The 121896-nt window shown below is 53.6% G+C and overlaps 2 protein-coding genes across 3 annotated transcripts; both read left to right on the top strand.

Moving 5' to 3' along the window:
* Positions 1-1892: 1892 nt before the first annotated feature.
* Positions 1893-57096, top strand: ATP2A3 (ATPase sarcoplasmic/endoplasmic reticulum Ca2+ transporting 3). 2 transcript variants are annotated; one of them, XM_038759265.1, is made up of 21 exons: positions 1893-2123; positions 19434-19451; positions 19601-19683; positions 21866-21970; positions 22375-22513; positions 22940-23020; positions 23991-24076; positions 26138-26605; positions 35460-35548; positions 35977-36079; positions 38749-38880; positions 41271-41396; positions 43797-44015; positions 49307-49642; positions 50155-50375; positions 50616-50818; positions 51911-51996; positions 52761-52894; positions 54104-54221; positions 54320-54437; positions 56314-57096. In XM_038759265.1, the coding sequence occupies exons 1-21, from the start codon at positions 1976-1978 to the stop codon at positions 56331-56333; spliced, it is 3033 nt and encodes a 1010-aa protein (XP_038615193.1). In that variant the 5' UTR covers positions 1893-1975; the 3' UTR covers positions 56334-57096. The 2 variants fall into 2 exon arrangements, with proteins under 2 accessions (XP_038615193.1, XP_038615194.1); XM_038759266.1 differs by lacking the exon at positions 43797-44015.
* Positions 57097-75852: 18756 nt separating this feature from the next.
* On the top strand, positions 75853-97538 carry P2RX1 (purinergic receptor P2X 1). Its single transcript, XM_038759698.1, has 12 exons — positions 75853-75989; positions 80631-80778; positions 82035-82106; positions 82544-82613; positions 82915-83011; positions 83600-83680; positions 85838-85979; positions 91244-91374; positions 92098-92185; positions 92410-92475; positions 97184-97289; positions 97414-97538. Exons 1-12 carry the CDS (start codon positions 75853-75855, stop codon positions 97536-97538), a joined length of 1263 nt encoding a protein of 420 aa, XP_038615626.1.
* The last annotated feature ends 24358 nt before the right edge of the window (positions 97539-121896 follow it).

Below are 121896 nucleotides of genomic sequence, written 5' to 3'. Positions count from 1 at the left end.
GGACTTCCCAAGCGCTTAGTAAAGTGCTCTGCACACAGTAAGAGCTCAATGAATACAATTGATTGATTGATTGTTGGGTAGGGACTGTCTCTATATGTTGCCAACTTGGACTTCCCAAGCGCTTAGTAACAGTGCTCTGCACACAGTAAGCGCTCAATAAATACGATTGATTGATTGACTGTTGGGTAGGGACTGTCTATCTGTTGCCAACTTGGACTTCCCAAGCGCTTAGTACAGTGCTGTGCACACAGTAAGCGCTCAATAAATACGATTGATTGATTGATTGTTGGGTAGGGACTGTATATGTTGCCAACTTGGACTTCCCAAGCGCTTAGTACAGTGATCTGCACACAGTAAGCGCTCAATAAATACAATTGATTGATTGTTGGGTAGGGACTGTCTCTATCTGTTGCCAACTTGGACTTTCCAAGCGCTTAGTAACAGTGCTCTGCACCCAGTAAGCGCTCAATAAATACGATTGATTGATTGCTCTGCACATAGTAGGCGCTTAATAGATGCCATTATTAATTAATTAATTAATTGATAATGCTGCTGCTGCTGATCCTGATTCTAATGCTGTGAATGGACTGCCTCCGGTCCCGCGTTGGGCTGGGCGGGCCGGGGGAGCCCGGGGGAGGGGACGGGACGGGACGGGAGGGGAGGGGAGGGGAGGGGGATCCCCGGCGGGGGCGGGGCTGCTCTCCCGGGGAGGAGGAGGAGGGAAGGGAGGAGGGGAGGAGGGGAGGAGGGGAGGGAGGGAGGGAGGAGGCCGGGCCGGGGCCGCAGCATCGTCCCTCCGGGGGCAGCGCTTGAAGCGGGCTCGTTGCTTTGCAGCCGCTGCTCATGGCTCCGCGCAGCAGCAGCAGCCTCCGGCCGCCCGGACTGTAGCCCCCCAGGACCGGACAGCAGCCCCCCACCCCGGGACCGGACAGCAGCCCCCCACCCCAGGACCGGACTGCAGCCCACCACCCCAGGACAGGACAGCAGCCCTCCCCAGGACCGGACCGTAGCCCCCCAGGACCGGACAGCAGCCCCCTGGACTGGGCAGCAGACGCCCCCACCCCAGGACCGGACAGCAGCCCTCCCAGGACCGGACAGCAGCCCTCCCCAGGACCGGACAGCAGACCCCCCCCCACCCCTGGACCGGACAGCAGCCCTTCCAGGACCGGACCGTAGCCCCCCAAGACCGGACAGCAGCCCCCTGGACTGGACAGCAGACCCCCCACCCCTGGACCGGACAGCAGCCCTCCCAGGACCGGACCGTAGCCCCCCAGGACTGGCAGCAGCCCCCTGGACTGGACAGCAACCCCCCCCCCACCCCAGGACCGGACAGCAGCCCTCTCAGGACCGGACAGTAGCCCACCCTAGGACTGGACAGGAGCCTCCCCCAGGACGGGACAGCAGCCAGGACCGGACATTATCCCTCCCGAGGACCGGACGGTAGCCCACCTCAGGACTGGACAGGAGCCCCCCAGGACCGGACATTATCCTTCCCCAGGACCGGACTGTAACCCCCCCGGACCTGACAGCAGCCCCCCAGGACTGGGCAGCAGCCCCTCCCCAGGACCGGACAACAGCCCCCAGGACCGGCCAGCCGCCCCCGGGCTCCTCTGCAGTTAGGGGAGGCGGAGAGGGCGGGAAGTCGGTCAGGGAGGGGACAGTCTTCCATCCCTCCATCCATCCGTCCGTCCATCCATCCATCCGTCCATCCATCCATCCACCCATCCATCCATCCTTTCGTCCGTCCATCCATCCATCCATCCTTCCATCCATCCTCACCCCATCCATCCTTCCATCCATCCTCACCCCATCCATCCTTCCATCCATCCTTCCGTCCACCCGTCCATCCGTCCATCCGTCCATCCATCCATCCATCCATCCATCCATCCGTCCATCCATCCATCCGTCCGTCCGTCCGTCCATCCATCCACCCGTCCGGGCCACGGCGCTCCCCTCGGCGCAGCCCGGCGCCGGCATGGAGGAGGAGGAGGAGGCGCCGTGGCGGGGCCGGGCCCCCCACGAGCTGTCTGCCACGGCGGTGCTGCGGACCTTCTCCGTGGAGGCCAGCCAGGGGCTGAGCCCGGCCCAGGTGCTCCGCAGCCGGGACAAGTACGGGCCCAACGGTGAGTCCGGGGCCCGGCCCCCCCCCCCTTCATCCCCTCTCCCCCACACCCGCTCCCTCGGCCCTCCTAAGATTATAGTCCCTCTTTTCCCCCCCTTTCACTCGGGCCCGGATCCCCCACGCGAGACGGGGTCCACCCCCCAGGCACCACGGAGCCCCCCCCTCTCTCGGGAGTATATATGTATGTATATATATATACACACACATATATATATACATATATGTTTGTGCATATTTATTACTCTATGTATTTATTTATTTGTTTATTTTATTTGTGCATATCTATTCTATTCATTTTATTTTGTTAGTATGTTTGGTTTTGGTCTCTGTCTCCCCCTTTTAGACTGTGAGCCCACTGGTGGGTAGGGACTGTCTCTAGATGTTGCCAATTTGTGCTTCCCAAGCGCTTAGTACAGTGCTCTGCACCTAGTAAGCGCTCAATAAATACGATTGATTGATTGAGTACAGTGCTCTGCACACAGTAAGCGCTCAATAAATACGATTGATTAATAAATGCCATCATTATTATTATTATTATAGGCACACATGCACTCTCTCTCTCTCTCACATACTTACACACAGAGCCAAAACAGTGCTTTGCACATAGTTTGAATCTCCAGCGAGTCGGTTTCCCCCTGGGGAACTGGAGTGGGGGGGCGGTGGTGGTCCCCCCACGCGGGACAGGACGGGTCCCTGCCCGATCGTCTCTCCCACGGGCTCCAGGAGGCCGGGGGCCTCTCCGACTCCATCCCCGGCCCTCCCCGGCCCTCCCCTCCCCTCCCCCTCCGGGCTGGGACAGGAAACAGGGGAGTGGAAACTGTTTTTGGTTGTGAAGAGGACGTGGGGTTTTGGCTCTGTGTGTGTGTGTGTGTGTGTGTGTGTGTGTGTGAGAGAGAGAGAGAGAGAGAGAGAGAGAGAGAGAGTGCATGTGTGCCTATAATAATAATGATGGCATTTATTAAGCGCTTACTATGTGCAAAGCACTGTTTTGGCTCTCCGTGTGTGTGTGTGTGTGTGTATGTATGTGAGAGAGAGTGCATGTGTGCCTATAATAATAATGATGGCATTTATTAAGCGCTTACTATGTGCAAAGCACTGTTTTGGCTCAGTGTGTGTGTGTATATGTATGTGAGAGAGAGTGCATGTGTGCCTATAATAATAATGATGGCATTTATTAAGCGCTTACTATGTGCAAAGCACTGTTTTGGCTCTCTGTGTGTGTGTATGTATGTGAGAGAGAGAGTGCATGTGTGCCTATAATAATAATGATGGCATTTATTAAGCACTTACTATGTGCAAAGCACTGTTTTGGCTCTGTGTGTGTGTATGTATGTGAGAGAGAGAGTGCATGTGTGCCTATATTAATAATGATGATGGCATTTATTAAGCACTTACTATGTGCAAAGCACTGTTTTGGCTCTGTGTGTGTGTGTGTATGTATGTGAGAGAGAGAGTGCATGTGTGCCTATAATAATAATGATGGCATTTATTAAGCACTTACTATGTGCAAAGCACTGTTTTGGCTCTGTGTGTGTGTATGTGAGAGAGAGAGTGCATGTGTGCCTATAATAATAATAATGATGATGATGGCATTTATTAAGCACTTACTATGTGCAAAGCACTGTTTTGGCTCTGTGTGTGTGTATGTGTGTATGTATGTGAGAGAGAGAGAGAGAGAGAGAGAGAGAGAGAGTGCATGTGTGCCTATAATAGTAATGATGGCATTTATTAAGCACTTACTATGTGCAAAGCACTGTTTTGGCTCTGTGTGTGTGTGTGTATGTATGTGAGAGAGAGAGTGCATGTGTGCCTATAATAATAATGATGGCATTTATTAAGCACTTACTATGTGCAAAGCACTGTTTTGGCTCTGTGTGTGTGTGTATGTGAGAGAGAGAGTGCATGTGTGCCTATAATAATAATAATGATGATGATGGCATTTATTAAGCACTTACTATGTGCAAAGCACTGTTTTGGCTCTGTGTGTGTGTATGTGTGTATGTATGTGAGAGAGAGAGAGAGAGAGAGAGAGAGTGCATGTGTGCCTATAATAGTAATGATGGCATTTATTAAGCGCTTATTATGTGCAAAGCACTGTTTTGGCTCTGTGTGTGTGTATGTATGTGAGAGAGAGAGGAGAGTGCATGTGTGCCTATAATAATAATAATAATAACAATGGCATTTATTAAGCACTTACTATGTGCAAAGCACTGTTTTGGCTCTGTGTGTGTGTGTATGTATGTGAGAGAGAGAGAGTGCATGTGTGCCTATTATAATAATAATAATAATAATAATGATGGCATTTATTAAGTGCTTACTATGTGCAAAACACTGTTCTAAGCACTGGGGAGGTTACAAGGTGATCAGGTTGTCCCACGGCGGGGCTCACAGTCTTAATCCCCATTTTACAGATGGAGTCACGGAGGCACAGAGAAGTGAAGTGACTTGCCCAAAGTCACACCGCTGACAATTGGCGGAGCTGGGATTTGCACCCATGACCTCTGACTCCAAAGCCCGGGCTCTTCTTTTCCACTGAGCCACGCTGCTGTGTTATTCATTCAGTCGTATTTATTGAGCGCTTACTGTGTGCAGAGCACTGTACTAATCGCTTCGTGTTAGTGAGTGTCAGGGTGTGCGCATTCCCACAAGTGCATCAGGGTGGGCATGGGCTAGTAAGGATGTGTTTCTGACAAGCGGGTACGTGCCTGTGTTTGTGATTGTGTCCCTAATCAATCAATCAATCAATCAATCAATCGTATTTATTGAGTGCTTACTATGTGCAGAGCACTGTACTAAGTGCTTGGGAAGTACAAATTGGCAACACATAGAGACAGTCCCTACCCAACAGTGGGCTCACAGTCTAAAAGGGGGAGACAGAGAACAGAACCAAACATACCAACAAAATAAAATAAATAGGATAGAAATGTACAAGTAAAATCAATCAATAAATAAATAGAGTACCCTAAGAAAGAGTGCCAACTATGAAGGGAACTGTGTATGTGTGGGTATATGTTGGTGTCTATTTTGGGGTGTGTTTGTGTGTGGAAGGGCCCTCGGGGTAAGAAAGTCTTGCAGATTGGCCCCGGTTAGAGTGGACAAAATGTGTTATTTTGTTCATCTATACTTGCCAAGCATCTACTACAGTGTGCCAGGCCAAGCGGGAGCTCGATAAATGCCGTCGCCGCTAGTCTTCGGCCCAAGTGTTGTGGGTCCGGAGCCCGGGGCGGCCCTTGACCCGTCCAGTCCTGGGGGGACGGGGGTGGTGGCTCAGCTGTGGCTCAGACAAGTTGCGGGAGGACTCGGAAGACCCTCCACCTCTCCGGCCTGTCAAGCCCAGAAGCCCCTCACCCTGTTGGAGCCGGGTGGGCTCTCAGGGAGCCCCGGAGAGGGACCCACTCGGAGGTGGCAGGGCTGGCCGCTTGCGGCACGGACTCTTCATCATCAATCGTGTTTATTGAGCTCTTACTATGTGCAGAGCACCGTACTAAGCGCCTGGGAAGTCCAAATTGGCAACATATAGAGACAGTCCCTACCCAACAGTGGGCTCACAGTCTAAAAGGGGGAGACTCTTCCTCCGCCACCCCCGGCAGAGGCCGTCCCGAGCCGGAAGGGCACTCAGAGGCAGTTTCCTCCAGAAGGAGAGCAGAGCACAGGTGTTCCCAGTCAGGGCACAGGCTCCCGGGAGTGTGGGAAGGCCCTGGATCGGAGGGGTAGCGGGGTGGGAGAGCAGGGGGAGCAGGAGGAGCAGAGGGCAGGGTGTGTGCCCAGTGATGCCCTTCCGCCCTCCCCACCAAGCTACAACCCAGGCTACTCTCAGCTAAGCTCACGGGCTGGGCCCGCCAGGAGGAAGAAAGAGCGTCTGATGACACCCTCCCCAGGAAACCACCCCCAAACCACCCCTAAGGCTAAGGCTGGTGGGTATTCATTCATTCATTCATTCATTCAACCATTCAATCGTATTTATTGAGCGCTTACTGTGTGCACAGCACTGTACTAAGCGCTTGGGAAGTACAAGTTGGCAACATATAGAGACGGTCCCTAACCGACAGTGGGCTCACGGTCTAGAAACGCTGCCAAGACAATGACCCTCCCCACCTTCCAAGCCTTATTGGAGGTACATCTCTTCCAAGAGGCATTCCCTGACTAAGCCCTCATTTCGTGGGACAATCTGATCACCTTGTAACCTCCCCAGCGCTTAGAACAGTGCTTTGCACATAGTAAGCGCTTAATAAATGCCATTATTATTATTATTATTTCTCTTTTCCCACTGTTCTGCATCACCCTGTTTTGTTTCCTTTATTCACCCCACCCTCAGCCCCAAAGCCCTGAGGTTCACATCCGTAATTTCTACCAACTCTGTTGTACTGTACTCTCCCAAGCACTTAGTACAGTGGTCATTCAATCGTATCGATTGAGCGCTTACTATGTGCACAGCACCGTACTAAGCACTTGGGAAGTACAAGTTGGCAACATTTAGAGACGGTCCCTACCCGACAACGGGCTCACAGTCTAGAAGAGGGGGGACAGGCAACAGAACAAAACATGTGGACAGGTGTCAAGTCATCAGAATAAACAGGAATAAAGCTAGATGCACAGGAGAAGCAGCGTGGCTCAGTGGAAAGAGCCCGGGCTTTGGAGTTAGAGGTCATGGGTTCAAATCCCACCCCCACCAATTGTCAGCTGTGTGACTTTGGACAAGTCACTTCACTTCTCTGGGCCTCAGTTACCCCATCTGTCAAATGGGGATTAAGACTGTGAGCCCCCCGTGGGACAACCTGATCACCTCGTAACGTCCCCAGCGCTTAGAACAGTGCTTTGCACACAGTAAGCGCTTAATAAATGTCATTATTATTATTATTATTATCATTAACAAAATAAATAGAATAGTAAATATGTACAAGTAAAATAAATAGAGTAATAAATCTGTACAAACATATATACAGGTGCTGTGGGGAGGGGAAAGAGGTAGGGCGGGGGGGATGGGGAGGAGGAGAGGAAAAAGGGGGCTCAGTCTGGGAATAATAATAATAATAATAATGATGGCATTGATTAAGCGCTTACTAAGTGCAAAGCACTGTATGAGACCGTGGCTCCCTCCGGCTGGCTGGGGTGGGTCAAAGATCGCCCAACTCCACAGAGGCAATTTAGCCTCCACAGCTGGAACCCCATTACTCTTGTTTCTCCCTTGCTGTCAAAATCAATCAATCGCTTGTATTTGTTGAGCACCAACTTTGTGCAGAGCACTATACTGAGTGCTTGGGAAAGTACAATAGAGTTGGTAGACACTGTCCCTGCCCTCAAGGAGCTTCCAGACTAGTGAGAGAGAGAGACACTGGAATAATCAAGGACCGTCTCGGGAGCTCTGCCCTTTCGGGGTCCCTGGGGACGGGGCCAGGGGAGGGGAGAGAAGAGGCAGGGACGGGCAGTGCCCCTGGAAATGTAGTTTGGGTTTCTGGGGGTTTGGGAAATTCATGTCTAGGGTGAGCGCTATGTCCCGGGAGCAAAGTGCAGAATCATAGCATCATAATAATAATGATGGCATTTGCTAAGCGCTTACTATGTGCAAAGCACTGCTCTAAGCGGTGGGGAGGATGCAAGGTCATCAGGTTGTCCCACATGGGGCTCACACTCTTAATCCCCATTTTACAGATGAGGTAACTGAGGCCCAGAGATGTGAAGTGACTTGCCCAAAGTCACACTACTGACAATTGGAAGAGCCGGGATTTGAACCCATGACCTCTGACTCCCAAGCCCGTGCTCTTTCCAGTGAGCCACGCTGCTTCTCAGCATCCCTCGGCTCCTGGGCCCCTCGTTCAGCCATCCCAGCGTCACCCGGGCAGTGGGCAGCTAGAGAAGCGAGGGAGCTCCGGGTGGGCGGAAAGGGAGCTGTGAGCCCCAGGCTGCTGAGGGCCGGCTCCTGGATTCACGGGCTTCCGGCTGCGCAGGCGATGGGCCCGGTGTCCCCGGGTTCTGGCCGTGGGGGCGATGGGGGCGATGCCCCCCTACCAGCTGTGTGGCCGGGACTCCATCCTTGCTCCCACCGGATCCCAAGAGCCCCTGGAAAGACCCCGTGGGGATTGGGCCCGCCTGGCCTGTTAGCTCTGAGCAGCCTGGGTGCCCCCCCGCCGCCCCCCGATCTCCCGCTCTAAACGGGGAACCGTCGGGGCCTCTCAGAGTTGCCTCACAGAAACATGACTTCACAGGAATAATAATAATAATAATAATAATGGCATTTGTTAAGCGCTTACTACGTGCTAAGCACTGTTCTTGATCAAGTTGTCCCACGTAGGGCTCACAGTCTTAATCCCCATTTTTACAGATGGGGTAACTGAGGCTCAGAGAAGTTAAGTGACTTGCCCAAGGTTATACAGCAGACTTGTGGAGTCGGAATTCGAACCCACGACCTCTGACTGGGCTCTTTCCACTGGGCCACGCTGCTTCTCTTCCCCGAAACGGGAACGGGGAGGCGAAACGGGAACGGGGAGGAAGTCAGGCCTGCCTCCTTCGGTGCCCGCCGCTGCCCCCGGCCCCGCTGCCCCGCTGCCCCGCTGAGTCAGGCATCGACCCAGGCGGCTGGGGACACGTGCCTGGTGATTTTTAGGAAAGGGGTTCGGTTTTCCCGACGCCTCCCTGATCTCCCCCCTCCCTCTGGCTCCCGGAGCGGCGGCTGCAAAACCGGAGTCCACACTCCCAGTCCTCACCCACCTTGCCCATGTCCACTCAATCCCTGTCCACCTTGTCCAGGCCTTTCCCCGTCCACACCCACCCCGTTCATGCCCACTCCGCCTGCTCCCGAACCTTGCCTCCTCCTCCCGGGTGGAAACCAAGCCCAGGGGCCGAGGCAGTTTGCAAGCTGAGGTCCTCTGCCCCGTCCTCCTCCCTCTCTGCCCCCCAATTCCTGTCCTTTGAGGTGTTGGGGCCACGCTTGCTTCGGAGAGACTACGGGGGGGTAGTGATGGAGACCTTTGAACCCTCAATGGTAAATCCGTGGCCCTCTCTGTCTCTGCTTCTCTGTCTCTCTCTGTCTTTCTGCTTTATTGTCTCTTCCTCTCTGCCTCCCTGCCCCTCTATCTTTCTATACCTCTCTGCCTCCGCTTCTCTGTCTCTCTGCCTCTCTGTGTGTCTGCCTCTCCTTTTCCCGCGGGCCGTCCCGGAGGGAACTCCAACCCCACCCTACAACCCCTGCCCCTGCTGTCTCCCCTGCACAGTTGGCTCATGGGCCCGTGGGCTCGTGGTTCCGTGAGCGGTGGGACCCTAGATGACTAATTATTGTCAGGGTGAGGAGGGAACAGGGAGAAGTCTCTGACGTGAGGTCACAGGTCACAGTCTGGGGAGCCACAGGGAAAGGGGAAGGGTGAGGAACCCATCCTCAGCCATCCCTGACTGTGCCAGGGAGGGATGCCCTGCCCCAGACCGGGCCAGGCCACAGAGGCCAGATGGGCGCAGAGTGGTGTGAAAGAGGTCACGTGCTGGGAGCCCAGCACTGCATGGGACCCTCTGGGTGCGGGCACTAGAGTGGGTGGTTTCTGGGTGTAGGGCAGGGATGACGTGCAGGAAGGCCTCTCAGAGGAGGGGGCCTGGAGGAAGCCTGTGAAGTGGGCTATGGTTCGTTGGGTCCAGATGGGGAGGGATTTCCATTTACGAACCGTGGCTGAGAGAGGTGGTGGATCGCAGGGGCCTGTTGGCACCAAGGGGTGGGTTGTTCTGGCTGCTGCTTGGCCCTCTCTGCCCTGCCCCAGCCCCAGCCCCGGCCCCCCTTTCCCATTCCGGCTAACCCCCTCCTCCCCACACCCGGAACCACCTCCCGCCCGCCCTCCCGGCTTCCCCCCCCTCAGCGAGCCTGATGACTGGGGAAGAGTTCCTGGGGAAGGTGGGGAAGAAGGTCAAAGCCTGTTTATTGTCCGTCCTTCTCCCCACCTCTGACATTTGGAAAAGCCGAAATACCAGTTTCCTCTTTCCGGAAGAAGGGAAGGGGGAGACGGGAGGCTCTTTAACCCGTTCTCCCCTGGCCGGGCTGGGAACCGCTCCGGAGTCCTGCTTGGGCCCTCCGGGTGGGGGGGACCAGAGGTTTCGCCCCACTTGCAGGCCCACCTTGGTCCTGGTGCTTTCATGAGGTCTGCAACCTGTACAGTCACCCGGGGCCTTCTCCGCTCCCTGTCTATGCTCCCGGACTGATCTGTGCGGGAGCATTAAGGGAGAGTCAGGAATGGGGATGGGAGAGTCGGGGATGTGGGATGGTCCACGCTGGCTCACTGTGGAGAGTTAGTTTCAGAGAGGGGAGAGTTGTGGAGTGTGGGATAGTTTGTGCTGGCTCACTGGGGGAGAGGCAGGGGTCTTGGATGGTTCATGCTGGACCACTGGGAAGAGAGGCAGGGATGGAGAGCCGGGACTGTGGATTGGTCCATGCTGGGTCACTGGGGAATAATAATAATAATGATGGTATTTCTTAAGCGCTTACTATGTGCAAAGCACTGTTCTAAGCACTGAGGAGATTACAAGGTGATCAGGTTGTCCCATGGAGGGCTCACAGTTTTTAATCCCCATTTTACAGATGAGGGAACTGAGGCCCAGAGAAGTGAAGTGACTTGCCCAAAGTCACCCAGCTGACAATTGGCGGAGCGGGGATTTGAACCCATGACCTCTGACTCCAAAGCCCGGGCTCTTTCCACTGAGCCACGCTGCTTGAAGAGTCGGGAATGGAGAGGGGAGAGTCAGGGTGTGTGGGATGGGTTACGGGGGCAGAGTCCCGGATGGAGAGAGGAGAGGCCGGTGTCGGGTGGTCCATTCGGGACCATCGGAGTGGGCGTCCAGGAAGGCAAGCAGTAGCTGGTTCCTCCCAGAACCCTTAGCACCGTAGTCAGAAGTCATCCGGGGCTCAGTAGGCTGTGGGGGCCCCCCTCGGGGAGCCGTTCTCGGCCCAGGGGTCTCCGGGAGGCCTTCCTCCGCTAACCAGTGGAGCCCCCGCCCCACCCCCCCCGGCCACCTCCTGCTTCCTGAGGCCGGGGAAAGTCTCCCTGGGGGAACCTGGCTCCTTGCTAGCCGGGTTGAACCGGTCAGCGGGGTCAGAGGGCCCTGGGGCTTGGCTGCGGGTGGCTTTTTCCACTCCGGTCGGAGATGGAAAATTTGTCTCCGCGCCGAGCTCCCGGAGGTGACGGGGAGCGGCTGTGGGGAGAGGACCGGAGCCATGGCGGGCCAGACCTACGCTCCCCCGCCGCGGCGGGAAGACCCACGCTCTCCCCCGGCCGTGGGCGGACCCGTCCTCTCCCTTGCGAGGTGGGGTGGACCTATGATGCCCCCTGAACCCTACGCAATGGGGCGGACCCACGATCTCTCCACCAAAGGGGGAGGAGGGATGGGGGGCGGACAGGCCATCCAGGCCTGTAGCTCCGGGCCTGCGGGTCAGGGCCGGGGTCAAGGCCATCCCGATCCAACGTGGGCGGTGGGAGGGGGGGAGAGTTACCGCCTGCAAGGGGCATCCTGGGGGGAGGTCCAGGGGCTCACAGCCTCCAGGCCCTCTTTGGGGCCTTGCTCCTCCATCATCATCATCATCAATCGTATTTATTGAGCGCTTACTATGTGCAGAGCACTGTACCAGGCGCTTGGGAAGTACAAATTGGCAACATCTAGAGACAGTCCCTACCCAACAGTGGGCTCACAGTCTAAAAGGGGGAGACAGAGAACAAAACCAAACATACTAACAAAATCAAATAGAATAGATATGTACAAGTAAAATAAATAAATAGGCCTCCAGGCCTCCCAGCTATGTCTGTTGGCTCTGGTGTAGTCTGTAGCGCTCAGTACAGTGCTCTGCACACTGCAGACAACCCACCTAGTAAAGTGCTCTGCACACAGTAAGTACCCTGTACGGTTCTCTTCCCACAGGGGCACTCAGCACAGCATTCTGCACCCAGTAGACGCCCAGCACGGCACGGCACATAAGCTCTTGTGTCACATTTTGTGGTCTGAGGCACCTTCCTGTCCCTGGGGCCCTGGGGGCAGGGTGGGGGAGGGGATGGCAGAGAGGGCGGGAGGGGGGAAGGAAGGACCCGGAAGGGCAGAGAGGGCAGGGAGTGGGCTAGAGTTCTTGGAAAGGGAAATCCCGGTGGCCACGTTCCTGGTAGGGGAGAGGGGTCTGACAGCCGGAGAGTGCCGGGTCGGGGAAGTCCCAGCCCAGGGAGACCTCGATCTGGGGGTCCGGCGGGGAGAAGAAGGCCCAGAACGAGCTGGGGCGAGCTTGGAGTTCGCCAAGCCGGGGCGGCGGGGCAGGGCAGACGCACTGGGGTTCCTCAGATCCCACCAGAGTCAGAAGGGGCATGTTCAAGACGAACAACAAGAAACACCCCTGCCCTCGGGGGTGGTGAGCTCTGAGATCTGGCTCCCCCACAACAGCCGGGGACTCTGGCAGAGCCAGAGGGGTTTGGACAGAGCGGCTCCCTGTGCTGGGGCCCTGGGGGAGTGCCAGGGATGGAGACGGGAGAGACAGGGGTGTTGAATGATCTGAGCTGGGTCACCGGGGAAGAGTGTAATTTGTGTCAGAAGGTACAGTATCCGGGGAGAGTCAGGGGTGGAGAAGGGAGAGAGCGCTTAGTACAGTGCTCTGCACATAGTAAGCGCTCAATAAATACGATTGATGATGATGATGATGAGAGAGTGAGGGGTGTTGGATTGTCTATGCAGGGTCACCCGGGGAGGGTAATGGGCGTCGGATGGTCCATGTTGAGTCGCTGGAGGAGAGTCAGAGGTGGCGAGGGGAGAATCAGGGATGTTGGATGGTCTGATTTGGATTACCAGGGGATGATGATGATGATGGTATTTGTTAAGTGCTTACTATGTGCACTGTTCTAAGCACTTGGGGGGAGATACAAGGTGATCAGGTTGTCCCACGTGGGGCTCACAGTCTTAATCCCATTCTACAGATGAGGTAACCGAGGCCCAGAGAAGTTAAGTGGCTTGCCCGAGGTCCCACAGCTGACAAGTGGCAGAGCCGGGATTCAAACCCATGACCTCTGACTCCAAAGCCCGTGCTCTTTGCACTGAGGCACGCTGCTTGGGTGAAGGTGCTACACGTTGGGGAGGGTCAGAGGTGTTGGCCGGTCCGTGTTCCGTCACTGGGGGAGTCGAGGTTGTTGGATAGTCACTCCATTCCTCTGTATGGTGGAGGGTGTCCAGGAGGGCAATAATAATAATAATAATAATGACATTTATTAAGCGCTTACTATGTGCAAAGCACTGTTCTAAGTGCTGGGGGGATACAAGGCGATCAGGATGTCCCACATGGGGCTCACAGTCTTCATCCCCATTTTACAGATGAGGGTACTGAGGCCCAGAGAAGTGAAGTGACTTGCCCAAAGTCGCACAGCTGACAAGTGGTGGAGCCGGGATTTGAACCCATGACCTCTGACTCCAAAGCCCGGGCTCTTTCCACTGAGCCACGCTGCTTCAATAGGTACTCGGGAGGCCCCTTCCAGCGGCCCCTCCCTCTCTGAACCCTTTTCTCCCATCCCAGGGGGAGCAGAGGGGCTGTTGTTACGCTGGAGCTGTTCTGTGTCACAAGTCAAAGTTGTTTAGGATTTGCGAATCCGTCCAAGGAAGTGAGGGCCCGGAGGGCCCCCCTCACGAGTGTCCCCCGAGGCCCCCCACCCGCCCCGTCCTCCCCATCCCACGCAGCGGAGGGGATCAGCGAGAGAGAGGCCAGAGTCCGTCCAGGCCGCCGCCACCAACCCGGCCGGCCTTCCCCACTCGCAAAGTCGGTGTTGGCGCCCAAAATAGATCTCCTGAGAACAGGCTAGAAAATGTATTTATATTTCTCCTCCTTCTCCAACCCCTTCCTTCCATCCCTGCCTCCCTCCCTCTCTTTCCCTTCTCCCGCCTGGTCCGCTGGACTCCGTCTCCATGGAGAAAGGAGCCGCCACTGCACCACCGTGGACCCGGGGAAACGCGGGGCTGGATTGATGATCGATTAATCAATCAATCAATCGGTCGCTTTTATCGAGCTGTGTGCAGAGTGCTGTACCAAGCACTTGGGAGAGAAATAATAATAATAACAGTCATGGTATTTGTTAAGCGCTTACTATGTGCCGAATACTGTTTTAAGCGCTGGGGTAAATACAAGTTAATCAGTTTGTCCCAGGTGGGGCTCACAGTCTTAATCCCCGTTTTACAGTTAAGGTAACTGAGGCACAGAGAAGTTAAATGGCTTGCCCCAGGTCACACAGCAGACAAGTGGCAGAGCTGGGGTTAGACCCCATGCCGTCTGAGCCCACTGTTGGGTAGGGACTGTCTCTATGTGTTGCCAACTTGTACTTCCCAAGCGCTTAGTACAGTGCTCTGCACACAGGAAGCGCTCAATAAATACGATCGATCGATTGATCTGACTCCCAAGCCTGTGCTCTTTCCACTGAGCCACACTGCTTCTCTACAACAGAGTTGGTAGACACGCTTCCCTGCCCGAAACGAGCTTTCAGGATCCGGGAGACGGCAGATTCTGGTGGTGGTCCCACTTTTGATATTGAAAATAACAATAATAATAATAATAACTAATAATCAATGACATTTATTGAGAGCTTACTGTGTGCAGAGCACTGTACTAAGCATTTGGGAGAGTACAATGCAACAGAGTCGGTAGACACTTTCCCTGCCCACGGTGAGCTTGTAGACTAAAGGATGAGCTTAATATTTGGAGTACTTCTTAAGCGCTTACTGTGGGCCAAGCACTGTACTGAGTGCAGACAGGAGAAGCAGCGTGGCTCAGTGGAAAGAGCCCGGGCTTTGGAGTCAGAGGTCATGGGTTCGAATGCCGACTCCACCACATGTCTGCTGTGTGACCTTGGGCAAGTCACTTAACTTCTCTGAGCCTCAGTTACCTCATCTGTAAAATGGGGATTAAGACTGTGAGCCCCACGTGGGACAACTTGATTACCTTGTATCCCCCCAGCGCTTAGAATAGTGCTCTGCACATAGTAAGCGCTTAATAAATTCCATCATTATTATTATTATTATAATTATTATTATTATTATAAGTAGGTCAGACCCAATCCCTGTCCCACATGGGGCTCACAGTCTCAGAGGGAGGGAGTTCAGGTTTCAAATCCCCATTTTACAGATGAAGCAACTGAGGCTCAGAGAGGTTAAGTGACTCTCCCAAGGTCACGCACCAGGCAACCGGTAGAGCCGGGACTAGAAGCAGCATGGCTCAGTGGAAAGAGCCCGGGCTTTGGAGTCAGAGGTCATGGGTTCAAATCCCGCTCCGCCAATTAGCTGTGGGACTTTGGGCAAGTCACTTCACTTCTCTGGGCCTCAGTTCCCTCATCTGTCAAATGGGGATGAAGACTGTGAGCCCCCCGTGGGACAACCTGATCACCTTGTAACCTCCTCGGCGCTTAGAACAGTGCTTTGCACATAGTAAGCGCTTAATAAATGCCATCATTATTATTTATTATTAGAAGCCCGGGCCTGTGATCTTTCCACTGGGCCACGCTCTTCGGCGGGGAGGGGGCCCCAGTTGTCACTGGGGTTGCCTTCCCCCCCAGACTACTCTTCCAAGTGCTTAGCACCCAGGAGTTGCTCAGCAAGTACCACCAGTGGATTGATTGAAACCGAAACTCATTCATTCATTTTCAATCGTATTTATTGAGCGCTTCCTGTGTGCAGAGCACCGGACCAAGCGCTTGGGAAGTCCAAATTGGCAACATCTAGAGCCGGTCCCTACCCAACAACGGGCTCACAGGGTAGAAGATGGCCCTCCGGGCCGCCTCCCCCCCGGCCCCCGGCCCCGTCCGCTGACGGTCCCTGTGGTTTCTGTTTCCTGCAGCAGTTGCTGATGCGACACCCTCGGGTGCCGGCAAGGAAGCCTGGACCGTTGTAGGCCCCACCGCGGAGCACCCCCCCTTTTGCCGCCCGCCGCGGGGAGCCGGGCCCACTTCCTGCGCCGCCTTCCCAGACATTTCCGCCTCGGCCGGGTTCGGGGGGCCGGGGGCTCCGAATCCCACCCGGGGCTGCCGGGCGGGGGTTCACAGAGCCGGGGTGTCCGACGCCTGCGGCCCAGTGCGGCCCCTGAGACCCCTCTCACCACCGACCCATCTCTCCGATGGACCCTTTTAGACTGTGAGCCCACTGTTGGGTAGGGACTGTCTCTATCATCATCATCAATCGTATTTATTGAGCGCTTACTATGTGCAGAGCACTGTACTAAGCGCTTGGGAAGTACAAATTGGCAACATATAGAGACAGTCCCTACCCAACAGTGGGCTCACAGTCTAAAATAGAAGGCATTTCCAATCTACCGGGGGAGCAGCGTGAATGGACAGCCAGATGATCAAAGAACATGCACAAAATAAGCAAAAGATATAATAATAATAATAATGGCATTTATTAAGCGCTTACTATGTGCAGAGCACTGTTCTAAGCGCTGGGGAATTTACAAGGTGATCAGGTTGTCCCACATGGGGCTCACAGTCTTCACCCCCATTTTACAGATGAGGGAACTGAGGCCCAGAGAAGTTAAGTGACTTGCCCAAAGTCACACAGTTGACAAGGGGTGGAGCCAGGATTTGAACCCATGACCTCTGACTCCAAAGCCCGTGCTTTTTCCACTGAGCCACGCTGCTGGGTTTCTTTTGTGGGCATTTATATCTATAACAAATGTATAAAAGTAACCTAGTTGTCTACATGGCTCCTGAGGACCCAGACATCCTGAGGACCTAGACCTAGACTGTAGGCTCTAGAGCAATAAGCTCGTTGTGGGCAGGGAATGTTTCTCTTTTTTATTTTTTTTTTATGGTATTTTTTAAGCGCTTACTATGTGCAAAGCACTGTTCTAAGCACTGGGGGGATACAAGGTGATCAGGTTGTCCCACATGGGGCCCACAGTCTTAATGTTGCCAATTTGTACTTCCCAAGCGCTTAGTACGGTGCTCTGCACATAGTAAGCGCTCAATAAATACGATTGATGATGGTGATGATCGAGGCCTGCGGTGGGCAGAGCGCTGGGCTGGGGGCCTCCTGCGGGCAGAACGCCGTGCTAGGCGCCTCCTAAGTGCGTACTGAGTGACCCCCTGTGTGCGGAGACCCGCGCTGGGTGTTTCCTGAGAGCAGAACACTGGCTTGGGTGTTCCCTGCATGCAGAGCACTGGGTTGGGGGTGCAGAGCGGGCCTGAGGGTCATACTAATAATAATAATAATTTTTTAAATTTTATTTTGTTAGTATGTTTGGTTTTGTTCTCTGTCTCCCCCTTTTAGACTGTGAGCCCACTGTTGGGTAGGGACTGTCTCTATATGTTGCCAACTTGGACTTCCCAAGCGCTTAGTCCAGTGCTCTGCACACAATAAGCGCTCAATAAATACGATTGATGATGATGAATAATAATAATAATAATGGCATTTATTAAGCGCTTACTCTGTTCTAAGCGCTGGGGAGGTTACAGGGTGATCAGGTTGTCCCGCAGGGGGCTCACAGTCTTCATCCCCATTTGACAGATGAGGGAACTGAGGCCCAGAGAAGTGAAGTGACTTGCCCAAAGTCACCCAGCTGACAGTTGGCGGAGCCGGGATTTGAACCCGTGACCTCTGACTCCAAAGCCCGGGCTCTTTCCACTGAGCCACGCTGCTTCTCTGGGGCAAGGAGGATGCTGATGATGGGAGCGGGGCGGGGGCTCCCACGGACGGACGGACGGATGGACGGACGGGGAGGCTACCTCTGTGATGGCCCAGCCCAGGTTGGGGCGACCTCAGACGTGTGGCATTAACCATTCATCATCATCATCATCAATCGTATTTATTGAGCGCTTACTGTGTGCAGAGCACTGTACTAAGCTCTTGGGAAGTACAAATTGGCAACATACAGAGACAGTCCCTGCCCAACAGTGGGCTCACAGTCTAAAAAATGGTATTTATTGAATGAATAATCCCCAGGGCCATTGGGAGAGGGTGGGACCTGGTGAGCCCCAGTGGAGATGTGGATATTTGGCAAGATCTTGAGAAGCAGCACGGCTCAGTGGAAAGAGCCCGGGCTTTGGAGTCAGAGGTCATGGGTTCAAATTCCGGCTCCGCCAATTGCCAGCTGTGTGACTTGGGGCAAGTCACTTCACTTCTCTGGGCCTCAGTTACCTCATCTGGAAAATGGGGATGAAGACTGTGAGCCCCCTGGGGGACAACCTGATCACCTTGTAACCTCCCCAGCGTTTGGAACAGTGCTTGGCACATAGTAAGCACTTAATAAATGCTATCATTATTATTATTATCTTCGAGGGTATTATCTGAGGGTACAGTGTGGATCAGTGGAAAGAGCCCGGGCTTTGGAGTCAGAGGCCATGGGTTCAAATCCCTGCTCTGCCACTTGCCAGCTGTGTGACTTTGGGCAGGTCACTTCACTTCTCTGGGCCTCAGTTACCTCATCTGTAAAATGGGGATGAAGACTGTGAGCCCCCCGGGGGACAACCTGATCACCTTGTAACCTCCCCAGCGCTTAGAACAGTGCTTGGCACATAGTAAGCGCTTAATAAATGCTATCATTATTATTATTATTATCTTAGAGTCAGTGAGTCTGGGGTTCTGGCTGTGGGGGTGGGCGGGAGCTCTGAGAAGAGACTCGAAATGGCCCTGGGACCCTCGAGCCACTCACTGTAATAATAGTAATACTAATACTACTACTACTACTACTACTACTAATAATAATAATAATGGCATTTATTAAGTGCTTACTATGTGCAAAGCACCGTACTAAGCGCTGCGGAGGTTACAAATAGAATAGTAAATATGTAGACGTAAAATAGAGTGATAAATCTCTACAATGCACATCATTGACAAAATAAATCGAATAGCAAATATGTACAAGTAAAATAGAGTACCGAGCGTGACCTTGAGAGCTGTTGCTGCTCGTGGCCTTTGTGGTCCCTGGGACTGCAGGGCCTTCTGAGGGTCCCTAAGGGTCAGGCCTGGGGTGGGATGGGATTACTCTATTTATTTATTTATTACTCTATTTATTTATTATTACTCTATTTATTTATTTATTTTACTTGTACATATCTATTCTACTTATTTTATTTTATTAGTATGTTTGGTTTTGTTCTCTGTCTCCCCCTTTTAGACTGTGAGCCCACTGTTGGGTAGGGACTGTATATGTTGCCAATTTGTACTTCCCATGCACTTAGTACAGTGCTCCGCACATAGTAAGCGCTCAATAAATACGATTGATGATGATGATGATGGGATGGGGTGGGTGGGCCTGCGCCCCGGCCCTCGCTCCCACCACTGACCAAGCTCTCTCTACCCTGCCGGATCCGTCTCTCCCACGGGATCTCACCACAACCTACAGAGCTCCCGGCCGAGGAGGGTGAGTACCTGCCCCGGGGTCGGATCCCCCATCTCGGGTCCCCACCTGCCGTGGACCCCCAGTCTGGAGTCTCCGGGGGGGTGGTCTGGGAGAAGGAGGTCATGGGCGGGGGGTCACCGGTGGGGATCACGGGCATTTCCCTATCGCAGGGAAGTCCCTCTGGGAGTTGGTGCTCCAGCAGTTCGAAGACCTCCTGGTTCGTATCCTCCTCCTGGCCGCCTTCGTCTCCTTTGTAAGTACCTCGCCCTGCCGATCAATCAATCAGTCAGTTGTAGTTACTGAGCATTTACGGTGTGCAGAGCACTGTACTAAGCGCTTGGGGGAATGCAGTACAACAGAGTCCCTTCCCACAACGAGCTTACGGTCTAGAGTGGGGAGACGGGCATTAATGTGAATGGAGGCTATTCATTCATTCATTCAATCGTACTTATTGAGCGCTTACTGTGTGCAGAGCACTGTACTAGGCGCTTGGGAAGTACAAGTTGGCGACATATAGAGACGGTCCCTACCCAACAGCGGGCTCGCAGTCTATGGACATAAGTGCTGTGGGGATGAGGGACAGATGAATAAATGGTGCAAATAATAATAATAATGGTATTTGTTAAGCGCTTACTATGGGCCAAGCACTGTTCTAAGCGCTGGGATAGATACAAGGTAATCAGGTTGTCCCACGTGGGGCTCACGGTCTTCATCCCCATTGTCCAGATGAGGTCACTGAGGCACAGAGAAGTTAAATGACTTGCCCTAGGTAACACAGCAGGCAAGTTCAAATCATGGGTTAGAATCCTGGCTCTGCCACTTATCAGCTGTGACTTTGGGCAAGTGACTTAACTTCTCTGTGCCTCAGTTCCCTCATCTGTACAATGGGGATTAAGACTGTGAGCCCCCTGTGAGACAACCTGATCACCTGGTAACCTCCTCAGTGCTTAGAACAGGGCTTTGCACATAGTAAGCGCTTAATAAATGCCATTATTATTAAGTGGTAGAGCTGGAATTAGAACCCACTGCCTCTGACTCCCAAGCCCAGGCTTTTTCCCATGAGCCACGCTGCTTCTCATTCATTCATTCATTCATTCATTCATTCATTCATTCATATTTATTAAGTGCTTATTGTGTGCAGAGCACTGTACTAAGCACTTGGGAACTACAAGTTGGCAACATAGACAGTCCTGTATCTCCCCCTGCGCTGATAACAGTGCTTGGCATAGTAAGCGCTTAAATACCATCAATATTATTATTATTATTATTATATTATCCAGTCCCTGCCTCAATCTCCACGTGGGGCGGCTCCCGCACAGGCGCACTGCATCCTGCCACCCTACTCCCGGGACTGGAGGCCTTATCCTGCCCGCTCCCGAGCCCGCCTAACCCACTTCTCCAGGATTTACCAAGTGCAAGGGTGATGCAGAAGGGACTGGGAGAAGAGGAAATGAGGGCTTGAAGGAGATGTGCCTTCAATAAGGCTTGGAATATGGGAAGAGTGACTGTCTGTTGGCTATGAAGAAGGAGGATTTTCCAGGCCAGGCCAAAGCCAGGATGTGGGCGAGGGGTCGGGAGTGAGATAGTCGAGGATGAGGTGCAGTGAGTAGGTTGCCGTTAGAGGAGCGAAGTGTGCGGGTTGGGTCGTAATAGTAAATCAGAGAGGCGAGATGGGAGCGGGCAAGGTCACTGAGTACTTTAAAGCCAACGGTAAGGAGTGTCTGACAAGTAGGTGGATGGGCGACCATTGGAGATTCTTGGGAAGTGGGGAAGCATGGACTGAACGGTTCTGTAGAAGAACGATCTGGGCAGCAGTGTGAAGCGTGGCCTGGAGTGGGGAGAGTCTTCTAGACTGTGAGCCGTTGTTGGGTAGGGACCGTCTCTATATGTTGCCAACTTGTACTTCCCAAGCGCTTAGTACAGTGCTTTGCACACAGTAAGCGCTCAATAAATACGATTAAATGAATGAATGAATGAGAGACAGGAGGCAGGGAGGTCAGCGAGGAGGCTAGTACAGTAATCGAGGTGGGAGAGGATAAATGTTTGGATTAATGTGGTAGCCATTTGGATGGAGAGGAAGGAGTGGATTTTAGCCGTATTGTGAAAGTTGAAGTGACAGAATTTGGAATATGAGGGTTGGATGTGAGAATTGAATCTGAATTGAATATGAGGGTTGGATGCGAGAGATGAATCGAGGATAATGCCAAGGTTACAGGCTTGGTGAGTCAGGGAGAATGGTGGTACTGCCTACGGTGATGGGAGGCGGGGAGAGCATCTGGGTGGAAAGATGAGGAGTTCTGTGTAGACACGTTAAGCTCAAGGTGTCAGCGGGACCTCACCTCTCTCCTGCCCTCCTTGCCCGCCTCACGTCTCTCCACCTACCGTGCCCTCCCGTCCCCACTGCCCCCCCGCTGATCCTTGCTCTGGGCCCCCAGGTGCTGGCCTGGTTAGAGGAGGGGGAAGAGACGGTCACCGCGTTCGTGGAGCCGATCGTCATCCTCCTCATCCTCCTCGCCAATGCCGTCGTGGGCGTGTGGCAGGTGTGAGCGGCTCTGTGGGCCCCCGGGCGGGCGTGGGCACCGCATGGGAGCACGTACGTCTGCCGTGTCTCAGTGTCTGGGTGCCGGCGTCCGTGCCCTCTGTCCCCAGTCGGCACCCAGAACAGCATTCTGTGCACAACAGGGGCACAGCATGTCCTCGCTGGGAGCCCCAGGCCCCATCGTCACTTGCCAGGGGAGGCCCGAGGGTTGAGGGAGGGTGTCGTGGGAGGACTTTGAGGGTCACAATTCTGGACTTCTGGGGAGTCGGCCCGCTCCTGCTCCCCGCCTGCCTCCCTTCTCCACCCCTGCCCCCCTCTGCCCCTCTCCCCCTGCCCCCGGGGTCCTGCTCTCTGGCTGCACCAATCTGCCCCCCCCAGCCGGTGACCTCTGCACCCCTCCCGCAGGAGAGGAACGCGGAGAGCGCCATCGAGGCACTGAAGGAGTACGAGCCGGAGATGGGGAAGGTGATCCGCGCGGGCCGCCAGGGCGTGCAGAGGATCCGGGCCCGCGACATCGTCCCCGGGGACATCGTCGAGGTGGCAGGTGCGGTCCCTCCGGGGGTAGCGGGCAGGAGGGATGGGCCCTGCCCGCCAGCAAGGAGGAATGCTCCATTCTGCAGGGGTTACGGGGGTCCTGGGGTCTGGGGCCAGTCCCCCCCACGCCGCAGGACAACCGCTGGAGCATTTCTGGCTGTTGGGGGGCAGAGGTCTCACCTCTGGCGGCCCAGGAGAGCAGCGGGCTCCTGATTCCTCCCCTCACCAAGGTTCACTGGCCGAGCCAGCCCCAGTCAGGGCGGGTGCGGGGAGAACCGGGGACAGGTGTGCCGGGCCGCGGGATCTTCCATCCTGACCTCTGGGTGAGGGGAAATAGAGACACCTCAGCCTCTGGCCACCGCTGGACTTGGTCAGCGGACATGGCCAGTGGACTCGCCCAGCTCAGCGGGGCCCCTGTCTCTCCCTCGCCCTCCAGTCGGTGACAAGGTCCCGGCCGACATCCGCATCATCGAGGTCAAGTCCACCACGTTGAGAGTGGACCAGTCCATCCTCACAGGTGAAGGCCCGGCGCGAGGGGATCGGGGTCCAGCCGGGGCGGGGAGGAGAGAGGGCCTCCAAGTCGGGCCGGGGGTGGTGCTGAGCTGGCTGGGAAGTGGGGGGTCAGGCCAGGCAAGGAGAACGGGGCCCGTGCCCCTTATTCGGTCTTGCGTCGCCTGAGCAGGTCCTGGGCCTGCTCCTGCTTTTGTCCCCAACTGGGCCACTCAGGGCTGGGCTGACCAGATCTGGGCTGACCAGGGGCTGGTATTGGACACCCACTAGTCCGAAAAGCGGGGAGGGGGCCGGGGAGGAGCACCCCCTCCACTTTACCGAGACGGAGAGGAGCAGAGCCAGCTCTGCCCTGTACTTTGGTGTGATGCCACCAGTTCCCGTGGACTCCCCCAGGAGCCCGGCTTCCTGGCGATCTGCCCGCTCTCTGGACAGAGGCCACCTGACCCTGCTGCTAGATGGCTGCTGGGCTCTCGGCCTGGCTGACCTCCCGAAGCGAGGGAAGGACCCGGCGTGCGGGCTGGCCACCGGTGCCTAGGCCTGGGCCCGTCAGCCATCCGTCCTCCACCCTCAGCGGAGCTGCCGTTGGCACAGGCGCCCCAGGAACCCAACATTCAGGGGCACAGCCCCCCCATCCTGACAGATGGCTGAGGGGGCGGCCAGAGACAGAGACAGCGAGAGCATGAGGGAGCGGGGCGCGGGGGCCAGAAACAGTGAGAGCACAAGTCGGGGGAGAGGGGGCCAGATCAGGGGTCTCCATGCAGACTCCCTGACTGAACGGGGGTTTCCATCTGGGCTCCGTGGGGCACTGCCAGCTGGCTGGGCAGAAAGTTGGGGATGGAGGTGCTGCCAGAAGGCCGGGCAGGGGGTCACGGGGAGGCTTTCGGCTGGCTGGGTGGGAGTTGAGGGAGCCCACAGGGCCCGACGCAGGGAGGTCGGTCTCTCCTGACCCCGATCTCACCGCCTGGATGCCCGAGCAGGTGAATCCGTGTCGGTGACCAAGCACGCGGACCCCATCCCGGACCCCCGCGCTGTCAACCAGGACAAGAAGAACATGCTGTTTTCGGTAAGGCCCCCTCCGCCCCCGAGCCCGCCACCCACGCGCCCCCCGGGCCCACCTTCTCTCCCTCCTTCCCCACAGGCGGGTGAGCAGCGATCGGAGTGAGCGACCCCCTCGCCCCAACTCCCACAGCGAGGGTCCCGGGTGCGACCCAGACTCCAGTCTGAGACCCGGGCTCAGTGGCATCATCCCCCCCGGGGCGAGAGCCTGGCACCCCTCACCGTGCCCTGCCAGGCCCTCATCCCCATCCATAGAGAAGCAGTGTGGCTCAGTGGCAAAAGCACGGGCTTTGGAGTCGGAGGTCATGGGTTCAAATCCCGGCTCCACCACTTGTCAGCTGTGTGACTTTGGGCAAGTCACTTAACTTCTCTGGGCCTCAGTTCCCTCATCTGTAAAATGGGGATGAAGACTGTGAGCCCCACGTGGGACAACCTGATCACCTTGTAAATTCCCCAGCGCTTAGAACAGTGCTCTGCACATAGTAAGCGCTTAATAAATGCCATTATTATTATGCCTCCCCACCAGCAGAGAGCATGACTGCCACTTTCATTCATTTCCATTCGATCGTATTTATTGAGCGCTTACTGTGTGCAGAGCACTGGACTAAGAGCTCGGGAAGTACAAGTTGGCAACATAGAGAGACGGTCCCTACCCAACAGTGGGCTCACAGTCTTGAAGGGGGAGACAGAGAACGAAACAAAGCATATTAACAAAATAAAATAAATAGAATAAATATGTACAAATAAAATAGAGTAATGAATACGTACGAACATATATACACTTCCTGGGAGGAGGGCAGGGGGCAACCTGCACTGGCCATGCTTTTTGTGCCAGTGCGTCTCCCCACCCTGAGAGGACTAGCCAATGTGAACTGGGGGTTTTGGACACCCTTTGGGAGAGAGGGCGCAGGGTGGGCCTGCCCCAAGGACCCTCTGGACTATTTACTGAGGGGGAGAAGGGAATCCTTGATGCAATTAAAGCTGTCCAAGAAGCAGATACCCAAGGACCCTCTGGACTATTTACTGAGGGGGAGAAGGGAATCCTTGATGCATTTAAAGCTGTCCAAGAAGCAGATACCCAAGCTAGTCGGCAGCCATATTCTCGCTTCCTTTGATCTCATTAGGCACAGTAATAATAATAATAATAATAATAATGATAGCATTGATTAAGCGCTTACTATGTGCAAAGCACCGTTCTAAGCGCTGGGGAGGTTACAAGGTGATCAGGTTGTCTCACTGGGGGCTCACAGTCTTAATCCCCATTTTACAGATGAGGGAACTGAGGCACAGAGAGGTTAAGCGACTTGCCCAAAGTCACACAGCCGACAACTGCTGGAGTAGGCACTTGGGACGGTACTCTGCACGCTTCTAGACTGTGAGCCCGTTGTTGGGTAGGGACCGTCTCTCTATGTTGCCAACTTGGACTTCCCAAGTGCTTAGTACAGTGCTCTGCACACAGTAAGCACTCAATAAATATGATTGATTGATTGATTCCCATGCGCTTAGTACAGTGCTCTGCACACAGTAAGCGCTCAATAAATACGATTGAATGAATGAATAGTAGGCACTCAGTAGATACCACTGATGGATCATTGATGGATTAGAGAAGCAGCATGGCTCAGTGGGAAGAGCCCGGGCTTTGGAGTCAGAGGTCATGGGTTCAAATCCCGGCCTCGCCAACTGTCAGCTGTGTGACTTTGGGCAAGTCACTTACCTTCTCTGGGCCTCAGTGACCTCTTCTGTAAAATGGGGATGAAGACTGTGAGCCCCCCCCGTGGGACAGCCTGATCACTTTGCAACCTGAAGAGCGCTTTGCACATAGTAAGTGCTTAATAAATGCCATCATCAGTATTTATTATTATTGATTCTTGTCGTTTCCCCCGAATCCAGCAGGATTGATGGGAAAACTCCCTTTAGCCTTTGGGCAGGCAGGCCGCCCACCACAGGGCCCCGGAGCAGAGCCCTGGCAGGCCCCGGGTGGGAGTCCCAGGCCAGTGTAGACCTCTCCCCACAAGACAGCTTCCTATCGTGGGCGGTCCAGCGACCCACCCTTCCTGCCGGCCGACAGGGCACCAACGTCGCCGCGGGCAAGGCGACGGGTGTGGTGGTGGCCACGGGCATCCGCACGGAGATCGGCAAGATCCGGGAGCAGATGGTGGCCGGGGCAGCGGCGGAGCGGACGCCGTTGCAGCAGAAGCTGGACGAGTTCAGCCATCAGCTGTCCAAGGTCATCTCGCTGGTGTGCGCGGCCGTCTGGCTCATCAACATCGGCCACTTCGGCGACCCCGTCCACGGCGGCTCCTGGCCGCGAGGCGCCGTCTACTACTTCAAGATCGCCGTGGCCCTGGCCGTGGCCGCCATCCCCGAGGGCCTGCCGGCCGTCATCACCACGTGCCTGGCTCTGGGCACCCGCCGCATGGCCAAGAAGAACGCCATCGTCCGGAGCCTGCCTTCCGTGGAGACGCTGGGCTGCACCTCGGTCATCTGCTCCGACAAGACTGGCACCCTGACCACCAACCAGATGTCTGTGTGCCGGGTGAGTCATCATCATCATCAATCGTATTTATTGAGCGCTTACTGTGTGCAGAGCACTGGACTAAGCGCTTGGGAAGTACAAGTTGGCAACATATAGAGACAGTCCCTACCCAATAGTGGGCTCACAGTCTAAAAGGGGGAGACAGAGAACAAAACCAAACATACTAACAAAATAAAATAAATAGAATAGATATGTACAAGTGAAATAAATAGAGTAATAAATATGTACTAACATGTATACATATATACAGGTGCTGTGGGGAAGGGAAGGAGGTAAGATGAGGGGGATGGAGAGGGGGGCGAGGGGGAGAGGAAGGAAGGGGCTCAGTCTGGGAAGGCCTCCTGGAGGAGGTGAGCTCTCAGTAGGGCCTTGAAGGGAGGAAGAGAGCTAGCTTGGCGGATGGGCAGAGGGAGGGCATTCCAGGCCCGGGGGATGACGTGGGCCGGGGGTCGATGGCGGGACGGGGGAGAACGAGGTACGGTGAGGAGATTAGCGGCAGAGGAGCAGAGGGTGTGGGCTGGCCTGTAGAGGAGAGAAGGGAGGTGAGTCCCCGGGCCCCCAGTTCCTCCTCCCATCCCTCCTGACCTCCTCTCTCCTCCGCTTCATCCTCTCAACCTCCCCAGTCTCCTCCTCCTGACCCTCCCTGAACCTCCTTCTCCTCCACCCCACATCTCCCCTCAACCTCTCATCTTCCCCTCCTCTTCCTCTCCTCCCCAGTTCTCCCCTTCACCTCATCCTATCAGTTATCCATAGAACAGTGCTCAGCGCTTCGAACAGTGCTTTACACATAGTAAGCGCTTAATAAATGCCATTATTATTATTATAAAGGGAGATTTAATCCCTTCCCGGTGATTTAGACTGTGAGCCCCAAGGGGGCCAGGGGCTGGGTCCAACCCGATTATCTTGTATCTACTCCAGCACCTGACACATAGAAAGCACTGAAGAAATATCGTAATTAGTCAATCAATCATCCCCATGATTGATTCCCCATGATTGATTTCCCCACCCCCTCGCCTTACCTCCTTCCCCTCCCCACCACCTGTATATATGTATATATGTTTGTACGTATTTATTTATTTATTTTATTTGTACATATTTATTCTATTTATTTTATTTTGTTAATATGTTTGGTTTTGTTCTCTGTCTCCCCCTTCTAGACTGTGAGCCCACTGTTGGGTAGGGACCGTCTCTATATGTTGCCAATTTGGACTTCCCAAGTGCTTAGTACAGTGCTCTGCACACAGTAAGCGCTCAATAAATAATTGAATGAATGAATGAATCAATGAATCAATTTTACTTATAAAGTGCTTACTGTATGCGAAGCACTGTGCTAAGTTCTTGGGAGAGTACAACATTCATTCATTCATTCAATCATATTTATTGAGCGCTTACTGTGTGCAGAGCACTGTACTAAGCACTTGGGAAGACCAAGTTGGCAACATATAGAGACGGTCCCTACCCAACAGCGGGCTCACAGTCTAGAAGGGGGAGACAGACAACAAAACAAAACATATAAACCAAATAAAATAAATAGAATAAATATGTACAAGTAAAATAAATAGAGTACTAAATATGTACAAACATATATACATATATACAGGTGCTGTGGGGAGGGGAAGGAGGTTAGGTGGAGGGGATGGGGAGGAGGAGGAGAGGGAGAGGAAGGAGGGGGCTCAGTCTACCAACAGAGTTGGTAGACCTGTTCCCAGTCCACAGTGAGCTTATGGTCTATTATTATAATTATTATCACCCTCTAAGTACCCTCCCCTCCTTTTCCTCCCTGAATCTTCTCTCCCTCCTCCCTGAATCTCCTCTTTCTCCTCCCGTCATCCCGGAATCTGACCCTCCTCCTCTTCCTCCCTCTATCTCCTCCTCTTCTGTTTCCACCTCCTTCCGCAATTAGATAAATTTATGGTGGAGGAAAAGTCCCTGCTGGGTCACTGGGGGAGAGTCGGGGCCGTCCGATGGTTCGTGCTGGGTCAGTGGGGGAGAGTCAGGGATGGAGAGGGAAGAGTCGGGGCGTGGAATGGTCCATGCTGGGTCACTGGGAGAGAATCAGGGATGGAGAGGGGAGAGTCAGGCGTGTTGGATGGTCTGGGGGAAGGTCAGGGATGGATAAGGGAGCGTCAGGGATGTTGACTGGTCCATCCCTAGCCATGAGGTGGGTGCCCATGCCCAAGTACCAGCACCCAGTTTCTCCCAGCATTTTGACGGCTTCATTGGAGACCGGAGCTAGAGGGGCTGGGCAGCCGACTCTTGAGGAGGGAACTCAGGGGGTGGTGGTCTTCACTATCACGCTTTCACCATCGGCCGTCTCTTGGTCTGTTTCCAATTGTCAGAGAGGGGATGAATTTAGGAGGCTCAGGCGTCCAGCCGGGGCCTGGGAGAGCCATTTATTCATTCATTCCTTCAGTCGTATTTATTGAGCACTTATTGTATGCAGAGCATTGTACTAAGTGCTTGGGAAAGTACAAATCAATAATAATAATAATAATGTTGGCATTTGTTAAGCGCTTACTATGTGCAAAGCACTGTTCTAAGCGCTGGGGAGGGGGTACAAAGTGATCAGGTTGTCCCACGTGGGGCTCACAGTCTTAATCCCCATTTTACAGATGCGGTAACTGAGGCTCAGAGAAGGGAAGTGACTTGCCCAAGGTCACACAGCAGACATGTGGCGGAGCCGGGATTCGAACCCATGACCTCCGACTCCAAAGCCCGGGCTCTTTCCACCGAGCCACGCTGCTTCTCAATAATAAACAGACTCACTCCCTGCCCCTATCTAGGCTGGGGAGACAGATGTTAATTTATATTTAGTTATTATTTATATATATAAATTACAAATATGTACATAAGTACTATAGACTGTGAGCCCACTGTTGGGTACGGACTGTCTCTATATGTTGCCAACTTGTACTTCCCAAGCACTTAGTACAGTGCTCTGCACACAGTAAGCGCTCAATAAATATGATTGATTGATTGGTTACTATAGGGCTGGGATGGGGGGATAACTTCTCTGTGCCTCAGTTACCTCATCTGTAAAATGGGGATTAAGACTGTGCCCACAGGGGGCAACCTGATCACCTTGTAACCTCCCCAGTGCTTAGAACAGTGCTTTGCACATAGTAAGCGCTTAATAAACGTCATTTAAAAAAAGGGAGCAAGGCAGGGCGACGCAGAAGGGAGTGGGAGAAGAGAAAAGGGGGGCTTAGTCAGGGAAGGCCTCTTGGAGGAGATGGGCCTTCAATAAGACTTTGAAGGCGGAGAGAGTCATTGTCTATTGAATTTGAGGAGGGAGGATGTTCCAGGGACAGAGGCAGTACATGGGTGAGGGGTCGGCAGTGAGATTGATGAAATAGAGGTGTTAGAGGAGGGAAGTGTATGGGCTGGCTTGGAGTAGGAGAGTAGCAATGTGAGGTAGGACAGGAAAGGTGATTGAGGGCTTTAAAGCCAATGGTGAGGAGCTTTTGTTTGATACGGAGGTGGGTGGGTGGTTGCACAAGAAGCACTGGAGCTTCTTGAAGAACAGGAAAAAATATCCTGAGCGTTTTTGTAGAAAAATGATCCGGGCAGCAGAGTGAAGTCTGGCCCGGAGTGGGGAGAGACAGGAGGCTGGGAGGTCAGCAAGGAGGCCAATACAGTAATCCCGGTGGGATACGATGAGTGATTGCATTAAAGTGTAGCAGTTTGGATAGAGAAGAAAGGGCGGATTTTAGCGATGTTGCGAAGGTGGAACCGACGAGATTTAGTGATGGACTGAATATGTGGGTTGAATGAAAGAGAGCAGTCAAGAATAATGCCAAGGTCACGGGCTTGTGAGACGGGAAGGATGGTGGTGCCATCTACATTGATGGGAAAGTCACGGGGAGGACAGGGTTTGGGTGCGAAGATAAGAAGCTCTGTTTTGGACGTGTTAAGCTTGAGGTGATGGGAGGACGTCCCAACAGAGATGTCTTGAAGGCGGCAGGAAATGCGAGACTGCAGAGAGGGAGAGAGATCGGGGCTGGAGATGTAGATTTGGGTATCTACAGATGATTTAGGTGTCGATGTAGATTTGGTTAGATTTGGCCAAGCGTCTTGCGACCACGGGGACAGTGGCGACCCTCACTCTGTCCTATCCCACCCTGCCCTGAGCTGGGGGTTTTGGAGTGGGGAACACCCTAAAATGCATTCTACCACTTTGGAGGGCAGAGCAGGCAGCCCACCCGCACTCTCTGAGGCTACTTGGGCTGGAGAACCTCCTCCTGGGGGCTCTGGTCTCCCTCAGCCCTGCTGCACCCCTGGGGGCGAGGGTTGTTGCTGAACCGTGACTCAGTGGAAAGAGCCCGGGGCTTTGGAGTCAGAGGTCATGGGTTCAAATCCCGGCTCCGCCAAGTGTCAGCTGTGTGACTTTGAGCAAGTCACTTCACTTCTCTGGGCCTCAGTTCCCTCATCTGTAAAATGGGGATGAAGACTGTGAGCCCCCTGTGGGACAACCTGATCACCTTGTGACCTCCCCAGTGCTTAGAGCAGTGCTTTGCACGTAGTAAGCGCTTAATAAATATAATCATTATAAGCACTTAGTACAGTGCTCTGCACACAGTAAGCACTCACTAAATACGATTGAATTAATGAATGAACTGTCTCGGGTTCGGGGGGAAGGTGGGCTGGGGGAAACCTGGGTTTGAGACCCTGCTCCACTTGCTGGGTGACCTTGAGGAATTCTCTGAATTCCCAGACTGAGCCCCCTCCTTCCTCTCCCCCTCCTCCCCCTCCCCACCCCGCCTCCCGCTTTACCTCCTTCCCCTCCCCACAGCACCTGTATATATGTATATATGTTTTACAGATTTATTATTCTATTTATTTATTTATTTATTTTATTTGTACATATTTATTCTATTTATTTTATTTTGTTAATATGTTTTGTTTTGTTCTCTGTCTCCCCCTTCTAGACTGTGAGCCCACTGTTGGGTAGGGACCGTCTCTATATGTTGCCAACTTGGACTTCCCAAGCTCTTAGTACGCTGCCCTGCACACAGTAAGCGCTCAATAAATCCCCTCCCCACAGCACCTGTATATATGTTAGTACAGATTGAGCACTCTACTGATTTTACTCATACATATTGACTAGTCTATTTATTTTATTTTGTCAATATGTTTTGTTTTGTTGTCCGTCTCCCCCTTCTAGACTGTGAGCCCGCTGTCGGGTAGGGACCGTCTCTAGGTGTTGCCAACTTGTACTTCCCAAGCGCTTCGTCATCATCGTCATCATCATCATCATCATCATCAATCGTATTTATTGAGCGCTTACTGTGTGCAGAGCACTGTACTAAGCGCTGTACTTAGTCCAGCGCTCTGCACACAGTAAGCGCTCAATAAATACGATTGAATGAATGAATGCCCGCTGTTGGGTAGGGACCGTCTCTACGTGTTGCCAACTTGTACTTCCCAAGCGCTTAGTCCAGAGCTCTGCACACAGTAAGCGCTCAATAATACGATTGAATGAGTGAATGAATGACTGAATGAACCTCTCAGGGCCTCCGTTTCCCCATCTGTGAAATGGGGAGCTCTATCCCGGCTGCTCTGTGCCTCCCGGGGTCTGTCCGACAGCAAGGGAGTGTCAGTGGGGCGGCAGGAGGCCTGGCGCAGATGACCCGGATTAGCCTTTGACAGGAGGGAGTTCCCCTGGGGAGCCCAGCTGGCTGGCACGAGGGTGGAGGCGGGCGGCAGATCCTGGTTCCTGGTGGCTTGGGTCAATATTGACACTGGGCACCCGGGTGGCCCCTGCCTCTGTAGCCTGAGCCCGCCCTTGGGGACCGGCCCGGCTGCAGACGGTGACGTGGGAAAGCGGGACTCCGGGACGGTGGGGCGCCTCTCCAGTGACGGGCATTCCCTGGAGGACCCTGCGCCCCCGCCTTCCTCTCAGAGGAGCAGGAAGGCCTGGAGGACAAGGCCAGGGCCCAGCCAAGCCACACTGACCTTAGGCAAAGCGCTGATTTCTAACCGCTGCAGGAGGCTGGAGGGGACGGGCTGGGGAGAAGCCGACCCATCTTAATAATAATGATGGTATTTTTTAAGCCCTTACTATGTGCAAAGCGCCGTTCTAAGCACTAGGGGGGATACAATGTGATCAGGTTGTCCCACATGGGGCTCATGGTCTTAATCCCCATTTTACAGATGAGGGAACTGAGGCACAGAGCAGTTAAGCCCATCCGCCCATCCGCCAAGCTAGCTCTCTTCCTCCCTTCAAGGCCCTACTGAGAGCTCACCTCCTCCAGGAGGCCTTCCCACACTGAGCCCCTTCCTTCCTCTCCCCCTCGTCCCCCTCTCCATCCCCCCATCTTACCTCCTTCCCTTCCCCACAGCACCTGTATATATGTATATATGTTTGTACTTATTTCTCTATTTATTTATTTATTTTACCTGTACATATCTATTCTATTTGTTTTATTTTGTTAGTATGTTTGGTTTTGTTCTCTGTCTCCCCCTTTTAGACTGTGAGCCCACTGTTGGGTAGGGACTGTATCTATATGTTGCCAGCTTGTACTTCCCAAGCACTTAGTACAGTGCTCTGCTCATAGTAAGCACTCAGTAAATACGATTGATGATGATGATGATGATGTACTTATTTATTACTCTATTTATTTATTTATTTTACCTGTACATATCTATTCTATTTATTTTATTTTGTCAGTATGTTTGGTTTTGTTCTCTGTCTCCCCCTTTTAGACTGTGAGCCCACTGTTGGGTAGGGACTGTCTCTATATGTTGCCAACTTGTACTTCCCAAGCACTTAGTACAGTGCTGTGCACACAGTAAGCGCTCAATAAATACGATTGATTGATTGACTTGCCCAAAGTCACACAGCTGACAATTGGCAGCGCCGGGATTTGAACCCCTGACCTCTGACTCCAAAGCCTGGGCTCTTTCCAATGAGCCATGCTGCTTCTTCAGGGCGGGAGTGATACCTTTGGAATGGAAAGAAGAATGACTTGAGCCCTCGCTTGTACCATGGGATAATAGTAATTATTATTATAAGTATGGCGCTTGTTAAGCGCTTACTAAGTGCCAAGCGCTGTTCTGAGCACTGGGGTAGATACAAGATCATCGGGTGGGACAAGGTCCCTGTCCCACGTGGGGCTCCCGGTCTTCATCCCCATTTTACAGATGAGGTCACTGAGGCCCAGAGAAGTGAAGTGGATTGCCCGAGGTCACACAGCAGCTCATGCACATGTCCTCCTTGGCTTGTTCAAGCAAGTCCATGCTACACGCTTGTATGTTCGTGTGCTTACCTGCATTTAAGTTGGAGAAGCAGCACGGTGTAGTGGATAGAGCGTGGGCCTGAGTTAGAAGGTCACGGGTTCTAATCCAGGCTCCGCCACTTGCCTGCTGTGTGACCTTGGGCAAGTCAGTTCACTTTTCTGTGCCTCAGTTACCTCATCTGTAAAATGGGGACGGAGACTGTGAGCCCCACAGGGGACAGGGACCGTGTCCCACCCGATTTGCTTGTATCCACCCCAGCGCTTTGTACAGTGCCCGGCGCAGAGTAAGCACTTAACAAATACCGTAATTATTGTTATTATTAAGTTCTCTAGCTCTTGGGCTTGCTGGACCGACCCGAGTGCGAGTCCTGTGAGGCGGCCATGCATGGAGGGCGGAGATGAGCTGAGAACTGGAAAGCGTCCCGGGGGCCAGGAGGAGGTTGGCCATGAGAAGCAGCGTGGCTCAGTGGCAAGAGCCCGGGCTTTGGAGTCAGAGGTCATGGGTTCAAATCCCGGCTCTGCCAACTGTCAGCTGTGTGACCTTGGGCAAGTCACTTCACTTCTCTGGGCCTCAGTTACCTCATCTGTAAAATGGGGGTTAAGACTGTGAGCCCCCAGGGGACAACTTGATCACCTTGTAACCTCCCCAGCGCTTAGAACAGTGCTTTGCACATAGTAAGCACTTAATAAATACCATTATTATTATTATTATGAAAATCTGACCAAGACTCTGGGGTGTCCTCCTCTTGGCCTGGCCCGGGCAGCCGTTTTGGGGGGCTGGTGGGGGCTACGTTAGAGGTTCAGAGAGGTCCTGGGGGTGTTGGGTAGACCATAGATGAATGTCAATCAATCAATCAATCAATTGTATTTATTGAGCGCTTACTGTGTGCAGAGCACTGTACTAAGCGCTTGGGAAGTACAAGTTGGCAACATATAGAGACAGTCCCTACCCAACAGTGGGCTCACAGTCTAGAAGGGGGAGACAGAGAACAAAACCAAACATACTAACAAAATAAAATAAATAGAATAGATACGTACAAGTAAAATAAATAAATAGAGTAATAAATATGTACAAACATATATCCATATATACAGGTGCTGTGGGAAAGGGAAGGAGGTAAGATGGGGGGGATGGAGAAGGGGGTGAGGGGGAGAGGAAGGAAGGGGCTCAGTCTGGGAAGGCCTCCTGGAGGAGGTGAGCTCTCAGTAGGGCCTTGAAGGGAGGAAGAGAGCTAGCTCTCTTCCTTGTCCTTGTTACTTCCTTGTCCTTGTTACTTCCCTGCAGGAGAGGCAGGGATGGAGAGAGAAGAGTCAGGGGTATGGGTGGTCCATGTTGGGTCACTGAGGGAAAATCAAGGACGGAGAGGGGAGAGTCAGGAGTGTTGGATGGTCCATTCTGGGTCAATGGGGGAGAGTCAGAGGTGGTGGATGGTCTGTGCTGGATCCCTGCGGGAGAGTCAGGGATGGAGAGAAGTCAGTGCCCTAGGGATGGACAGTGGCGGGTCAGGGGCAGTGGGAACAAGCAGCGCAGAGAGCTGAGGGGCAGCAGGGACGGACGGGGGTTTGGTGCGGTCCAGGCCCCGGCCTCTAACGTCCCCTCCGTGGTCTCCCCGCAGATGTTCATCCTGGACAAAGTGGAGGAACAGGGCTGCAGCCTACACGAGTTCAGCATCACCGGCTCCACCTACGCCCCCGAAGGCTCTGTGTGCGTGGGAAGGAGTCTGGGCTGGGGGCTGGGGGCTGGGGGGACCGCTGGGGCTCTGGACGATGGGGGGGAGAGAACAGAGGCCTAGGAGCCAGGGAGGGCGGCCCATTGGACACGCCATCCTAGAAACACACAGACACCAGGCCTGGAGAGATTCCTCCCCTTCTTTCTTCTCCTCTTCTGCCCCCTCCTCATCTCTCTTCTCTTCTTCTCCCTCCTCCTTTTCCTTCTCCTCCAGCTGAACCCCAGCTGTGTGGCTGGAGGTTGACTGGGCCTGGTGTATGCTCACACACACACACACAGAGCCATCTGGGTCTCGCTCTCAGGGGAGATCCCCCTCCCTAGGGCCGGGCCGGGGGGAGATGGGCATCCCAGGGGACGGACCCCGGTTAGCGGTAACCTGGTCCTCCCCCCGGGCTCGGCCGCAGGCTGAAGGACGGTGTCCCCGTGCGCTGCGGCCAGTACGACGGGCTCGTGGAGGTGGCCACCATCTGCGCCCTCTGCAATGACTCCTCTTTGGACTACAACGAGGTGGGTGCACCTCTCTGCGGGCACCTGCCTATGGGGGGGCATGCCCGCAGGGCTGGGTGGGAGAGGAGGCGTGCCGGGGTGCGTGTGTGTTGTGTGCGCACGTGTGTGCCCAAACACTCGGGGCCGGGGGTGTTTGTGTGTGCATGGTTGTCCATCCGGCTCTGCATCAGACAGGAACTCTTCACCGTCGGCTTTAAAGCGGTCCATCCCCTTGCCCCCTCCTGCCTCACCTCGCTGCTCTCCGACTCCAAACCGACTCCAAAGAGAAGCAGCGTGGCTCAGTGGGAAAGAGCCCGGGCTTTGGAGTCAGAGGTCATGGGTTCAAATCCCGGCTCCACCAATTGTCAGCTGTGTGACTTTGGGCAAGTCACTTCGCTTCTCTGGGCCTCAGTTCCCTCATGTGGAAAATGGGGATTAAAACGGTGAGCCCCCCGTGGGACAACCTGATCACCTTGTAACCTCCCCAGCGCTTAGAACAGTGCTTTACACATAGTAAGCGCTTAATAAATGCCATCATCATCATCGTCACCATCATCAAACCAGCCCGCATACTTCACTCTTCTAATGCCAGCCTATTCACTGCATCTCGATCCCATCTATTTTGCCACTGACCTCTCACCCATGTCCTGCATCCGGCCTGGAATGCCCTCCCTCCTCATTTTCGACTTACAATTCCTCTCCCCTCCTTATAATAACAATAATGATAGCATTTATTAAGTGCTTACTATGTGCAGAGCACTGTTCTAAGCGCTGGGGAGGTTACAAGCTGATCAGGTTGTCCCACGGGGGGCTCACACTCTTAATCCCCATTTTACAGATGAGGTAACTGAGGCACAGAGAAGTGAAGTGATTTGCCCAGAGTCACACAGCTGGCAATTGGCAGAGCCGGGATTTGAACTCATGACCTCCGACTCCAAAGTCCATGCTCTTTCCACTGAGCCACACTGCTTCTACAAAGCTTCCTTCAAAGCTTTGCCGATAAAACTCTCCTTTCCTCTTCTCCTGCTCCCTTCTGCATCACCTTGACTCGCTCCCTTTATTTACCACCCCCGCCCCTACCCTCACAGCACTTACGTCCAGATCCATAATTTATTTATTTATATTAATATCTGTCTCCCCCTCTAGTCTGTAAGCTCCCTACGGGCAGGGAATGTGTCTGTCACCTTGACACCTGTCCACTTGTTTTGTTTTGTTCATTCATTCATTCAATCGTATTTATTGAGCTCTTACTGTGTGCAGAGCACTGTACTAAGCACTTGGGAAGTACAAGTCGGTAACATCTAGAGACAGTCCCTACCCACCAGTGGGCTCTGTGCTGTACCCTCCCAAGCACTTAGTACAGTGCTCTGCACACAGTAAGCGCTCAATAAATACGATTGAAAGAATGAAGGAATGAATGTCAGATTGTGCTGTACTCTCCCAAGCACTTAGTACGGTGCTGTGCACACAGTAAGCGCTCAATAAATACGATTGAATGAATGAAGGAATGAATGTCAGATTGTGCTGTACCCTCCCAAGCACTCAGTACGGTGCTCTGCACACAGTAAGCACTCAATAAATACGATTGAATGAATGAATGAATGAAAGTCAGATTGTGCTGTACCCTCCCAAGCACTTAGTACGGTGCTCTGCACACAGTAAGCGCTCAATAAATATGATAGAATGAATGAAGGAATGAATGTCAGATTGTGCTGTAATCTCCCAAGCACTTAGTACATCATCATCATCAATTGTATTTATTGAGCGCTTACTGTGTGCAGAGCACTGTACTAAGCGCATGGGAAGTACAAGTTGGCAACATATAGAGACAGTCCCTACCCAACAGTGGGCTCACAGTCTAAAAGGGGGAGACAGAGAACAAAACCAAACATACTAACAAAATAAATAGAAAAGAATGTACAAGTAAAATAAATAAATAGAGTAATAAATATGTGCAAACATATATCCATATATACAGGTTCTGTGGGGAAGGGAAGGAGGTAAGATGGGGGGGATGGTGAGGGGGACAAGGGGGAGATGAAGGAAGGGGCTCAGTGTGGGAAGGCCTCCTGGAGGAGGTGAGCTCTCAGTAGGGCCTTGAAGGGAGGAAGAGAGCGAGCTTGGCGGATGGGCAGAGGGATTGGGGGCTTTCCAGGCCCGGGGGAGGACGTGGGCCGGGGTTCGATGGCGGGACAGGCAAGAATGAGGTACGGTGAGGAGTCTAGCGGTGGAGGAGCGGAGGGTGCGGGCTGGGCTGGAGAAGGAGAGAAGTACATCATCATCATCAATCGTATTTATTGAGCGCTTACTGTGTGCAGAGCACTGTACTAAGCACTCGGGAAGTACAAGTTGGCAACATATAGAGACAGTCCCTACCCAACAGTGGGCTCACATAGTAAGTGCTCAATACGATTGATTGCATGAGTACATATGGTGTGCACACGTGTTTGTGTGCGGATGTTTGGGTGTATAGGTGTAGTAGTCGTGGAGAACCCCCAGATGATGCCCAGGGTGGATCTAATGGGAGAGGCCGGGGTTTTTGCCCGCTCTCCGCTGATTTCCCCGCATCTGTTGGTCAGAGGGGGCAAAGCCCCCCGGTTCTCCCTCCCTCCGGGAGAGGAGCCCAGACCCTCATCCCCCCACGCCCCACCCTGGGCCTCCCTGAAGGTCAGCGCCTCCCGCCCACCCAGGCCAAGAAAGTGTACGAGAAGGTCGGAGAGGCCACGGAAACGGCGCTGACCTGCCTGGTGGAGAAGATGAATGTGTTCGACGTGGACCTCCGCTCCCTCTCCGAGGTGGAGCGGGCCAGCGCCTCCAATTCGGTGAGCGGGGCGGGCGGAGGAGCGCCAGCACCCTTCTTTGTGGCATTTTGGGCACTGAGTCAGCACGTGCTGGGTACTGAGCACTGTGGGTTAAATGCTGGGGTAGATACAAGGTCATCAGATTGGCTTCAATCAATCAATCAATCAATCAATCGTATTTATTGAGCGCTTACTGTGTGCAGAGCACTGGACTAAGCACTTGGGAAGTACAAGTTGGCAACATATAGAGACGGGCCCTACCCGACAGCGGGCTCACAGTGTAAAAGGGGGAGACAGAGAATGAAACAAAACATACTAACAAAATAAAATAAATAGAATAGATATGTACAAGTAAAATAAATAAATAGAGTAATAAATATGTACAAACATATATACAGGTAACTGTATACATATATACAGTTCCCATCCCACCTGGGGCTCACAATCAATCAATCAATCAATCAATCAATCAATCGTATTTATTGAGCGCTTACTGTGTGCAGAGCACTGGACTAAGTGCTTGGGAAGTCCAAGTTGGCAACATATAGAGATGGGCCCTACCCAACAGGGGGCTCACAGTCTAAAAGGGGGAGACAGACAACAAAACCAAACATACTAACAAAATAAAATAAATAGAATAGATATGTACAAGTAAAATAAATAAATAAATAGAGTAATAAATATGTACAAACATATATACATATATACAGGTATACATATACAGGTATATATATAAAGGCATATATATACATATATACATATATAGGTATCTATCTATCTGTCTATCTATGTATATGTATATATAGGTATATATGTGTATATATATATATATACAGGTATATATATATAGGTGTATATATATACATATATATGTATACATATATACAGTTCCCATCCCACCTGAGGCTCACAATCAATCAATCAATCAATCAATCGTATTTATTGAGCGCTTACTGTGTGCAGAGCACCGTACTAAGCGCTTGGGAAGGACAAGTTGGCAACATACAGAGACAGTCCCTACCCAGCAGTGGGCTCACAGTCTAGAAGCGGGGGTGGGGGGCGTCTAGAAGGTCTTAAAAGTTTGGGGGAAGCAGGCACCTTGTCCCCAGTTTATCGAGGAGGAAACTGAGGCACAGAGGGGTGACGTTTCTCACCTCAGGAGACCCAGCGGTTGAGCGCGGTCTAGAAGCCAAGCCTCCAGACACCTGCCCCGCACTCTCATTCATTCATTCATTCATTCAATCGTATTTATTGAGCACTTGCTGTGTGCAGAGCACTGTACTAAGCGCTTGGGAAGTCCAAGTTGGCAACATATACAGACGGTCCCTACCCGACAGCGGGCTCACAGTCTAGAAGGGGGAGACAGGCAGCAAAACAAAGCATATAAACCAAATAAAATAAATAGAATAAACACGTACAAGTAAAATAAATAGATAGAGTAATAAATCTGTACAAACATATATCCATATATACAGGTGCTGTGGGGAGGGGAAGGAGGTAAGGCGGGGGGGATGGGGAGGAGGGGGAGAGGGAGGGGGGGAGAGGAAGGAGGGGGCTCGGTCATTCATTCATTCATTCAATCATATTTATTGAGCGCTTACTGTGTGCAGAGCACTGTACTAAGCGCTTGGGAAGTACAAGTTGGCAACATATCAATCAATCGTCTGGGAGGAGGGGGCTCAGTCTGGGCTCACTCTCCCCATTAGGCCATCCTGCCTCCCATCGGCCTTGCCGCTCTTGAGCGGGGGTGGCGTTCCCATTTTACAGATGGGGAAACTGAGGCCCAGAGGTTCAGCCGGGGCCCTGTGGGGAGCCAGGGGCAGAGCGGCTCTCCAAACCACCAGCCCCCTCCCGTCTCCCTCTTTCCTAGCCCCGATTCAGTCCATCCTATTTATTGAGCGCTCATTGTGTGCAGAGCACTGTATTAAGCGCTTTAATTCCCCTCCCCTCCCTGTCCCCTTTCGCCTCCCGCTACCAGAGAAGCAGCGTGGCTCGGTGGAAAGAGCCCGGGCTTGGGAGTCAGAGGCCGTGGGTTCGAATCCCGGCTCCGCCACTTCTCGGCTGTGTGACGGGGCAAATCGCTTCACTTCTCTGGGCCTCAGTGACCTCATCTGTCAAATGGGGATGAAGACTGGGAGCCCCAGGTGGGACAACCTGATCACCTTGTATCCCCCCGGCGCTTAGAACAGTGCTTTGCACATAGTAGGCGCTTAACAAATACCATCATCATCATTATTATTATTACCAGATCCATCAGCCTGCTAGGCCTTAGGGGAAGGGCTGGCTATTCCCCAATTTCTCCCTTCTCCCACCGCCTCCCGGGATATGGGGAAGCGCACAGGCCCAGCCCCCTGAGACCCCCTCTCCTGCCTCTGACCGACCCCCCAACCCTGATCCCGACCCCCCTACAGGTGTTCCGACAGCTGATGAGGAAGGAGTTCACCCTGGAGTTCTCCCGGGACCGCAAGTCCATGTCTGTGTACTGCTCGCCCACCGGGTCCGGCACCCCCAAGTCCGGCAGCAAGATGTTTGTGAAGGTAGAGCCGGGGCGTCACGCGGGGCCGGTGGAGGCTAGGAGCCCCCCTGGGGTACCCACCCCCTCACAGTTCTCCCCCTGAGCTCCCAGAACTACATAATAATAAGAATAATTACATTTATTAAGCGCTTACTATGTGCAAAGCACTGTTCTAAACGCTGGGGAGGTTACAAGGTGATCACGTTGTCCCATAGGGAGCTCACAGTCTTAACCCCCATTTTACAGATGAGGGAACTGAGGCACCGAGAAGTGCTTACCCAAAGTCACACGGCTGACAGTTGGCGGATCCGGCATTTGAACCCATGCCTTCTGACTCCAAATCAATCAATCAATCAATCGTATTTATTGAGCGCTTACTGTGTGCAGAGCACTGGACTAAGTGCTTGGGAGGGTTACAAGGTGATCAGGTTGTCCCATAGGGAGCTCACAGTCTTAATCCCCATTTTACAGATGAGGGAACCGAGGCACCGAGAAGTGCTTACCCAAAGTCACACGGCTGACAGTTGGCGGAGCCGGGATTTGAACCCGTGCCTTCCGACTCCAAATCGATCAATCAATCAATCGTATTTATTGAGAGCTTACCGTGTGCAGAGCACTGTACTAAGTGCTAGGGAAGGTTACAAGGTGATCAGGTTGTCCCATAGGGAGCTCACAGTCTTAATCCCCATTTTACAGATGAGGGAACCGAGGCACCGAGAAGTGCTTACCCAAAGTCACACGGCTGACAGTTGGCGGAGCCGGGATTTGAACCCGTGCCTTCCGACTCCAAATCGATCAATCAATCAATCGTATTTATTGAGAGCTTACCGTGTGCAGAGCACTGTACTAAGTGCTAGGGAAGGTTACAAGGTGATCAGGTTGTCCCATAGGGAGCTCACAGTCTTAATCCCCATTTTACAGATGAGGGAACTGAGGCACCGAGAAGTGCTTACCCAAAGTCATACGGCTGACAATTGGCGGAGCTGGGATTTGAACCCATGCCTTCTGACTCCAAATCGATCAATCAATCAATCGTATTTATTGAGCGCTTACTGTGTGCAGAGCACTGTACTAAGTGCTAGGGAAGGTTACAAGGTGATCAGGTTGTCCCATAGGGAGCTCACAGTCTTAATCCCCATTTTACAGATGAGGGAACTGAGGCACCGAGAAGTGCTTACCCAAAGTCACACGGCTGACAGTTGGCGGAGCCGGGATTTGAACCCGTGCCTTCCGACTCCAAATCGATCAATCAATCAATCGTATTTATTGAGCGCTTACCGTGTGCAGAGCACTGTACTAAGTGCTAGGGAAGGTTACAAGGTGATCAGGTTGTCCCATAGGGAGCTCACAGTCTTAATCCCCATTTTACAGATGAGGGAACTGAGGCACCGAGAAGTGTTTACCCAAAGTCACACGGCTGACAGTTGGCGGAGCTGGGATTTGAACCCGTGCCTTCTGACTCCAAATCAATCAATCAATCAATCGTATTTATTGCACGCTTACTGTGTGCAGAGCACTGTACTAAGTGCTTGGGAAGGTTACAAGGTGATCAGGTTGTCCCATAGGGAGCTCACAGTCTTAATCCCCATTTTACAGATGAGGGAACTGAGGCACCGAGAAGTTAAGTGCTTACCCAAAGTCACACGGCTGACAGTTGGCGGAGCTGGGATTTGAACCCGTGCCTTCCGACTCCAAATCAATCAATCAATCAATTGTATTTATTGAGCGCTCACTGTGTGCAGAGCACTGTACTAAGCGCTTGGGAAGTACAAGTTGGCGACATAGCCCAAAGCCCGGGCTCTTTCCACTGAGCCACGCTGTTTCTCTGTATAATAATAATAATAACCATCACAAGCGCTTACTACGTGCCAGGCGCTGTCATCCCGGCTCCTCGACCTGCCTGCCGTGTGACCTCGGGCAAGTCACTTCCCTTGTCCAGGCCTCAGTTCCCTCATCTGTAAAATGGGGAGGGAGACTGTGAGCCCCACGTGGGACAGGGATTGGGTCCAACCCGGTTTGCTTGGACCCACCGCAGTGCTTGGTATATAGTAAGCGCTTATCAAGTACCACAATTATTATTATTATGACTAGGCCCTGGAGGCACTTTTAGACTGTGAGCCCACTGTTGGGTAGGGACTGTCTCTATACGTTGCCAACTTGGACTTCCCAAGCGCTTAGTACAGTGCTCTGCACACGGTAAGCGCTCAATAAATAAGATTGATGATGATGACCGTACCAAGTGCTTCGAGGTGGGAAGCAAGGCCAGGGTCGGTCGCCCGCCCACCGGATCCGGTCCGGCCGACTCCCCAGCGTCCTGGGCATCGGGGAGGGCCGGGGGGCTGGGCCTAGGTGGGCGATGAGGATGGGCCTTGGGGTCAAGGGGTGTGGGTGCGAGTCCCCAGCCCATCGCTTTGATTGACAGGGGGCCCCCGAGAGTGTCATCGAGCGCTGCAGCTCCGTGCGGGTGGGCAACCGCGCGGTCCCGCTCACCAACACGGTGCGGGAGGCCATCCTGGCACGCATCCGGGCGTGGGGCACGGGCAGCGACACCCTGCGCTGCCTGGCGCTGGCCACCCGGGATGACCCGCCCAGGAGGGAGGAGATGCAGCTGGAGGACGCCACCCAGTTCGCCGCCTATGAGGTGAGGACTCCGCTGGTGCTCCCTGCCAAATTTATGGAGCGATGATGATGATGGCACTTATTAAGCGCTTACTAGGTGCAAAGCACTGTTCTGAGCGCTGGGGAGGTTACAAGGTGATCAGGTTGTCCCACAGGGGGCTCACAGCCTTCGTCCCCATTTTACAGATGAGGGAACTGAGGCCCAGAGAAGTGAAGTGACTTGCCCAAAGTCACCCAGCTGACAATCGGCGGAGCCGGGACTTGAACCCATGACCTCTGACTCCAAAGCCCGGGCTCTTTCCATTGTGTTGCCAATTTGTACTTCCCAATCGCTTAGTACAGTGCTCTGCACATAGTAAGCGCTCAATAAATACGATTGATTGATTGATTGATTTCCACTGAGCCACCTGCTTCTCCACGCTGCTCACTGGGTGGGGGCTTCTAGACTGCTTCTAGACTGTAAGCCCGCTGTTGGGTAGGGACCGCCTCCATATTTGCCAACTTGGACTTCCCAAGCGCTTAGTCCAGTGCTCTGCACACAGTAAGCGCTCAATAAATACAATTGAATGGCGGCACTGGACTAACCGCTTGGGAGAGTCTAATAGAACAATATAACAGGCCCGAGGACTTCCAGGCTGGTTGCCTCGTGGCTCAGTGGAAAGAGCACAGGCTCCGGAGTCGGAGGGCATGGGTTCGAATCCCGGCTCATCCACCTGTCAGCTGTGCGGCCTTGGGCAAGCCACTTAACTTCTCTGTGCCTCAGTTCCCTCATCTGTAAAATGAGGATTAAGACTGTGAGCCCCACGTGGGACAACCTGATCACCAAGTTTCCCCCCCAGCGCTTAGAACAGTGCTTCGCACATAGTAAGCACTTAACAAATACCACCATTATTATTAGAGAAGCAGCATGGCTCGGGGGAAAGAGCCCGGGCTTTGGAGTCAGAGGTTATGGGTTCAAATCCCGGCTCCGCCAATTAGCTGTGTGACTTTGGGCAAGTCACTTAACTTTTCTGGGCCTCAGTTACCTCATCAGTAAAATGGGGATGAAGACTGTGAGCCCCCCCGTGGGACAACCTGATCATCTTGTAACCTCTCCAGTGCTTAGAACAGTGCTTTGCACATAGTAAGTGGTTAATAAATGTCATTATTATTATTATTATTATTATTATTATTATTATTATTATTATTGCCTCCCCCCCACTAGCCCTTCCTGCTCCCACAGCCTTCTCCCTCTTCCCCTCCTCTTCCTCCCTCTCCCCTCCCCCTTCCTCCAGGAAGTGGGATACCAGGGACATGGCTTAGCAGGCCGCGTGTCTGCTGTGTGACCTTGGGCAAGTGACTTCACTTCTCTGAGAAGCAGCGTGGCTCAGTGGAAAGAGCCCGGGCTTGGGAGTCAGAGGTCATGGGTTCGAATCCTGGTTCCGCCACATGTCTGCTGTGTGACTTTGGGCAAGTCACTTCCCTTCTCTGGGCCTCAGTTACCTCATCTGGAAAATGGGGATCAAGACTGTGAGCCCCCCCGTGGGACAACCTGATCACTTTGTAACCTCCCCAGCGCTTAGAACAGTGCTTTGCACATAGTAAGCACTTAATAAATCCCATTATTATTAATAATAATAATAATAATAGAGAAGCAGCGCGGCTCAGTGGAAAGAGCCCGGGCTTGGGAGTCAGAGGTCATGGGTTCGAATCCTGGTTCTGCCACATGTCTGCTGTGTGACTTTGGGCAAGTCACTTCTCTGGGCCTCAGTTACCTCATCTGGAAAATGGGGATCATGACTGTGAGCCCCCCGTGGGACAACCTGATCACTCTGTAACCTCCCCAGCGCTTAGAACAGTGCTTTGCACATAGTAAGCACTTAATAAATCCCATTATTAATAATAATAATAATGATAATAGAGAAGCAGCGCGGCTCATTGGAAAGAGCCCGGGCATTGGAGTCAAAGGTCATGGGTTCAAATCCCGGCTCTGCCAATTGTCGGCTGTGTGACTTTGTGCAAGTCACTTCACTTCTCTTTGCCTCAGTTTCCTCATCTGTAAAATGGGGATTAAGACTGTGAGCCCCCTTTGGGACAAACTCATCACCTTGTAACCTCCCCAGAGCTTAGAACAGTGCTCTGCAGATAGTAAGCGCTTAATAAATGCCATTATTATTATTATTATTATTATTATTATTAATAAATACTATTATTATTATTTAGGAGCCTCCTTCACCCGCTAGCAAGGCCACCAGGGGGAGCCAGAAACCGCCATCGTGGGTCAGCGGGTGGGGATGAGCCCGGCAGCCCATGACCATCCATAATAATAATAATAATAATAATAATAATAATAATAATAATAATAATGGCATTTATTAGGCGCTTACTATATGCAAAGCACTGTTCTAAGCGCTGGGGAGGTTACAAGGTGATCAGGTTGTCAATCAATCAATCAATCGTATTTATTGAGCGCTTACTGTGTGCAGAGCACTGGACTAAGCGCTTGGGAAGTCCAAGTTGGCAACATAGAGAGACAGTCCCTACCCAACAGTGGGATCACAGTCTAGAAGGGGGAGACAGAGAACAAAACCAAACATACTAACAAAATAAAATAAATAGAATAGATATGTACAAGTAAAATAAATAAATAAATAAATAGAGTAATAAATATGTACAAACATGTATCCACATATACAGGTGCTGTGGGGAAGGGAAGGAGGTAAGATGGGGAGGATGGAGAGGGGGACGAGGGGGGCTCACAGTCTAATCCCCATTTTACAGATGAGGTAACTGAGGCCCAGAGAAATGAAGTGTCTTGCCCAAAGTCGCACAGCTGACAATTAATAAAAATAATAATAATTATGGCATTTATTAAGTGCTTACTATGTGCAAAGCATGTTCTAAGCGCTGGGGAGGTTACAAAGTAATGAGGTTGTCCCACAGGGGGCTCACGGTCTTCATCCCCATTTTACAGATGAGGGAACTGAAGCACAGAGAAGTGAAGTGACTTGCCCCAAGTCACCCAGCTGACAATTGGCAGAGCCGGGGTTTGAACCCATGACCTCTGACTCCAAAGCCCGGGCTCTTTCCACAGAGCCACGCTGCTCCATCCATCCCTCCAGGACCCCATATAGCCGGTAGAGATCTCGAGCAGCTACTCAGGCCAGGCCAGGTCCAGTGAGGTCCACCCGCACCCCCTCATCTCCTCATCTCAACAGCCTCCCCAGGCCTCCTGTCCCTCATCCACCAGGAAGTCCTCCCTCCAGCCTCCCCAGCCCTCTTATCCCTTGAGAATAATAATAATAATGGTACTTGTTAAGCGCTTTCCGTGTGCCAAACACTTCTCTTTGTGCTGGGGTACATACAAGTTCATCAGGTTGGACACAGTCCCTGTCCCACGTGGGACACATAGTCTTGATCCCCGATTTACAAAGGATGATGTTGATGGTATTTGTTAAGCTCTTGCTATGCACCAAGCACCATTCTAAGTGCTGGGGTAATAATAATAATGTTGGTATTTGTTAAACGCTTACTATGTGCAAAGCACTCTTCTAAGCCCTGGGGGGAATACAAGGAGATGAGGTTGTCCCATGTGGGGCTCACAGTCTTAATCCCCGTTTTACAGATGAGGCACAGAGAAGTGAAGTGACTTGCCCAAGGTCACACAACAGACATGTGGGGGAGGCGGGATTCGAACCCATGACCCCTGACTCCCAAGCCCGCGCTCTTTCCATAGGAGCTAATCAGGTTGTCCCACGTAGGGCACACAGTCTTAATCCCCGATTTACAGAGGATGATGTTGACGGTATTTGTTAAGCTCTTACTATGTGCCAAGCACCGTTCTAAGTGCTGGGGTAGATACGAGCTAATCAGGTTGTCCCACGTGGGGTTCACGGTCGTAATCCCCACTTTACAGATGAGGTAACTGAGGCCCAAAAAAGTTAAGTACGTATTTATTACTCGATTTATTTTATTATTTTATTTTGTTAATACGTTTTGTTTTGTTGTCCGTCTCCCCCTTCTAGACTGTGAGCCCGCTGTTGGGTAGGGACCGTCTCTATATGTTGCTAACTTGGACTTCCCAAGCGCTTAGTCCAGTGCTCTGCACACAGTAAGCACTCAATAAATATGATTGAATGAATGAATGAATGAATGAAAAAGTGACTTGCCCAAGGTCAAACAGCAGACATGTAGCGAGATTAGAACCCAGGTCCTTCTGACTTCCAAGCTTGTGCTCTATCCACTAAGCCATGCTGTTTCCAGCTTCCCTGGGTCTCCTATAATAATAATAATGTTGGCATTTGTTAAGCGCTTACTATGTGCAAAGCACTATTCTAAGCGCTGGGGGGGATACAAAGTGATCAGGTTGTCCCATGTGGGGTTCACAGTCTTAATCCCCATTTTGCAGACGAGGTAACTGAGGCTCAGAGAAGTTAAGTGGCTTGCCCAATGTCACACAGCAGACATGTGGCGGAGCCGGGATTCGAACCCATGACCTCTGACTCCAAAGCCCGGGCTCTTTCCACTGAGCCACGCTGCTTCTCTGTCTCCTATCCCTCTGCCACCAGGAAGTTCTCCCTCCAGCCTCCCCGGGCCTCTTGTCCCTTGGCCACCAGGAAGTTCTCCCTCCAGCCTCTCTGGACTTCCTATTCCTGGACCACCAGGAAGTTCTCCCTCCAGCCTCTCTGGACTTCCTATTCCTGGACCACCAGGAAGTTCTTCCTCCAGGCTTCCCGGGCCTCCCCTTTCTGCCTTAAAGCCCATTGCGATTCCCTCAGCCGTAGCTGGCCAGGGCTTCCTCAGCCTCTTTACAGGCCGGGAGGGGAACACAGAGATGCAGGGCACTATGCTGGGCGTCTTCTGGATACAGGGTGCGGCGCTGGGTACCTACTAGGGTGCAGAGAACTATACTGGGCACCTATCGCAAACAGTGCTGCGCACTTGCCTTTGTTTAAGCTCCTGAGGCAGTGCGGTAGAGGTAATTGAGCCCATCTGCCCTGGAGGAGCTGCCAACCTGGGGTGGACACACATGTCCACACATACGTCCATTCATTCATTCATTCAATTGTATTTATTGAGCACTTACTGTGTGCAGAGCACTATACTAAGCGCTTGGGAAGGAGAAGTTGGCAACAAGTTGGTTCCATCCCCCCAGCTACAAGAACAGCATTCAGCCGGCTGGCATCAGCGAGAGTCTGGGGAGTTGGGACCGGAGGGCTCAGAGAGGCCTGGGGCGGCTGCAGAGACCCCCAAGCAGGGGGGATTAAGTGGGAGGGCTTCCCGGAGGAGGGTTGGGAGCCAGCTGACCCCAGCCGCTCGCCCCAATCCCGGCAGAGCCAGCTGACGTTGGTGGGCTGCGTGGGCATGCTGGACCCCCCGCGCCAGGAGGTGAGCGCGTCCATCGAGCTGTGCCGCCAGGCGGGCATCCGCGTGGTCATGATCACCGGGGACAACAAGGCCACGGCCGTGGCCGTCTGCCGGCGCATCGGCATCCTGTCCCAGACGGAGGAGGCGGCCGGCCGGGCCTTCACCGGCCGTGAGTTCGACGACCTGACGCCGGAGGAGCAGCGGCGCGCCTGCGGGTCGGCCTGCTGCTTCGCCCGTGTGGAGCCCGCCCACAAGTCCAAGATCGTCGAGTACCTGCAGTCCTTCCACGAGATCACCGCCATGGTGCGAGCCCGGGGGTCGCGCCCGTCCCCTGCCAGCTGCCGGCCGGGGGTCCCGGTGGGGTGAGGGGCGCTACCCCCGGGGCCGTCACCCCACCCGGCGGTCCCCTCTCCTGGGGCCGGGTGCGGGACATTTGCGGGAAGGTGTAGGTGTGGCGAAAGATGGGAGACGGTCACCATCGTCATCGACTGTCACGGAGCCTTTGGTGTGCAGAGCGCTGCCCTGGACTCTTGCTGAGTGCAGAGCACTGTACTGGACGCTTGGAGTGTGCAGAGCCCTAAACTGAGAGCCGATTGTTTGCAGAGCATAATCAATCAATCATATTTATTGAGCGCTTACTGTGTGCAAAGCACTGTACTAAGTGCTTGGGAAGTACAAGTTGGCAACATACAGAGACAGTCCCTACCCAACAGTGGGCTCACAGCATAAGACTGGGCATGGGGAAGATGGGAGTGACGGGTTGGCATCCCGAAAACATCCCTCAGCCCTGATGGCACCCCTTGCTCCCCCGGCAGACGGGCGACGGAGTGAACGACGCCCCGGCGCTGAAGAGGGCGGAGATCGGCATCGCCATGGGGTCCGGCACGGCAGTGGCCAAGTCGGCGGCGGAGATGGTGCTGTCGGACGACAACTTCTCCACCATCGTGGCGGCCGTGGAGGAGGGCCGCGCCATCTACAACAACATGAAGCAGTTCATCCGTTACCTCATCTCCTCCAACGTCGGCGAGGTGGTCTGGTGAGTCTGGCCGCCCAACGGGCCCTCCTCCACGGGCTCACGGTCCTCCCCTGCCCCCTGCCCTTGAGGAACCGCTGGGGACCTCTTGACCCCCGGGGATGGGGCCTGGGGGAGGGCCGGGCCAGCGGCCCCAACTTGGGAAGGCCTCCCAGGGGAGAGGGCTTTGGATGCCGGGAAGGGCTAGGGTCAATATCTCAGCCCAAGCTGGACCCCTGACCTCCTGGCCGGTTCTGTGTTCAGTATCTTCCTGACGGCCGTCCTGGGGCTGCCCGAGGCCCTGATCCCCGTCCAGCTGCTGTGGGTCAATTTGGTGACCGACGGGCTGCCAGCCACGGCCCTGGGCTTCAACCCCCCGGACCTGGACATCATGGAGAAGAAGCCCCGTGACCCCCGGGAGCCCCTCATCAGCGGCTGGCTCCTCTTCCGCTACCTGGCAATCGGGGGTGAGAGGCGCCGGGGGATGGCCTGGAAGCCGAGAGGCCCGTGGGAAGAAGGCCGTGGCCCGGGGAGCCGTGGTGGGGAGACCCTCCTGGGCCCGGAGGGCTGGGATCCTGCCATCCACACCGGTGCTGGAGACCGGTGGGGGTCTGAAGCTGAAAAGTTACCCCTCCTCTGACCCATTTGCCCAGGCAGGGATGGGGAGGGGAGAGTCACTAGAGGAGATTTAGGGGTGTCACGGGGTCTGTGCAGGGTCACTGAGGAGAGTCAAGGGTGTGGGGTGATCCCTGTGGGGTCACGGGGGCGAGTCGGGGATTGAGAGGAGAGAGCCGGGGGGTCGAATGATCTGTGCTGGGTCACTGGGAGAGAGACGGGTGGAGAGGAGAAAGTCGGGGTGTTGGGTGGTCCATGCTGGGTCACTGCGGGGGAGTCAGGGGTATTGGGCGATCCATCCCTAATCATGACGGCGGGTGTCCAGGCGGACAACCGGTAGCTGTCCTTTTGTGTTTTTCATGGTTTTGCTAAGTGCTTACTACGTGCCAGGCACTGCACTAAGCGATGTGTTCGATATAAGCTAATCAGCTTATCAGGTTGGACACAATTCATCTCCCACCTGGGCTCACAGTCTTAATCCCCATTTTACAGATGAGATAACCGAGGCACGGTGATTAGATCCCAGGTTCCTCTGATGGAAACAGAGTCCTGTTCTGGACCGACTCTGTGGCTGACCCCGGGGCCTCTCTCGGGCTGAGGGTCTCAACACCAGCCCAGATTGGGATGTGCCCAGGTTGTCCCGGGGATCTGTTTCCAGGGGCTTGATTCCTGTTGGTCACTCCCCACGCCCCACATCAGGAAGAGGAAGGAGAGTCCGCCGTGCCTTCTCCTTCCCCGCAGAATGGAACTGGTGGCTGGGGGCTGGGGGGCCGTGAATGTTGGGGGAGGCCTGGGGGCTCGACTGGGGTCTGGCCCAACCTCTATAGGGGCGGCCGTGGGTTGGGGGGAGCGGTGGACGGTCTGATCGTCCCTCCCCGAGGCTGGGGGCTGGGCCGGGTGAAACCGTGACCCCGTCCAAGCGGCTTGCTGTCTCCCGGGCACAGTGTACGTCGGGCTGGCCACAGTGGGTGCCGCCACTTGGTGGTTCCTGTACGACGCCGATGGGCCGCAAGTCACCTTCCACCAGCTGGTGAGAGGGGGTGGGTGGACGGCGGGGCCGGGCCGGGCTGCGGGAAGGCCTTCGTGAGAAGTCTGGGGCCGATGTCTGAGTGGGAGGCTGGAGAGAGTAGCCAGGACCCACCCGGAGGCAGGGGGATGGATTTCATGACCCCTTTTAGCCCTTCCACCCTCCTGCCATCCGTCCCAAAACCAGCGGCGTGGCCAGGGCAGAAGGCCAGCTTTGGGGCCCCAGGGACCTCCCTCCAGTCTCGTGCCATCCACCCAGGGCTGGGGCCTGCCACGCACCCGGTCATGGGATACCCAGGCCCTTGTGCTCACGCTCGGACTCTCCCTCACCCTCACACCTTCCACTCTTGTTCTGTCCCTCCCTAGGCGGGCAAGGGCTGGAGCCGGCGGATTTTCCCCATGAAGACCCTACTAGTTGTCTCAATCAGTCAATCAATCAATCAATCGTATTTATTGAGCGCTTACTGTGTGCAGAGCACTGTACTAAGCGCTTGGGAAGTACAAGTCGGCAACATATAGAGACGGTCCCTACCCAACAGTGGGCTCACAGTCTACCAACTGAGAAAGCCCCTGCCCCAGTTTTGGTTTCTGGGGCCACGGTTGGGTGGGGGTTGCGTGTGGGTCGGGGGGTGTCCAGGTGGGATGACCCCGGTCATCCCCGGTCCACCGTAACCCCGCCCCTGGGTGTCTCCTTGTTCATTCATTCATTCATTCATTCATTCATTCATTCATTCAATCCTATTTATTGAGCACTTGTCCTCCATGCAGAGAAACTTCATGAGATGCACAGAGCGCAACCCACTCTTTGAAGGGGTGGACTGTGGGGTCTTTGAATCCCACTACCCCACCACCATGGCGTTGTCGGTGCTGGTGACCATCGAGATGTGCAACGCCCTCAATAGGTACGACCCCCGGGGAGGCGGGAGGGCAGCCTGGGCCCCAACGGGCACAGCGTTTCTGGGCAGCTTTGGGAAAGCCACTACACCTCTCCGAACAGCGGGACCCATTGCTTTCCAGGCAGATCCACTGACCTCAGGCCTCCTTCACGGTCTTTTGGAGACCAGGAGCTGGGCTTGTCGGGGGTGACTGTGTTTTAGATCCCAGTTTGAAACACCCGTTGTTGGGTAGGGACCGTCTCTATAGGTTGCCAACTTGTACTTCCCAAGCACTCAATACAGTGCTCTGTGCACAGTAACTGCTCAATAAATACGATTGAATGAATGAAGCAGCGTGGCTCAGTGGAAAGAGCCCGGGCTTTGTAGTCAGAGGTCATGGGTTCAAATCCCAGCTCTGCCACTTGCCAACTGTGTGACTCTGGGCAAGTCACTTCACTTCTCTGTGCCTCAGTTACCTCATCTGTAAAATGGGGATTGAGATTGTGAGCCCCACATGGGACAACCTGATCACCTTGTATCCTCCCCAGTGCTTAGAACAGTGCTTTGCACATAGTGAGTGCTTAACAAATACCAAACTTTTAGACTGTGAGCCCACTGTTGGGTAGGGACTATCTCTATATGTTGCCAACTTGTACTTCCCAAGCTCTTAGTACAGTGCTCTGCACACAGTAAGCGCTCAATAAATACGATTGAATGAATGAATGAATTAATGAATTCAGGATTGCAGAAGTGGGATCACGTAGACCAGGCTTGCCTGCAGATCAGCCGGGAGTTCCCGGGAAGAACTTCCCAATTATCCCCTACCATCAATCAGTCGTCCGATCCATCTGTAGTAATGATAATAACGATGGTATCTATTAAGCGCTTACTACGTGCTAGGCGTTGTACTAAGTGCCGGATACAAGCAAATCAGGTTGGACACAGATGAGGTAACTGAGGCACAGAGAAATGCCTCACTTCATGCATCAGACAAGTGGTGGAGCCAGGACTCCTAGGCCTGTGCTCTATCCATTAGGCCACGCAGTACTTACTAAGTGCCTGCTATGTGGGAGGCACTGTACTGAGCACCGGCCATGGAGGGAACGGATCCGACCTCTGCTCCCGAGGAGCTCCCAGGAGTGCATCCCCCAGCCCTGCCCCAGACCCCCAGCTCCACGGTCCATCTCCCCCCCAGCTCCCCCTCAACAAACTCCAGCTCCCTCTGTGCCTCGGCAGCATCTCCGAGAACCAGTCGTTGTTGCGGATGCCACCGTGGCTCAACTGGTGGCTGATGGGGGCCATCGTGATGTCTATGGCCCTGCATTTCATCATCCTCTACGTCAAGCCCATGCCGGTGAGTGTGTCCGGCCTCCCCCTCCTCCTGCCGGCCGCCCCCTTCCTCCTCCGGCCGGCCACCCATCGCCTGGCCTTCCTTCTGCTCCCCCTCTGCAGCTCATCTTCCAGGTGACCCCCTTGAGCTGGGCCCAGTGGTTGGTGGTGATGCAGATCTCCTTCCCGGTCATCCTGCTGGATGAGGGGCTGAAGTTCCTCTCTCGCCACTACCCGGAGGGTAAGGTGACCCCTTTCCTCTGCTGACCGGGCCCCACCCCACCGTCTCTGGTCAACAGAACCGTTGGAAACCCCCCTTCCCGCTTCCAACCTCCACGGGCCAGGGCCGGACACGCAAATCGGATCTGGCCAGAAGGGTCAGATCCCTCCTGGGAGCCTAGAGGCCAAGCAATATGACCTCTCGCCCCCCGTTCGAGCCTTTGAAGGAGCCCTCCGGCCACTGCCCCGGGAGATTGGAAGGGAAGGGTTGGGAGTTGCCCACAAGGCCCAGCGCTGGTGTCCAGGTTTCCGGTGCCTGCTCCTCCTCCCTCCTGCCCCATCCCCGTCCCCAGGGTCATCCAGAGAGGGGTCGGGAATCTGTCTGGAATCCCAGCGTCCGAAGGGTCGGCTGCCGCAGGACGGAGCGGAGTGAGAGACAAGATAGCGTCCCGTTCCCAGGCCAGCGGGAAGCCTTTTAGGGAAGTCTGGCCTCTCCACTGCCAGCAGCACAGCTCCCCGTTGTGATTTATGGGAGAAGGACCAGAGGGGGTGGGCATGTGGGAGGGGGCCGGGGGCTGCTGGGGTCCTGGGAGGAACTTAGGATCCTGGGGGAATGCTTCAGTTCCTGGGAGTAGAGCTCAAAGTCTCTGGAGGAGAGTTTGGTGGCCCAGGAGGAGCATGGGTTGAGGACCTGCTCTTCCCACACTGGGGCTTGGTCTGAGGGGTGAACTCCAGGGGTTTGCGTTGGGGGCTGTTTGGCAGGGAGACTGAGTCAGCTGCCCTGCCGCCCCCTCCCTCAATGACCCCTGCCAGCCCCTGGTTAGCTGAAGCACCTGGAACATCGGGCGCCAGGACGAGCGGCTTGACCAGAAGAGACCTCAGTGGGCATCATGCCCAGATGACCACTGGGCATCCGACCTTTCTGGGGCCTCTGCTGGTTCCTGGCAGGGGCAGAGGGGCACAGGCAGGGCTGACCTTTCCAGGAGTCTCTTGGGTGACTCTCACCAGAGCTCAAGTTTTAATGATATATGAGAAAGCTGTCTCCTGGGCCTCGGGGCCTGTGGGCCGATCTAAGAGAAGTTCCTCATTCAATGGGGACAGAGCACATGGAATCTGATCCCACTGGACATTACACAGGTCAAATATGGGGAGAGAGAGAGAGAGAGCACACTAAAGCAAACCTGGGAGTTCCAGTGATGAGGGAGCTTCTTCATTGGGCCATTGTGGGGATGGAGAAGGGAGATGGTCCATGCCGGGTAACTGGGTGACAGTCTGAGACAGAGAGGGGAGAGTCCTGGATGTTTGAAGGTCCGTGTTGGGTCACGGGGGAGACCTCAGGGGTGGGTGTCCAAGAGGGTGACCAGCACCTCGTTTAGCTCAGCATACTGGAGTCCATGTCGGAGGCAGAGTCACTTAGTACAGTGCTCTGCACACAGTACGTGCTCAATAAATATGATTGAATGAATGAATGAATGAGAGTCGTAGGCTAGGTGGACCATGGGACTTACAGGGGGGTGGTCTTATGGAAGCGTATAAAAGCTGCAGCCACCTAAGGAGGAGGGGGCAGAGCCACTTAGCTGGTAAATCCCTCTGTAAAATAGATTCACCTGTAAAATGGGGATGAAGACTGTGAGCCCCATGTGGGGCAGGGACTGTGTCCAACCCGATTTGCTTGTGTCTACCCTAGCGCTTAGTACAATGCCTGGCACATAGTAAGTGCTTGACAAACACCATAATAATAGTCATTCTTATTATTGTCATCATCCACTGAATGTGCTGAAGCAGAGAGAAGCGGCGACTGCCTTCCCAGTGGTTTCCCGGGGCTTGGCTGGAGTGCGGCCTTCAGGGTGGACAGGGGAGTGACAGTTGCTCTCTTCCTCTCCGATTCTTTCCTCCAGGGGAGAAGGACAAAAAGTGACTGGGAGGCCGGCAGAGCTGGCAGAGCCGCTGAGGGGCCCAGGTGGCACCGAAGACCCCGAGGGCACCCATCCCCGGCAGCCAGCCGGGCCTGCGGAGACCGAGCCACTGGCCCCCGGGGTCCTGGCCCAATCTAGTGCAGGGGAAACCTGTATTTTTATTCTGTCGCATTCCCGGGGGGGGCCTGGGGGTCCCTTCTGCTGGGTCTGGAGTACCCCTACCCCCCCCACCCACCCCGCCTTCTGGACTGCCTCTCTCCCCACGACCCTCTCTGTGTGGGCCAGTGAGGGTGAGCAAAGCCGGCCCTCTGGGGACCGCCCGCTCGGGCACACGGTGGGGGCCGCTGGGAGCTCGGGGATGTCCCAGAGATTGGCTTGGCAGGCAGGGTGCCTTGCCCTCAGCTGCCAAGCAAGTTGCCACTTTCTGGGGCTGCCCCACCACCCCCGACCCGGGGCCCTTCTCCTTCTCCCGGTTTGTTCTCTAGGCTCCCTGTATTCCATCTATGTCTCCCTCTGCCCCTCTGTGACTGAAGAACAAGGCTGGTTCCCTCCACGCTCCATGGTTCTGTTTCACCGGGTCTGCTGGGTAAGGGGGTGTGCATGGAGGGGAGAAATCTCCCCTCTGCTCAGCTCCCACCCACAGCACCCAGGGGCAAAGCCAGAGCTGGAGGCCAAGAGGAGTGGACAACGTCCTCCTCCTCCTCCCTGTCCCCCTCTTCCCCCTCTTTCCTATGTCCCTCCTCCCAGCATCCTGTCTACTCCTTGCCTCCCAACCCTGTGTCCCTCCTCCCTGCCTCCCTCTCTACAAGCCTCCCTCCCCTGTGTCCCTCCTCCCTGATTCCCTCTCCCTCTCCACAAAGAGATGCGGTTTCCAGAAATAGTTGGGGGCTTGGCAACTCTGGGGGAATTTCCCCTACAAGGAACTGGATCCCCATCGCTTTAGGCCTAGTTGCTGAGTTGGGCCAAGGAGCTCATGGGAGATTCCTTGGGAGATTGGGAAAATCCCTCTGCTGAAAGGCCCGGTGCTATCTGATGACCTCTCGGAGGCAGGGGAATGGAGATGACCCCAAGAGCGGACTCTCTAACCCCAGAACTGCGGTTGGGAAGGGAGAAAGGGACGGGAAAGGTTGGGGTGGGCTGGAGCATGCTGGACCACTGCCTCTGTTCTCCCTCTGGCAGGGGTGAGAGAGGTGGGATAGACCCAAAGGGGGTATGACCCTTCTGCACCTGGGAAAGGTGACACGCAGCTTTTGGCATGCCAGGGGCCCTGGCAGACTAGGGTAGTGAGAACCACTCTGTCGTGAGGTTGGGCGAGGGTGGGATTTGGCAGGGGGTGGAGGATGAGGGCGGTGTGGGCGTGCGTGCGTGTGTGTGTGTGTGTGTATGCATGTGTGTATATTTTCAACTCTTTTCTAAATGGGCAAAAGGCTTTCTGCGGCTTTTGGGTTTCTCCCTGCCCTGGGGGTGAGTGAAAACACCTGTGCTCCAAATTCATTCATTTCATTGAATCGTATTTATTGAGGGCTGTTTGGGGAGGTGGGACTGGGCAGAAACAGGGGACACCCTTCCCCAAAACCTCACCATGGGGACCGAGGATTGCTCTGCCCCCAACACTATGGGGGACGGGGGGGCGTTAGGGGGGAGGAAGCACCCACTGGAGTTTTCTACCCGATTCCAGGAGAGCGGTTTTTCTGGGGCCCCTGGGGATGGCTAAGGTGCCCACGGCCAGGTGTGGCAAAGAGGGGGCATCGCCATCGTTTCACGGGAGTGGGCTACTGGGTTTGCACAATACTGAGGTGATTGTTTTCTATTCATGAAATGATGGAAATAAAAGTGGTTTTCCTGGCGTGTGATCCCTTCAGCGGCCAGTATTCATTCAGTCGTATTTAATGAGCGCTTACTGTGTGCAGAGCACTGTACTAAGCGTTTGTCCCTCGAGTGGACCCCTCTGTCCGCCTCTACCCCGTCCCCCAGCCCGACTGACAGCCTCACGACCCCCGCACCTCCATCAGGGGTCCCGGACCCTCTTATCCAGGAGAGCCTGAGGTCTCCTGTCAGGCACATCAGGAACGTCTTGGGGCCACAGGGTGTGATTTTATTTTCCCAAAGTGCTTCTCATCAGTCGTCCTTTTGATCCTCCCTACGGCCCTGGGGAGGGTATTTGACCAAGTGAGGAAACTGAGGCCCAGGAAGGGGGTGAGCCTGGCCCCTGGCCCTCTGCCCACCATGGAGACCCCTCAGGGGACCTGTGGCTTCTCTCCTCAGAGCCAATCCCCCCTACCCCGCAGGTGGCTTCCCCCCATCAGGACTGACCCCCAGCACCCCCAAATCCTCCGCCCTCCTGCTAGGGACCCCCAAAGGTGGCAGGTGGCTTCATCCCTCAGGGGTGGCCCACCTCCGGCCCTGGGGACTATGGGCTCAGGGGGCACCGCCACCTGCCCCACCCCCAGTTGGAGATAATAATGATAATAATAATAATAATGGCATTTATTAAGCGCTTACTCTGTGCCAAGCACTGTTCTAAGCACTGGGGAGGTGATCAGGTTGTCCCACAGGGGGTTCACAGGCTTCATCCCCGTTTTAATAATAATAATAATGATGGCATTTGTTAAACACTTACTATGTACCAAGCACTGTTCTAAGCACTGGGGAGGATACAAGGTGATCAGGTTGTCCCATGGGGGGCTCACAGTCTTCATCCCCATTTTAATAATGATGGCATTTGTTAAGTGCTAACTATATATCAAGCACTGTTCTAAGCGCTGGGGAAGTTACAAGGTGATCAGGTTGTCCCACAGGGGGCCCACAGTCTTCATCCCCATTTTCCAGATGAGGGAACTCAGGCCCAGAGAAGTGAAGTGACTTGCCCAGAATCACCCAGCTGACAAGTGGCGGAGCCGGGATTCGAACCCATGACCCCTGACTCCAAAGCCCTGGCTCTTTCCACCGAGCCACGCTGCTCCTCAGAGTGGGCAGGGGTGAGGGTGCCAGTCAGGAGGCCCCTCTGACCAATATTAAGTAATAGACAGATAAGCCCACTGTGTAGAGTGGCTGAGGGATTTGCCTGAAGATGAGCTGCAGGGGTGAGTAGTTAAGTCAGGGAAGGCCACCTGGAGGAGGTGATTTTTGGGGAGGGAATTGGTATTGGGCAGGGCTGAGGGTGCCAGTTAGGAGGTGTGCCCCTCTCGGGAACTCTTAGTGGAGGAGGCCCAGGGGAGCAGGGCCTCTCTCTCCTTTCCCTGCCCCTCAGTTGGTCACCGGGTCACTGGGTGCCCTGAAGCCACTACTCTGAAACAGGCTTGAGGTTATCAATCAATCAATCATATTTATTGAGCACTTACTGAGTGCAGAGCACTGTACTAAGCGCTTGGGAAGTCCAAGTTGGCAACATATAGAGACAGTCCCTACCCAACAGTGGGCTCACAGTCTATCACCCTCCTCATGTTCTTCTCACCCACAGGGAAGCACCCCAAGGGTTCTAGGGGAGCGACCCCATGGCTGCCCCGGCCCATCCTTCCCCACAGCCGCGGAGAGGAAGTCAGCACTCCCTGCTCCCTCCCTCAACTTGTTAATAATAATAATGATAATGGCGTTTATTCATTCAATCAATCGTATTTATTGAGTGCTTACTGTGTGCAGAGCACTGTACTAAGCGCTTGGGAAGTACAAGCTGGCAACATCATCATCATCATCAATCGTATTTATTGAGCGCTTACTGTGTGCAGAGCACTGTACTAAGCGCTTGGGAAGTACAAGCTGGCAACATCATCATCATCAATCGTATTTATTGAGCGCTTACTGTGTGCAGAGCACTGTACAAAGTGCTTGGGAAGTACAAGCTGACAACGTATAGAGATGGTCCCTACCCAACAGTGGGCTCACAGTCTAGAAGCGCTTACTATGTGCAAAGCACTGTTTTAAACGCTGGGAAGGTTACAAGGTGATCAGGTTGTCCCATGGGGGGCTCACAGTCTTCATCCCCATTTGCCAGATGAGGGAACTGAGGCTCAGAGAATAATAATAATAATGATGATGATGGCATTTCTTAAGCGATTACTATGTGCAAAGCACTGCGCTTACTACTACTGATAATAATCACGGTATTTGTTAAGCGTGTACTATGTGCAAAGCACTGTTCTAAGCACTGGGGAGGTTACAAGGTGATCAGGTTGTCCCACGGGGGGCTCACAGTCTTCATCCCCAGTTTACAGATGCGAGAACTGAGGCCCAGAGAAGGTAAGTGACTTGCCCAAAGTCACACAGCTGACAAGTGGCGGAACCGGGATTTGAACCCATGACCTCTGACTCCAAAGCCCGGGCTCTTTCCACTGAGCCACGCTGCTTCTCTTTGAAGTGGGGAAGAGCTAAGGCCTGTCGGATTTGAAGGGAGAGGGAGTTCTTGGAAGTGCGCTGTGCCTGGAGAGACGAGAACGAGGCACAGCGAGTAGGTGAGCTTGAGCAGAATGAAGAGTGTGAGCTGGGGTGTGGTAGAATGGCGAGGGTAAGTAGGAATATTACTCTATTTATTTATTTATTTTACTTGTACGTATCTATTCTATTTATTTTATTTTGTTAGTATGTTTGGTTTTGTTCTCTGTCTCCCCCTTTTAGACTGTGAGCCCACTGCTGGGCAGGGACTGTCTCTATATGTTACCAACTTGTACTTCCCAAGCGCTTAGTACGGTGCTCTGCACACAGTGAGCGCTCAATAAATACGATTGATGATGATGATGATGATGATGAGGAAGGAGAGGGCTGAATGAGTGCACTGAAGTCCCCGGTCAGGAGTTGCCAGTTGGTGTGAGGTGGATGGGCAACAATCGGAGGGTTTTGGGGGTGTGAGGAGGCGTGGGTAAGGTGACACTGTAGAAAAATGATCCAGAAAGCAGAGGGAAATACCACTGGTTAAATGCCATTGAATAAAAAGTATGGACTGCAGAGGGGAGAGGCTGGAGGCAGGGAGGTCAGAGAAGAGGCTGAGACAGGAGTCGAGACGGGTTACGATCGGTTGTCGGGCCGCCGTGGGAGCCGTTTGGATCATCAATTGTATTGAGCGCTTACTGTGTGCAGAGCACTGTACTAAGCGCTTGGATGGTGAGGAAGGGGTGGATCCGCGACACGTAGAGGAAACCAACGGTTATCTGCTCGTCTCCTCGAACAGGCCGGTTGTCGAGCGCGTGGCCCGGGGCTCTGTCTGCAGTGGGCATCCGGTCCATTCTTGGCATGTTGGTGATGGTGGGGATGGTGATCAGGGTAGGCTTCCCCATCCCTCTTTCCTTTTGGCTTTGGGTGGCGGGGAGACGTTGTGCGGAAGATCCCCGGAAAGACGGTGAGGGGATTCAAGTCTCCCTCCACAGTGGGACCACTGCCCAAGGAGCACTTAGCAAACTTTGTGCTAAGGGGGATCTCCTTTTAGACTGGGAGCCCATTGTTGAGTAGGGACTGTCTCTATATGTTGCCAACTTGTACTTCCCAAGCGCTTAGTACAGTGCTCTGCACACAGTAAGCACTCCATAAATACGATTGATTGATTGATTGATTGATCTCCTCCCCACACCAGCCCCCAGCCCCACTGCTTCCATTGAGAGGCTGGGAGGGGCTGGTTTCTGGTCTCTCCATCTTGGGGTCAGTCTCTCTGCACGTTTAGAACCCCGGTCAGTGTCTGTTCATGTGGTAGATATTTATCTATCTATCTATTTATTTATTTATTTATTTTACTTGCACATATCTATTCTATTTATTTTATTTTATTTTATTTATTTTATTTTGTTAGTATGTTTGGTTTTGTTCTCTGTCTCCCCCTTTTAGACTGTGAGCCCACTGTTGGGTAGGGACTGTCTCTAGATGTTGCCAATTTGTACTTCCCAAGCGCTTAGTACAGTGCTCTGCACACAGTAAGCGCTCAATAAATACGATTGATTGATTGATTGATTGATTGATCTCCTCCCCACAGCAGCCCCCAGCCCCACTGCTTCCACTGAGAGGCCGGGAGGGGCTGGTCTCTGGTCTCTCCATCTTGGGGTCAGTCTCTCTGCACTTTTAGAGCCCCGGTCAGTGTCTGTTCATGTGGTAGATATTTATCTATCTATCTATTTATTTATTTTACTTGTACCTATCTATTCTATTTATTTTATTTTATTTTATTTATTTTATTTTGTTAGTATGTTTGGTCTTGTTCTCTGTCTCCCCCTTTTAGACTGTGAGCCCACTGTTGGGTAGGGACTGTCTCTATATGTTGCCAATTTGTACTTCCCAAGCGCTTAGTACAGTGCTCTGCACACAGTAAGCACTCAATAAATACGATTGATGATGATGATGATGATGTGGCCCATCTCCTGCAGGTGCAAAGGCAGCCCGGGCCGAGATGCCCAGTGGGCACAGCACTACCTTGGCCTGCTCTCGTCTATCACGCCGCTGACCTCTCGCCCCCACCCTGCCTCTGGCCTGGCCCTGCCTCAGCCCTCCTTTCCTCTTCTCCCGCTCGCTTCTGCGTCACCCTGACTTGCTCCCTTTATTCATCACCCCCGTCCCAGCCCCACACCACATATAATAATAATAATAATAATGGCATTTATTAAGTGCTTACTCTGTTCAAAGCACTGTTCTAAGCGCTGTGGAGGTTACAAGGTGATCAGGTTGTCCCACAGGGGGTTCACAGTCTTCATCCCCATTTTACAGATGAGGGAAATGAGGCCCAGAGAAGTGAAGTGACTTGCCCGAAGTCACGCAGCTGACAATTGGCAGAGCTGGGGTTTGAACCCATGACCTCTGACTCCAAAGCCCGTGCTCTTTCCACTGAGCCACGCTGCTTCTCATGTCCATATGTCCATATAATAATAATGGCATTTATTAAGTGCTTACTATCATCATCAATCGTATTTATTGAGCGCTTACTATGTGCAGAGCACTGTACTAAGTGCTTAATAATGGCATTTGTTAAGTGCTTACTCTGTGCAAAGCACTGTTCTAAGCACTGGGGGGATACAATGTGATCAAGTTGTCCCACATGGGGCTCACAGTCTTAATCCCCATTTTTACAGGTGAGGTAACTGAGGCTCAGAGTAGTTAAGTGACTTGCCCAAGGTCACACAGCAGACTTGTGGTGGAGCCAGGATTTGAACCCATGACCTCTGACTCCAAAGCCCGTGCTCTTTCCACTGAGCCACGCTGCTTCTCTTTGTGCTTCTCTGTGTTCTCTATGCTGCTTACTATGTGCAAAGCACTGTTCTAAGCACTGGGGAGGTTACAAGGTGATCAGGTTGTCCCAAGGGGGGCTCACAGTCTTAATCCCCATTTTACAGATGAGGTAACTGAGGCCCAGAGAAGTTAAGTGACCTGCCCAAAGTCACACAGATGACAAGTGGCGGAGCCGGGATTTGAACCCATGACCTCTGACTCCAAAGCCCATGCTCTTTCCACTGAGCCACGCTGCTTCTCTGTCCATACGTCTATACGGACTTTATATTAATGTCTGTCTCTTCCTTTATCATCATCATCATCATTCGTATTTATTGAGCGCATACTATGTGCAGAGCACTGTACTAAGCGCTTGGGAAGTACAAATTGGCAACATATAGAGACAGTCCCTACCCAACAGTGGGCTCACAGTCTAAAAGGGGGAAGACTCGAAGCGCGAAGACTCCTTTAGACTCTAAGCATGATGTGGGCAGGGAGTGTGTCAGTTTATCGTTATATTGTATTCTCCCAAGCGCTTAGTCCAGTACTGGAATGAGCAAATGAGTGAATGCTCTGGGACGGGTCAATTCCTGAAGCGTTCGAGGGCGGTGGGAAATATTATTTAAAGAGCGATCAGAAATAGCCCCGGGAGGGCCATATGAGCAGTGGACGGCGGAGTCCGGCTCTCTCCGTCTGGGCTTTGCCGCGCAGTGAGAAATCCCGGTTGACTTCCCCGGGCGGCTCCAGCTGGGAGTTCGTATTTATTGAGCACTTACTGTGTGCAGAGCACTGTACTAAGCACTTGTCGGGGGCACACGGAGAAGGCTCTGACACCCACCGGGATCTCAGTGGCAGGGCAGCAGAGCCCGGGCTGGGGGGTGCAAAGGAATCAATCAATCAATCAATCGTATTTATTGAGCGCTTACTGTGTGCAGAGCACTGTACTAAGCGCTTGGGAAGTACAAGTTGGCAACAAGGAAGCGTGCCAGATGTTTGCGAATGCCCTTCGCCACCCACACCAGCCTTGCCTTTGGCAGAGGGCGGGCACGGCTCTACCCTGGGCCCGGGAGGATCCAGGAGTTGCCCAAGTCCAGCCACACCACGGCCACCTCCTCCCCACTCCCTGGGCACTGAGATGAAAAGGCATCTAGAAAGGAGGTCACGGGGGGCCGGCCCTCCCGGGGGGCAGGAAGAAGGCAGAACAGAATGCTCAACAGAATGCGTGCAACCAGCACGCATAATTATTAAATTATGGTATTTTGAATGCGTGCAACCAGCTAATAATTATGGTATTTTTTAAGTGCTTACTGTGTGTCCAGCACTGTACTAAGCACTAGGGTGGGTACGAGTAAATCAGGTTGGACGCGGTCCCTGTCCCACTTGGCGCTCACAGTCTCACTCCCCATTTTACAGATGAGGGAACTGAGGCCCAGAGAAGTGAAGTGTCCCGCCCAAGATCGCCCAGCAGACATAGAGAAGCAGCGTGGCTCCGTGGAAAGAGCCCGGGCTTGGGAGTCAGAGGTCACGGGTTCTAATAATAATAATAATAATGATGGCATCATCATCATCATCAATCGTATTTATTGAGCGCTTACTATGTGCAGAGCACTGTACTAAGCGCTTGGGAAGTACAAATTGGCAACATATAGAGACAGTCCCTACCCAACTGTGGGTTCACAGTCTAAAAGGGGGAGACAGAGAACAAAACCAAACATACTAACAAAATAAAATAAATAGAATAGATATGTACAAGTAAAATAAAAAAATAAATAGAGTAATAAATACGTACAAGCATATATACAGGTATATACATATATATATGTATTGGCATCTGTTAAGCGCTTACTATGTTGCAAAGCACTGTTCTAAGCGCTGAGCATCGTTCTGAGCACTGGATCCTGGCTCCGCCACTTGTCTGCTGTGTGACTTTGGGCAAGTCACTTCACTTCTCTGGGCCTCAGTTCCCTCATCTGTAAAATGGGGATGAAGACTGTGAGGCCCACGTGGGACAACCTGATTACCTTGTATCCCCCCCAGCGCTTAGAACAGTGCTTGACACCTAACAAAGCACTTAACAAATACCATCATTATCATTATTTTTATGCGGTAGAGGCAGAATTAGAACCCACGACCTTCTGATTCCCAGGCCCATGCTCTATCCACCACACCATGCTGCTTTTCTAACCGTTGGCTTGAAGGTTCTCGTCCAGCTTGCCCCCTCCTACCTTACCTCACTCCTCTCCCACTCCACCCATATATTTTGCAGCGTGGCTCAGTGGAAGGAGTGCGGGCTTGGGAGTCAGAGGTCATGGGTTCGAATCCCGGCTCCGCCACTTGCCAGCTGTGTGACCCTGGGAAGTCACTTCACTACTCTGGGCCTCAGTTCCCTCATCTGTAAAAAATGGGGATGGAGACTGTGAGCCCCATGTGGGACAACCCAATCACCTTGTATTCCCGCAGCGCTTAGAAGAGTGCTTCACACAGAGTAAGCGCTTAACAAATACCATCATTATTATTATTATTATTATATGTTATAAGTTACTGATCGATTCATATTAATCTTTTAGACTGTGAGCCCACTCTTTTAGACTGTGAGCCCACTGTTGGGTAGGGACTGTCTCTATATGTTGCCAATTTGTACTTCCCAAGCGCTTAGTCCAGTGCTCTGCACATAGTAAGCGCTCAATAAATACGATTGATGATGATGATGATGATGTCTGTCTCCCTGGCTAGACTAAACTCGTTATGGGCTGTATTGTTCTCTCCCAAGTGCTTAGTTCATGCTCTGTACGTAGTAAGTGTTCAGTAAATACCATCGATTGCTTGATTGATTGACACACGCCAGCCAACACATTAACTCCTCTCTAACAACATCTGGCAGGACCTCACTCTTGTCTCTCTCTCTCTCTCTCTAGCCGTCGATCCCTCGCCGATGCCTTCCCTCCTGCCCGGGACTCCCTCCTTCCCTCCCTCTTCATCATAAATCATATTTATTGAGCGCTTACTATGTGCAGAGCACTGTACTAAGCGCTTGGGAAGAACAAATTGGCAACATATAGAGACAGTCCCTACCCAACAGTGGGCTCACAGTCTCTTCATATCTGGCAGACCGACTGACCCCTCCTCCCCATCTTCAAAAGCGTATTAAAATCACATCTCCTCCAGGAAGCCTTCCTTGACTCTCCTCTCTCATCTCCCCACCTTCCTCTCCCTCCCTTCATCATCCCCCCTGCATTTGAGGAGCGGCGGGGCCCAACGGCCGGTCCTAGAAGTCAGGTCGTGGGTTCTTTTAGACTGTGAGCCCACTGTTGGGTAGGGACTGTCTCTATATGTTGCCAACTTGTCCTTCCCAAGCGCTTAGTACAGTGCTCTGCACACAGTAAGCGCTCAATAAATACGATTGATTGATTGATTGATTCTAATCCCGGCTCTGCCACTTGCCTGCTGTGGGAACTTGAGCAAGTCACTTCACTTCTCTGTGCCTCAGTTATCTCATCTGGGAAATGGGGATTTAGACTGTGAGCCCCATGTATGACTGGGATTGTGTCCAACCTGCTTTGCTTGCACCCCCCACCCCTACTGCTTAGTAGAATGCTTGGTACATAGTAAGCGCTTAGCAAATACCACAGTAATAATAATAATAATAATGATAGCATTTATTAAGCGCTTACTGTGTGCAAAGCGCTGTTCTAAGCGCTGGGGAGGTTACAAGGTGATCAGGTTGTCCCACGGGGGGCTCACAGTCTTCATCCCCATTTGACAGATGAGGGAACTGAGGCCCAGAGAAGTGAAGTGACTTGCCCAGAGTCACACAGCTGGCATTTGGCAGAGCCGGGATTCGAACCCATGACCTCTGACTCCAAAGCCCGTGCTCTTTCCACTGAGCCACGCTGCTTCTCTGGCCTTTATAGTATAAATGTAAATTATATTAATTTATATATATATTAATATATTAAATTATATTTAAATTATACTACTTGGGACCATACTCCTTAAGCACTTTTATACTCACTCCACCCCTTCAGCTCTTCTCTCCAAATCTTTATACTCTGACATTTCCCCTCTCTAATTTATTTTAATGTCTGGTTCCCTGACTGGACTATGAGCTCCTTGAGGGCAGGGATCATATCTACTTAATCTTATACTCTCCCAAGTGCTCCGCACACGGTAAGCAATGAGCAAATACCATTGATCAACTGAGCGATTGAAAGTTAGGGTTGAGAGCCCCGGGCAAACCCACAGCCCCACCATTCATTCATTCAATCGTATCTATTGAGCACTCACTGTGTGCAGAGCACTGTACTAAGCGCTTGGGAAGTACAAGTTGGCAACACATAGAGACGGTCCCTACCCAACAATGGGCTCACAGTCTCGCCTCCATCACCAGGATGAGCATAGCCGCTCTCACCCGCTGCCCTCTCCTGCCTCTCTGCCCACTCTGCCCGTTCACTTGTCCTTGGCACGTCCAGCCCAGGGTGTGCCGAGCCTCGGGCGACTGTGTGGCCTCCCCTGGGTCCGTGGTTGGCGTCACCGGCCTCCTCGAGCCCCCAGATTTAGGGAAGCACACAGCTAGTACTCCCAGAATGTGCGTGGTGGTTTGGGGGGGAGAAGGGGTGGGCACAGTGGGAGGCTGTCTTTCTGCCCATGTATGTGCCCTCTCCAGCGTTGCCCCCTGTGCCCCGGGGCCAGAGCAGAGATGGCTTTCCCACAGTCCTCCGCGTGGCATCTTTCCAAAACAAATCCAACCCGAGTCAGCTGGCCCTGCCCTCCTCTGCCCGGGGCTCCGGGCCCATGCGTCTCACCCGAATCGTTCCCTCAAGTCCCTTCCCGGCCCCTCGCTCCGGAGTCTGCCTGGGGTCTGCCTTGGATGGGCTGGGTGACCTCAGGGAGGGGACAGGGTTTTGGGGGGAGAAAGCAGCAAGGCCGAGACCCGAGATACCGGCCTCAACATCCCCAGGCCTGGGAACCGTGGGGGCTGCTGGGACTAATAAGGCCCCAAATTGGCAGAGTGGCATTGTGATATGCCCTCTGGCACCCATCCTGGCTGGGCACCCTGCTCCACGGCTGGAATCTAAATGGGTCTGATCCATTCACCCTCCCCACCTCCCCGGGCTTGCCAGCACCCCCAGAGCGAGGGCCAGGGCAGGTGAGATGCAGAGACCTGGCCCGGCCACCCCATCCTGTCATCACTCAGAGGCTCGGCCTCGGTCCCCAAGGGCCGCCCTGGCCACCACCTAACAGGAGGAAGGCTGCCCGGGTCCCCTCCCCCTGCCCCAGCCAGGCATTCCCCACCGAGCCTCCGTCCTCCACATCCAGAAGGAGGCCCCCACCCCTGCCCCCGTTCCCGCGGCTCTGGCCAGCCAAACTGGCTGCTTTCTCATGCCGTGGACACTCCTGGCCTTCCCTAAAAGGCCGTCCGGCGCCTGGAGCCCCCGGCTGTTTCCCCAACTGGAGTTTGGGCTTATAAGGCCGGAGAGTGGCTGACCTCCGGTAGGGGCCGGGGGTTGTGGCCCGGCCCGGCCTGGTTTGTCGATCGTGGTTGGCCCGATCATCCAAATCTGTCATTCTGCCTGTCTCAGCCCACACCGCCCAACTTGGATCCCTTCCCCCGGGGGCAGCCGGCAAGGTGGGCCTTTGGGCACACTGGCAAGGCTGGGCTGTCTGGACTCGGGGAGAATCAGGGGTCTGGGACAGTCTGTGCTAGTCTCTAGGGAAGAGTCAGGGATGGAGAGGGGAGAGTCAGGAACGCGGGATGGTCCGTGCTTTGTCACTGAGGGAGAGTCAGGGGTGGAGAGTGGGGGGCAAGGTGTGTGGATGGACCATTTGCGGGGAAGGGAAGGGACACTGTCTCTGCCAAAACCACCGGCTGACCGATCGTGGAGGGGAAGAGGTTTATGACCGGTCCCAGGCCCTGCCTCTGCCCGTCCCGTGTTCCGACCCCAATGTGGCACAGTGGGTACACTTGGTCAGCCGGCCCTCAGGCCAGTGGCAGGCCCTCCCTGCTCCCCCAAACCCTGGCCTCTTCTCTCTGAATCACCCTGGTCCTCACAGAGTCCCATGGTGGGGACTGTGAGCCCACTGTTGGGTAGGGACTGTCTCTATATGTTGCCAACTTGTACTTCCCAGGCGCTTAGTACAGTGCTCTGCACACAGTAAACGCTCAATAAATACGATTGATTGATTGATTGATGGGTCCAGGGGTTCCAGGTACGTGCCCAAGCGTCGTTTCTCAATATTCATTCTTTCATTCAATTGTATTTATTGAGCTGTGTGCAGAGCACTTAACTAAGTGCTTGGGAAGTACAAGTTGGTAACTTATAGAGACGGTCCCTGCCCAACAACGGGCTCACAGCCTAGAAGGGGGAGACAGAGAACAAAACAAAACCTGTGGACAGGTGTCGTCAGAACAAATAGATATAAAGCTAGATGCACATCATTAACAAAATAAATAGAATGGTAAATATGTACAAGGAAGATAAATAGAGTAATAAATCTGTACAAACATATATCAGGAAGGAGGTAGGGTGGGGGAGTTAGGGAGGAGGAGAGGAAAAATGGGGCTCAGTGTGGGAAGGCCTCCTGGAGGAGGTGAGCTCTCAGTAGGGCTTTGAAGGGAGGAAGAGAGCTAGCTTGGCAGATGTGCGGAGGGAGGGCATTCCGGGCCCGGGGGAGGATGTGGGCTGGGGGTCGATGGTGGGACGGGTGAGAACGAGGCCCAGTGAGGAGTTGAGCAGCAGAGGAGCGGAGGGTGCGGGCTGGGCTGGAGAAGGAGAGAAGGGAGGTGAGGTAGGAGGGGGCCAGGGGATGGACAGCCTTGAAGCCCAGGGTGAGGAGTTTTTGTTTGACGGTGACCACCGCTCGGCATGGAGCCAGCCTCTTCCGCTCCCGCGTTTGGCTAATTTCCACCGTGGCCTTCCCCAAACGGGCCTTCTGCAGAGGTGCCTCTCGGGCCAGGGGCTTCTCACCATGGGGTCCTTGGGGCCCGCGAAGCCGGACCACCCTCCCCAACCCCCTAACCTCCGGCCGGCACAGCCAGGTTTCCCCGCCGGCCGGCCCCGTCCAAGACCGGGCCTCCTCACCCGGGATGAGAAATGGTGGTGCGGCAGCCGTTGGGGCTGGAGGGGAAGGTGCTTTCGGTTGGATTTGGCAACATCCTCTGCCCCGAGATCTGGAGGAGCCCGGGCTGAGAGCGTTGCCCCAGAGGTCGGGACCCCCGGGGCTGCTCCTGCTCCCCCGGGCTTCTTCCCCATTCCTTAGAGCAGGGCTAGGCGCACGGCGGAGGCTCCGTGGATGCAGAAACGAAGTGGCCACGACAGCTCAACCAATCAGTATTTCCTTCAGTTGTATTTATTGAGCACGTACTGTGTGCAGAGCACTGTACTAAGCGCTTGGGAAAGTACAATACAACCATAAACAGTGACATTCCCTGCCCACAACAAGCTCGCAGTCTAGAGTTGGGGAGACCGACGTCAATACAAGTAAATAAAGCTAGGCTTCTTGTGGGCAGTCAGTCAGTTGTATTTATTGAGCACTTACGGTGTGCAGAGCACTGTGCATAGCACTTGGGAGCGTGTAGTACAACAATATAACAGACACATTCCCCACCCACAATGAGAGGGAGACAGCCGTGAATATAAAGAAATAAATTGTGGATCTGGACATAAAGTGCTGTGGGGCGGAGGGAGTGCAGGGAACAAATCCAAGTCAAGGAGGCCGCAGAATAATAATAATAACGATGGTATTGGTTAAGCGCTTACTATGTGCAAAGCACCGTTCTAAGCACTGGGGGGATACAAGGTGATCAGGTTGTCCCTCGTGGGGCTCACAGTCTTAATCCCCATTTTACAGATGAGGGAACCGAGGCTCAGGGAAGTGAAGTGACTTGCCCAAAGTCACACAGCTGACAATTGGCAGAGCCGGGATTTGAACCCGTGACCTCTGACTCCAAAGCCCGTGCTCTTTCGTGCTCTCCCGGAGCGGGAGAAGACGTGCAGCCAGCTGCTTCCCACAGATCCTGGCATAGCGCTGGGCACCGGTAAGCGTCAGCCACCTGGGTGTGGGGGACCGCTCTCGGACCGACGGTCATCTCCTCTCGGGGGCTGCCGCCCCCTGAAAGCTCGGGAGATGCTCGTCCGGTGTCTCATTTCCCCTGCTGCTCCTGGGGGTCGCCCCCCACCCCCGCCCTCCGGCCTGGGACCCGCTGAAAGCCACTGGCCACCGGCACCGGGCTCTCAAACACCCTCCACCTTGCTCGCTCACAGGCCTGCTGAGCGACCTCTGGCCAGCCACTCACCCCCTCTGTTTCCTCCTCCACCCAGGTAGGCCTCCCATGCAGCCCCGGCGAAGCCCCTAAGGAGGGGAAGGTGCCTGGGCTCCCCTAACCCCTTCCCGCCCCCCGGGCTGTCAGACCATCATCATCATCAATCGTATTTATTGAGCACTTACTGTGTGCAGAGCACTGTACTAAGCGCTTGGGACGTACAAGTTGGCAACATATAGAGACAGTCCCTACCCACCAGTGGGCTCACAGCCTAAAAGGGGGAGACAGAGAACAAAACCAAACATACTAACAAAATAAAATAAATAGAATAGATATGTACAAGTAAAATAAATAGAGTAATAAATATGTACAAACATATATACATATATACAGGTGCAGTGGGGAAGGGAAGGAGGTAAGATGGGGGGATGGAGAGGGGGACGAGGGGGAGAGGAAGGAAGGGGCTCAGTCATCATCATCAATCGTATTTATCGAGCGCTTACTGTGTGCAGAGCACTGTTCTAAGCGCTTGGGAAGTCCAAGTTGGCAACATAAAGAGACGGTCCCTACCCAACAGTGGGCTCACAGTCTAAAAGGGGGAGACGGAGAACAAAACCAAACATACTAACAGTTCTCAGTGTGGGAAGGCCTCCTGGAGGAGGTGAGGTCTCAGTAGGGCCTTGAAGGGAGGAAGAGAGCTAGCTTGGCGGATGGGCAAGCTCAATCAATCAATCAATCAATCGTATTTATTGAGCGCTTACAATTGAGACCCGGCGGGGAGGGCGGGAATGTGGTCCCGGAGGAAGGGAAGTAAACCCACGGCAGAGCGGGGGGCTCCGTGCTCTCGCTCCCAGGCTCTCCTGGCTGCCTGTGGGTTCGTGGCAGGGAAGCGGCCTCTCTCATTTCCCCTTTTGGAGTGGTCCCCTTCCTCCTTGCCTGGCCCCGCCAGCTAACAAAGCAGCCGCCCCACCCCTCACCCGCCGCCCCCCATGTGGGGCACATCACATCCTCATCATCGTATTTATTGAGCGCTTACTGCGTGCAGAGCACTGGACTAAGCGCTTGGGAAGTACAAATTGGCAACGTATGGAGACAGTCCCCGCCCAACGGTGGGCTCACAGTCTAAAAGGGGGAGACGGAGAACAAAACCAAACATACTAACAAAATAAAATAAATAGAATAGATATGTACAAGTAAAATAAATAAATAAATAAATAAATAAATAGAATAAATAAATAAATAAATAAATAAATAGTTAAATAAATAAATAAATAAATGGATAAGTAGATGGATAGATAAATAAATAAATAAATAGATAGATAGATAGATAGATAAATACATAAATAAATGAACGAATAAATAAATAAATAAATCACACCTTTGCTCCGAGGGATACGGGGTACGATATCTGGCCAACTGCAAAATGGGGAGTGGGCTGGACACTCTGGCCTAAGCGCAGGGCGGGAGAGAGGGCCCTGCCTATTTAGGGTCCAGCCCCCAGCTGAGGGGCGCAGCAGAAATAATAATAATAATCATGATGATGATGATATTTCTTAATAATAATAATGGCTGTTATTAAGCGCTTACTATGTGCAAAGCACTGTTCTAAGCGCTGGGGAGGTTACAAGGAGATCAGGTTGTCCCATGGGGGGCTGTCTTAATCCCCATTTTACAGATGAGGGAACTGAGGCTCAGAGAAGTGAAGTGACTTGCCCAAGGTCACACAGCAGACATGGGGTAGAGCCGGGATTTGAACCCATGACCTCTGACTCCAAAGCCCGGGCTCTTCTCCACTGAGCCACACTGCTCCTCTAGTATTTACTATATGCCGGGCACTGTACTAAAAGTACTGGGGTAGATACATGTTTTGTTTTGTTGTCTGTCTCCCCCTTCTAGACTGTGACCCCGTTGTTGGGTAGGGACCGTCTCTATGTGTTGCCCACTTGGACTTCCCAAGCGCTTAGTCCATTCATTCATTCATTCATTCATTCATTCAATCGCATTTATTGAGCGCTTACTGTGTGCAGAGCACCGTACTAAGCGCTTGGGAAGTACAAATCAGCAACATATAGCAACAGTCCCTACCCAACAATGGGCTCACAGTCTAGAAGGGCGAGACAGACAACAAACAGTGCTCTGCACACAGTAAGCGCTCAGTAAATACGATTGAATGAATGAATGTATATATGTTTGTACATATTTATTACCCTATTTTACTTGTACATATTTATTCTACTTATTTTATTTTGTTAATATGTTTTGTTTTATTCTCTGTCTCCCCCTTCTAGACTGTGATCCCACTGTTGGGTAGGGACTGTCTCTATATTTTCCCAACTTGTACTTCCCAAGCACTTAGTACAGTGCTCTGCACACAGTAAGTGCTCAATAAATACGATTGAATGAATGAATACATGTTTTGTTTTGTTGTCTGTCTCCCCCTTCTAGACTGTGAGCCCATTGTTGGGTAGGGACTGTCTCTATATGTTGCCAACTTGGACTTCCCAAGCGCTTAGTACAGTGCTCTGCACACAGTAAGCGCTCAATAAATACGATTGAATGAATGAATACATGTTTTGTTTTGTTGTCTGTCTCCCCCTTCTAGACTGTGAACCCGTTGTTGGGTAGGGACCGTCTCTCTATGTTGCCAACTTGGACTCCCCAAGCGCTTAGTCCAGTGCTCTGCACACGGTAAGCGCTCAATAAATACGATTGAATGAATGAATGAATGAATAAGTCAAGTTGGACACAATCCCTGTCCCTCTGTGGGGCTCACAGTCTCAATCCCCATTTTGCAGGTGAGGGAACTGAAGCCCAGAGAAGTGAAGTGACTTGCCCAGAGTCACACAGCAGACAAGTGGCAGAGCAGGGATTAGAACCCATGACCTTCTGGCTCCCAGGGCCAGGCGCTATTCCCTACACCATGCTGCTTCTCACGATTGTACTTCCCAAGCGCTTAGTACAGTGCTCTGCACACAGTAAGCACTCAATAAATACGATTGAATGAATGAATTCTCAGGAATGGGAATGACGGTGTTGACTGAATCCACACTTTGTGCCGAGCACTGAGCTGAGCGTGGGGGTAGACATGGGAGACTTAGATTGGACACATAGGGCTTGCAGCCCTAAGAGGGATGGAAGGTGGGGATCCCATCCTCATTTTATAAGTGGGGAAACTGAGGCAGCAAGCGGCCACTCCAGTGACTCCAGGGACAGCCACCTTCTTGCTGTAGGTTCCCTGGGCTGGAGGGAGGGTGGGGAGGGTGGGCCTCGGAGACCCCCCAAGCCTCACTCCTAGTTCCCCTGGATTGGGGAAGGAGCTGGGGCATGTGGGGGACGCCCAAGACCCCCCAGCACAGCCCTGGACTCTCCACCATCTCCTCTGGCCCCCCCCGGACCTCCGGCGTTTCCCCAGGGCGAGGGCCACCTCTTGCCGCCCGCCGAGGGTCTTATCGAAGCAGCGTGGCTCAGTGCAAAGAGCCCGGGCTTTGGAGTCAGAAGTCACGGATTCAAATCCCAGCTCCGCCGATCGTCAGCTGGGTGACTTTGGGCAAGTCCCTTCACTTCTCTGGGCCTCAGTGACCTCATCTGTCAAATGGGGATGAAGACTGTGAGCCCCCCGTGGGACAACCTGATCACCTTGTAACCTCCCCGGTGCTTAGAACAGTGCTTGGCACATAGTAAGCAATTAAATGCCATCATTATGATTATTATTATTATCTCTCTGGAGCACAGCCCGGCCGGCCGGCCAGCTGGCCGCACGCACTGCTGACCCTTTCCTGCCGACAGCTTGCGTTTCCTCTGCGGCCTTTACTGCTGCTGCTGGGTTTGGGACTCCGCCCCCCCTCCACACACCCACCCCCCCGTCTTCCCTTTCCCGCCCCCGCCAACCCCCTGCCTATCTAAGCGAACCCACCCCCCGGCAATGCCCTCCGTCCCCACCCAGCCCGGCCCTCAGAACCCAGTGGCCAAGGCCAGGAGGACGAAGCTGCGGGGCCAGTGGCCGGGCCAGGCCGGGGCCGGGGCCGGGTGGTGGGGGGCAGGTGGCCGGGGTGAATAGGGGAGCCCCCCAAGCCCTCCCGGCAACCATGCAGCGGCGGCTCGAGGGCAAAGTGTCCTCCTTCTTCTTCGAGTACGACACCCCCAGGATGGTACTCGTGCGCAACAAGAAAGTGGGGGTCACCTTTCGGCTGATCCAGTTCGTGGTCCTCGTCTACGTCATTGGGTAAGGATGGGGCCGGTCGCCTGGGTTGGGAGGAAGGGGTCATCTCGTCCATCCCCCTGCCTCCGGGCTGGGCTCCCGTGGCCGGGCGGCTCGGCCGGGCGTCATGGGGAGCCCCGTGGCCGGCAGTGGAGCCCCAGAGCTCCTCTCCTCATCTGGGCATTGGGGGCCTGAAGCCCGGGATCGTGGCTTCCCAAGCGCTTAGTCCAGTGCTCTGCACACAGTAAGTGCTCAGTAAATGCGATTGAATGAATGGCGACGGCCGGGGAGATGTGAGAGGCAAACCAGGGCTATGGGGGTGGGCAGGAGGAGGGTAATCGGGGGAACCTACATCCCTCAGCACATCTCAGAGTCTGCCAGGCCAGCGAGGGATGGAGAGAAACCAGATTCCTGTGGGTGGGGAGGGCACAGTGCGTGGGTGCGTTGGGGTGTGGATGTGGTGTCAAATTTAGGCCGAGAGGAGCGGTGCCCGGGGGAGAGGGGGGTCAGTGTCTCAGGGCCAGGAGGAGACTGTGCAGGGGCGGAGGCCGTCGGGAGCCGGGGACCAGCTGTCGGGGCAGAGGGTGGGGTGGGCCAGGGCGATGTCCATGGCCACCGCTTGGCGAGGGGCCCCGGCCCACGCCTTCTCCCAGGTGCTCCCTATCTCTCTCTCTCACACTCACACATACCCATACACGTCTCCGCAGCAGATGAGTGGGGGGCTGGGGGAGGCCGTGGTCCCGGCGGAGACCCCGGTGGCAGTGGTGGCACCGGGCACGGTTTCCCTGCTCGCTCCGTCGGGCCGCAGTCCTGGGCTCTCCGGAGCCTTGCCAGCAGGGCCCACCCGACCCCCCCCCCCCCCACATCCTCCCGCTGTGGGGCCGTGAAATTCTGCGGCTGAAAAGTGTCCGTGTTTTAGCCCCTGGGGAGGGGGCCGGCCAGCCTGAGACGGACAGGAGGAGCCCGGAGCCGTTGCCTGCCAGATCTGATAGCTGGGCCCAGGAAAACCACAGAGGAAGAAGGGAGCGGCTCGTTTGCCGGCTCTGGGACGTTGGCTGGGGTCGGAGGACTTGGGCTAGGCCATCCGCCCTCTCCGCCTCACTCCCGGGATTCTCCCCAGCAAGGTGTCATGGTGGGAGTGTGGCCTGGCCGGCGTGGTCCGGCCTGTTGTCCGGCGCCTTCCGGCCGACACCCCCAGTCCCCGGGGCCGGGATCCCCCCTCGGGCTGGTGGAAACTTGAAGCGGAAACCTCCCCACACCTCCAGAGCGTCCTGCCCCACACCCCGATGTGAGTTTGCAGGAAGGGGATGCTACAAATGGGACTTTCGGTTCTAATATTCTCCAACTTCTGCTCCGACTCCCCCTCCCCCAGGCCCGGAGCCGACCAGGCCGTCTGTTTCTCTTAGGACGGGATGGGGGATGGGGACAGGGAGGGAAAGCTGCGTTCGAGGACCCCTGCACTCGGACAGGTTCAGGAGAGCCAAGATCCCAACGGCCAGCCCTCACAGATTCCCCCAATAAAAGTAATCATCATCAATGTGCTCTTTGGTCAGCGCTTACTATGGGCCAAGCACTGTACTAAGCACTAGAGCAAGCATAAGGCCCTCAGGTCAGACACAGGCCTTGTCCCACCGTCTGAGTAGGAGGGAGGACAGGAGTTGACTCCCCATTGGACAGATGAGGAAACTGAGGCCCAGAGAAGTGAAGTAAATCTACTGTGCCACTATTGCTCTGGACACCGTGAGCAGTACGGGTTGTAGTTCTCTCGCATTACGTATTCCCTTCTAGACTGTGAACCCACTGTTGGGTAGGGACCGTCTCTATATGTTGCCAACTTGTACTTCCCAAGCGCTTAGTACAGTGCTCTGCACACAGTGAGCACTCAATAAATACGATTGATTGATTGATTACACACTGCAGGGTTGCAAGCCCACCACAAAGCTGAGACAGAGGCCAGGAAGTGCAGCACGCACACCCCGTTACTCCTTAGCCTCCGGCCGCGATTTGCTTCTAATGATAAGAATAATAATTGTCATGTGTGTTAAGCGCTCACTACGTGCCCAGCACTGTACTAAGCGCTGGGGTGGATACAAGCAAATCGGGTTGGGCAAAGTCCCTGTCCCACGTGGGGCTCAAAATTTCAATCCCCATTTTACAGACGAGGGAACTGAGGCCCAGAGAAGTAAAGCGACTTGCCCGAGGTCACACAGCAGACAAGTGGCGGGGTTGGGATTAGAGCCCATGAACTCCTGAATCCCAAGTCGGTGCTCTATCCACTACGTCATGCTGCTTCTACCCCAGCGCTTAGTACAGGGCCTGGCAAACCGTAAGCGCTTAACAAATACCACAATTATTATTATTGTTATTCTCCATGCGCCCACCCGCAGCTGGCGTCCTAGCAGGATAGGCTGGGGTGGTGGGGAAGAGCAGGCCCCCCACTCTCCCGTCGAGTCCCGTGAAGACCGAGGGGTGGAAATGTGTGCTTTGGCAGGGCCAGGTGTCTTGGCCGGGGTCCGGAAAGCCCGGCCCCACGCAAATCGAAACAAGGGTAGCAGCGTGGCTCGGTGGAAAGAGCCCGGGCTTTGGAGTCAGGGGTCATGGGTTCAAATCCCGGCTCTGTCAACTGTCAGCTGTGTGACTTTGGGCAATCAATCAATCAATCAATCAATCGTATTTATTGAGCACTTACTGTGTGCAGAGCACTGTACTAAGTGCTTGGGAAGTTGGCAACATATAGAGACAGTCCCTACCCAACATTGGGCTCACAGTCTAGAAGGGGGAAACAGAGAACAAAACAAAACATATTAACAAAATAGAATAAATAAAATAGATATGTACAAGTAAAATAAATAAATAGAGTAATAAATCCGTACAAACATATATCCATATATACAGGTGCTGTGGGGAAGGGAAGGAGGTAAGGCGGGGGGAAGGAGAGGGGGAGGAGGGGGAGAGGAAGGAGGGGGCTCAGTCTGGGAAGGCCTCCTGGAGGAGGTGAGCTCTCAGTAGGGCAAGTCACTTAACTTCTCTGGGCCTCGGTTCCCTCATCTGTAAAATGGGGATTAAGACTGTGAGCCCCCTGTGGGACAACCTAATTACCTTGTAACGACCCCAGCGCTCAGAACAGTGCTTTGCACATAGTAAGCGCTTAACAAATACCATCATTATTATTATTATTATCATTAAGGGTTATCTGTGGAGCTGCCCCGTGTGCCCATAGATGGTAGGATGGTCCACTTTATGGTGATGGACTAGGGGGGCTTTGTAGGCACCGACTGCCGAGGTGGAAAATTCCTCTCTGCACCACCCATCCCAGGAGGCTGTTGGCACTGACGCGTTTCCATCCCTGACCCTGGACCTTGTGGATCGATCGATCGATCGATCAATGGGTTCATGCTTTGTGGGTACCCAACAGTGGGGCGGCACAGACAGGACAGACAGAATGTCAGACCACCCTTCCCCCTACCAGTAATTTCCGCTCTAAGGGTCCGGACAGATGGATGCTTTCACTTTGGAATGGGGACGGGGGAGCTCATAACCGGTGGCTCAGAGGAGAGAGCTTGAGTGGCTTATTTCTGTTGCAAGCCTGGACTTCAAGATAATAATAATAATGGTATTTGTTAAGCATTTACTATGTGCAAAGCACTGTTCTAAGCACTGGGAAGGTTACAAGGTGATCAGGTTATCCCATGGGGGGGCTCACAGTTTTAATCCCCATTTTACAGATGAGGGAACTGAGGCCCAGAGAAGTTAAGTGACTTGCCCAAAGTCACACAGCTGACAATTGGCAGAGCCAGGATTTGAACCCATGACTTCTGACTCGAAAGCCCGTGCTCTTTCCATTGAGCCACGCTGCTTCAAGATCCCATTCATCCCCGGCTTCCACGCCGTCGGGCCTGGGAGTAAGTCAGTCAGTCAGTCGTACCGATGGAGCGCTTACTTTGTGCAGCGCACTGTATTAAGTGCTTGGGAGAGGACAATAAAACAATAAGCAGACACATTCCTGACCCACAATAAGCTTACAGTCTAGAGAGGGAAACAGACATTAATAGAAAAAAAGAAATTACAGATATGTATACAGATGCTGTGGAGCTGGGAGCAGGGAATGAAGCATCCCTGATCGCAACAAATGTCCTGGGACGCCTTCTCTTCCGGAGCCAAGTTCTGCTCGGTTTACTTTATACGTGCCGCTCCCCTTGTCTGGGGCGGTTGGGGAACCGCCAAACTCGAGGAGCCTTTGAGGGAGACTGAGGCACAACTCCCAGAATGCCGTGGGACCCAGGGGAGGCCGAGAAGACCGAGCGTCACCAGGGAGCGAGAACAGCCAAGCGGGCCAGGAGGGGCGAGGGAGGTTGAGTTTCCCGGTTCAGTCAAGCCCACCCCAACTTTGGAGCTTTGTAGGCAGGGAATGTGTCTGATTACTGTTGTACTCTCCCAAGTGCTTAGTACAGTGCTGTGCACACAGTAAGTGCTCAATAAATACAACTGAATTGATCGAATGAGTGGATATCGGCCCACCGCCCCGCCCGAGGCAGTTGTAGACTGGAAGCTCGGCGAGGGGTGGATTGTGTCTGCTACCTCTGCCGTCCTCTCCCAAAAACCAGGTGCGCTATTTTGTCTCCTCTCCCTCTCCTCACCCGCTTCCCCCCGCGGGCCGGCCTCCAGGTGGGTGTTCCTGTACGAGAAAGGCTACCAGACGGCCGACAGCCTCATCAGCTCCGTCTCAGTGAAGCTCAAAGGGCTGACGGTGACCAATGTGTCCGGTATGGGCCCGCACCTCTGGGATGTGGCCGATTATGTCTTCCCGCCACAGGTGAGCCCCGGGGGGTGGCCCAGGGACCCCATCACCTCCCAGTTGCCAGCGGGCAGTGGGCTAGTGGGCCCGACCCGCCCTCACCCCTCAAAGCCCTAAGAACTCCTCTTCTTTCTCCTTGACCCCTGGCTCTTGTCTAGAAGCCCCTTCCTGCAGGGAGCACTCAGGGATTTTTTAAAAAATATATAATAATAATGGCATTTATTAAGCGCTTACTATGGGCAAAGCACTGTTCTAAGCACTGGGAAGATTACAAGGTGATCAGGTTGTCCCATGGAGGGCTCACAGTCTTAATCCCCATTTTGCAGATGAGGTCACTGAGGCCCAGAGAAGTTAAGTGACTTGCCCAAAGTCACACCGCTGGCAATTGGCGGAGCGGGGATTTGAACCCATGACCTCTGACTCCAAAGCCCGGGCTCTTTCCACTGAGCCACGCTGCTTCTCTGCTTTTTAATGGTATATGTTAAGCACTTTCTATATTCCGGGCGCTGTTCTAAGCTCCGGGGCAGATATAAGTGCATCAGGTTGGACAGAATCCCTGTCCCACGTAGGATTCACGGGCTTTATCCCCATTTTACCGATGAGGTAACTGAGGCCCAGAGAAGTGAAGTGACTTGACCAAGTTCACACAGCAGAGAAGTGGCAGAGCTGGGATTAGAACCCGGGTCCTTCTGACTCCCAAGCCTGGGCTCTATCCACTAGGCCAAAGGTCTTCTGCAAATGTGTGAAGATCCACGTGTAAATCTAGTCAGGGCATGTAAATGTCAGCTCCCCCAGTTGGATGGAGAAAATCAGGCAATTTTAGATTAAAAAAGGACCTCCTCGGGGGCCGATGGATTCTCTCTCTGTCTGTTTCTGCTTCTATCTTTCCCTCTGTGTCCTTCGGTCTCTTTTTCTCTCTTGGCCTTTATGTCTTGTCCTCTCTCTTACTGGATGGGCAGTCAGGGATGGAGTGAGGAGAGAGTCGGGGTGGGGGATGGCCCATGCTGGGTCACTGGGGGAGAGTCGGGGATGGAGAGGGGAGAATCAGGGGTTGGGGTATGGGCTTTCTTTAACCAGGAGGGTGGATGTCCAGGGAGGCAACCAGTACGTGGTTCCTCCAGCATCCTGGTGGCCCCGGGGTGACTGGGCGGGAGGTAGGAAGGGGACAAGGCTCTGGGACCAATATTCTCACAAGTTCCTAGCCCCAGCCCTTCTCTCCCCTAAGGATCTCCAGTCCCATGGCCTTCCAGCCTGACCCGTTGTCCCTCCTCCAGGGGTCCAGCTCATTTGTGGTCATGACCAACTTCATCCTCACCACCGATCAGCAGCAAGGACATTGCCCAGAGGTGAAGCCCGGCCGCTGGGTCCCGTTGGGCTTGGGGAGCTGGGGTGGACCAGCCGGCTGTGGGAGGGCCGAGTTGGGTATCCGAGGGAGCTGGGCTCGCCCTCTCCGACCCAGAAGGCCCCCGGCCTCCCCCTACCAAAAGCCCCTGTGGTGCTAATTCTCTCCCTCGTGTTGTCTCCTGGGGCAGGAAGGGCGGCAGTTCCCCGTTACCCAGGGCGGAGGGGCAGAGTGGGGCCCTGGGCCACCATTTTCAAGGTTGAAGGTGTGCTTTTAGAACTCGCTCCGCCACGGCACCCCTGCAAGCCCGGATCCGGGGCCTCCCACTCTGGAATACATCGAGGGGACACCCCAGGGCCCAGGGGATTGGATGCGACCACCTCTGACCTCACGTGTGACCCCCGGCTGGCTCCGGCCGGCTCTGCTGTCCCCTCGCTACAGCTCCCCGAGGCTGGGACATGTCGAAATGACCAGGATTGCTCCCGGGGACTGTTCCTGCGCACGGGCCAAGGTGAAACCCATTACCCTTGATGCCCTGGGACCCGGGGACCCAAACCCCCAGAATGCAGGCTGGCTGTCCGAGATGGGCTCTGGTCTCTGCTGGAGGGGCTGGATGGAGGGAAACCAGAGGGCGGGAAACACGTTCAGTCCCAAGACTCCATGACCTCCCTCTTAGAGCCCCCTCTCCCAATTCCCACCAGGGACTCCAGGGCTGTCCCCTCCCTTCCCTCTTGGGAAAATGCCCACCCCACCACCACCGTTCTTCTGAGAGTCCCACCTCTCTCCGTTCATTCCCCCCTCTCTTCCTTCAGGCATCAAGACAGGCCGCTGTGTCTCCTTCAACACGACGATCAAGACCTGCGAAGTCTTTGGCTGGTGTCCCCTGGAGGTGGATGACAAGGTTCCTGAGTAAGAGCCATGGCTGCGCCGTCTCGCTCCCCCCCCCCAACCTCCAGGATGCTGTCCCCATCACCAAACCCCAAGGTCTCCCTTGACCTCGGGACTCCAGGATGAGGCACGGGGATGCACAGAGAGGTGTTAGCTCCACGGGGAGTGATGGGGCATTGCCTGTTGGCTCTGGGCAGCCTGCCAGCCCTCTCAGCCTTTCCCCACCCCTTTGGGATCAATCCCCAGCCCATCTAGCTTGACCCTTCCAAAGCCCGACCCACCCCGCAGTGCCCAGTAAATTGCTCTGTGCCCAGAGATGTCTAGGCCAGCTCCTCGAGCGCAACAGGTGTCCAATGCAGTTGCCATCTGATCCTGTTTTCCTCCTGCCTCTCCATGCTCTCCTCTTGCCCCGTTTCCCCTGGAAGCCGTGGTGGCCACCCAAGCAAGCCCTCTATAAATCTGTGTCCTGTCCTCGCTGTGGGCAGGGAATGTGTCTACCAACTCCTTTATATTGTATTCTCCCAAGCGCTTCTTACAGTGCTCTGCACCCAGTAAGCGCTCAGTCGATACTACTGATTCCTTGATTGATTGATTGACTGCCTCTCCTAGTCCTCCCCTGCTCCAAGAGGCCGAGAACTTCACCCTCTTCATCAAGAACAGCATCAGTTTCCCTCGATTCAAAGTCAACAGGTGAGCTGGCCATAGGGGTAGATGCAGGATGATGATAATTATAATAATAACTTTAAAAACCACTGTGGTATTTGTTAAGTGCTTACTCTGGGCCAAGAACTGTACTAAGCCCCGGGGTAGATACGGCAGTGCGGCTTAGTGGAAAGAGCACGGATTTGGGAGTCAGAGATCATGGGTTCTAATCCTGCTCTGCCACTTATCAACTGTGTGACTCCGGGCAAGTTATTTCACTTCTCTGTGCCTCAGTTCCCTCATCTGTAAAATGGGATTAAGACTGTGACCCCCTGTGGGACATCCTGATTACCTCATATCTACCCCAGCCCTTAGAACAGTGCTTGGCACATAGTAAGCCCTCAACAAATACCATCATTATTATACAAGATCATCAGGTCAGACATAGTCTCTGGCCCACATAGGACTAGGGGGTCTAAAAAGGAGGGAGAGCAGGTCTCTTAGGCCCATTATACAGATGAGGAACAGGCCCAAAGAAGGTGAATGACTTGCCCAAGGTCATTGAGCAGGCCAGCGGCAGAACTGAGACCAGAAACTTGGTCTCTTGACTCCCCTTGACAATCAAATCATATTTGTGGAGCCCTTACCGTGTCCAGAGCGCTGCACTAAGTGCTTGGGAGAGTACAGTACAACAGAGTTGGAAGACATGTTCCCTGCCCACAAGGAGCTTACAGACTAGAGTGGGGAGACCGACATTAATTACAGATATGAATGTAAGGGCTGTGGGGCTGAGGGAGGGGTGGAGTAAATCAATCAATCAATCAATCAATCAATCGTATTTATTGAGCACTTACTTTGTGCAGAGCACTGTACTAAGCGCTTGGGAAGTACAAGTTGGCAACACATAGAGACAGTCCATACCCAACAGTGGGCTCAGAGTCTGAAAGGGGGGGAGTCTAAAGGGGGGGGGAGCCAAAAGGGGGGGGAGTCTAAAAGTGGGGGGAATGTGCTTGTCATTCATTGTCATATTTATTGAGCACTTACTGTGTGCAGAGCACTGTACTAAGCACTTGGGAAGTACAAGTTGGCAACATATAGAGACGGTCCCTACCCAACAGTGGGCTCACAGTCTAGAAGGGGGAGACAGAGAACAAAGCAAAACATATTAACAAAATAAAATAAATAGAATAAATATGTACAAATAAAATAAATAAATAAATAGAGTAATAAATACATACAAACATGTATACATATATACAGGTGCTGTGGGGAGGGGAAGGAGGTAAGGCGGGGGGGATGGAGAGGGGGAGGAGGGGGAGAGGAAGGAGGTGGCTCACTGTGGGAAGGCCTCCTGGAGGAGGTGAGCTCTCAGTAGGGCCATGAAGGGAGGAAGAGAGCTAGCTTGGCAGATGTGTGGAGGGAGGGCATTCCAGGCCAGGGGGAGGATGTGTGCTGGGGGTCGATGGCGGGACGGGCGAGAACAAGGCCCGGTGAGGAGATTAGCGGGAGAGGAGCCGAGGGTGAGGGCTGGGCTGGAGAAGCAGAGAGGGAGGTGAGGTAGGAGGGGGCGAGGTGATGGACAGCCTTGAAGCCCAGGGTGAGGAGTTTCTGCCTAAACGCTTGTAATAAGCGTTTGTAGTTGGGGAGAGGGATTGTCTGTCAGATATGAAGAGGGAGGGCAGTCCAGACCAGAGGGAGGATGGAGGCTGGGCCCTTTTCACTTGGCCGCACTGCCTCTAATGTCTGATATGTATGTGGTGGGGGCAGGTGGGTGGGGAGGGGTATATGTGTTTTTACAAGTGGTGCATGTGTGGGTCCCCATGTGTTCTCCAGCCCTCCAATTGGTTAGTGCCCTGAGGTTGGGGGCTGTACAGGACCTCAGTCCTGCCCTGCCTATGCAGGGGTCAGTGCTCCGTGGTCAGGTGAGAGTCGAGGGGATGTCCGGAGGGAGACCAGACCCCTACCCAAGGCATCCACAGGCTGCCCGCTGTCTGCGAGCTAGGGGAGCCAACCGTTCTGACCAGTACAGACCCAAAGGAGGCCATCCTGACCATTGGCCAGTCCGGTCCCAGAGGTCCTTTGGATTGTGAGCGTTGTGCCGGAGAGGTGTGAGTCTCACTGAGCAGCCAGCAGCAGTTTCCCCTGGGCACCCCCCCATGTCCGGCCCTCTCCCGCAGCGTTATTCAGGTCCCTTTCCCGGAACAGGCGCAACTTGGTGGAGTCCATCGATCGCAAGTACCTGAAAACTTGCTTATACCACAAGACGCAGGACCCCCTGTGCCCCGTCTTCAAACTGGGCTACATCGTGAGCGAGTCAGGACAGGACTTCAGGGCCCTGGCCTCCAAGGTACGGGGAGCTCCGGGGTCCCCCCTGGGTGGGGACGGAGGGCGGCGGAGGAGGAGGGAAGGGACCCGTGCTGGCGGGTGGAGTGGGGAGCTAAAGGACCGGGACAAGTCTGGAGGGCCTTCCCTGGTCACGGCGCTCTAGGCCGAGATGGCCGGGGCACCCCGGGATGCCCTGGACCCCCTGGGAAAGGGTGGGTTCCTGCAGATGGCAGGGGGCACCAATCACCACAGTGAGGACCCCTCTATCAGTCAACCAAGGGTAAGTACCAAGCGCCTACTCAGGGCAGGGCACTGGAATTAGCATTGGGCATTCATTCATTCATTCGATCGTATTTATTGAGCACTTACTGTGAGCAGAGAACTGTACTAGGCGCTTGGGAACTACAAGTTGGCAACATATAGAGATGGTCCCTACCCAACAGCGGGCTCACAGTCTAGAAGGGCAGTTCTGGACAGAAGCAGGACACACAGACCCTCAAGGGGCTCACAGCGTGGAGGGGAAGTGATGGGCAGACAGGCGCACAAAAATCAGTTAGCAATAGTGGGAACGCCAGGATAGGGCAGGAAGAAGCGTGGCTCCTGGTTGGGAAAAGGTCCCAACCAGTTCCTTGGAGGCGGAACTGAAGACCGGGGGTCGGAAGGGGGTGTAGGAAACTTGTTTGTGTGCACCTCCTAAGGGAAGCAGCGTGGCCTGTGGGTAGAGCTTGGGCCTGGGGAACAGGGGACCTGGGTTCTAATCTCAGCTCCATCACGTTCCTCCTGTATGACCCTGGGCAAGTCACTTCACTTCTCGATGCTTCAGTTTCCTCAACACCAAAACGGGGATTTAGTACCTTTTTTCTCTTGTACTTGGACTGTGGGCCCCCTGTGGGACAGGGACTGTGTCTAACCTGATTAACTTGTATCTACCCCAGGGCTTAGAAATAATAATAATAATGATAATGATGGCATTTGTTAAGCGCTTACTATGTGCAAAGTACTGTTCTAAGTGCTGGTGGGGGATACAAGGTGATCAGGTTGTCCCAGGTGGGGCTCACAGTCATCATCCCCATTTTACAGATGAGGTCACTGAGGCTCTGAGAAGTTAAGTGACTTCCCCAAGGTCACACAGCAGACATGTGGTGGAGCCGGGATTCGAACCCATGACCTCTGACTTCAAAGCCCGGGCTCTTTCCACTGAGCCACACATAGAGTTAGCGCTTAACAAATGCCATAAACTGAGCTCCCCCCCTTGTGGGACAACCTGATTACCTTGTATCTATCCCAGCGCTTAGAACAGTGCTCGGCACATAGTAAGCGCTTAACGAATTCCATAATAATTATTATTATTATTAAAACAACATCAACAACAAAAAAGAGACCTCTCCGTGAACTTCTTTAGCCATAACTGAGAGGCCTATACTTCCTAGAACGCTCTGAGAATGAGAATCAATCGGCAAGCCGGGTGAAGTCTTTTAAATTTAGGTGAGGGGATGGTGGTACTCTCGCTCCCTTTCTGTCTCTCTTTCTCTTTTCCTGCCTGCCGGGACTCACCCTGATAGCCTTGTTGATTCGTAAGTACACACGCTCCGAACTTTGACCCTCATTTAGTTGAGGAAGTTTACTTGGGGATTTAGAGTCGTTTGTGGGTTTATCGAAGTCTAGGATGTGTTTTGGGGTGTGTATGAAGCCTGGACCCGATCTAGCTTTCTGCCCTTTCTCTCCTTGAGCTTAATTCAACCAATCTTTGGGTATTTTCCAGGGGTTGGGGGCGCGGGTCTGAGATTCACGATCCGAGACGTTAGGAATCGCCCATGTTCCGGTCTCTCCTCTCCAGAGGCCCCGTCCCTCCGACCCCGACTCCTTCCTCAGCATCCTCACACTCTTAGCTGGACCTTAGCTGGACCTCCTCTGCCGCTAATCTCCTCACTGTGCCTCGTTCTCGCCTGTCCCGCCATCGACCCCCGGCCCACGTCATCCCCCAGGCCTGGAATGCCCCCAATCCCTCTGCCCATCCACCAAGCTCTCTTCATCCCTTCAAGGCCCTACTGAGAGCTCACCTCCTCCAGGAGGCCTTCCCACACTGAGCCCTCATCCCCCTCTCCATCCCCCCATCTTACCTCCTTCCCTTCCCCACAGCACCTGTATATATGTATATATGTTTGTACATATTTATTACTCTATTTATTTTACTTGTACATATCTATTCTATTTATTTTATTTTGTTGGTATGTTTGGTTTTGTTCTCTGTCTCCCCCTTTTAGACTGTGAGCCCACTGTTGGGTAGGGACTGTCTCTATATGTTGCCAATTTGTACTTCCCAAGCGATTAGTACAGTGCTCTGCACACAGTAAGCGCTCAATAAATACGATTGATTGATTGATGCCCCAGTTGGGTCAAGTGGGCCTGAGTCTGGGCCGGTCCCAGATCACCTGACCGCTGTCCCCAGAACAAAGCCTGCCGCCTTTCCGCTCCCCAACAGAGCTGCTTCTGCAGGCCCGGACGCCTGCTCAGCCTGAACTCCGTTTTAGACCCCACGGGAGTAGAGAAGCAGTGTGGCCTAATGGATAGAGCAGGTGCCTGGGAATCAGAAGGACCCGGATTCTAATTCCGGCTCTGTCGCTCTTCTGCTGTGTGACCTTGAGCAAGTCACTTCACTTCTCGGGGCCTGAGCCACCTCAAGCGGTGAAATGGGGATTAAAACTGGGGACCGGGACTGTGTCCAGCCCAATTTAATTGTATTCACCCCATTCATTCATTCAATTGCATTTATTGAGCACTTACTGTGTGCAGAGCACCGTAATAATAATGCTGGTATTTGTTAAGCGCTTACTATGTGCAGAGCACTGTTCTAAGCGCTGGAGTAGATACAAGGTAATCAGGTTGTCCCACGAGGGGCTCACAGTCATCATCCCCATTTTACAGATGAGGGAACTGAGGCCCAGAGAAGTGAAGTGACTTGCCCAAAGTCACGCAACTGACAAGTGGCGGAGCCGGGATTTGAACCCACGGCCTCTGACTCCAACCGTACTAAGTCATTCATTCATTCATTTAATCGTATTCATTGAGCGCTTACTGTGTGTAGAGCACCGTACTGTCATTCATTCATTCATTCAATCATATTCATTGAGCACTTACTGTGCAGAGCACTGTACTAAGCGCTTGGGAAGTACAAGTTGGCAACATATAGAGACAGTCCCTACCCAACAGTGGGCTCACAGTCTAGAAGGGGGAGACAGAGAACAAAACAAAACATATTAACAAAATAAAATATTTATTCTATACATTTAGAATATATTTATTCTATTTAGAATAAATATGTACAAATAAAATAAATAAACAGAGTAATAAACACATACAAACATATATATATATATATATATATATACATATATACATACAAACATATAAGTGCTTGGGAAGTACAAGTCGGCAACACAGAGACCCAATGTCCGGCTCACAGTCTAGAAGTGGGGAGACAGACAACAAAACAAAACGTGTAGACAGGTGTCAAAGTCGCCAGAACAAATAGAAATAAAGCTCTATGCACATCATTAGCAAAATAAAGAGAATAGTAAATATGTACAAGTAAAATAGAGTAATAAATCTGTACAAATATATATACAAGAGCTGTGCGGAGGGGAAGGAGGTAGGGTGGGGCGGGATGGGGAGGAGGAGAGGAAAAAGGGGGCTCAGTCTGGGAAGGCCTCCTGGAGGAGGTGAGCTCTCAGTAGGGCTTTGAAGATAAGCACTTACTGTGTGCAAAGCACTGTTCTAAGCGCTGGGAGGTTATAAGGTGATCAGGTTGTTCCACAGGGGGCTCACAGTCTTCATCCCCATTTTACAGATGAGGGAACTGAGGCACAGGGAAGTGAAGTGACTTGCCTAAAGTCACACAGCTGACAGTTGGCGGAGCCGGGATTTGAACCCATGACCTCTGACTCCAAAGCCCGGGCTCTTTCCACTGAGCCACGCTGCTCCCCAGAACCTAGTACAGTGCCTGGCACCTAGTAAGTGCTTAACAAATGCCACAAGTCTTATTATAATGCAGACGACCCAGGACGCTGGGACACTTGGGCCCCTACTCCCTCCCCTCTGAGAGGGAAGGGGGAGAGGTTCTTGGTTGAGATGATAATAATAATAATGATGGCATTTATTAAGCGCTTACTATGTGCAAAGCACTATTCTAAACGCTGGGGTGTTACAAGGTGATCAGATCTTCTAGACTGTGAGCCTGCTGTTGGGTAGGGACCGTCTCTATATGTTGCCAACTTGTACTTCCCAAGCGCTTAGTACAGTGCTCTGCACACAGTAAGCAATCAATCAATCAATCGTATTTATTGAGCGCTTACTGTGTGCAGAGCACTGTACTAAGCGCTTGGGAAGTACAAGTTGGCAACATAGAGACGGTCCCTACCCAACAGTGGGCTCACAGTCTAGAAGGGGGAGACAGAGAACAAAACCAAACATACTAACAAAATAAAATAAATAGAATAGATATGTACAAGTAAGATAAATAAATAGAGTAATAAATATGTACAAACATATATACATACATATATACAGGTGCTGTGGGGAAGGGAAGGAGGTAAGATGGGGGGATGGAGAGGGGGATGAGGGGGAGAGGGAGGAAGCACTCAATAAATACGATTAAATGAAATGAAATGAATCGGGTTGTCCCACGTGGGGTTCACAGTCTTAATCCCCATTTTGCAGATGAGGTAACTGAGGCTCAGAAAAGTCAAGTGACTTGCCCAAGGTCACACAGCAGACATGTGGCGGAGCCGGGATTCGAACCCATGACCTCTGACTCCCAAGCCCGGGCTTTTTCCACTGAGGCACGCTGCTTCTATGATGAAGTCCCCAGGGTTGGAATTGAGCAGAAACAGTAGGGTCAGCCTGACCAGCCTGGAATGGGGAAGCAGAGGGGGGGACTGTGAAGCATGATAGATGAGGGAAGAGAAGAAGCAGCGTGGCTCAGTGGAAAGAGCCCGGGCTTTGGAGTCAGAGGTCGTGGGTTCAAATCCCGGCTCCGCCACTTGTCAGCTGTGTGACTTTGGGCAAGTCATTTCACTTCTCTGGGCCTCAGTGACCTCATCTGGAAAATGGGGATGAAGACTGTGCGCCCCCTGTGGGACAACCTGATCACCTTGTAACCTCCCCAGCGCTTAGAACAGTGCTTTGCACATAGTAAGCGCTCAATAAATGCCATTATTAATTAATTAATGAGGGAAACCGAGGAGTCCTCCGGGTGTCGACCGCCTCTGGTCCTTCTGCCCCGGGCAGGGGGGCGTGGTGGGCATCACCATCGACTGGAACTGCGACCTGGACTGGCCGGTGAGATTCTGCAAGCCCATCTACCAGTTCCACAGCCTGTACAACGAAGGGAACAACGTCTCTCCCGGGTTCAACTTCAGGTGCGGATCCCCGGCCCCGTCTGGGCCCGGAGAGGCCGTCAGCCGGGGCCTAGTCCTGGGGAGGGCGGGCAGGGCGGGCTGCCAGTTTGGGCTGCTAGCTCTGAAGCTTACTTGCAAGGGTGTCCTAATCCCAAAGTGGGTGGTGGGTGTCATGGGGGTGGGCTCATGGCAATGCTGGCACTCGGTTTCCAACCTCCTTACACACCCCTCTTCCTCTCAATTGGCAACCAATTCAGAGCCCCTTCCACTCCCACCCCAAGCCCCCCCCCTCATTGATCTGAGGGTCCCCTGGTTACTAGGGCTGAGCTGGGCCCTCTCCCTACCTTCCCCCCACCCGGGACCTCCTTGGGGCTCACCCCCTTCCACCCAAGACCCCCAGAGTGTCCATCCGGCCCGTGTCCTTGAGGGTGTCATCCTGAGGGGTGTCAACCCGGCTCCCTGGACATTTTCGGGGGCCTTGCGGGCTCTGGAAGTGGGGCAGAAGAGGACGGGGTCCCAGCAGTCCTTCCCAAGGGGGCTAAGTGGTGTGTCCCGGTCTCCAGCCTGGGGCCTGGAGTGTAGTGCGGACGCTCCCCCGGGCCTATCCCTGTCACTTCCCGGGCTAGTGGCGGCGCGCCCGGAAACGGATTGGGCCAGCTAGAGCGGGAAGCCCGGTGGATCCAGGGCCCACCGTCCGGGAGAGGAGGGTGTGAGCCGGCTTGGGTCTCTGCCGCCCGGCCCCAGATTCGCCCGGTACTACACCAACGGGACCAACCGCAGAAACCTGTACAAGGTGTTCGGCATCCGATTCGACGTCCTGGTGGACGGGAAGGTGAGGGCCCTACATCCCAGCTCGGCACCTTCCCCCGTTCCCCGGTTGCCCCCCAGGGTTGGTGGCAACAGTGGAGAGGAAGTCCCTGGGTTGGGAGGTGGTATCTGTGCCAGCGGGGCAGCGAGAAAAACGCTCAGACCCGTGGGGTGGGGGCAGAGGCCGGGTTCCCCCCACCATGACATCCATCCCCTTCTCTCCCTCTGCGTCCCACTCCGGTCTGGCAGGCTGGGAAATTCGACATCATCCCCACCATGACCACCATTGGTTCTGGGATCGGGATCTTCGGGGTGGTGAGTTCCAGGGTGATCGGGGGGCGTAGGGGGCCGATTCCTCCCCTCGCCCCCCGCCTCCCTCCTTATGCTGGGGAAGCCGGGGTGGGCATCTTGTGGGGTGGGAGTAGGGGGCAGGGAAGAATATCTAAGGGATGTGGGGGAAGCAGGAAGGGGCAGTGCCCTGTCAAGGGACCCAAACTGGAGGGACTGGCCCCTGGATAGTTATTCATTCATTCATTCATTCATTCATTCATTCAATCGTATTTATTGAGCGCTTACTGTGTGCAAGGCACTGTACTAAGCTCTTGGTAAGTCCAAGTTGGCAACATCTAGAGACGGTCCCTACCCAACAGTGGGCTCACAGTCTAGAAGGGGGAGACAGACAACAAAACAAAACATATTAACAAAATGAAATGAATAGAATAAATATGTACAAATAAAATAAATAAATAGAGTAATGAATACGTACAAACACATATACATAGTTATGTTTTGGGTTTTTTTTTTTTAATGGTACTTGTTACCATTTAATGGGGAAGCAGCATGCCTTAGTGGATAGAGTATGGGCCTGGGATTCAGAAGGACCTGGGTTCTAATCCCAGCTCCGCCACTTGTCTGCTCTGTGACCTTGGGTAACTCATTTCACTTTTCTGTTTCTCTGCTACCTCATCTGTAAAACAAGGATTAAGATTGTGAGCCCCATGGAGCTCACATATTTATTTTTGCACATATTTATTCTATTTATTTTATTTTGTTAATATGTTTTGTTTTGTTCTCTGTCTCCCCCTTCTAGACCGTGAGCCCACTGTTGGGTAGGGACCGTCTCTATATGTTGCCAACTTGGACTTCCCAAGCGCTTAGTACAGTGCTCTGCACACAGTAGGTGCTCAATAAATACGATTGAATGAATGAATGGGGGACAGGAACTGTGTCCAACCCAATTCCCTTGTATCTAGCACAGCGATTAGTACGGTTCCTGGCACATCAGAGCACTTAACGAATACCACAGTTGTTATTATTATTATTGTTTAGTGCTTAGTCTGGGCCAGAGACTGTTCTAAGCACTTGGGTAGATACAAAGTAATCAAACAGAGACTGACCGTCACAGCTACACATGTTCACACACATACAAGCACACACGTGGACGGATACGTCTACACAGATCCAGCAGGGATGACCCCTCTCCAGACTCTTTCCTTCTCCCCCTACTCCCTGGAGGAGTCGCTGATCCGGGGAAAAGGGGGAGAAATGGGGATTTGCAGTGAGATGGGGTCTGGGCTGCAGCTGGGGCCCGGAGGAGCGGTCCCCATCCGTCCGGCAGCCTGGGAAGATGCCTTTCTGCCCTCCCAGGGTGGCGTGCATTCCTCTACGCCCGCATCCTTCCACGGCTCGCACGCAGGGCCCAGGAAAGCAGGGCTGGACGTTGTATTTACAAACAGGGGAGGCCCACTGGGGATGGGCTCAGACCAGTCAGGGCCCCTGACCACTGGGCTGGGGGTCACCAGCTGGGTTGGCCCAAGCTGCTTAATAATAATAATAATAATAATGGTATTTGTTAAGCGCTTACTATGTGCAAAGCACTGTTCTAAGCCCTGGGGAGGTTACAAGGTGATCAGGTTGTCCCCCGGAAGGCTCACAGTCTTCATCCGAATTTTACAGATGAGGTAACTGAGGCCCAGAGAATAATCATGGTTGAACATCCGTGCTGGTCTCACTAGTTGGGGATGGAGAGGGGAGAGTCGCAGGTGCTGGGTCAATGGGGGAGAAGCAGGGATGGAGAGGGGAGAGTCAGTCACCCCTGACCATTCATTCAATTATATTTATTGAGCGCTTACTCTGTGCAGAGCACTGTACTAAGCACTTGGCACAGTACAACGCACCAATAAACAGTGAGGCTCCCCGCTCACAACAAGCTTACAATCTCATTGGATGTTCAGGAGGACAACCGACATATAATAAAAATAATGATGGCATTTATTAAATGCTTACTAGGTGCAAAGCACTGTTCTAAGTGCTGGGGGGATACAAGGTGATCAGGTTGTCCCACATGGGGCTCACAGTCTTCATCCCCATTTTGCAGAGGAGGGAACTGAGGCCCAGAGAAGTGAAGTGGCTGGCCCAAAGTCACCCAGCTGACAAGCAGAGGAGCGGGATTAGAACCCATGACCTCTGAGTCTGTCCAAGCCCCCCCACCCCCACCCCCTGAATCTTGGCTCACTGGGGCCACCTGGCGGGCAGAGGTCGAAACAGCAGGCAGGACTCTGGTCCACATTACCAGCAGGGATTCAAACATTCATTCATTCATTCGTCCATTCATTCATTCATTCGTTCAATTGCATTTATTAAGCGCTTACCATGTGCAGAGCACTGCACTAAGCGCTTGGGAAAGCACAATGCAGCAATAAAGAGTGACAGTCCCTGCCCACAACGAGCTCACAGTCTAGACGGTTGTAGGGAGGTTGGGGGGAGACAGAGCAGCGTGGCTCAGTGGAAATAATAATAATAATAATAATAATAATAATAATAATAATAATAATGGTATTTGTTAAGCGCTCACTATGTGCAAAGCACTGTTCTAAGCACTGGGGGGGATACAAGGTGATCAGGTTGTCCCACGTGGGGCTCACAGTCTTCATCCCCATTTTACAGATGAGGTAACTGAGGCCCAGTGGAAAGAGCCCAGGCTTTGGAGTCCGGTGTCATGGGTTCGAATGCCGGCTCTGCCAATCGTCAGCTGTGTGACTTTGGGCAAGTCACTTCACTTCTCTGGGCCTCGGTTCCCTCATCTGTAAAATGTTATAACGTAAAATGTTATGTTGCCAACTTGTACTTCCCAAGCGCTTAGTACAGTGCTCTGCACACTGTAAGTGCTCAATAAATACGATTGATGATGATGATGATAATAAAATGGGGATTAAGACTGTGAGCCCCCCGTGGGACAATCTGATCTCCTTGTAACCTCCCCAGCGCTTAGAACAGTGTTTTGCACCTAGTAAGTGCTTAATAAATGTCATTATTATGTTATTATCATTACAAATAAACAGACATCAATATAAAGAATAAAATTACAGGTCTATACGTAAGTGCTGTGGGGCTGCGGGCGGGGAAGAGCAAAGTGAAGTAGAAGGGAATGGGAGAGGAGGAAAAGTGGGTCTTAGTCAGGAAGGCCTCTTGGAGGAGATGGCCCTTCAGTTCATTCAGTCGTGTTTATTGAGCGCTTGCAGAGTAATTGTCTGGTGGATTTGAGGTGGGAGGGCATTCCAGGCCAGAGGTGGGATGTGGGCCAGGGGTCGGCGGTGAGACAGGAGAGATCAAGGCGCAGTCAGAAGGTTAGCAGCGGAGGAGTGAAGTACGCGGGCTAGGTTGTAGAAGGAGAGAAGCAAGGTGAGGGAGGAGGGGGAGAAGTGATAGAGTGCTTTAAAGCCAATGGTGAGGAGTTTTTATTTGATAAAGAGGTAGATGGGAAGCCACTAGAGATTTTTGAGGAGGCAGGTGACAGGTGCTGAACGTTTCTGTAGAGAGATGATCCGGGCAGTGGATTGAAGTGTGGACTGGAGTTGGGAGAGACGGGAGGTTGGGAGGTCAGCAAGGAGGCTGATGCAGTCATCTAGGGGGGATAGGATGAGTGATGGTATTCACGGGGTAGCAGTTTGGATGGAGAGGAAAGGGCAGATTTTCGCAATGTTGTGAAGGTGAGACTGACAGGATTTGGTGACGGTTTGGTGACCTATGTCGCCCACTGAGAAACGGCCACCCCTTCCTTCCTTCCCTCCCTCCCTCCCACCCGCTGTGAGCCTGTGGCCTGCCCAGGTCAGGACTCCAACTCCGACAGGGGCCCCAGCAGAGTTGGTGCCCGGGGTGGCCCACCTGACATCCTTGACTCTTCCCTCTCCATCTAGGACATTTCCCCAGTGCCCCAGCACAGACCATCCACCCTCCCCGCCAAAGTCTCCCCTCTCCATCCTTGCCTCTCCCCCAGCGACCCAGCACGGACCACCCAACAGCTCTGATTTTCCCTCCGTGTAGAATCTTACGGTTCCCTGAGAAGTGGGGTGAGGGCTCACTCTCTGTTCGGGGAACTGGGAAAGGGGCAGAGGGAAGGGGAAGATCAATCAATCAATCAATCAATCGTATTTATTGAGCACTTACTATGTGCAGAGCACTGTACTAAGCGCTTGGGAAGTACAAATTGGCAACATATAGAGACAGTCCCTACCCAACATTGGGCTCACAGTCTAAAAGGGGGAGACAGAGGACAAAACCAAACATACTAACAAAATAAAATAAATAGAATAGATATGTACAAGTAAAATAAATAAATAAATAAATAAATAAATAGAGTAATAAATATGTACAAACATATATACATATGTACGGGTGCTGTGGGGAAGGGAAGGAGGTAAGATGGGGGGATGGAGAGGGGGACGAGGGGGAGAGGAAGGAAGGGGCTCAGTCTGGGTTGGACCGAGGAGGAGGAGGCACGAACCTCCCCTCAAGGGGACCGCAGTGGTCGGATAAAATGGTGGCGGGTTGGAGTGCCCGGGGTGCTTTAATCTGGATAAACCAGGGAAGGAATCCGGCCCAGCAGAGTGGTGGCAGTGAATGGCAGTGGCTTTCACCGTATTGCTTCAGGCTGGGTCCTCCCAGGGTCTGGGGCCCAGGTGGAGGGGGATGGGGGTGTGGCAGGGGTCCCCCGGCTGGCCCCTGAGTTTTCCCTCGCTCCCAGGCCACGGTGCTTTGTGATCTGCTGCTGCTGCATATCCTGCCCAAACGGCACTACTATAAGCAGAAGAAATTCAAGTACGCCGAAGACGTGGGGCCCGGACCTGTAGGTGCCCGACCTGGGGGGGTAACTGGGGGCAGAGGGAGAGGGGTGGGCAGCTCTGGTTCCGGGCGTGGGACCCCCGGGAGCCGCCCAGGTGGTCCCGGCCAATCCCCGCTCCGTGTATGTCTCAGGGCCGGCAGAATCTGGCCCCCGGGTCCTCGCGGGCGGGCCTGCAGGAAGGCGTGAAGACCCCATGATGGGTAAGTGGGCGGCCCCCACCCGGGTCGTACATCTTGATTACATCTGTGTCTGTTGAATGCCCACGCTGTGCCAAGCACTCTGCTCAGCATGGGGGTAGATGCAGGATCATCAGGAGCGAACACGGTCCCTGTCCCCCACGGGGCTCACAGTTTCAGGGGAGGGGCGGCACGGCTCTTATCCCCACTGACTGGGGCCCAGAGAGGGAAAAGCAACTGATCAAGGTCACACAGGAAGCCGGCCCCAGAGAGTGAGGGAGGCCCAGGAGAGGGGGAGGTCAGCATGGGGAAGGGGAGCCTCTGGCCGAGACCTGACTCCTTCCTGGCCATCCCTCCGCAGGCCTCGCTGATCCGGATCCCTCCGCGTCCCGTCTCCCGGGGACGTGACCGGGCGCCGACGTGCCGGGCCTCAGCCTCGGCCTCACCGGGCCCGCACCGTGTGAGCCTTCCCTAGCCTGTTTACAGCCCGGTGGTCTGGGCCAGAGGCCGACCCCCATGCATCCCTCCCCGACACTCACACTGTACCCCTACACCATCCACTCCGCCCCCAGAGCTGGCTGGCTCTCCCCGGCACCAAACGCCATTTGTTAAATTAATGGGGAAGCAGCCTGCCTTCGTGGATAGAGTACGGGTCTGGGTTCTAATCCCTGCTCCGCCACTTGTCTGCTCTGTGCCCTGGGGTAACTCGTTTCACTTTTCTGTTCCTCTGCTACCTCATCTGTAAAGTGAGGATTAAGATTGCGAGCCCCATGGGGGACAGGAACTGTGTCCAACCCGATTACCTTGGATCTATCACAGCGTTTAGTACAGTTCCTGGCACATCAGAGCACTTAACGAATACCGCAGTTATTATTATTATTATTGTTTAGTGCTTACTCTGGGCCAGAGACTGTTCTAAGCACTTGGGTAGATACAAAGTAATCAAACAGAGACTGACCGTTGCAGCTGCACATGTTCACAGACACGTTCACACGCATACAATCAATCGATCGTATTTATTGAGCGCTTACTGTGTGCAGAGCACTGGACTAAGCGCTTGGGAAGTACAAGTTGGCAACATATAGAGACAGTCCCTACCCCACAGTGGGCTCACAGTCTAAAAGGGGGGCTCGCAGTCTAAAAGGGGGGCTCACAGTCTAAAAGGGGGGCTCACAGGTGCGTAGGAACACACTTTAGGCCCCCCCCCATTAGTGGGTCTGGTCCGTTTAGGTCCATTCGGACGGCGGAGGGGGTTTGGGGAGGAGCACCCCAGGTTTCCGACACCACAGAAGCTGGGGCGGGCCCCCAAAGTGGGGCTGGAGACCTGCCGTTGTTTCGGCCCTCACCCTCTGGGCAACCCCGGACTGGACGGTTCTGGTACGGACTCGCCTCTTGTCAGCTGTGTGCCTTTGGGCAAGTCACTTCACTTCTCTGTGCCTCAGTTCCCTCATCTGTAAAATGGGGATGAAGACTGTGAGCCCCACATGGGACAACCTCATCTCCTGGTGTTCCCCCCGGCGCTTAGAACAGTGCTTTGCACATAGTAAGCGCTTAACAAATACCAACATTATTATTATTATTATTATTGTTGGCCCCAACCTCTCACTGGGGCAATTAAACCAACCCCACACAGGGGTCCGGGGTCAGGCCCCCTCAGCTGCCCACCTCTCCCCCACTGTCTGCCAGGCCTCGGTTGCTTCGCTTCCCCCCCACCCCTCCTCTCCATCCACTTAGGGTCTTCGCCATCCTGCCCGTAGGCCGGGACGCGACCTTCGACCCCTCCCACGCCCACGGCGTCTGCAGTGTGTCACGGTCTGGGGTCACGGGGGTCGGGGGTAAGGGTCACGGGAGGCGGGGGTCTGCTCGGGGTCTGGAGGATTCTGGAATCTTTCCTAGCTGGGATGAGGGCAGGGGAGGAGAAGAGGATGTGAGGAGACCCCTTATCTCCCCACAGACTGCAGTGACCCCCAGTTGATACGGATCATCGTGGGCGGGAGAGAACGGTTGTTTTGTAATAAAATAGATTGTGATAAAAAAACAACCCTCCAGTTTTACTTCATCAGCCCCCTCAATGACCCTTCCCGCCCCCAAACCCCCCGGATCAGCCCCACAGTCCACCCAACTCAAGACGCTACTTCTGACAGGCACCAGCACACTGAGAAAGACTATATGGAGAAGCAGCGTGGCTCAGTGGAAAGAGCCAGGGCTTTGGAGTCAGAGGTCATGGGTTCAAATCCCGGCTCCGCCAACTGTCAGCTGTGTGACCTTGGGCAAGTCACCTCTCTGGGCCTCAGTTACCTCATCTGTCAAATGGGGATTAAAACTGTGAGCCCCCCGTGGGACAACCCGATCACCTTGTAACCTCCGCAGCGCTTCGAACGGTGCTTTGCACAGAGTAAGCACTTAACGAATGCCATCGTTATTTTTATTATATGTCGGTTGTCCTCCTGAACATCCAATGAGATTGTAAGCTTGTTGTGAGCGGGGAACCTCGCCGTTTATTGGTGCGTTGTACTGTGCCAAGCGCTTAGTGCAGTGCTCTGCACACAGTAAGCGCTCAATAAATATAATTCATTCATTCATTCATTCAATCGTATTTATTGAGCGCTTACTGTGTGCAGAGCACTGTACTATAATTGAATGAATGGTCAGGGGTGACTGACTCTCCCCTCTCCATCCCTGGTTCTCCCCCATTAACCCAGCACGGGCCCTCCAACCCCTGTGACTCTTCCCTCTGCATTCCCGACTAGTGAGACCAGCACGGATGTCCAACCATGAATCTGCCCCCGCTATTCCTGACTGCACGGCTTCTGTGGGAATGGGCTCCCTGCTTTCCACCATCCTCCAGCCAAGTTTCTGGGGGTTCAGAGGCACAATAATAATAATAATAATAACAACAACAATAATAATAGAGGCTGGCAGATGCGGAGGTCGGGTTGAGGCCGATCCGCAGAGAGCTCTATGGAGTTGCGGGAAAACCAGCCATTCCCAAGGAGAGGGGTGACCTGAGCCTCCCGCCCCTCTTCTCTCTCCCCCCCACTTTATTTTAATGGGATTTGTTGAGTGCTTACTATGTGCCAGGCACTGTACTTTACGTTCGATACAAATCAATCAGGCTGGACACGGTCCGCATCCCATAAGGGGCTCCCAGTCTTAATCCCCCTTTTGCAGATGAGGTAACTGAGGCGCAGAGAAATTAAGTGACTTGCCCAAGGTCCCACAGCAGACAAGTAATAATAATAATAATGGCATTTGTTAGGCTCTTACTATGTGCAAAGCACTGTCTAGGCGCTGGGGAGGATACAATCAATCAATCAATCAATCGTATTTATTGAGCGCTTACTGTGTGCAGAGCACTGTACTAAGCTCTTGGGAAGTCCAAGTTGGCAACATATAGAGACAGTCCCTACCCAGCAGTGGGCTCACAGTCTAAAAGGGGGAGACAGAGAACAAAACCAAACATACTAACAAAATAAAATAGAATAAAATAATAAAATAAAATAAAATAAAATAAAAAATAAAATAAAATAAAATAAAATAAAATAAAATAAAATACAAGGTGATCAGGTTGTCCCACGTGGGGCTCACAGTCTTAATCTCCATTTTGCAGATGAGGTAACTGAGGCCCAGAGAAGTGAAGTGATTTGCCCAAAGTCACACAGCCGGCAAGCGGTGGAGCCGGGATTTGAACCCGTAACCTCTGACTCCCAAGCCCGGGCTCTTTCCACGGAGCCACGCTCAGTGTCAGAGTTGGGATTAGAATCACCCCTGACCCTCTCTCTGGCCTCGAGCTCTCTCCCCTCGGCCACCCCTCCTGGTTTTCTCTCTCTTCTCCAGAACACCCTTCCCATCTGTACACGGGTTTAGGGGGATCACCATCATCAATCGTATTTATTGAGCGCTTACAGTGTGCAGAGCACTGTACTAAGCGCTTAGCACTGTACTAATGAAATGGGACAGAGGGACGTGGGGATGGGGGGCGGTCTGCGGTGGGGTCTGCCTTTGGTCTGAACCTTCAGGATGCACCCTGCCAGGAGCCACTTGGGGACAATCTAGAGAGAAGGAATGAATTGAAATTCAATAAATTTAAATGAATGAATTTAAAAACGGGCCCTCCGTAATCCGCCCCCCAGTCCCGCCCCAGCGTCCTAGGTTCGCATTCTGGCTTATTTCCTCAGGCTGGGGTTTATCATCATCATCATCATCATCAATCGTATTTATTGAGCGCTTACTGTGTGCAGAGCACTGTACTAAGCGCTTGGGAAGTCCAAGTTGGCAACATATAGAGACAGTCCCTACCCAACAGTGGGCTCACAGTCTAAAAGGGGGAGACGGAGAACAAAACCAAACATACTAACAAAATAAAATAAATAGAATAGATATGTACAGGTAAAATAAATAAATAGAGTAACAAATATGTACAAACATATGTACATATATACAGGTGCTGTGGGGAAGGGAAGGAGGTAAGATGGGGGGAAGTGAAGTGACTTGCCCAAAGTTACACAGCTGACAATTGGTGGAGCCGGGATTCGAACCCCTGACCTCTGACTCCAAAGCCCGGGCTCTTTCCACTGAGCCATGCTGCTTCTCAACGAAGAGAGGCCTAGTGGAGTGAGCTCGGGCCTGGAAATCCGAGGATCCAGGTTCTACACTTGGCCTGCTGTGTGACCTGTCCAAGCCACTTAACCTCTCTGGGCCTCCGTTGCTACGCTTGTAAAATAATAATAATAATAATGGCATTTGTTAAGCACTTACTATGTGCAAAGCACTGTTCTAAGCGCTGCGGGATACAAGGTGATCAGGCTGTCCCGCGTGGGGCTCACAGTCATCATCCCCATTTTACAGATGAGGTAACTGAGGCTCCGAGAAGTTAAGTGACTTGCCCAAGTTCACACAGCAGACATGTGACAGAGCCGGGATTCGAACCCATGACCTCTGACTCCAAAGCCCTTGCTCTTTCCACTGAGCCACACTGCTCAATGATAAGATCCCCGTTTTCCTTCCCGCTTGTACATATCTATTCTATTTATTTTATTTTGTTGATATGTTTGGTTTTGTTCTCTGTCTCCCCCTTCTAGACTGTGAGCCCGTTGTTGGGTAGGGACCGTCTCTATATGTTGCCAACTTGTACTTCCCAAGCGCTTAGTACAGTGCTCTGCACACAGTAAGCGCTCAATAAATACGATTGATTGATTGATTGATTGATTCAACCGTGAGCACTTTGTGGGGCAGGGACTGTATCCAATCTGATTAGCAGGTTGAGCGTATGCTAAACGCGCGCTACGTACAAGAATAATATCAGTCAGTCAGTCAGTCATTCATTCAATCATATTGATTGAGCGCTTACTGTGTGCAGAGCACTGTACTAAGCACTTGGGAAGTATAAATTGGCAACATATAGAGACGGTCCCTACCCAACAGTGGGCCCACAGTCTAGAAGGGGGAGACAGAGAACAAAACCAAACATATTAACAAAATAAAATAAATAGAAGAATGGATGTGATGACGTCTGGAGGGCCCCTCCCGCCTGCAGCAGCTCTGATCTCCCTCCCGCATCCCTCCTCATCAATCAATCAATCAATCGTATCTATTGAGCGCTTACTGTGTGCAGAGCACTGTACTAAGCGCTTGGGAAGTCCAAGTTGGCAACATATAGAGACGGTCCCTACCCAACAGTGGGCTCACAGTCACATGGGCTCCCCATGACTCAATCCCCCCGAAATAATAATAATGATGGCATTTGTTAAGCGCTTACTATGTGCAAAGCACTGTTCTAAGCACTGTGGGGGGGATACAAGGCGATCAAGTTGCCCCACGTGGGGCTCACAGTCAAAGCAGCGTGGCTCAGTGGAAAGAGTCAGAGGTCATGGGTTCAAATCCCGGCTCTGTCAATTGTCAGCTGTGTGACTCTGGGCAAGTCACTTCACTTCTCTGGGCCTCAGTTCCCTCATCTGTAAAGTGGGGATGAAGACCGTGAGCACCCCGCGGGACAACCTGATCACCTTGTACCCTCCCCAGCGCTTAGAACAGGGCTTGGCACACAGTAAGCGCTTACCAAATGCCATCATCACCATCAATAGAGACGGTTGAATGAATGAATTCATTCATTCACTCCGCCTTGCTTTCACTTCTAGACTGTGAGCCCACTGTTGGGTAGGGACCGTCTCTAGATGTTGCCGACTTGTGCTTCCCAGGCGCTTAGTACAGTGCTCTGCACACAGTGAGCGCTCAATAAATACGATTGATTGATTGATTGATTGAATGAGGGCGGCACAAAGGGCTGTGAGCCCGCTGTCGGGTAGGGACCGTCTCTGTTGCCGACTTATCCTTCCCAAGCGCTTAGTACAGTGCTGTGCATGCAGTAAGCGCTCAATAAATGATTGATTGATTGATTGATTGATTGATTGAATGAGGGCAGGAAAAAAGGGCTGTGAGCCCGCTGTCGGGTAGGGACCGTCTCTATCTGTTGCCGCCTTGTCCTTCCCAAGCGCTTAGTACAGTGCTCTGCACACAGTAAGTGCTCAATAAATGAATGATTGATTGATTGATTGAATGAGGGCAGGAAAAAACGGCTGTGAGCCCGCTGTCGGGTATGGACAGTCTCTATCTGTTGCCGACTTGTCCTTCCCAAGCGCTTAGTACAGTGCTCTGCACACAGTAAGCGCTCAATAAATGATTGATTGATTGATTGATTGAATGAGGGCAGGAAAAAACGGCTGTGAGCCTGCTGTCGGGTATGGACAGTCTCTATCTGTTGCCGCCTTGTCCTTCCCAAGCGCTTAGTACAGTGCTCTGCACGCAGTAAGCGCTCAATAAATGATTGATTGATTGATTGATTGAATGAGGGCAGGAAAAAAGGGCTGTGAGCCCGCTGTCTGGTAGGGACCGTCTCTATCTGTTGCCGACTTGTCCTTCCCAAGCGCTTAGTACAGTGCTCTGCACACAGTAAGCGCTCAATAAATACGATTGATTGATTGATTGATTGAATGAGGGCAGGAAAAAAGGGTTGTGAGCCCGCTGTCGGGTAGGGACCGTCTCTATCTGTTGCCGACTTGTCCTTCCCAAGCGCTTAGTACAGTGCTCTGCACGTAGTAAGCGCTCAATAAATGGTTGATTGATTGATTGATTGAATGAGGGCGGCACAAAGGGCCGTGAGCCCGCTGTCTGGTAGGGACCGTCTCTATCTGTTGCCGACTTATCCTTCCCAAGCGCTTAGTACAGTGCTCTGCACGCAGTAAGCGCTCAATAAATACGATTGATTGATTGATTGAATGAGGGCAGGAAAAAAGGGCTGTGAGCCCGCTGTCGGGTAGGGACCGTCTCTATCTGTTGCCGACTTATCCTTCCCAAGCGCTTAGTACAGTGCTCTGCACACAGTAAGTGCTCAATAAATAATTGATTGATTGATTGATTGAATGAGGGCAGGAAAAAACGGCTGTGAGCCCGCTGTCGGGTAGGGACCGTCACTATCTGTTGCCGCCTTGTCCTTCCCAAGCGCTTAGTACAGTGCTCTGCACACAGTAAGCGCTCAATAAATGATTGATTGATTGATTGAATGAGGGCAGGAAAAAACGGCTGTGAGCCCGCTGTCGGGTAGGGACCGTCTCTATCTGTTGCCGACTTGTCCTTCCCAAGCGCTTAGTACAGTGCTCTGCACACAGTAAGCGCTCAATAAATGATTGATTGATTGATTGATTGAATGAGGGCAGGAAAAAACGGCTGTGAGCCCGCTGTCTGGTAGGGACCGTCTCTATCTGTTGCCGCCTCGTCCTTCCCAAGCGCTTAGTACAGTGCTCTGCACGCAGTAAGCGCTCAATTAATCCGATTGAATGAATGAAAGGGGGGCGGGGTCCGTCCCGCCAATCAGGGAGGCGGGCCCGCTCCGGCTGGGCCAATCAGAGGGGCGGGCCCTGGCGCCGGCTGGGCCAATCAGGGAGGCGGGCCCCCCCCCGCTCCGGCCGGGCCAATCAGAGGGGCGGGCCCGCTCCGGCCGGGCCAATGGGGGCGGCGGACGGCTCCTCGCGCGCCCCCTCGCCTGCTTAGCCCCGCCCCCTCGGCGCGCGCGAGCGCGCGCGAGCGCGCCCCCCGCCCGGGCACGCGCACAGCTGGAGCGGCGCGCGCCTGGCGCCTCAGGGACCGGCCTCGACGACGCCCCCCCGGCCCAGGTAGGAGCGCTCACTACACTGCCCAGCCCCACACCCCGACGCTCAGTCCATCGTCTTCATCCAGCCCTGACTGTGTGCTGAGCGCTGCGCTAAGCGCTGGGGAATTCCCCAGTTGGGCCACAGAGAGAGACGGGCCCGACCCCACAACAGGCTTGCAGTCAAGAAGGGGGGCTAGTCATTCATTCAGTGGTATTTATTGAGCGCTTACTGTGCGCAGAGCACTGCGCTAAGCGCTGGGCAAGACCACTTGGGCCACAGACACGGGCCCGACCCCACAGCAGGCTTGCAGTCAAGAAGGGGGGCTACTCATTCATTCATTCAGTGGTATTTATTGAGCGCCTACTGTGTGCTGAGCACTGCTGTAAGCCCTGGGCAAGACCACTTGGGCTTAGTCATTCATTCAGTGGTGTTTATTGAGCGCTTACTGTGCTCGGAGCACTGTGCTAAGCGCTGGGGAATTCCCCAGTTGGGCCACAGAGAGAGACGGGCCCGACCCCACAACGGGCTTGCAGTCAAGAAGGGGGGCTAGTCATTCATTCAGTGGTATTTATTGAGCGCTTACTGTGCGCAGAGCACTGCGCTAAGCGCTGGGGAATTCCCCACTTGGGCCACAGAGAGAGACGGGCCCGACCCCACAACAGGCTTGCAGTCAAGAAGGGGGGCTATTCATTCATTCAGTGGTATTTATTGAGCGCTTACTGTGCGCAGAGCACTGCGCTAAGCGCTGGGGAATTCCCCAGTTGGGCCACAGAGAGAGACGGGCCCGACCCCACAACAGGCTTGCAGTCAAGAAGGGGGGCTATTCATTCATTCAGTGGTATTTATTGAGCGCTTACTGTGCGCAGAGCACTGCGCTAAGCGCTGGGGAATTCCCCAGTTGGGCCACAGAGAGAGACGGGCCCGACCCCACAACAGGCTTGCAGTCAAGAAGGGGGGCTATTCATTCATTCAGTGGTATTTATTGAGCGCTTACTGTGTGCAGAGCACTGCGCTACGCGCTGGGGAATTCCCCAGTTGGGCCACAGAGAGAGACGGGCCCGACCCCACAACGGGCTTGCAGTCAAGAAGGGGGGCTAGTCATTCATTCAGTGGTGTTTATTGAGCGCTTACTGTGCTCGGAGCACTGTGCTAAGCGCTGGGGAATTCCCCAGTTGGGCCACAGAGAGAGACGGGCCCGACCCCACAACGGGCTTGCAGTCAAGAAGGGGGGCTAGTCATTCATTCAGTGGTATTTATTGAGCGCCGACTGTGTGCTGAGCACTGCGCTAAGCTCTGGGGAATTCCCCAGTTGGGCCACAGAGAGAGACGGGCCCGACCCCACAACGGACTCACGGTCTAGAAGGGGGATTAGTCATTCATTCAGTGGTATTTATTGAGCGCTTACTGTGTGCAGAGCACTGCTCTAAGCGCTGGGGAATTCCCCAGTTGGGCCACAGAGAGAGACGGGCCCGACCCCACAACAGGCTTGCAGTCAAGAAGGGGGGCTATTCATTCATTCAGTGGTATTTATTGAGTGCTTACTGTGTGCAGAGCACTGTGCTAAGCGCTGGGGAATTCCCCAGTTGGGCCACAGAGAGAGACGGGCCCGACCCCACAACAGGCTTGCAGTCAAGAAGGGGGGCTATTCATTCATTCAGTGGTATTTATTGAGTGCTTACTGTGCTCAGAGCACTGCGCTAAGCGCTGGGGAATTCCCCAGTTGGGCCACAGAGAGAGACGGGCCCGACCCCACAACGGGCTTGCAGTCTAGAAAGGGGGCTAGTCATTCATTCAGTGGTATTGAGCGCTTACTGTGTGCAGAGCACTGCGCTAAGCGCTGGGGAAGTCCACTTGGGCCACAGAGAGAGACAGGCCCGACCCCACAACGGGCTCACAGTCTAGAAGGGGGATTAGTCATTCATTCAGTGGTATTTATTGAGCGCTTACTGTGTGCTGAGCACTGCTCTAAGCACTGGGGAAGACCACTTGGGCCACAGAGAGAGACGGGCCCAATCCCACAACAGGCTCGCGGTCTAGAAGGGGGATTAGTCATTCATTCAGTGGTATTTATTGAGCGCTTACTGTGTGCAGAGCACTGCGCTAAGCGCTGGGGAAGTCCACTTGGGCCACAGAGGCAGACCCTACCCCACAACGGGCTCGCAGTCTAGAAGGGGGACTGGTCATTCATTCAGTCGTATTTATTGAGCGCTTACTGTGTGCAGAGCACTGTACTAAGCGCTGGGGAATTCCCCAGTTGGGCCACACAGAGAGACAGGCCTGACCCCACAACGGGCTCACAGTCTAGAAGGGGGATTAGTCATTCATTCAGTGGTATTTATTGAGCGCTTACTGTGTGCTGAGCACTGCTCTAAGCACTGGGGAAGACCACTTGGGCCACAGAGAGAGACGGGCCCGACCCCACAACAGGCTCGTGGTCTAGAAGGGGGACTAGTCATTCATTCAGTGGTATTTATTGAGCGCTTACTGTGTGCAGAGCACTGCGCTAAGCGCTGGGGAAGTCCACTTGGGCCACAGAGAGAGACGGGCCCGACCCCACAACGGGCTCACGGTCTAGAAGGGGGATTAGTCATTCATTCAGTGGTATTTATTGAGCGCTTACTGTGTGCAGAGCACTGCGCTAAGCGCTGGGGAAGTCCACTTGGGCCACAGAGAGAGACGGTCTCTACCCCACAACGGGCTCACGGTCTAGAAGGGGGACTAGTCATTCATTCAATCGTATTGATTGAGCGCTTACTACGCGCAGAGCACTGCACTAAGTGCTGGGGAAGGCCAATTGGGCAACATAGAGAGTCGGTCCCGACCCAACCACGGGCTCACAGTCTAGGAGGGGGAGACAGACAACAAAACAAAACACGCAGACAGGTGTCAAAATCGTCAGAATAAATAGGATTAAAGCTAATATTATATAATACATACAATATATAATATATTGAGCCTCCCTTTTCCTCTCCTCCTCCCCTCCCCATCTCCCCCCTCCCTCCCTCTGCCCTACCCCCTTCCCCTCCCCACAGCACTTTTGTCTATTTGTACGTATGTATTCCTCTATTTATTTTATTAATGATGCTTGGCACATAGTAAGCGCTTAACAAATACCAACATTATTATTATTATTACTATCATCATCAATAAAGACGAATGAATGAATGAATAAATGAACGAGGGCAGTACAAAGAGAAGTAGCATGGCTCAGTGGAAAGAGTCCGGGCTTTGGAGTCAGAGGTCATGGGTTCAAATCCCGGCTCCGCCAATTGTCAGCTGTGTGACTTCGGCAAGTCACTTCACTTCTCGGTGAGCCCACTGTTGGGTAGGGACTGTCTCTATATGTTGCCAATTTGTACTTCCCAAGCGCTTAGTACAGTGCTCTGCACGTAGTAAGTGCTCAATAAATACGATTGATGATGATGATGTAGCTATCATTCTATTTATACTGATGGTAATAATAATAATAATGGGATTTGTTAAGCGCTTACTATGTGCACAGCATTGTTTTAAGCACTATGGAGGTTACAAGATGATCAGGTTGTCCCACCTGTGGCTCACAGTCTTAATCCCCGTTTCACAGATGAGGTAACTGAGGCCCAGAGAAGTCAAGTGCCTTGCCCAAAGTCACACAGCTGACAGTTGGCAGAGCCGGGATTTGAACCCATGACCTCTGACTCCCAAGCCCGGGCTTTTCCATTGAGCCACGACACCTGTCTGCTTGTTTTGTGTTTGTCGCGTGTCTCCCCCCTTCTAGACCGTGAGCCCGTTGTTGGGTAGGGATCGTCTCTGTGGCCCAGTTTTATTTTCCAAGTGCTTAGGACAGTTCTCTGCACACAGTAGGCGCTCAATAAATAACGCTGTTCTAAGCGCTGGAGATGCCCACGGACCGGTGCCAAGGTTAGACCAGCAAGGAGGGGTGGGCGGTGTGTGCCCCAGGAGTCTGATGGGTTTGTATGGTTTAGGCCGAGGGGGATGGATTGGGGAAGAGGTGGGATTTTCGGTGGTCTGGGATCCCGGAGATCCCAGTTTTCCGTCCCTGCCCTCTGCCCTTGGCCTGCCGTGTGTCCTGGGGCGTGTCGGGCCTCCGTGTTCTCCTCTGTAAAATGGGGGGAAGGATTCCCACCTTCCCCTCCCTCCTCCCCGTTGTGGATCCTGGTTGAATTGGGGGCGAAGCTTTGAGGCCGCGTGGCTGGGGGCACGATGAAGGTGCCGTCGGGGGAGAGGAAGGTCAGCGTGAAGTCAGGCGCGGTGCCCGAGCTGCGGTGGAGGGTCCGAAAAGTGACCGCTTCGTTTGTTCCTTCAGTCGTGTTTATCGAGCGCTTGCGGTGAGGACAGCGCCGTACTAAGCACTTGGGAGAGTACAGCAATAATAATCATAATAATAATAATAGTGATGATGGCATTTGTTATACTAATAATAATGATGATGGCGTTTGTTATACTAAGAATAATGATGATGGCATTTGTTATACTAATAATAATGATGATGGCATTTGTTAAGCGCTTACTATGTGCGAAGCACCGTCCTAATCGCCGGGGGGGGGGGAATACAAGGTGATCAGGCTGTCCCACGTGGGGCTCACAGTCTTCATCCCCATTTTACAGATGAGGTCACGGAGGCTCAGAGAAGTGACTTGCCCAGAGTCACCCAGCTGGCGGGATTAGAACCCATGACCTCGGACTCCCAAGCCCGGGCTCTTTCCACTGAGCCACGCTGCTTCTCTAATAGGAAAATGGATTATAGAATAGAATAATAAACAGACATATTCCCTGCCCAGGTGGGGTTCTGAGGGGGAACTGTATGAGGGTCAGGCCCCAAGCCGGCCTGTCCGGTAGAAAGACGGACAACTGACCACCCTATTTGCCGAGCTGCCGGGGCACCTCCTGGGCCAGGATTCCCCCCCTGGCTTCCCAGCTGGGCTCCTTCCCAGAGGCCTGGATTCAGGAGAGTCCGGATCCCAGCTCGGGCGGGTCCCCTCCTGCCTTGCCTCTCCAGGGGGAAGAAAATGGAGCCGCCATCTCGGCTCCCCTTCAACCGACGATCGATGCGGCGGGGAGAGGATGGCGGGAGCAAAAAACCCCCGCTCCCTGCCCTCCGAGAGCTGGCGGCTAACAGAGGAGACGGGCAGAAGGAAAGCCAGCGGCCGAGCCCAGACCAGCAGGCCTCTGCAGTGCGGGCTTCAGCAGCGTCGGATTTCCCAAGGCGTGCGTGCATGCTTGCGTGCACGGGGGTGTGTGTGCTGATGTACATTATCTTTCCAGAATGGCTCTTGCCACCCGCCCGGCTGTCCCAGACCGTCCGCTCCCCCGGCGCCTGACCCTCTGACCTCCGCCCAGGGTCCCGGGCCCCCTGCGCTGGAGGGAGAGGAAATAGTGGCCAGTCCGGGGCTCCGGGGGCAAGTGGCACCCGGGCACCGGGGGTCGGACATTTCCAGAGCCTCCAGCTTCCGGGCCTGGAATGCCCCCAATCCCTCTGCCCATCCGCCAAGCTCGCTCTTTTCCTCCCTTCAAGGCCCTACTGAGAGCTCACCTCCTCCAGGAGGCCTTCCCACACTGAGCCCCTTCCTTCCTCTCCCCCTCGCCCCCCCTCCATCCCCCCCATCTTACCTCCTTCCCTTCCCCACAGCACCTGCATATATGTTGCCAATTTGTACTTCCCAAGCGCTTAGTACAGTGCTCTGCACATAGTAAGCACTCAATAAATACGATTGATGATGGTGATATGTATATACGTTTGTACATATTTGTTACTCTATTTTACTTGTACATATCTATCCTATTTATTTTATTTTGTTAGTATGTTTGGTTTTGTTCTCCGTCTCCCCCTTCTAGACTGCGAGCCCACTGGTGGGTAGGGACCGTCTCTAGATGTTGCCAACTTGGACTTCCCAAGCGCTTAGTACAGTGCTCTGCACACAGAAAGCGCTCAGTAAATGCGATTGATGATGATGATGATTTGGGATTCCCGTGGGGACAGTGCTGGGGGCTGTCTAATGATATTGTTTAACGAGATGTGCTTATTCTGTGCCAGCCGCTGTCCTAACCACTGGAGCCTCCCTCGCTTCCAAGGGGGGAGGGGACCAAGTGGATGAAACAATCCAAAGGGAATCTCCCTCCTCCTTCCTCCACTTTTCCCTTCCTCCCTTCCCCTCCCTTTTTCGTTCCCTCCCTTCCTCCCCCTCTCTCCCTCCCACTCCCTCTTCGGCACTGTCAGGGACTGGCAAACTGCGCTGGAGAAGAAACTCACTCCAAATTTCCATAAGAGAATCTGCCAGTTGGGAGCGACTCCCAAGGTTACGGAGTCCATCCCCCTGCCTGCGGGCCCTTCTCCGGCCGGCTTCGAAGCTGCTTGTGAGGCCCTGGAGAAACCTGGCTCGTGGCCCTCGGCCACCCCGGGGTGACGGGTGCGAGCCGGACTACCGCGCCAGCCCATCCCGGGTCCGGGGCAAGGCCCCGGGGTCGCCCTTCGGCCCCCGTGCCCATAATGAAAAGTTGGCATCCCCATCCTCGTCTCCCTAGTCTTCAATCCATCCCATCCGCCTTAGTTCAGGCCCACTGGCTCCTCAGGAATGACTCGGCACTGTACTGAGCACCTGGCGCGGGGCCGACATTTTTCCCAGTTGGTTTTAATATCCGGTTCCTCCTTGACCATCATTCCCCCTCTTCTTGACCGTTGGCTCCCCCTCCTCTTGACTGTCAGCTCCTCGAGGGTGGAGATGGAGTCTGCCCGTGCTGTTGGAGTTTCCCTGGCGTTCAGTACAGTGCTTTCCGCACGGACACTCAAAAAAAGCCTGGCCTGAAAGAAGGACCCGGGTTCTAATCCCGGCTCCGCCACTTGAGAAGCAGCGTGGTTCAGTGGGAAGAGCCCGGGCTTTGGAGTCAGAGGTCGTGGGTTCAAATCCCGGCTCCGCCAATTGTCAGCTGGGTGACTTTGGGCAAGTCACTTCATCATCATCATCATCAATCGTATTTATTGAGCGCTTACTGTGTGCAGAGCACTGTACTAAGCGTTGGGGAAGTACAAGTTGAAGTACAAGTACTTCACTTCTCTGGGCCTCAAGTTACCTCATCCGTTAAGACTGTGAGCCCTCCGTGGGACAACCCGATCGCCTTGTGACCTCCCCAGCGCTTAGAACGGTGCTTTGCACATAGTAAGCGCTTAATAAATGCCATTATTATTATTATTGTCTGCTGCGTGATGTTAGGCAAGTCACTTCATTTCTCTGTGCCAGTTACCTCATCTGTAAAATGGGGAGTAGGATTGTGAGACCCTGTGGGACATGAACTGTGCCCACCACGAATCCACCCCAGCGCTTAGTACATTGCCTGGCACATAGTAAGCGCTTAACAAGCCCCACAAAAAATAATTCTCTGTGCCTGTTACCTCATCTGTTAAATGGTGATTAAGACTGTAGCCCACGCGGAACGGGGACTGCGTCCAAACTGATTAACTCATATCTACCCCAGAGCTTAGTAATAATAATAATGATAGTATTTGTTGAGCGCTTACTATGTACAAAGCACTGTTCTAAGCGCTGGGGAGGTTACCAGGTGATCAGGTTGTCGATCAATCAATCAGTTGTATTTATTGAGCGCTTACTGTGTGCAGAGCACTGTACTAAGCGCTTGGGAAGTCCAAGTTGGCAACATATAGAGACAGTCCCTACCCAACAGTGGGATCACAGTCTAAAAGGGGGAGACAGAGATCAAAACCATACTAACAAAATAAAATAAATAGACTAGATATGTACAAGTAAAATAAATAAATAGAGTAATAAATATGTACAAACATATATACATATATACAGGTGCAGTGGGGAAGGGAAGGAGGTAAGATGAGGGGGCTCACAGTCTCCATCCCCGTTTTACAGATAAGGTAACTGAGGCCCAGAGAAGCGAAGTGACTTGCCCCAAGTCACCCAGCTGACAGTTGGCGGAGCCGGGATTTGAACCCGTGACCTCTGACTCCAAAGCCCGGGCTTTTTCCACTGAGCCACGCTGCTTCTCCAAAACGGTTATAAAAAAAAATACCACTGACTGGGGAAGTACAGAAGTAAAAAATGCCATCCCTGCCCTCAGGGAACTGGCAGTGAGTAGCGTTGGTTGAGTGCCCACTTGGTACGAGGCACCGCACTGGGTACTTGGGAAGTGGAGAATAAAAAATCAGCCCCGTCTGTGCCGGGATCTTACGCGTGAACGGGGGAGATGGACAAAAATACACGCAAGAATACTCAAGATCAATAATCCAATTGATACGTGGACAAGCACGCCACGAATGAATCTAATAATAATAATAATGACATTTATTAAGCGCTTACTACGTGCAAAGCACTGTTCTAAGCGCTGGGGAGGTCCCAGGGTGATCAGGTTGTCCCACGGGGGGGCTCACAGTCTTCATCCCCATTTTACAGATGAGGGAACCGAGGCACAGAGAAGGAAGTTCAAAAATGCTGGCGCGGTCCGCTGGGTTAGCGCAGTGGTCTGCGCTCCACGCGTGCCGTTGGTTCATTGATTAATTGAGTTGCCTGGTTCAAGGTGATGGGAAATTAATCACCCCGAGAAGCAGCGTGGCTCAGTGGAAAGAGCCCGGGCTTTGGAGTCAGAGGTCATGGGTTCAAATCCCGGCTCCGCCACTTGTCAGCTGTGTGACTTTGGGCAAGTCACTTCGCTTCTCCGCGCCTCAGTTCCCTCGTCTGTAAAATGGGGATGAAGACTGTGAGCCCCCCGTGGGACAACCTGATCACCGTGTCACCTCCCCAGCGCTTAGAACAGTGCTTTGCACATAGTAAGCGCTTAATAAATGCTCTCATTAATCCGGGAGGGGTCGTTGGAGGAGGTGGGCTTCTAGGAGGGATTTGAACCCAGAGGAGGGCCCTGCGCCGTGGAGGGGAAGGGATTTCCTTCTAGACTGTAAGCCCGCTGTTGGGTAGGGACCGTCTCTATATGTTGCCAACTTGGACTTCCCAAGCGCTTAGTCCAGTGCTCTGCACACAGTAAGCGCTCAATAAGTACGACTGAATGAATGAATGGATGAAGGGCGGGAGAGTCGAGAGCGGGGCCCATCGAAGAGGGTGAGCTGGTTGGGGGCCGGGAGGGAGGGTGGTGGGCGAAATTGGCGGGTTGGCAAGGTGAGGGTTGGTTGGGGAGTCTAAATGGGAGGCACAGTAGATGTTAATGGATGAATATAGATAGCCTTCGGGTCGGTGCGCGTGAACCTCTTGGCATTTTGTTAATATGTTTGGTTTTGTTCTCTGTCTCCCCCTTTTAGACTGTGAGCCCACTGTTGGGTAGGGACTGTCTCTATGTGTTGCCAACTTGTACTTCCCAAGTGCTTAGTACAGTGCTCTGCACACAGTAAGCGCTCAATAAATACGATTGATGATGATGACTAAATCAGTGGCGGACAGACAGATCCTGGGTGTGGAGGGGGCGGGGTGGGGCCCGGCCAAGGAAGTGGCATGGATAAAAATAATAATAATGGCATTTTATTAAGCGCTTACTATGTGCAAAGCACTGTTCTAAATGCTGGGGAGGATACAGGGTAATCGGGTTGTCCCCCGGGGGGCTCACAGTCTTAATCCCCATTTTCCAGATGAGGGAACTGAGGCCCAGAGAAGTGAAGTGACGTGCCCAAAGTCACCCAGCTGACAAGCGGCGGAGCCGGGATTTGAACCCGTGACCTCTGACTCCAAAGCCCGGGCTCTTTCCATTGAGCCACGCTGCTTCCCAGTGATGATCTGAGAGGGCTCAAAGGCGAGGTACCCAAGCTGACGCGTCACTGGATTTGTATTTATGGAGTTTGGGCGGCGGCGGTAGAAGGAGGAGAGCCCTGGGGGAGAGGGCAAGGCCCCTGCAGAGCCACCAGGCTCCGGGACCGGGTTCCTCCGGTTCGCCCAGCGTCGGGCGGTGTCCGCAGCACCCCCGGGCCGGAGGACTGGTTGGGGCTGGTCGCCGTGGTTTCTGCGCTCTGAGCACACGAGCCTCGGCCCAGCGGGGTTAGGGGACCCGCTGCCCTCCCCCTCACGTCGGCCCCACGGTCCCGGTCCCGTCCCGGTCCGTCCAGGCCAGTCCCCCATCCCCGCCAAGAGTGCCGGGATCCTGGGAGGAACCGTGTGCTGGTTGTCCTCCTGGATGCCCATCCAGTATCCCGGCCTCAGCCCGTGACCCAGCACGGACCTGTGCCCACACATCCGATTAGGCCCCTGTGGAGCACACCCCAGCTCCACTGGACTCCCCTTTCCCTGCCCTTTCCCGCTCCACTGAACCCCAACCCCTCACCCTCTCATCATCAGTCGTATTTATTGAGCGCTTACTATGTGCAGAGCACTGTACTAAGCGCTTGTACTAAGCTCTCAGACCGTGGCGCCCCGATCCTCACGGCCTCTCCTCGGGCAGACAGGGCTGGTTGCCGTGCCATGCCTGGGCCTGGCCTCCTCCAGCTCTTCAGGTTGCCCGCTGGGCCGCGGCGGGTGGCACCGTCGGCCCTCGCCCTCGGCCCACCCCGCTCCCCGCTGGAGGGAGGCCAAGCCCTGTCTCCCCTAGGGAAGGGCGGCCCCGTCCCAGCAGGGCCCGGCGCCCAATCCAACCCCGGGCAGGATTCGTCTTGCTCCAAAAATCTCCCCGGAGTCCACCCGTCCTGCTGCCAAATTAATCCAACCCTGGGCGTCCCCACCCTCCCCGTCCGACACGTCCTCTGGGAGCTCTCACTGTGATCCCTTCTGCTGCAGCCTGGCTTCCTCAGCTGGGATTCCCAGAGCGGGCCCTGCCCCTCGGTCCGTGGTCCGAGACGCTCGGCCTGGAGGCCCCTGAGCGGTGACCCTCCAAATCAAGGGGCCTGGCGAGAACTCTGAAGTTTGGGCTCCGAGTCCTGCCCCTCCCGCCCTCCTTTCTCCCCCCAAGCCCCGGCCCCAAACCCTCTCTGGCCTGCCCGCCTTCCTGAGCGTGGATCGGTTGATTGACTGGGGCTGTGCCCTGCTTGCCTTGGCGTTGTGGCCGGACTAGCCCCCCAAACTGGGTGGGCCCGGGGTGGATGGTCAGCAGGGAGGGTGTTTCTGCTGCCGGACTCACGTCCAGGTGCCAGGCGGCCTAGATGGCCAGAGCGGGTGCCAGAGTCCAGAATTTCCAACCACCGGATTCAACCTCCATCCCATCCCCTATCCCATCTCTCCTCTTCCTCCCGCCAGCCCTCCAGGTCAGTTGTACCGCTGGCCTACTGGACAGACCCAGGGCCTGGCAGTCGAGAAGGACCTGGGTTCTAATCCTAGCTCCGCCACTCGTCCGCTGTGCGACCTTGGGCAAGTCGCTTCACTTCTCTGGGCCTCTTTTCCCTCATCTGTAAAATGGAGATGTGAACCCACTGTTGGGTAGGGACTATCTCTATATGTTGCCAACTTGTACTTCCCAAGCGCTTAGCACAGTGCTCTGCACACAGTAAGCGCTCAATAAATACGATTGATTGATTGGAGATTGAGGCTGTGAGCCTCATGGGGGACAGGGACTGTGTCCAACCCTATTACCTTGTTTCTGCCCCAGTGCTTGGTACATAGTAAGCACTTAACAAGTACCGTAATTATTATTATTTCTGGGGCTGGGCCCCTCGGTGGAACAGGGGGCGACTCCTTGGCCGGGCGGCCCCGCTCCGAAAACGCGGCGGGGCAGGCGGGGGCTGCATTGGTCCAGAAAATCCAGAGATGGGGAGGGTCTGCTCTGCCGAGGCAAACGGGGAGGCCGCCGGGCATCTCTCTGTCCGCCCATCTGCCCACTAGACTGTGAGCCCGCTATTGGGTAGGGACCGCCTCTATACGTTGCCAACTTGGACTTCCCAAACGCTTAGTACAGTGCTCCGCACCCAGTAAGCGCTCAATAAATACGATCGAATGAACGAATGCCCGCCGGAGGGAGGGGAAAGCTGGCACGGAAAGCCTTCCCTGGCCCTGCCTGGTTTGCATTTCCCCTGGCTGGCGCTGATGCCGCAGAGAAGCGTGGCCTGGCGTGGAGCTTGGGCGGGGCCGCTGCTTAGGGGGACTGTGCCTCTGTGTGTGTGTGTGTGTGTACACATGTGTGTACATACAGTCTGTGTGTGGCTGGGGCTGGGGGATGGGGCACACGTGGGGACTTTCTGAGGGCTTGGCATTCCGGGCGCTGGCAGAGAAGGCTGTCCGCCGGCCGCCTTCAGCCCACGTGCCGGGCCGAGCTGGCCCGGGCCTCGGTTCGGAGGGTCTGATGTCGGGCTGCTGGCCGGGCACCGGACGTCGGGCCTGCTCTCCGGCCAAATTTCCGCCTCGGCCAGATTTCCTCCTCATTCTCGGCCCCACCGGGCCCTCTTCCTGTTCCAACGGGGGTCTCCGTATCCCCCGCCATCCTCACTACCCCCTACCAGGCAGGGACTCCCGGACACCGACCCGAGTCCGGCTGGGTGGCAGGGGCCGGTGGCACAGCCCGAGAGTGGGTCCGGAAGCCCGGAGGAGACCCTGCTGCTGACCGAGCCGGTCTGGGGGTCTGGAGCAGAGGACTTTGGAGGCCGGTTTTGCCTCTCGGAGGCCCTTGGCTCGGGGTGAGTCAGTGCCCAGAGAAGCTCCCCAGACGTCCACCTCGCTCGCCTGCTATCATCAATCGTATTTATTGAGCGCTTACTGTGTGCAGAGCACTGTGCTAAGCGCTTGGGAAGTACAAATTGGCAACATATAGAGGCAGTCCCTGCCCAACAGTGGGCTCACAGTCTAAAAGGGGGAGACAGAGAACAAATCGAGTCCGAGAGGAAGCCGATCCCTGCAGATAGTGTTCTCGGAATCGCCTACCATTCCTTCCCAACCCCCACCTTCCCCCGCCTCACCCGCAGGAGTGTCACCCGGGGTCGGAGCTCAGCCCCAACCTTTCTTTTTTTTTCCTTTAAAAGGTATTTGTTAAGCACTTACTCTGTGCCAAGCCCTGTTCTAAGTGCTGGGCTTGGTACAGCACCATGGCACAGCAGATAGATAGAGCCGGGCCTGGAAGCCTGAAGGACTTGGCTTCTAATCCCCGCTCGGCCACTTGCCCGCTGTGTGACCTCGGGCAAGTCACTTCACTTCTCTGGGCCTTAGTTCCCTCCTCTTAAAAATGGAGATGAAGACTGTGAGCCCCACGTGGGACGGGGACCGTGTCCCTCCTGATTAGCTTGTAAGAGAAGCAGCGTGGCTCAGCGGGAAGAGCCCGGGCTTTGGAGTCAGAGGTCCTGGGTTCAAATGCCGGCTCCGCCAGTTGTCAGCTGGGGGACTTTGGGCCAGTCACTTCACCTCTCTGGGCCTCAGTGACCTCATCTGTAAAATGGGGATGAAGACTGTGAGCCCCCCATGGGACCACCTCATCATCATCAATCGTATTTATTGAGCGCTTACTATGTGCAGAGCACTGTACTAAGTGCTTGTACCTCATCACCTTGTAACCTCCCCAGCACTTAGAATAGTGCTTTGCACATAGTAAGCACTTAATAAATGCTATCATCATCATCATCATCAATCGTACTTATTGAGCGCTTACTGTGTGCAGAGCACTGTACTAAGCGCTTGGGAAGTATAAATTGGCAACATACAGAGACAGTCCCTGCCCAACAGTGGGCTCACAGTCTAAAAGACGGTGGGCTCACAGTCTAAAATGCTATCACTATTATTATTATTATTATCTAACACAGCGCGTGGTACCGTGCCTGGCACATGAAAAGCGCTTAACAAATACCATAAAAAAACCCAAACCAACCAAAGAACAACTGTCAGGAAGTGGGAAAGCCAGACCTGCGAGGCAACGTTAGAGGAATTGGTGGGGGGTGGGCTGCGGAGGGAGGTTGAGTGTGGAGAAGAGAGGGCTTAGAGGGAGAATAGTCACTGTCATGTCCGAGCAGGGTTTGGAAGGGAATGGGCTGACCAAACATCCCCCCATGCCCACCGAGGGCCAAACAAGGTGTCCCGTTAAAGCGGGAGAGACTTCAGTTAGCCACAAGGAAGAACTTCCTGGCAAAAGCACGGAGAGCAGATGGGAATCCCCAACTTGGGGACTTTTAGCCAAACACGTAGATGCCCTGGGGGGTTTCATCACTCACCTGCCCAGAGGCAGGAGGCTGGACCGGATGACCCCTTCTGCCCATCAGGTATCCCCTGGAAGGGCATGTTACTCCCCTCCTCAAAAATCTCCAGTGGCTACCAATCAATCTGCGCATCAGGCAGAAACTCTTCACCCTGGGCTTCAAGGCTGTCCATCACCTCGCCCCTTCCTACCTCACCTCCCTTCTGTCCTTCTCCAGCCCAGCCCGCACCCTCCGCTCCTCTGCCGCTAATCTCCTCACCGTACCTCGTTCTCGCCCGTCCCGCCATCGACCCCCGGCCCACATCATCCCCTGGGCCCGGAATGCCCTCCCTCTGCCCCTCCGCCAAGCTAGCTCTCTTCCTCCCTTCAAGACCCTGCTGAGAGCTCACCTCCTCCAGGAGGCCTTCCCAGACTGAGCCCCTTCCTTCCTCTCCCCCTCGTCCCCCTCTCCATCCCCCCCATCTTACCTCCTTCCCTTCCCCACAGCACCTGTATATATGGATATATGTTTGTACATATTTATTACTCTATTTATTTATTTATTTTACTTGTACATATCATCATCATCATCAATCGTATTTATTGAGCGCTTACTATGTGCAGAGCACTGTACTAAGTGCTTGGGAAGTACAAATTGGCAACATATAGAGACAGTCCCTACCCAACAGTGGGCTCACAGTCTAATATCTATTCTATTGATTTTATTTTGTTAGTAGGTTTGGTTTTGTTCTCTGTCTCCCCCTTTTAGACTGTGAGCCCACTGTTGGGTAGGGACTGTCTCTATATGTTGCCAATTTGGACTTCCCAAGCGCTTAGTACAGTGCTCTGCACACAGTAAGCGCTCAATAAATGCGATTGATGATGATGATCCCCTCTCCCTATTCCCTCCCTAACCTTGAGGGGTTCCCGAGGGGGCCCCAGGAGGCCTATAAATGAGCTTGTGAGTCAGAAGAAATGTATTTTTAGTTTGCTTCTGCTTGGAAGATGCTCTGAAGGGAGGGATGGGGACGGGGGGCAAGCGGGGAGGTTAAGAAGCCGAAGAAACGGGAGCACGGATTTCCTGCCCGGGCCCTTCCCTATTCCAGACTGAGCCCCCTCCTTCCTCTCCCCCTCCCCATCCCCCCTGCCTTACCTCCTTCCCCTCCCCACAGCACCTGTATATATGGATATATGTTTGTACGGATTTATTACTCTATTTTATTTGTACATATTTATCCTATTTATTTTATTTTGTTAATATGTTTTGTTTCGTCATCCGTCTCCCCCTGGTAGACCGTGAGCCCGGTGTTGGGTAGGGACTGTCTCTAGATGTTGCCAAGTTGGACTTCCCAAGCGCTTAGTACAGTGCTCTGCACACAGCAAGCGCTCAATAAATACGATTGAATGACAATGAATCTCGGAGCAGGCGGGCGACACACAGCTGTCTAACACACAGCAAGTACAGTGGATAAATCCCGGGCCTGGGAATAATAATAAAAATAATAATAATGATGGTATTTGTTAAGCGCTTAGTATGTGCCAAGCACTGTTCTCAGCACTGGGGGGATGCAAGGTGATCAGGTTGTCCCAGGTGGGGCTCACAGTCTTAATCCCCATTTTCCAAATGAGGGAACTGAGGCCCAGAGAAGTGAATCAATCAATCAATCATATTTATTGAGCGCTTACTATGTGCAGAGCACTGTACCAAGCGCTTGGGAAGTACAAATTGGCAACATCTAGAGACAGTCCCTACCCAACATTGGGCTCACAGTCTAAAAGGGGGAGACAGAGAACAAAACCAAACATACTAACAAAATAAAATAAATAGAATAGATATGTACAAGTAAAATAAATAAATAAATAAATAGAGTAATAAATATGTACAAACATATATACATATATACAGGAAGTGAAGTGACTTGCCCAAAGTCACACAGCTGATAGCGTAGCCAGGATTTGAACCCACGACCTCTGACTCCAAAGCCCGGGCTCTTTCCACTGAGCCACGCTGCTTCGCTAATCAGAAGGACCTGGGTTCTCATCCCCACTCTGCCACTTGTCTGCTGTGTGGCCTTGGGGAAGTCACTGAACTTCTCTGGGCCTCAGTTGCCTCATCTGTGAAAATGCGGATGGAAAGACTGTGAGCCCGATGTGGAGTGTGTCCAACCCGATTGTCTTGTATCCGCCCCAGTGCTTAGAAAGGTGCCTGGCACGTTGTAAGTGCTTAACAAATACCGCAATTATTACTATTATT

This window comes from Tachyglossus aculeatus, chromosome 17, assembly GCF_015852505.1.
Source record: "Tachyglossus aculeatus isolate mTacAcu1 chromosome 17, mTacAcu1.pri, whole genome shotgun sequence".
NCBI lineage: Eukaryota > Metazoa > Chordata > Mammalia > Monotremata > Tachyglossidae > Tachyglossus > Tachyglossus aculeatus.
The sequence above is the reverse complement of the archived record's forward strand: the minus strand, read 5'-3'. Positions and strand labels throughout refer to the sequence as shown.

What these genes read in the sequence shown, in the direction of transcription:
- ATP2A3 (XM_038759265.1), top strand. Translation starts at nt 1,976, where the DNA reads ATGGAGGAGGAGGAGGAGGCGCCGTGGCGGGGCCGGGCCCCCCACGAG. An exon ending in TGGCCGCCTTCGTCTCCTTT is followed by an intron (nt 19,684 to 21,865) that starts GTAAGTACCTCG and finishes CTGGGCCCCCAG; the next exon opens with GTGCTGGCCTGGTTAGAGGA. An exon ending in CCCAGTTCGCCGCCTATGAG is followed by an intron (nt 44,016 to 49,306) that starts GTGAGGACTCCG and finishes CAATCCCGGCAG; the next exon opens with AGCCAGCTGACGTTGGTGGG.
- P2RX1 (XM_038759698.1), top strand. Translation starts at nt 75,853, where the DNA reads ATGCAGCGGCGGCTCGAGGGCAAAGTGTCCTCCTTCTTCTTCGAGTAC. An exon ending in CCTCGATTCAAAGTCAACAG is followed by an intron (nt 83,681 to 85,837) that starts GTGAGCTGGCCA and finishes TTCCCGGAACAG; the next exon opens with GCGCAACTTGGTGGAGTCCA. An exon ending in TCAGGGCCCTGGCCTCCAAG is followed by an intron (nt 85,980 to 91,243) that starts GTACGGGGAGCT and finishes TGCCCCGGGCAG; the next exon opens with GGGGGCGTGGTGGGCATCAC.